This window comes from Triticum aestivum, chromosome 5B (genome assembly GCF_018294505.1).
Source record: "Triticum aestivum cultivar Chinese Spring chromosome 5B, IWGSC CS RefSeq v2.1, whole genome shotgun sequence".
Taxonomy (NCBI): domain Eukaryota; kingdom Viridiplantae; phylum Streptophyta; class Magnoliopsida; order Poales; family Poaceae; genus Triticum; species Triticum aestivum.
This window is the reverse complement of record NC_057807.1, coordinates 408,451,588-408,595,075: the sequence shown is the minus strand read 5'-3', so window position 1 is coordinate 408,595,075 and position 143,488 is coordinate 408,451,588. Positions and strand designations below refer to the sequence as shown.

The window sequence follows — 143,488 nt, the reverse complement described above, 5'->3', positions numbered from 1 at the left end:
ATCCACCAAAGGAGCAAAAGGCCTAGCTGACCTGTGCGGGAGATACTGGTGCCCATCTTGTTTCCACACCATCAATCCTCCAATAGTTGGAGTCGAACCGCCACATGCTTCCTTGGAGGCATATACATCACGACGAGGCTGGAATTAGTTCTTGTCAGCATCTATGCCTCCCTCATTATCATCTTCATCTTTGGCAGCGTCGACAACGCACCAACGTCTGTCACAGCCACTCAAACCTCTCTTTGTCCGCAAAGAGTTTGACGAATTGTCCCAAATGTTAAACTTTCCCATTTTATGTGTTTTTGTTCATTTATGCACTCAATTTGCTCATTGCATGTTGTATTTGTCTAGATGGAGAGGTTATGGGAAATGTTTTTAACGATTCTTTGTCCGAGGATGCTTCGATCCATTGATTGTATGCCTTGGGCATGCTCGTGGCATTGCCAGAACATCAACCATGAAGCTCGTCACCAACTTTAAGATGATCTTACTGAGCACTTTTTTTGTGAAAAATATTTATTGAGCACTTGTGGGCACTTCAAGACAATTGAATGTTGTTCTATGATGTTTTATTTGGATTACTTTTTCATTGGGACCATATGTAGCGTCTGAATTTAAATATTTAAAACATTGTTTTGAAATGTTGTTGAAATACGTGCATTAGAAATATCAGGTATTGAATTTAATATATTGTACAAATGTGGTTGAGATGGAGTTTGTATACAAATGGATGGCAGATATAGCAAAGAGAAAAATTATAGGGAATAAGGTTTAGGCTAAGTGCACACACTTTTTAACTCCTCAAATTTAAGGAGTTATGTTTTGAGTGGTCCTTGGAGAAGTTAAGTATAAGGGAAATGGCTAGAGATGCTCTTAGGTTGGTTGTAGTAGGAGTAACTTAGCTACTACTACCTCAAAACTTCCGTTTAGATATCGAGAGTTTTATTTCAAAACTTAGCTAGTACTATCTCTTTTAGGTTTATAGGGCTTATCTCAAAACTTCCGTTTTTCCCGTTTTATAAGTCTCATTTCTATTGCTTCCATCACACACTAAAACATCGAGGTGCATTAAATCACTGCATGCAAGGATTAAAAGAAAACTCACCAATGCATGTAAAAGTTCTTTGCTATTTATTGGTCACACATGCATGCATTGCAATTAATGTATTGGCAAACACATTTATTCAAGGAAAATGACTGCATTAATTGAGTACTTTTGCAAACTATCAAAATTATTCCACCACTCATCATCTACCTTGGTTGGTGAGATTTTTGAGTCGATCCCCATAAACCGGTAAGGCTAGTCAGGTTGCTCCCAGTGTTCCATCGTGTATTGGTGCTAAGGGTGCCACATAGGAAAAAAATGATGTGGCAAAGCAATTAAAGAGGAGAGAGAGTATTATGGTGACCCTAGAAAGAAACGGTTCTAAGCACGTGAACCTATATAAAATACCTACCAACCAATGCATGAGGGAGTTTTGTTGATAAAAAATTAAATAAAGCAAGCTTAGCTACAAAAGCTAAACACCCATGCATTATGGACATTAGTTGCTAAGGCAATTAATGCACTTAGCACCTCAGCTAAGCAGCAATGCATTGAAGGAGGTCCCATAGTGGAGAGTAACTTAGACTAGTAACATGCATATGTTACTAGTCTATGTTACTACCTACAGGCTAGTCATAGTGGAGAGTAACTTAGATTAGTAACATGTGTATGTTACTAGTCTATGTTACTACATTCATAGTGGGTAGTGTCATATGTGTGGTAACATAGATGTCTTTATTTATTACTTTGTAGACTCATTTTACATTGGGAAGTAGTGATGGTAACATATTATGTTACTCTATTTGTCTCTCTCCTCATTAACTACTTGCCACCTCACCACATTTGCTTATGTGGCATCTATGTTACTACCTATGTTACTCCCACTATGAGCAACCTCATAGTGAGTAGTGTCATATGTGTGGTAACATAGAGGTGTTCATTTATTACTTTGTAGACACATTTTGCATTGGGAAGCGCTATGTGATGGTAATATATTATGTTACTTTATTTGTCTCTCTCCTCATTAACTACTTGCCACCTAACCATTTTTGCTTATGTGGCATCTATGTTACTACCTATGTTACTCCCACTATGACCAGCCTTAGACCAGCCTAAGGCTGGTCATAGTGGGGAGTAACTTATACTAGTGTCATGCATATGACACTAGTCTAAGAGCATCTCCAGCCATTCGGCCCCCCAGGACGCCGAAAAAGTGCCGTCTGGGGCCCAGCCGGCGCGAACTATAGGCGTGGGGGCGATTGCGTTCCCAGTCGTTGCCCCCACGTCACCCCAAACTCGGCGTAAACTTGGCGATTCGATTCGAATTCGGCACAAACTAGGCGATTTTTCATTCAAATTTGTACAAAGAAACCGAAAACAAACAAACTACCAATAGCCCTACTACGTCCCGGCCACTGCCCGCGTTTTACATGCTGAGGAGCCTGTAAAACCGGGTGTAGTCGCCGCCGCCGTCGTTGTCCCAGTCGTCGTCGTCGCCCTGCGTGCCGGAGCCACATCCATCCATGCTGCACCCCTGACCAGGGTCGCCAATGTGCGGGGGGTTGGACGGCTCGGGCGCGTCCTCCTTGTTGCTGTCGAGGACGGCAACGCCGCCCTCCTCACGGCCGCGGCACCGGGCCTTTATCGCCTCGTAGGCCCGGCGCTGGCGAGCCACCTGCTCGCGGACGTAGTCCTCCTTCGCTCAGTTGAGGGTGATCTCTGCGGCGGCGGCTATCGCCGCGAGCTGGGGGGGGACCCCGGCTCGGTCTTCGGCCGGACTAGGCGGAGGGAGCGTGGGGAGGGGCGACCGCCCTTGTTGGTGACGAGGGCGCCGCTGCGGGTACGACGCCCAAGCGGAGTCTCCTGCAGCTCCGGCTTGATGGGCCATAGCGCTGGCGACCCGGAGGAGAGCGAACTGGAGCCCGACGACCCCATTTTCACCGAGGTGTCCAGGAGCTACCATGGTGGCGAGAGAAGGACGGGCGCGCTAGGTACTCGAGGCCCAGCATGTTTCCGGTCTTGATGTAGTCGAGGACGGTCTCGAGGGTGCAGCCGGGCACGTGAACGTCTCCAACGTATCTACTTTTCCAAACACTTTTGCCCTTGTTTTGGACTCTAACTTGCATGATTTGAATGGAACTAACCCGGACTGGCGTTGTTTTCAGCAGAATTGCCATGGTGTTATTTTTGTGCACAAATAGAAGTTCTCAGAATGACCTGAAACTCCACGGAGATATGTTTTGGAATTAATACAAAATATTGGCGAAAGAATCAACATAAGGGGGCCCACACCCTGTCCACGAGGGTGCAGGGCGCGCCCCCTGCCTAGTGGGGCCCCTGGACCTCCACCGACCTCAACTCAAACTCCATATATTCACATTCGGGGAGAAAAAAATCAGAGAGAAGGATTCATCGCATTTTACGTACGGAGCCACCGCCAAGCCCTAATCTTCCTCGGGAGGGCTGATCTGGAGTCCGTTCGGAGCTCCGGAGAGGGGAATCTGTCGCCATTGTCATCATCAACCATCCTCCATCACCAATTTCATGATGCTCACCGCCGTGCGTGAGTAATCCCATCATAGGCTTGTTGGACGGTAATGGGTTGGATGAGATTTACCATGTAATCGAGTTAGTTTTGTTAGGGTTTGATCCCTAGTATCCATTATGTTCTAAGATCGATGTTGCTATCACTTTGCCATGCTTAATGCTTGTCACTAGGGCCCGAGTGCCATGATTTCAGATCTGAACCTATTATGTTTTCATGAATATATGTGAGTTCTTGATCCTATCTTGCAAGTCAATAGTCACCTACTACATGTTATGATCTGACACCCCGGAGTGAAAATAGTCGGGACATTTCCCGGTGATGACCGTAGTTTGAGGAGTTCATGTATTCACTAAGTGCTAATGCTTTGGTCCAGTACTCTATTAAAAGGAGGCCTTAATATCCCTTAGTTCCCAATGGGACCCCGCTACGACGGGAGGGTAGGACAAATATGTCATGCAAGTTCTTTTCCATAAGCACGTATGACTATATTCGAAATACATGCCTACATTACAATGATGAACTGGGGTTAGTTCTGTGTCACCCTATGTTATAACTGTTGCATGATGAATTGCATCCGACATAATTATCCATCATTGATCCATTGCCTACAAGCTTTTCACGTATTGAACTTTGCTTAGTTACTTCTCCGTTGGCACTGATTGCTACAAAACCGCTACTGTTACTTTTGCCACCATTAGCATTACTTCCATACTACTTTGATACTAAATACTTTGCTGCAAATATTAAGTATTTTAGGTGTGGTTGAATTTACAACTCAGCTTCTAATACTTGAGAATATTCTTTTGCTCTCCTTGTGTCGAATCAATAAATTTGGGTTGAATACTCTACCTCGAAAATTGTTGCGATCCCCTATACTTGTGGGTTATCAAGACCTTTTTCTGGCGCCGTTGTCGGGGGGCATAGCTCTATTCTTTGAGTCACTTGGGATTTATATCTGTTGATCACTATGAGGAACTTGAAAGATGAAAGAACCAAGATTTTTCCCTCAACTACGAGGGAAGGTAAGGAACTGCCATCTAGCTCTGCACTTGATTCACCTTCTGTTATCAATAAATTTGCAACACCTACACCTGCACCTGCTATTGATTCTGATATGTCACATGTTATTGATGATGCCACTTCTGCTATGCATGATGCTTATGATGATACTACTTCTCTGCTAGATAATAATTTTCCATTAGGTGAATTTCTTGATGAACAAGTTGCTAGGGTTAGAGAGAATGAAATTATTGAAACTGATAATATTGATGAAAGTGATGATGAAGATTCTCCCCCTAGATTTGAATTGCATGTTGTGCCTGAGGGTTATGTTATGGATGAAGAAACTGCTAGAGAACTTTTTGCTTGTAATGATAGATACGATCTTAAGAAACTGTTAGCTAAGCTGAAAGAAAAGTCTTTGAAAGCTAGAATGAAATATGACCCTACTTTTGCTACTTCACCTATTTGTGTTACTGATAAGGATTATGATTTCTCTGTCGATCCTGAATTAATTACTTTGGTTGAATCTGATCCTTTCTATGGCTATGAATATGAAACTGTTGTGGCACATCTTACTAAATTGAATGATATAGCCACCCTATTCACTCACGAGGAAAAAATTCGCTATTATTATATCCTTAAATTGTTTCCTTTCTCATTAAAGGGTTATGCTAAGATATGGTTTAATTCTCTTTCTCCTGGTTGTGTGCATAGTTCCCAGGATATGATTTATTACTTCTCTGCAAAATATTTCCCCACTCATAAGAAACAAGCTGCCTTAAGGGAAATATTTAATTTTGTGCAAATTGAAGAAGAGAATCTCCCACAAGCTTGCGGCAGGCTTCTCCGATTACTTAATGCTTTGCCTGATCATCCTCTCAAGAAAAATGAAATACTTGGTATCTTTTATAATGGACTAACCGATGCTTCCAGAGATCACCTGGATAATTGTGCTGGTTGTGTTTTCGGGGAAAGAACTGTTGAGCAAGCTGAATTGCTATTGAATAATATATTGAGTAATGATAGTGATTGGACACTTCCTGAACCAACTCCTAAGCCAACTCTGAAGAAAATGGGTATTCTATTTCTCAGTCCCAAAGATATGCAAGGGGCAAGGAAATCTATGAAAGAAATAGGTATTAAAGCTGAAGATGTTAAGAATTTACCACCTATGAAGAGATACATGGTCTTGATAACCCGACACAGGTAGTAAAGGTAAATTATCTATATATATATTTGATGAAGGTGATGTTCCTCATAATAAGTCTGCTGGCCAATGCTTGGATGCGTTTGATAATTTTATTGTTAAACAAGAAAACTTCAATTGCTTATATGGCTGAACACTTGAGTGATTATATGTCTAGAGTTAAAAGTGACCTTAAGCTTATTAGTAAACATGCATCCATGGTTACCACTCAAGTAGAACAAGTACTTAAGGCACAAGATGATTTTCTCAATGAATTAAATAATAAGAAGAATGATAATGTTGTTAGAGTTATGACTAGAGGTGGTAGAATGGCCCAGGAACCTTTGTATCCCGAGGGACACCCTAAGAGAGTTAAGCAAGATTCTCAGGGAACTAATATTGATGCACCTAGTCCTTCTAAGAAAAAGAAAAAGAAAAACGATAAGACTTTGCATGCTTCTAGTGAACCTGTTATAGACACACCTGAGAATCCCAATGATATTTCTATTTCTGATGCTGAAACACAATCTGGTGATGAACATGAACCTAGTGATAATGTTAATGATGATGGTCGTGTTGATGCTCAACCTAGTAATAATAATGATGTAGAGATTGAACCTGCTGTTGATCTTGATAACCCACAATCAAAGAATCAACGTTATGATAAGAGAGACTTCGTTGCTAAGAAGCACGGTAAAGAAAGAGAACCATGGGTTCAGAAACCCATGCCTTTTCCTCCTAAGCTATCCAAGAAAAAGAATGATGAGGATTTTGAGTGCTTTGCTGAAATGATTATACCTATCTTTTTGCTTATGCGTTTGACTGATATGCTTAAAATAAATCCTTATTCCAAGTGTATGAAAGATATTGTTACAAATAAAAGAACGACACCCTAAGCTCAAATTTCCACCATGCTTGCTAATTATACTTTTAAGGGTGGAATACTAAAGAAACTTGGAGATCCAGGAGTGCTGTTAGGGATATACCCGCGGTGTAACCCGCCGGATGTATGACCTGGCTGGAGCTTGGCCACTCACTGGCGACCCACCCGGACCTGGCGGTTTACGGGCAACCCGTCTGAACATTGTGACTCACTGGTGGCCCGGCGGGCGGGTCAGATGGACAACAAGGCCCAGAGGGCCAGCTCATGTTATGGTGGGCCGGTTTACGAGGAAAGGCATAAGGAGTTTTCCCTTAAGGGGGCAAGACTAGGATTCCGCTTGTTATAGAATAGTCCTAGTCCTACTAGGACTCCACATGTAACCCGCCCTCCAACTTATATAAGAAGGGGCAGGGCACCCTAAAAAAGGGGGAGAAGTAATCTCTAAGGCAAGACACAATTAGGAGAGCCAGTTTATGCGGCGACTCCCTCACGAGCATAATGAGACCTAGCCACAAACATCATGTAGGGCTATTACCGGATGATGTTCCCCGGGGCCCGAAGCTGTCTAAATCCTTGTCTTGTGTGTTGATCTGCCTCGCGTCTCTCATCCCGATCAACCCCTCTCAAGCTACCACATAGATGCGTTGGCCTCATGACTAATTCCTCACACTAGAACATCTGACGTGACAATTCCACGATAGTTGGCGCCCACCATGGGGCTTGCGCACGATGGTGTTGAGTTCTTGGAGGGATCTCTCTTAGGGATCGAGAAGCTCGCGATCAATTTAACAAAGAAGAGTTCAAAACATTAGGGTTACCTCAGGTGCGTCGCTGCAAAATTGTTGAGTTGACAAGATCGACACGCGATCCAATCAAAACCTAGATCGATTTTTCAAGCAGTTGCGCGTCGGCGAAATCGACTGGATTTTCGTCGAGGAAACTGCTACCTCTTGAGCATGCGTTGGTTTTTCCCTTGAAGAGGAAAGGGTGATGCAGCAAAGTAGCGTAAGTATTTCCCTCAGTTTTGAGAACCAAGGTATGAACCCAGTAGGAGGCTCCTCAAAAGTCCCACGCACCTACACAAACAAACAAGAACCTCACAACCAACGCGATAAAGGGGTTGTCAATCCCTTCATGGAAACTTGCAAAAGTGAGATCTGATAGAGATAATACGATAAGATAAATATTTTTGGTATTTTTATGATATAGATTGGAATAAAAGATGCAAATAAAAGTAGATGGAAAACTTATATGATAAAAGATAGACCTGGGGGCCATAGGTTTCACTAGTGGCTTCTCTTAAGATGGCATAATTATTACGATGGATGAACAAATTACTGTCGAGCAATTGATAGAAAAGTGCATAGTTATGTGATTATCTAGGCATGATCATGTATATAGGCATCACATCCGCAACAAGTAGATCGACTCCTGCCTGCATCTACTACTATTACTCCATACATCGACCGACTCCTGCTTGCATCTAGATTATTAAGTTCATAAGAACAGAGTAACGCATTAAGCAAGATGACATGATGTAGAGGGATAAACTCATGCAATATGATATAAACCCCATCTTTTTTATCCTCGATGGCAACAATACAATACGTGCCGTTTCCCTTACTGTCACTCGGATCGAGCACCGCAAGATTGAACCCAAAGCTAAGAACTTCTCCCATGGCAAGAAAGATCAATCTAGTAGGCCAAACCAAATTGATAATTCGAAGAGACTTGCAAAGATAACCAATCATACATACAAGAATTCAGAGGAGATTCAAATATTTCTCATAGATAAACTTGACCATAAACCCACAATTCATCGGATCTCGACAAACACACTGCAAAAAGAGTTACATTGAATAGATCTCCAAGAAGAGGAAGGAGAACTTTGTATTGAGAATCAAAGAGAGAGAGAAGAAGTCATCTAGCTAATACTATGGACCCGAAGGTCTATGGTAAACTACTCACAACTCATCTGAGAGGCCTTGGTGGTGATGGAGAGGCCCTCCATGGTCGATTCCCCCTCCGGCAGAGCACCGGCGAAGGCTCCAAGATGGGATCTCGCGGATACAGAAGGTTGCGGCGGTGGAAGTAGTTTTTCGTGGTGCTCCTGGATGGTTTCGGGGTACGAAGATATATATAGGCGAAGCAAGTCGGTCAGGGGAGCCACGAGGGGCCCACGAGGTAGGGGGGTGCCCACCCTTACTGGGCGCGCCGGCCACCCTCGTGGCCGCCTTGGCTGCTTCTTGACGTCCACTCCAAGTCTCCTGGATTGCGTTTGTTCTGAAAAGATCACTCTCAAAGGTTTCATTCCGTTTGTACTCCATTTGATATTCCTTTCCTTCGATATACTGAAATAGGCAAAAAAATAGCAATTCGGGTTGGGCCTCCAATTAGTAGGTTAGTCCCAAAAATGATATAAAAGTGTAAAGTAAAGCCCATAAACATCCAAAATAGGTAATATAATCAAAAATAGCATGGAACAATCAAAAATTATAGATACGTTGGAGACGTATCATGCATCCCCAAGCTTAATTCATGCTCGTCCTCGAGTAGGTAAATGATAAAATCAGAATTTTGATGTGGAATGCTACCTAGCATATTTCTCAATGTATTTCTCTTTATTGTGCATGAATGTTCAGACCCAAATGATTCAAAATAAAAGTTCATATTGACAAAAGGATAATAATACTTCAAGCATACTAACTAAGCAATCATGTCTTCTCAAAATAACATGGCAAAGGAAAGTTCATCCCTACAAAATCATATAGTTTGGTTATGTTTCATTTTCGTTACACAAGAATTCTCTCATTATGCACAACCCCGATGACGAGCCAAGCAATTGTTTCATACTTTAGTAATCTCAAACTTTTTTCAACCTTCACGCAATACATGAGCGTGAGCCATGGATATAGCACTATGGGTGGAATAGAATATAATGACAGGGGTTATGTGGAGAAGACAAAAAAGGAGAAAGACTCACATCGACGTGGCTAATCAATGGGATAGGGAGATGCCCATCAATTGATGTCAATGCGAGGAGTAGGGATTCCCATGCAATGGATGCACTAGAGCTATAAATGTATGAAAGCTCAACAAAAGAAACTAAAGTGGGTGTGCATCCAACTTGCTTGCTCATGAAGACCTAGGGAATTTTGAGGAAGCCCGTCGTTGGAATATACAAGCCAAGTTCTATAATGAAAAATTCCCACTTAGTAAATGAAAATGACAACATAGAAGACTTTCTATCATAAAGACCATGGTGCTATTTTGAGCACAAGTGTGGAAAAAGATAGTAGCATTGTCCCCCTGATTTTTTTCAGCCTTTTTTTGGCCTTTTTTTATTTGGCCTTTTTTTATTAGGGACAATTCTATAAAAATGATGATCATCACACTTCTATTTACTTACAACTCATGAATTACAACTCGATACTAGAACATAATATGACTCTATATGAATGCCTCCGGCGGTGTACCGGGATATGTGATGACTCAAGAGCGACATGTATAAAAATTATGCATGGTGGCTTTGCCACAAATATGATGTCAACTACATGATCATGCAAAAAGCAATATAAAAATGATGAAGTGTGTCATAATAAATGGAACGGTGGAAAGTTGCATGGCAATATATCTCGGAATGGCTATGGAAATGCCATAATAGGTAGGTATGGTGGCTGTTTTGAGGAAGATATAAGGAGGTTTATGTGTGATAGAGCGTATCGTATCACGGGGTTTGGATGCACCGGCAAAGTTTGCACCAACTCTCAAGGTGAGAAAGGGCAATGCACGGTACCGTAGAGGCTAGCAATGATGGTAAGGTAAGAGTGCGTATAATCCATGGACTCAACATTAGTCATAAAGAACTCACATACTTATTGCAAAAATCTACAAGTCATCAAAAACCAAGCACTACACGCATGCTCCTAGGGGGATAGATTGGTAGGAAAAGACCATCGCTCGTCCCCGACTGCCACTCATAAGGTTGACAATCAAAGAACACCTCATGCTTCAAATTTGTCACACAACGGTTACCCTACGTGCATGCTACGGGACTTGCAAACCTCAACACAAGTATTTCTTAAATTCAAAATTAAATCAACTAGCATGACTCTAATATTACCACCTTCATATCTCAAAACAATTATTAAGCATCAAGTTGATCATAGTATTCAATTTACTTCCTATGATAGTTTTTATTATACCCAACTTGGATGCAAACCATTCTAGGACCAATTTTATAACCATAGCAAATACCATGCTGTTCTAAAAGACTCTCAAAATAATATAAGTGAAGCATGAGAAATAATTTCTACAAAAAAAAATCACCACCGTGCTCTAAAAAGATATAAGTGAAGCACTAGAGCAAACTGCATAGCTCAAAAGATATAAGTGAAGCACATAGAGTATTCTAATAAATTTCAAATCATGTGAGTCTCTCCCAAAAGGTGTGTACAACAAGGATGATTGTGGTAAACTAAAAATCAAAGACTCATATCATACAATACGCTCCAAGCAAAACTCATATCATGTCGTAAATAAAAATATAGCTCCACGTAAAGTTACCGTAAATAAAACTCATAACGAAAGAGGGGATGCCTTCCGGGGCATCCCCAAGCTTAGGCTTTTGGTTGTCCTTGGATATTTCCTTGGGGTGCCATGGGCATCCCCAAGCTTAGGCTTTTGCCACTCCTTATTCCATAGTCCATCAAATCTTTACCCAAAACTTGAAAACTTCACAACACAAAACTCAACAGGAAATCTCACAAGCTCCGTTACTGCAAGAAAGAAAAAAACCACCACATAAGGTGCTGTAATGAACTCATTATTTATTTATATTGGTGTTAAACCTACTGTATTCCAACTTTTCTATGGTTCATACCCCCCGATACTAGCCATAAATGCATCAAAATAAGTAATCAGCACACGAAAAACAGAATCTGTCAAAAACAGAACAGTCTGTATAAATCTGTAACTTTCGAATACTTATGGAACCTTAAAAATCCTACCAAAATAGGAAGTCCTGGGTAATTTGTCTATTGATCTACATCCAAAAGAATCAACGCAAAATCACGTTTCTGTGATTTATTGAATTTTTTCTTGTGCATGCAAAGTTTCTGTTTTTTCAGCAGAATCAAATTAACTTTCACCCAAGGTTATCCTATAGGTTCTACTTGGCACAAACACTAATTAAAACATGAAAACACATATAACCAGAGACTAAATAAATTATTTATTGCTAAACAGGAACAAAAAGCCAGGGACAAAAATAAAATTGGGTTGCCTCCCAAAAAGCGCTATCGTTTAACGCCCCTAGCTAGGATACAAGCGAGAATAGATCTAAGTGTTCCCATCTTTGGCATTCAATTCATAAGTGGCCCGCATGATAGATTCATAAGGTAATTTAATTTTCTTTCTAGGAAAGTGTTCCATGCCTTTCCTTAACAGAAATTGGAATCTATTATTCCCTTCCTTCATATCAATAATTGCACCAATCGTTCTAAGGAAAGGCCTACCAAGAATAGGACACAAAATATTGCAATCAATATCAAGAACGATAAAATCTACGGGCACATAATTCCTATTTGCAACAATAAGAAAATCATTAATCCTTCCCATAGGTTTCTTAATGGTGGAATCCGCAAGGTGCAAGTTGAAAGAGCAATCATCAAATTCATGGAAACCTAGCACATCACATAAAGTTTTTGGAATCATGGAAACACTAGCACCAAAATCACACAAAGCATAGCATTCATGATCTTTTATTTTAATTTTTATTGTAGGTTCCCACTCATCATAAAGTTTTCTAGGTATAGAAACTTCCCAATTAAGTTTTTCCTCATAAGATTGCATCAAGGCATCAATGATATGTTTAGTAAAAGCTTTATTTTGGCTATTAAGCATGAGGAGAATTCAATACGGATTGCAACAAGGAAATACAATCTATCAAAGAGCAATTATCATAATTAAATTCCTTGAGATCCAAAGTGGTGAGTTCATTACTATGCAAAGTTTTAATTTCTCCAATCCCACTTTTACCAATTTTAGCATCAAGATCATAATACTCCAAATCATCGGAACGCTTTTTAACTAAAGTTGATTTACTTCCAGTCCCATCATTATCAAGATTCATATTTCAAAACAAAGATTTAATAGGGGACACATCAATAACTTTTAGATCTTCATCATTATTTTCATGAAAACTAGAACACGCTCTAACAAAGCAATCTTTCTTAGCACGCAACCTAGCGGAAATTCTCATAGCTTTGAGAGACTCATTAATATCATGCTTAGGAGGAATAGATCTAAGTTTCAAAGAATCAACAACAAGAGAAAGTCTATCAACGTTCCTAGCCAATTCATCAACTTTAAGCAATTTTTCTTCAAGCAAAGCATTGAAATTCTTTTGAGAGTTCATAAATTATTTAACACTATTCTCAAACTCAGAGGGCATCTTATTAAAATTTCCATAGGAATTGTTGTAGGAATTACCATAATTATTAGAGGAATTACTAGGGAACGGCCTAGGATTAAAGTTTCCTCTATACGCGTTGTTACCAAGATTATTCCTACCAACAAAATTCACATCCATAGATTCATTATTATTCTCAATCAAGGTAGACAAAGGCATATCATTAGGATCAATAGTGTCACTCTTAGAAGCAAACAATTTCATAAGTTCATCCATCTTTCCACTCAAAACATTAATTTCTTCTATAGCATGAATTTTTTTACTAGTAGATCTTTCAGTGTGCCATTGAGAATAATTAACCATAATATTATCAAAGAGTTTTGTAGCTTCTCCTAAAGTGATTTCCATAAAACTGCCTCCCCAGAAACAGTGCCAGAAATCCTTCTTGCTACCTCTTGAGCTACCTCTTGAGCATGTGTTGGTTTTTCCCTTGAAGAGAAAGGGTGATGCAGCAAAGTAGCGTAAGTATTTCCCTCAGTTTTGAGAACCAAGGTATCAATCCAGTAGGAGGCTCCTCAAAAGTCCCACGCACCTACACAAACAAACAAGAACCTCGCAACCAACGCGATAAAGGGGTTGTCAATCCCTTCACGGAAACTTGCAAAAGTGAGATCTGATAGAGATAATATGATAAGATAAATATTTTGGTATTTTTATGATATAGATTGGAAAGTAAAAGATGCAAATAAAAGTAGATGGAAAACTTATATGATAAAAGAGAAACCCGGGGGCCATAGGTTTCACTAGTGGCTTCTCTCAAGATAGCATAACTATTACAGTGGATGAACAAATTACTATCGAGCAATTGATAGAAAAGTGCATAGTTATGAGATTATCTAGGAATGATCATGTATATAGGCATCACGTCCGCAACAAGTAGACTGACTCCTGCCTGCATCTACTACTATTACTCCACACATCAACCGACTCCTGCCTGCATCTAGAGTATTAAATTCATAAGAACAGAGTAACGCATTAAGCAAGATGACATGATGTAGAGGGATAAACTCATACAATATGATATAAACCCCATCTTTTTATCCTCGATGGCAACAATACAATACATGTCGTTTCCCTTACTGTCACTGGGATCGAGCACCGCAAGATTGAACCCAAAGCTAAGCACTTCTCCCATGGCAAGAAAGATCAATCTAGTAGGCCAAACCAAACTGATAATTCAAAGAGACTTGCAAAGATAACCAATCATACATAAAAGAATTTGGAGGAGATTAAAATATTTCACATAGATAAACTTGATCATAAACCCACAATTCATCGGATCTCGACAAACACACCGCAAATAGAGTTACATCAGATAGATCTCCAAGAAGAGGAAGGAGAACTTTGTATTGAGAATTAAAGAGAGAGAAGAAGCCATCTAGCTAATAACTATGGACCCGAAGGTCTGTGGTAAACTACTCGCAACTCATTAGAGAGGCCTTGGTGGTGATGGAGAGGCCCTCCATGGTCGATTCCCCCTCCGGCGGAGCGCCGGTGAAGGCTCCAAGATGGGATCTCGCGGATATAGAAGGTTGCAGCGGTGGAAATAGTTTTTCGTGGTGCTCCTGGATGGTTTCGGGGTACGAAGATAAATATAGGCGAAGGAAGTTGGTCAGGGGAGCCACGAGGGGCCCACAAGGCAGGGGGCGCTCCCACCCTTACTGGGCATGCCGGCCACCCTCGTGGCCGCCTCGGCTGCTTCTTGACGTCCACTGTCTCCTGGATTGCGTTTGTTCCGAAAAGATCGCTCCCAAAGGTTTCATTCCGTTTGGACTCCGTTTTATATTCCTTTCCTTTGATATACTGAAATAGGCAAAAAAAACAGCAATTCGGGTTGGGCCTTCGGTTAGTAGGTTAGTCACAAAAATGATATAAAAGTGTAAAGTAAAGCCCATAAACATCCAAAACAGGTAATATAATAGCATCGAACAATCAAAAATTATAGATACATTGGAGACGTATCAGAAACGCCATGAGCCGGCGGAACAGCATCCGCATATGTTTAGTTAAAAGATCATGAAGAGGTTATTTTCGTACGGCCCGGGGATTTGACATCGCCATCGTTCCTGGCCTGAGATCAACAGAAACTCGCCGAGATTATGAAGTCACCGGGACCGTCACCTGAAGCCAAATCGGTTTTCCTGTTGTCAATTCTGGTTGCTACATGCATACAAGGAATCTACCTAGAGATTTATTCAAAGAAATATGGAAGGAAAGAGCTATCAAGTGGCAGGGTCTTCATGTGAACAAAAAAAGGGAGGCCACGATCTGGAAGGCACGTGGTAGAAAATCAAACAAAGAACGACTCGGACGAGGACCTTGCATCGAGCGAGCCGCTGCCTCTTGCGCCGCGCCTAGCTGCCGCACCATGACCGCCTCCACTTCACGTCGAGTCGCCGCTGCTGCAGGCGATCCTCGAGTGAGCCTCCCCACTACTGTCCCTCACGACGACCACCGCCTCAAGTCGTCGTTCGCCTAAGCCACCACAGTGTCTTTCCCTGTTGGTCCTCATCTGTCCTGCACTGAACCGCTGCCGAAGAGCCATCGTCTCGCGCTGAACCGCTAGCGGAGAGCCGCCGACCAGCGCTGAGCTGCTGCCGGAGAGCCACCGTCCGGTAGTAAGCTGCCACCTCCGCTTGCAAACTGACTCGGCCTCGCTGGTCGGTCGCCTCCGCCCCTAGTAATAAGACGCCACTTGCCTCCTCCGTTGGCAGCCTTCGTAAAGCCCTCGCCTGAAGCCATTTGCTGCGCTATAGCCCGAGCCACCACTGTCGCGGTTTCCAAGCCGCCCTGGCTTTGCTGTCCAGAGCCACCTTCACGTCCCCGTTCTGAGTCGCCTTGGCCTTGGACTCTCCTTCTGAGTCGTCTACCTATGCGCCCGGAGTCTCCATGGACGGGTGGGTGTGGCCTCCACCTGGTTACCATTACCGCTGCACCAGGCCGCTGCCGCCGTGAAGTTACCCCTGCCTCCGCCTCAGTTGCTACCTGCACCAGGCTGTTTTGAACCGTCGTTATCAAGCCGCTGCTTCGGGCCGCCCGCCTCCACCATTGTCTCACCCCTCTTCTGTTAAGGCCTCATATTCAAGTCGTTGTTGTCTCTATGATGAGCTGTCGTGGCGTGTCAAGCCACTGTGGTGAGTCGTACTATGTCGTGTTGAGCCGCCCCTGCCGTATTGAGCCGGCGAGAGTCACCAGTCTGCCTGAGCCGCCGACGCTATATTGTGTCAACGGTTTTCCTGAGCCGCCACGGCTGTATTGAGTCGTTGGCCTGCCTGAGCCGCTTCTGTTGCGTTGAACGGATCATCCATCATCCGAACAAATCAGGTGAAATCCATTTTAATTTATCTTATTAACACATATTATTTTTGTCAAAGAGCAGTTTATCTTTGCCTTGGTCTACGATATTGTTTATGCAGGACAATTGTTCACTGCAAGAGCGATGGCCATGTCACGGATGTATAGCTTGCACTATCATTATCATGCGCCTGCATCTGACCGTGCCATGAGGCTCAATGAATATATGTGCAAACCGTCATTCTTACAGCCCAAGTTACGTCAATGTGACGTGGTTGATTCGCCCATCCGCGCGGTTTACCGTGCCTGCGATTGCCTCGCCTGTCTGTGCTGGTTTAAAACGCCACGGCCTACTCATTTGTCTGTGCCCACGGCTGACTCGCCCGTGTCCGTGCTGCTTAAGATGCCACGGTCGTCTTTACCGTCCGTCCCCGCGGTCTGGTCTACATCAACACACTGGAGCTCCGCTTGTCTGCATGAGCCGCTTATTGAATGCAAGAAAGTCCCTGCTCCGGTGGCCTGGTTTACTCCAACAACTCTGAAGCAAAGCCATAGTATATTATCAGCCTCTGCCTGCACCAGATGGATCAATGGACATGCACACAAATCACCGTCCCTATAGTTTGATTAATTTCAACAGCCAGCTGGGATGAACCACTGGCCAGATTATTGACACAAATCATAAGGGGTCATTTATAACCCTCCCAGCTTCAACATATTACAGCGTTCCACTGTTCAGCTATATGTCGGTTTATATCACGGCCAAGTATGAAAAATCTCAAGCAAACTCCTTGAGTCATCTTGAGACTCGGGGGCTACTAGGGTCATTGGAGGGAATGATAGCCCGATTCCCGAGGCTGCTGCCATATTGATAAAAATTGAAAGGCCGTCAGAAAATTTCTAGCTCGAAATGAAGAATTCCGGTTTAAAATCCGGCTCAAGGGAGATCTGTTTCTCACAAAGCTTTGAAGCTTTCAATATCCGGTTTCAAATTCTGGTTCAAAAAGAATTCATCTCTCGCAAGTTCGAGGTCTCAGGAAAAATGAAAGGCTGTCAAAGAGAACTTGCTGCCATGATGCGCAGTTCAAACATGGGTATCCTGCCTTATTGGCTTATCACACTATTGGTCACTTGGGGGCTTCCTGCTCACTGAGCATAGCTATGACTACCCTACTGATCCGGCTTGTACGCCATGATTAGAGCATACTTGGGGGCTTCATCATGGAGCATAGCTCTGATTCCGGTTTATAAGCCTGGGATGAACTTTAACTTGGGGGCTCATTAGCATAGCTATGACCCTTTAGGCTTGGACTCCTAGGTGTATTCACCAAAAAATCCGGGTTATCCTGCCTTGGTAAGTTGGCCACTCCGCCCAGGTAATCCTGGAATGACTCATTGTACTCTTGACAGTTATTCTTATAAAGACACTGAACTTGTCAACATTAAAATGGCGATTGGTCATGTGAGGCCCGACTTACAAGGTTTTGAATTAAGGTTTAACTCAGCGGCTGTGCGGCCCATAAAAGCACTTGGGTTTTAGGCTTGGCAGCCTATGAAAGCCTTGTTTTCTGATTTGTCTTTCATTTGAACATTTTTTGGAGTTTTGTCTCTTATGACATATCAAAACATGGTTAAAAACCAATTAGGGTCATGTTGCCTTACAGTTCATGTATATCTTTATCCAGAGTGTTATTAACCCGGCCTGGCCTTGGACTTTAAGTTGCCATGATATAATTATCATATGCTTAGAGCTTTTCACTCAAGTTTTGGGATATCACCCCTCGCTGCATGCGGTGTTATAAGCCGGCGGTATGAATATATTGAACAGGGCGTTGTGCTTCTGTCTATGGGCTATTGCCTTTACCACATGACTTATGATAAGTCGGCAGTATGAACTGATTTCACAGGCCATGTAGCCTTGATTATAAGACTCGTCATTGAGCATCTTTGGGTTTGATAACCAGCCCTGATGGGAGATTTTAAGTCGCCAGGTTATTTTGCCTTGAGCAATCAAAATGATGATATTTCGTGACTCCGGGTTGATACTGGCTCCAGATTATAATTATCAAGGCATCACCATGGTACTAATGTACAGGTATGTCTTTCAATAATGGTACGAATATTTTGGGTTTGGTAAACCACCCTGGCTATGGACGTTAAGTCGCTGATATACTTTGATTGCGCAATTGGAATTATGTGCTATAAAATATTTGGATTGCACCCTGGCTTTGGACGTTAAGTCGCCAGCATATTTTGGATTGCGCTATTGAAATCATGCGCTTATAAATCATTGGATTGTTATCTTCACTGCATATGGCGATGCAAGCCGAGAATATAAGTCAATTCTACAGATAAGGTATTCAAATCTTTAATAGCCAGATTGGTCTGGATTTTCATTATGGTATAGAATGATTGAGGTTTTCATACCAAATTATATTCTTGAATAGACAACGTGGCTAGATTTTTTATGGTTATCAATAACCAGTATTGTAATTGAGGTTTTCAAAGTCACTTCAGCGCAATGGCTATTGTTTCTTTATCAATGGGTATGATTTATTCTACAATGGAAGGAATAGTTCCGAGTTGTTGCAGGCTTACGACCTGGCACTTGGGGGCTACATTATTCAAATCATGATTATACCAAATATGGAAGTCCCAGGTCGCTGCAAGCATGCACCATGACACTTGGGGGCTAATGCAAGGTCATTTTTACTTGCCTTGTTGAAGATCCGACTCATCACATCGTAATGAGCCGGCCCTTGGGGGCTACCAATTGCTCCTGTCAAATATTCAAAGTACACAAGCCTTAATCCAGTATATTGAAGGATATATTTCTCAGTTGGTAGAGCACAAGGCTCTTAACCTTATGGATGTGGGTTCGAGCCCCATGGTCGGGGTGACATCATATGATGTTATTGTCAATGAAGTATATATAAAGTCCCAGCTCAGTATTGTCTTGTTGAGCCGGCCCTTGGGGGCTACACGTTGTTGTTCAAGTGTACATGATCATATCTACATTGCATAATGACCCGGCCCTTAGGGGCTACACTGGTTGAAGTTTTTATGAGAATAAGGCAATTACAAGTCCCAGGTTGCTGCAAGCATGACAACCCGGCACTTGGGGGCTACATATGTGGAATATTCAGTTTTTACTAGTGACTGAGATGAGCAACTTGGATTTCTTCAAGGTTGCAACATATATATTGAAGCAAGTCTTAAGTTGTTACTACGCTCCTGTCTTAAGACTTGGGGGCTACAGGTGATATGAATATAATGGAGGAACATCTTCAAGTTCTCAGTTATTTGAAACAAACCAGGTATCATATTCTCAGTTTTGGCTTGGATAGCTCAGGAAAGTCAATTACATGACCCGGCATCATTTGTTTATAACCCGACAATTTTGGCAATCATAAATCGGCAAGATCTACATCTTTAAGCCGACTGAATGTCAGTTGAATATTTCAAGACCAATATTTTTGTCAAGTCAGAGCATTGAAGGCTGACTCAAATGGATTATTTCTTATAATATTTCTCTACAAGAGCCAATGTCAGCAAATTGATTATGAAGCTGGCCTATTGACCCGGACTTTTCAGAAAAAGTGCCTGAATTTTTTGCATTGGCAAAGTTTGAACATATCTGCTAAAGGAGATTTGCTATGAGATCATGGACATGCATCCAGGTGGAAATGACAAGGACTTAAGGATGATCAGGTGCCGGCTCAGGAGAACTTTCAAACCGGAGCACAACCTATAAAATTTGTTGTTGTGTTTATTTTGCAGCATAAGTTTACCATGGATAAATCCAAGCTAAAATGAGGGGGGATAATGTCAGGGATATACCCTGCGGTGTAACCCGCCGGATGTATGACCCGACTAGAGCTTGACGACTCACTAGTGACCTGCCTGGACCTAGCGGTTTACGGGCAACCCGCCTGAACATTGTAACTCACTGGTGGTCCGGCGGGCGGGTCAGACGGACAACAAGGCCCAAAGCCCAGACGGCCAGCTCATGTTATGGTGGGCCGGTTTATGAGGAAAGGCATAAGGAGTTTTCCCTTAAGGGGCAAGACTAGGATTCCGTTTGTTATAGAATAGTCCTAGTCCTACTAGGACTCCACATGTAACCCGCCCCTCCAACTTATATAAGGAGGGGCAGGGCACCCCAAAAAAGGGGGAGAAGTAATCTCTAAGGCTACACACAATTAGGAGAGCCGGTTTATGCTGTGACTCCCTCATGAGCATAATGATACCTAGCCACAAACATCATGTAGGGCTATTACCGGATGATGTTCCCCGGGGCCCGAAGCTGTCTAAATCCTTATCTTGTGTGTTGATCCGCCTCGCGTCTCTCATCCCGATCAACCCCTCTCAAGCTACCATATAGATGCGTTGGCCTCACGACTAATTCCTCACACTAGGACATCTGATGTGACAATTCCACGACAAGTACCAACTATACCATGCTCCATTAAAAGAAACTATGTTAAAACTGCCTTATGTGATCTTGGAGCGAGTGTTAGTGTTATGCCTCTCTCTTTATATCATAGACTTGATTTGAATAAGTTGACACCTACTAAAATCTCTTTGCAAATGGCCGATAAATCAAGTGCTATACCTGCCGGTATTTGTGAGGATGTGCATGTTGTGGTTGAAAACGTTACTATTTTAACGGACTTTGTTATTCTTGGTATTCCCGAGGACGAAAGTATGTCGATCATTCTTGGTAGAACTTTTCTAAATACTGCAGGGCTGTTATTGATTGCAACAAAGGCAATGTCACTTTTCATGTTAATGGTAATGAGCATACGGTACACTTTCCGAAGAAACAACCTCAAGTTCATAGTATCAATTCTATTGGAAAATTTTCAACGATTACTATTGGAGGTTTTGAATTCCCTCTTCCTACTGTCAAAAAGAAATATGATATTCTTATTGTTGGGGACATGCATATCCCAATTGAGGTAATCTAGTGTTATTCAAAAATTATTCGGTTTCATGTTATTCCGAAGAAGTTTGTTAACAAGACTTGATCAACCTTGTTAATGGATTCCTTTTGATGAGCATGAGATGGATGAAGTTAGAAAGCACAACCTTCTGTACCAACCTTTTACTTTCTGTTATTTAGAGTAAATAAAACAAAAATAGTATTTTCTGTCTATTTTCTAAATTATTTGTGCAATAAAAAATACCCTGAAAATAAAAATTCTCCAAATGCCCTAAAAATGGAGTATGATTTTTTGTAGAATATTTAAGAATTTCTGGCACTTAGAACACACCAGGGGGACCCACCATTTGATCACGAGGGCACAGGGCGCGCCCACCCCCCGGGACGCGCCCCCTGCCTCGTGGGCCCCATGTGGCCCCCCTCCACTTATTCCAGCACCCACACACTTCGTCTTCCTCCAGAAAAAATCATCCCGTAGCTCAAACCCGTGTTTTAGCTCGTTTTGCAACCATTTTCGATCTCCTTGCTCAAAGCTCCATTCACAAAACTGCTTGGGGGATTGTTCTTCGGTATGTGACTCCTCCAATGGTTTAATTAGTTTTTGTTCTAGTGCTTTATTTATTGTAATTTTGTGCTGCTAAGGTGACCCTGTTCTTGAGCTTGCATGTCAAATTTATATGGTCCAAAGTAGTTTTAATGCATGATATAGCCTCTAGGCACTTGTGGGAGTAGTTGCTATCAATCTTGTTGAGTTTGGTTCACTTTTATTTTGAGTCACTAAAAATTTCAGAAATTTTTTCAGAGAAAGAAAATGATGAAGAGATTGTTGAGGGGCTCCTCGAGCCGAAGCTCGAAGGATAAGCAGAATGAAGAAAATAAAAAGCCCAAATACAACCTTCCTCGCACTGCGGAGGTTCGGCCGTGCAAATGGCCTTGTGACGCATCCTTGAGAGCCGCCGGAATTCACGACGACTTCTATTACTTGGCTGAGAATGCAGGCCTCGCCAACTTCCTCCACGACCAGCGTGAACAGTATCTCCTACTCACTAATATTTTTGTGCAAAACTTTTACTTCCATGATAGAAAATCACCACCTTCCGTGGAGTTTTATTTATATGATGAGTTTAAGGAGATGTCACTCTATGATTTTTGTTTGATTTGCAAGTTGCCCTTTGTGGGCAGCATCAAGGAACCACATCCTAGTAATGTGGATGGATTTATTGATCGAATTGTTGTAGGGGAAACAAGAAAAGTTTCAGATGCAAGGACTAATAGTATACATTTTCCTGTTCTACGTTACTTTGCAATATTTGCTAGTAGATGCTTAATTGGTCGTGGGAACAGTGGGAACCTTAGTGCTCCAGACCTTGCTATTTTGCGCCATGCTTTATTTCGTGATACAACTTTCAGTTTAGGCACTATTGTTGCTAAACGGTTAAGTTTGAACCGTACAAAAGGCCCCATCTTTGGAGGTATCTTTGCTTCACGCCTTGCTAAACACTTTGAGATACCTATTAGGCATCATGAGAAAGAGGAAAAGTTGTCGCCCACTATTTTTCTAGACTATAAGAGTATGGTAGCACATGACTTTATTGTTAAAAATAAGAAGAAGATACTTAAGTATAACTTGATATTTGCTAAAACAAAGTGTGAGACTATTATCTTGCCTGCGCCCTCTTTGTTTAACATACTTTCAGGCACGTACCTCATCCTGCCCGAGGACATTTATGCATACTGGGAGCTGACACAAGTCCCTGAGCCTGAGCCACCACTTGACACATATCGGGAGTCTGTTTATCAGTGGGATCCAGAGGAGCTCGCTAACCAGTGGCACCCCGAGGACCCTCCTCAGTACACCGGAGAGGGTCACTTCTATCCATGGGCATAGACCAACTTAAGCCAAAAGCCTAAGCTTGGGGGAGTGTGTATTTCTCACTGACATTACATTCATGTTCACACACTCATTCCAGTTGTCGGTGTTCATACTTTTTCATTGTACTATGCATGCTAGTTTATTTTCTTTTCCTGCTTTCTTCTTGTGTGTTTGAAAAACTTTGAGAAAAAACAAAAAAAATAGTTGTATCTTTTAGCTAGTTTACTTTCCATGCTTGTAGTAGTAGTAATTAAAAGAAAACCCAAAAAGATTTCCCGTTCTTCTTTTTCTTGTTGGGAGCTTTCCCGTGTAAATAGTTTTAGTTCTTTTCTTTTCTTTGGGGGTTGAGAGGAGAAGACCATGATGAAAATGTTGAGTGGCTCTCATATGCATTATTGTTGATCTAACCAAGAGCCCATATTACCTTGTCTTCTCCTTTGTATTAAATGCTTGCAGATTTCAGCTTAGTCCAGTGCAGGTGCACTATTATTATTATCCACACCGTTCGGTCGTGCAAGTGAAAGGCAATAATGACGATATATGATGAAATGATTGAGATGAGATGAGCTGGTATGAACTCGACCTATCTTGCTTTTGTAAATATGGTTAGTTCATCTTTCCTGATTCAGCCTATTATGGATGAAACATGTTTCAATGACAATTAGAGATTATAGTTGCTCATGTCATGCTTAATTAGCTAGGAGCTTATAATGGTTTACCTTACGTGCCAACATGCTATTAAAATGGTTGTGATGTGGTATGATAGGGTGGTATCCTCCTTTGAATGATTCGAGTGGCTTGACTTGGCACATGTTCACGCATGTAGTTGAAACAAAATCAACATAGCCTCCACGATATTTATGTTCATGGTGATTTATATCCTACTCATGCTTGCACTCATTGTTGGTTAATCTTAATGCATGTTCATGATTGTTGTTGCTCTCTAGTTGGTCGCTTCCTAGTCTCTTTCTAGCCTTCACTTGTACTAAGCGGGAATACTGCTTGTGCATCCACTTCCATAAACCCCAAAGTTGTTCCATATGAGTCCACCATACCTTCCTATGTGCGGTATTTACCTGCCGTTCCAAGTAAATTTGTATGTGCCAAACTCTTAACCTTCAAATGAAATTCTGGTTTGTATGCTCGAAAGCTCATGTATCAACTAGGGCTATCTATATCTTCCATGCTAGGTGGGTTATTCTCACGATGAGTGGACTCCGCTCATCATTCACGAGAAAATGGCCGGTAACCGGGATGCCCAGTCCCATGCTCAAATCAAATAAAAATAATTGCAAACAAAACTCCCCCAAGATTGTTGTTAGTTGGACGGTACCCGTTGTTTCGGGCCAGTCATGGATTGATGCTCGTTGGTGGTGGGGGAGTATAAACTTTACCATTCTGTTTGGGAACCGCATATAATGTATGTAGCATGGAAGATATCGAGATCTCTTGCTTGTTATGTTGACAATGAAAGTATGCCACTCAAAATATTATTTATCTATGTTTCAAAACTCGAGCTCTAGCACCTCTGCAAATCCCTGCTTACCTCTGTGAAGGGCCTATCTATTTATTTTTATGTTGAGTAATCATCCTCTTATTAAAAAGCACCAGTTGGAGAGCACCGCTGTCATTTGCATGCATTGTTATTAATTTATATTGAGTATGACTGTGACTGGATCTTTTTTGCCATGCATTAGAATGTTTAGTCAGTCCTTGATCTTCAGGGGTGCTCTGCATTTATGTTTTGCCTTATTCACTGGCTTCTTCTTATCTGCTTTCTTCTTCTTTGTCTGATGAGATTCTCTCTTCTTATAATCTTTGATCTTCTTATCATCATCAGATTTATAATCTTTTAGATTGCATTTTTTTCGTTAGATTATTCCGCACCGCAGGTGCACGCGCGGTAGCGTTCGTGGTGGTGCTTCAGGATTCCAATGTACTGCGTCCAGGTCTCAGAAAGGGCTAGCGAGATACCATCTTATTATATCATATTATGATCGTTTTGAGAAAGTCTTGTCATCCGAGATTTATTATTATTGCTCGCTAGTTGATTGTGCCATTGATATGAGTACATGTGAGACCTAAATGTTATTGTGAATATGGTTAGTTCATATTTTTTGCTGAAAACTTGAATGATGGCTTTACATATTTGCAACGACAAGATCAAACAGAGTTTGTAAAAGTTTTTCTTTATCACTTTCAGTTTGTCAACTGAATTGCTTGAGGACAAGCAAAGGTTGAAGCTTGGGGGAGTTGATACGTCTCCAATGTATCTACATTTCCAAACACTTTTGCCCTTGTTTTGGACTCTAACTTGCATGATTTGAATGGAACTAACCTGGACTGATGATGTTTTCAGCAGAATTGCCATGGTGTTATTTTTGTGCAGAAATAAAATTTCTCGGAATGACCTGAAACTCCACGGAGATACGTTTTGGAATTAATAAAAAATATTGGCGAAAGAATCAACGTAGGAGGCCCACACCCTGTCCACGAGTGTGCAGGGAACGCCCACCCCCCTGGGGGGCGCCCCCTGCCTTGTGGGACCCTGGACCTCCACCGACCTCAACTCCAATTCCATATATTCACGTTCAAGGAGAAAAAATCAGAGGGAAGGATTCATCGCGTTTTACGATACGGAGCCGCCGCCAAGCCCTAATCTTCCTCGGGAGGGCTGATCTGGAGTCTGTTTGGGGCTACGGAGAGGGGAATTCGTCGCCATCGTCATCATCAACCATCCTCCATCACCAATTTCATGATGCTCACCGCCGTGCGTGAGTAATCCCATCGTAGGCTTGCTGGACGGTGATGGGTTGGATGAGATTTACCATGTAATCGAGTTAGTTTTGTTAGGGTTTGATCCCAAGTATCCATTATGTTCTAAGATTGATGTTGCTATGACTTTGCCATGCTTAATGCTTGTCACTAGGGCCCGAGTGCCATGATTTCAAATTTGAACCTATTATGTTTTCATGAATATATGTGAGTTCTTGATCCTATCTTGCAAGTCAATAGTCACCTACTACGTGTTATGATCCGGCGAACCCCGGAGTGACAATAGTCGGGACACTTCCCGATGATGACCGCAGTTTGAAGAGTTCATGTATTCACTAAGTGCTAATGCTTTGGTCTGGTACTCTATTAAAAGGAGGCCTTAATATCCCTTAGTTTCCAATAGTACCCCACTGCAACGAGAGGGTAGGACAAAAGATGGCATGCAAATTCTTTTCCATAAGCACGTATGACTATATTCGGAATACATGCCTACATTACATTGATGAACTGGAGCTAGTTCTGTGTCACCCCATGTTATAACTGTTGCATGATGAATTGCATCCGACATAATTATCCATCATTGATCCATTGCCTACGAGCTTTTCACATATTGAACTTTGCTTAGTTACTTCTCCTTTGCCACTGTTACGATTGCTACAAAACTGCTACTGTTACTTTTGCCACCGTTACCGTTACTTCCATACTACTTTGCTAATAAATACTTTGCTGCAGATATTAAGTCTTTTAGGTGTGGTTGAATTGACAACTCAGCTGCTAATACTTGAGAATATTCTTTGGCTCACCTTGTGTCGAATTAAAAAAATTTGGTTGAATACTCTACCCTCGAAAACTGTTGTGATCCCCTATACTTGAGGGTTATCAACACGCCCCACCATTCACGCCACACGTCGGTGTTGTATCGGCCGCGGGGGACGGTGCCGTTGGTGGAAGCAATCTGCTCTTCGCGGCGGCGCTCGAAGAACATCGTCCACAGCGTGTGGCTGTCAAAGGCGTACCTCGGCTTGTTTCGTTGCGCCTCCGGTAGCTACGAGCGGATGCGGGCGATCTCGGCCTGTTGTTCAGCCTCGGTGGGCAGTGGGGGTACCGGGACGCCGCCGGTGCTCAACTTCCACGTGCCCGGCACCCGCATGTCTGGGGGAGCCGGATAGTCGGCCTCGTAGAGGAGGCGCGCCTCGGGCTCGTGGAGATGGCGGCGGCCAAAACCGTTTGCTGCCGCGGCGACGCCGGGGTATCGCTCAACCATTGCTCGTCAGCGGGGAAGAGGGGGGAGAGTTGTTTCTGTGGCGAGTCGAGGTGAAAGAGAAGGCGAGTTGTGGCGTTCACCGACGGGGAGGTCAGCTTTTATAGTCGAAGTTGGGCGGTGAGAATCTGCATGCCGGACGACGGGTGGCGGGAGCAGGCGGGACGCGCGTCGCGGCACCTTCACTGCGCCGCCGGTGAGGCATCAATGGAGACTGACTGGCGCGGCAACACAACAGCCTTGGCATTGATTCCCGCGGGAACCGAGGCGATGAGGACGACGAAGCGGCGTGTCGCTGACTCGGTGGACCCATTCTCGTTCGTGCCAAAGTCGGTTTCCCCGGCGCCCCCCAACGTGCCGGGTTCGGCCTGGGTCCGCCGACGCCAGTTTCAGCCCAAACCGGCGAAAAACGGGCTCCTGGGGGCGCGACTGGGCCGTTTTTAGGCGCCGGCGCTAAAAAACGGCCTGGGGGCCTGCTGGGGGCACGGCTGGAAATGTTCTAAGTTACTACTTCCATAGTGCAAAGTAATATAATAGTAGCGTCATAGATGGCTTCATTTATTAGTTCATAGACTCATGTTGCCTCGGGAAGCTCTATGTTACAGTAATATATTATGTTACCACAAGCACATATTTCCTCATTAAATACTTGCCACATAAGCAAAATTGTCTTGCGATGTGTTAAATTACTATCTAAGTTAACCCCACTATGACTAGCCTAAAAGCATGGTTAATAAGAGAGCCCGCTGCTGGCTATATAGCAAGGCCATGTCACATAGAGCCATCATTAAAGCCCACTAATACAATAGCTTGGCAGTAAACTAGCTATTGGAATAACTGTATCATTTAATACTTGCATGTAAAGGGAGGCAAGGAAGGCCACGTGATTGGGGGAGAGCATGAAAAGTCTGTGCTTTAGCTTTCCCAAGGCTGCATGCGAGCTACTTTTTCTTGTTTCTATCGCTTCAGCCGGCTGCAAGTGAAGCGCCTGCTTCCTTCTCTTTCCTCCCTTCTGTCTCTTCCAAGTAGGATTTTGATGACATGGAATGGCTTATAGCCTGCTGACTGGGACCTATTGTACTTGCTCTAAAACTACCCACAATGGGAGTAATATAGATAGTAACATCACGCATATTTAGATAAAATAGATGATGTGGCAAGCAATAAATGAAGAAAGAGAGGAAAATGACAACATAGCTAGTTACTAGTAGTATGAGCAACGACACACATATCAAGGCAAGATGTGTCTATAATCTAATGAATGAAATGTTGTATGTTACCACATATATGTTACTCCCCACTATAGAGGCATGTTACTAGTCTATGTTACTACCCATTATGGCTAGTCTAAGGAGGGAGTAACATAGTGAATCAATACAAATGTAACTAAATGTATTTCAAATGTAATTTATTTATGAAACAACCGTAAAATTACCTCGGGTAAAGAATAGCTTATTAGGTGATGAATTGTATTACTATATATACTGATGGAGAGAGTAGATGCATTTCCAGTAATTACCCAGCCTCTTAGGAGGCTTGCCAAAGTTTCGTTTTTCGTGGTACCTTTGACGCCTCCGCCAACCAGAAACTGGCGCGGTCGCAAGACGTCACGTAGTTTCACCGAGCAAATGCTAGACTCACGAACAGATTACGGGTGTTTAACGGGGTGATTAGAGTTGATTGGTTAAAATTTGGTTAAGTGAGGCGGGCCCCACCACTGAAATTTTTTGTGTGTGTGTGTGTGGGGGGGGGGGGGAGGGGGGGCAATTAGAGAAGCGCACTCAGCCGGGTCCGTAAAACTCCGTTCATTCTTTCGGTGTGTGTAGTATTATCGAGTTCCACCAGCCCAAGTTTTCAACTTTGTTTGCGTCCTTTTTCTTACTTTCTTTGCGTCTTAATCGCTCGGTTGGCGCCATTCAGAATCCACGTAGTATTTTGCCTGCATGGAATTGTCTTCCGTGTAAGTTTTGACGATGCCGCGCCGTGGGCGAGAGGATATTCGGACCGAGCGCCACGGCCGCGCTGCAGCAGAGGGAAGATCCGTTCGGAATCGGCATCCTCTGCTCCCCACATGACTTGGCGTCTCTCGCGTCGCGCCAGGATTTCCAACAACTTCACATCCATACGCTATTTATTCCCCTCGCCCGTCGCCGGCCGGCCGGCCATCCACCAACGCCCGCCGGAGAAGAGGCAGAAGGTCCGCCGCAATCTCGGGTAGCCAGCCGTGCATAGCTAAGGTGCGCTCCCTACAATCTTACTGCATTAGTTTCTTCCAGCCGCAACCAAAGAAAGAAGGAAAATTGTTAGAGCTCACCAGATGAAGCGAAGAACTGACCGAGGCTATGTTCATCCATGTCTAACTCCGTCCTGCAGGCCTCACGGGTATAAGTCGACCGTACGCTGCTAAAGGAGGGGCAAGGCAAAAATGTGTGTCCAGAGGGGTAGAAAACCCCCAGGCATCTTGGATGGGCTATACGGCATACAGATTGCTCGTCGACTACCGCAGGCACAGAGCGAAGGCGAAGCCGTCCGGACCAGTTTCACCGATTCGCCAACTTGTGAACACCAAAATGGCGGTAGAACGGTCACACAACAACATCAAAGACTGCTGATACGGTGAGCTGCCATTAATCACGAGCAATGCGCTCAACACCAGACTAAGCTGATGCCATCCATCTGACACCCTGTGTTTGCAACAACTGCAGACGACTGTGGCAGCAACGGCCCTCATGCTTGAAGCCCATCCACTGTGGCATTACATGTATGGCTGCTTCCATTCCGTCTGCCCAGCAACCGGTGCCACAGTATCTTATTTGCCAAGTGAAGCTTCTTGCCTGACGGTTTTGTGTTTATCAGGTGACAAGCATGCTGGTGAAACTTTTGCAAATGTTGTCACCTCACTACCCTTCATCGTCCTTGGACTGCAGACACCAAGGCAAGACATCTTCTGAGACAAGATGATTCTTTGTCTTTTTTATTTCTGAGTATGTATCTAATAAGAAAAGTCGGTGCCGCAGGAAGAACTTGAACGCTGCCATCTACGCCAACTCACTGGTTGGAGTAGGAATAGCTTCAGGCCTGTATCATTCTTCCCGAGGTGAGGTCAGAAAAATCCTGAGATGGGCCGACTATACTATGATTGCCACCACTACGCTGGTGAGTCATATTTTTGCACTGAAAGGCTGTTCAAATTATCAGAATCTGCACTCGTAGCAAACATATATGCTTTCTATGCAGTGTTTATCCAGGGCAGTCAGAAATGAGAACCCAGGACTACTGATGGCAGCATCAACGTTGCTGCTGCCGTTTCAGCCTTTCATGGTTTCAGCTGTCCACACCGGAATGATGGAGGCAAGTAATCCAAATGACCTGGCAGATTGTTCTGTCTAAAACAAACCAATTCAATGATCAACAAACTGGCTTGCTGAAAGAAAACTGCTGGATAAATCTAACTGTTTACATGGCATGGCAGGTTTCCTTCGCAAAGAGAGCATCAGTTGAACCAGAGCTCAGAACGGTACATAACCTGCACAAGATGTCATCTCTTTTGGGAGGTGCGCTGTTTATTGCCGACGATTACTTCCCAGAGACACCCTATATCCATGCTGCATGGCATCTTGCTGCTGCTATTGGCATTGGCACATGCAATAAGCTTCTCGGGTGACACTGGAACCAACCCTGCTGCTATCAACGAATAGTTGATTTCAGTTTATCCAGGAGGAGTTAGATTCAGCAACTATCAACTTGCCGATATAAAAAAACAGTGTACAGAATAGGTTACATAGAGGAGCATTGTTCAAATTGAGAACAGAAGACTGCTTTCGTATCTCTCAGAAAGATTTAGCAAGGAAAATGAGACGAACTAGGTAGCTTGTGCATGTAGTTCTGCTATGATTTTCAATTGGTGTTTAATTATTACTGTGACAGCAGGCTGGGCTGTCATGACACTTTTTCCTACAAAAATGAATTAAGATGGACAGAGAAGTTTACGCTTCAAAGACCTCATCATTACAACTATAATTTACGGAGCTATACATATTTCTAGCATTGTTATTAACTTATTATCTGGCAAGTAGCGCAAACAGAAGTTTAGAACCATTAATAGCAAGTCAAATGTATCATGTTCTAACCTCGACGCAGCGAAGATGGAAACTGATGCATAATTCCACAGTTGCACCAGAAGTCAAAAGAAAGTGTGTGGCAGACTGATCATTTTATCTTCTCTAGATCTGAACTTTTTTCTATTACTGTGTCAATATAAACGTCAATGCAAACACCGGATGGTTGAAACGTTGCAGTGCTCCCTTGAGTTCTGATAATTACTGAATTTAAATGTGGAACACAAAGCCCCAATGTTTCATGTGAAATTTTGTGAGTGAAACCAAACAATTTGTTGAGCTCATGCTACCAACATGCTGGTCTCGTTTTGATTCACCCAGCTCCCTCCAGCAGGCTTCCCGGCATGCAGTGCAGCCACTCTTTCCCTCACAATCCGAGCCTGCTCCCACTGACCAACACCCGCATACATGTTTGATAGGAGCACAAGGTGCCCAGCTGCTCGATCAGGCTGTAGCTCAGTCAATCTATCAATTACTTTGGCTGCAAGTTCAAGATTATCTTCCCTCTTGCATCCACTCAATAGTGCACCCCACACGGCCTCATTAGATTGCAATGGCATTGTCTCCGCGAGCTCGAGTGCTTCGTGCAATCGTCTGCTGCGGCAGAGCATGTCAACCATGCATCCATAGTGTTGTATCTCTGGGGCAATCCCATAAACTCTCTCCATGCTCTCAAAGTATTGCCGTCCGTCGTCAACCTTCCCTGAATGGCTGCAAGCAGACAGCACAGCGAGCAGCGTTGTGCCATCAGGACGTTCCTCCATCCTGTTAAACAATTCTAGAGCCTCCTCGGCACGACCATGGACAGCGAGCCCGGAAATCATTGTGGTCCATGAGACGGTACTCCGCCTCGGCATCTCGAGAAACATGCCGTGCGCGTCCTCCACAGCCCCACACTTCACATACATATGGATGAGGGCATTGTCTAGCGACACCGTCCTCTGCAAATGGCCTTCCTGGTCCACCCGTGCATGTATCCATCGCCCGAGACGCAGGTCCCCCAACTCGGCACACGCTGTCAGCAAGGCAACCATCGTCACCGAGTCATCCTTGACCCTTGCCTTCCTCATGCTCCAGAACAGATCAACCGCCTCCGCGGCCCTCCCAGCACCGGCACACCCAGCTATCACCGTCGTCCAGGCCACCGCGTCCCTCCCAGGCATCTCACCGAAGAAACGCAGAGCCGCATCCACCTCACGGCACCGCACGTAAGCAGAAAGCATGCAGTTCCACGCCGCCGCCGTCCTGTCGGGCATTTCGTCGAACACCTTCCTGGCATCCGCGAGCTGCCCGGCCGCGGCGTACATGTCAAGGAGGCTGGTCATGACGTGCGAGTTGGACAGCGCGAACCCGCCGGCGAGCGCGCTCGCGTGGAGGGCGGCCCCGTGGGGGGCCGCGCCCGCGCCCGCGCCGGAGAGGGCGGCGAAGAGCGTGGAGAAGGAGAAGGCGTTGGGGCGGAACCCGTGGAGGCCGACGAGGCGGGAGAAGAGGGAGAGGAGCTGGCGAGGCCGCGCGCGGGACGCCGCGGCGGCGCGGAGGAGGAGGTTGGCGAGGGTGGGGGGCTCGGGCGCGGGCGGGTGCTGCGGGGAGGACGAGGTCGAGGAGAGGAAGAGGGCCTCGGCGCGGGGGAGGTCGGCGGCGGCGGCGGCGAGGGAGATGAGCTTGGCGAGGAGGAAGCGCTTGCGGTGGAAGCCGTTGAGGAGGAGCTGCGCGTGGAGCTGGTCGAGCGCGCGGAGGGAGGTGGCGGTGCCCGGGTGGAGACCGCGGCGGCGGCGGGCGTGCTGCGCGAGGAGGTAGAGGCGCTGCTGCAGCGCGCGGGAGTAGGGGGTGTGAGGTGGCAGGTTGGGTGGGAGGGGCGGAGGAGGACGAGGAGGACGAGGGGCTTCGCTAGCCATGGTTGGCTTTGGCTCCGCCTGTTCGTCTGGCTTGGTGTGTTTTTCTGCTTCTGCGCGGGAATGGTTTTCTGCCGCAGCTTCGATTTGCTTCTGATGGGGCGAAAATGGGTCGCGCGCGGTTTGCAGATCGCAGCTCAACTGGTGTTGCAGCGCCCCTCAAAAAAGAAAAATGGTGTTGCAGCGAAAAACCCTCGCTCTGGTGTTGTTGCAGAACAAGTGACTTTGTCATGGGTGTTTATTTCCAGGTAAAAACTTGTATTACTCAACCATCGTGACCATTACAATCTTCAAGTGCTAGCTCTAAAGAAGCTGAAGGACCTGACGTCCTGACATGAACCAAGTCATAAGTCATTGGTGTTAATTTCATATCTATCATAATCGTCTCAGCCTTATATTCAGCTTATTGATAATTTTGACATTGTTGCCTAGCGTCAATTTTAATAAAAATGGTTGTGTGCATCGTATTGATGAAGAGACTGGGGCCTTCAACCTCCTTTAAAAAAAATACTAGTGTTGCAACTTAAGCTTAGTGGTTGTTTGGATTAGGAGAATTAGTATAAGGTTTTCAAAAGATGAGTTTTACGAGAATTTTTGCGAAAACTGAATATAGTTTGTTTTCTTGTTAACATAATTTCATACAGTTCTTTATTTTGCTATCCAAACCATCCTCGACAGATGCCGTTAAATTAAAATGTTGTTTTGACAAAACAATGTTTGGTTACATCCATGAATAAGAGTACGATCTAGTGGATTAGCCGCTTGACCCTCGTTGTCCAGGAGCCACTCGAACCTTTGGCTCCTTCTCATGACGAACACAAGCAAGAGTTGAAGGCCAAAAAAAATGAAGGTGCTTAATTAGAAAATGTATAGTCTTTGTCCCCTCCTCAGAGATTGATATATATTTGCCTATCGCCCCTCCAGCATTTCCTGCGCAGCTCCGTCACTACCTGCAAATAGCTCCTGCATCCTCTCAATCTCTAACCTCGTCGTTGCAACGAATTCGCCCTCTCGGCTCGATCAATGGGACGACGCCATCGTGGCACGAGATGGCAGCACATGCTTCCTGTGGGTATCATGTGTCCCATCAATGGTGACCACTCGTGGCCGTACTTTCCCAGGTGTAGCGTGTAGAAATTGTAGAATGCTAATATTTGTGTTGTATTGATCTAACCCTCGTACGAGGTATATATAGAAGTGCGATATGAGAGAGAGACTTGAAACAAGACAAGTAATAGATGTTTAAACATATCCTATCTCTATCTCCTTATCTCTGTATTTAAACTCAATTATACTTCTAACCTCCCCCCTCAATCGCAGCGGGAGCGAAGTGAACAATTACGACTGAACTTGAAGTCTTGTGCTTTCGTCATCTTCTCTGTTGCGCCATCATCAACTGCGCCTCTAATGGGTCGGCACCTAGGGCAGTGATTGCATCCCCTTCTGGTGTCTTCCCTGTCTGTCCCCTATTCCCTCCTGCAGTCGCGGCGGGAGTGGCATGGACGCTAGTGACGACGTGGACACTGGTATCTAGAGTTGTTGCTGGTTAGTAGCTCAGACATAGCTTTGTATGTAGATGTTGAGGTAGCCGATGATCATGGTGATGTAGTCGTGGTCGCGGTAGTCATGGTTGATGGCGTAGTGGTCGTGGATGATGAAACCGCAAAAAGGCGATGGTACACTAAAATGCACTATGACGGAGTTGCATATGTGGGTGATGCACCTTACGGATGTCAGAGGATGTCATCGGCAATGAGTCCACCGGTTTTGCCAAGACCGAAGGAAGCCCACCTAGCGCACATCGATTTTGCCTAGACCATGCCCGTGTAGAGGTCGTCACTATAGTGACGCCGTATCGATGCAGTCGTGTCGTCTTCATGTCCAATTCTCCTTTTTTAGTGCCTTGCTTAATTAGTTTGCATGATGGTATTGGCTTTACTATGTTACTTCCTGCAGGACATTTTTTTTGTGAAACCATGGGATTGTTTCAAGGTTAATTAGAAGAAAACCCAAAGAATACCAATACATGAGCACACTCGAACATGGGTACAACATGGGATAAGTCCACTCATGTTGGAAACACGGCAAACGCAACAAAAACATGACAACCAAACAAATATAAACAACTGGGAAACCTGCTCCAAAGTCCCCCACTGGCAGATAGACAAAACTTGCGCCTGCTGGAGCAAAAACCCTAGCCGCCTTTCGTTGGAGGAGAGACAAATGAATGAGAGGTTGCTGGCTAGAGATGAGAACATTTCTGGATTATTATTGCTCTAAAGAAGTGTAAACTATAACTATTTCAATGAGCTTATGTAAAAAAAATGCGGGGGCTTTTGTAATTTCTTTAACACACTAAAAGAAAAGAAGAAAATAATCTTGCAGAGTATTTCTTAATACGCGCTACAACTAGCAGGCCTAATGTCAAGAAGGAGTACAAGAGATCAAAGTGGAGAAGAAAATGATATGCTCATGGAAGTCATAGTGATTTTAGTCCTTTAAAACGTTGCACACATTGCGCCGATCCTAGCTTTTATTCGTAGCCGAGATTTTAGTTCCATGTTGGCACGATCATGCTCATTCCATGCCATAAACGAAGGTATTTTATATCACATATGATATATGTTTCCATGCCCAACTCTGTGCCTAGAGGGAGAAAGTTTGGGGTAGTAGTGTTGAAATGTTTTTTTTTGCGGGGGGCACGTCCTCGATGACAGTAGTGTTGAAATGTTGCAACATCTTGATTTAGTGGTATGTTTCTTCAAGTTTTTGTCGTAGGATTTGCAAGCATACGTGAAGATGTACAAAAATCCGCGCTCACCGCAAGTGATCGAGGAGTTGAGCTCTTTGGCGAGGATCGCAGGGAAGTCGAAGTTGGACCTTTCAGGATGTTTGCACACGATAATGTTAGCATATGATGCTTTGGGGACAAGACAAAAGAGTCATTCGATATGGATGGTTTCTCTTCGGCGAGTGGTGGTCAGTTTGGTTGCACTTGAGCCTCGGCTAACTCCTTTGGACCTAGCTGCTCTGGTTTCTGGCTCTAACGATGTCCCTTGATGCTGCATTTTTCTTGTCCCTATCCCCAAGCTCTAGTGATTTGTTTTTTTTGTTTTCTTCCAATTTTCCCTGATTAACCGAGAATGCTAGGTTTTTGGCGTAGGAATTTTTGGTGTCTTCTAAAACATTATATACTACATTGATTTGGTTGATGAATGAAATCATACGGAATTGGTGTATGAATGATTGGTACAAATATTTGCAATTGAACTTGAGGAAATTTACTCAAGAAAGCCGGGTACAAACTATACTAGAATACAGTCTATATATATGTACTGGAATTATACGCCTGGGCACAGTATGAGTTTGGAATTTGCTAGGCTATTTATGGCTCTGTAGATTGATAAGTCTAAACGTTTAAATAGAAACCATATACTATTTAAACGTGGCATATATCTCACATATATGTGTTTAGGGATAAGAAGGAATTTGACTCGGAAAATAATCGGTTATGATCGTGGTTGGTTAATTCGATTAGGAGTCTAACTGAATTCTATCTGGATACATATTTGAACATTCAGGAATATGAGTATAAATATGTCCCTATCCTCTAGCCTCAGATACGCATTGTGAGCTGCACCACGGACTTGGCGGAGGAACTAGAGGGTAGACAAATATACTCGTGCTATGTTATTTTTTCAACATTGGTATCAGAGCAGATTGTAAAGAGTTTTGGCGGCCGTAAGAATATCTCTTTATTTGAGATAGGAAAAAGGACGTCAAACTATTGTATTTTCCTGGAAACAAACTTTCGCTGTGTACTCTTGCCATAGCCGGAACCAAGCCATGAAAATTGATTTGGCCAACACCACTCGCCCGATCTTGCGACGCCCAACCTTGCCGCCGTCCTAGCCGACCCCGTCGCGGTTGCCGTCTCACCGTCCCCGCCGCGGTTATCGCCTCGCCAACCCCGTCGTGGCCGTCGCCTCGCCGACCCCATCATAGCTGTCGTCTCACTGTCCCTGCCGCGGCTGGTGTCATCAACCAGCCGGGACCTCTGACCTGTTGGAATCGCCGCTACTCCAAGTCCTCTTCCCAGGGAAGTCACCAAGCCACACGAGCTGCTGTTGGGTACTCGGAACCTGCAGGTTATGACCTTATTTGTTCCTGCTGCTGCTACAGATTGATTTCTGGAATTTTGCTACGGTAATCACCCTTCCCAATGGCTTCCAACAGTGTGTTTGTTGAGTTACTTAGATCTTGTAAATTGGATGGTTCAAATTTTACTAACTGGAAGAGGAAGATTATGTTTCTCCTAACTACTGAGAACATTGATTATATTATTACTCAATCTAAGCCTACCAACCATCTAACGAGGCAGAATATGAGGAAAAGGAAAGCTATTGAGAGGAAATTACTTAGTGGACTAAAGACAACAAAAAGGCTAGAGTGTTTATGCTTGGATCTATGACTGATTCTCTAGCCGGAGAATATGAACCAGAGGAATCAGCTCGCAAAATAATGAGGAGATTAGAAAAGGACTTTGGGGAAGTTTCACTTATCAAAGTTCTTAGCTTGGTGAATCAACTTTTGACTGCGAAGATGACAGAAACCACAACAGTTAGTGCACATCTGAATAAATTATGTGTGTTAGTAGAGGAACTAAAGAATGCTGGATACCCTTTCCCTGAAGAAGTTCAAGTTATGGTTGCTCTTAAATCTTTGCCAAACTCTTGGGAACAATTTAAAATATCCTTTTGTCATACTGAGCGTGTGCTAAACATGAGGACGCTAAGGCATCATCTACTCATGGAAGAAGACAGGAAGTCCACACAAGGGAAAGAGAGAAGGTCTCAACATGATGAACTACACCTTGGTGAGGACAAGTCTTCAAGCAAGAGGAATTGGCAAAAGAGGAAATATGGGACAGATTTGAGGGATAAAATAAATCAGAAGCGTGATAGGAATGATTACAATGGAAGAAACTCAAATCAGATGGTTGACAAGAAGAAATTTAACTGCCATAATTGTGGTGAACAAGGACACTTCATATCTGAGTGCACTAAGAAGAGGAAGCCAGATGATAAGAAGTATAACAACAACCAGTCCAAGCATCAGGATAATAGAAGGGGAAATTCTTCACCTGATGGTATGTCACATGTTTTTCTATGTTCAGAGTCTCTATTTACAACTTCCTTGTCAAATAGTTGGGTGGTTGATTCTGGCTCCACCTCACACATTGCAAGAGATAGGAATTCTTTCTGTTCATTTGAACCAATACAAAAGGGAGCTAGATTTATTTATCTAGGAACAACATCAAAGGCAGATATACTAGGAATTGGGAACTATAATCTAAAACTCCCAAGTGGAGGAATATTACTCCTTAAGAATATTGTATTTGCTACACATATGAGGAAAAATCTCATATTGGTATCTAGACTAGAATCTGCAGGCTTTGATGTTAACTTTGGCAATGGGAAGGTTAAATATTGCTAAAAGGAAAATCGATACAATCAGGGAACCGTGTAGAAGGCCTATATTATATTGAAGATATTTCCAATATTGATGCTATGGACAATTTAGTTGCTGAAAACCACTCCATTGTGAGGAATATAGCTAGAAATGACAATTGTTCCGAATCCTACCTATGGCATTTAAGTCTAGGACATATATCAAAGAACATGATTAAAAGATTGATTAGTTATGGAATTCTGAATTCTAAATGGGAAGATTATGGAATTTGTGAAGCCTGCATGATGGGAAAAATGACTAGAGCTCCCTTTCCTAAAGCTGAAAGATCTAGTGAGCCCTTAGCCATAATTCATTCAGATATTTGTGGGGAAATGACAACACCCACGATAGGATAGAAGGTGTATTTTATCACATTCATGAAGGAAATATGCCCTAGAGGTAATAATAAAGTTATTATTTATTTCCTTATTTCATGATAAATGTTTATTATTCATGCTAGAATTGTATTAACCGGAAACTTAGTAAATGTGTGAATACATAGACAAAACATATTGTCCCTAGTATGCCTTTACTTGACTAGCTCATTAATCAAAGATGGTTATGTTTCCTAACCATAGACATGTGTTGTCATTTGATGAACGGGATCACAACGTTAGGAGAATGATGTGATGGACATGACCCATCCGTTAGCTTAGCATTATGATCGTTATAGTTTCATTGCTACTGCTTTCTTCATGACTTATACAAGTTCCTCAGACTATGAGATTATGCAACTCCTGAATACCGGAGGAACACTTTATGTGCTACCAAACATCACAACGTAAATGTGTGGTTATAAAGGTGCTCTACAGGTGTCTCCGAAGGTATTTGTTGGGTTGGCATACATGAAGATTAGGATTTGTCACTCCGGGTTTCGGAGAGGTATCTCTGGGCCCTCTCGGTAATACTCGTCACTATAAGCCTTGCAAGCATTGTGACTAATGAGTTAGTTGCAGGATGAAGTACTACAGAACGAGTAAAGAGACTTGCCGGTAACGAGATTGAACTAGATATTGAGATACCAACGATCAAATCTCGGGCAAGTATCATACCGATGACAAAGGGAACAACATATGTTGTTATGCGGTTTGACCGATAAAGATCTTCGTAGAATATGTAGGAACCAATATGAGCATCTAGGTTCTGCTGTTGGTTATTGACCAGAAGTGAGTCTCGGTCATGTCTACATAGTTCTTGAACCCGTAGGGTCCGCACGCTTAACATTCGATGACGATTGGTATTATGAGTCTATGTGATATGATGTACCGAAGATTGTTCAGAGTCCCGGATGTGATCACGGACATGACGAGGAGTCTCAAAATGGTTGAGACATAAAGGATATATTGGACGACTATATTCGGACACCAGAAGTGTTCCGGATAAGTTTCGGATAAAACCGGAGTACCGGGGGTTACCGGAACCCCCCCCCCCCCAAAGGAAGCTATTGGGCCTCATGGGACTTAGTGGAGAAGAGAGAGGGCCGGCCAGGAGGTGGCGCGCGCCCCCTTGCCCTAGTCTGAATTGGACAAGGGGAGGGGGCGGCGCCCCCTTGTCCTTCCTTCTCTCCACCTCCTCCTTCCACCTTCTCCTTGTTGGAATAGGAAAGGGGGAGGGGGCAAACCATCTTGGAGTAGGATTGCCCCCCCTTGGCGCACCTCCTCCTCCCTCCCTCATTTATATACGGGGGCAGGGGGCACCCTAGAACACACAAGTTGATTGTTTAGCCATGTGTGGTGCCCCCCTCCATAGATTTCCACCTCGGTCATATCGTCGTAGTGCTTAGGCGAAGCCCTGCGCCGGTAACTTCATCATCACCGTCACCACACCGTCGTGCTGACGGAACTCTCCCTCGACCTCAGCTGGATCTAGAGTTCGTGGGACATCACCGAGCTGAACGTGTGCAGATCGCGGAGGTGTCGTATCTTCGGTGCTAGGATCGGTCAGATCATGAAGACGTATGACTACATCAACCGCGTTGTCATAACGCTTCCGCTTTTGGTCTACGAGGGTACGTAGACAACACTCTCCCCTCTCATTGCTATGCATCACCTAGAGATAGATCTTGCGTGATCATAGGAATTTTTTTGAAATTACTGCGTTCCCCAACAGTGGCATCCGAGCCAGGTCTATGCATAGATGTTACGAGTAGAACACAAAGAGTTGTGGGCGATAATAGTCATACCGCTTGCCAGTTGCCAGCATGTCATACTTTGATTCGGTGGTATTATTGGATGAAGCGGCTCAGATCGACATTACTCGTACGCTTACGCGAGACTAGTTCTACTGACGTGCTTCGCACACAGGTAGCTGGTGAGTGTCTGTTTCTCCAACTTTAGTTGAATCGAGTATGGCTATGCCCGGTCCTTGTTGAAGGTTAAAACAACACACTTGAAGAAAAATCATTGTGGTTTTGATGCGTAGGTAAGAACGGTTCTTGCTAGAAGCCCATAGCAGCCACGTAAAACTTGCAACAACAAAGTAGAGGACATCTAACTTGTTTTTGCAGGGCTTGCTGTGATGTGATATGGTCAAAGCATGATGTGATATAATTTGTTGTATGAGATGATCATGTTTTGTAACAAAGTTATCGGCAACTGGCAGGAGCCATATGGTTGTCGCCTTATTGTATGCAATGCAATCGCCATGTAATTGTTTTACTTTATCACTAAGTGGTAGTGATAGTCGTAGTAACAATAGTTGGCGAGACGACAACGATGCTATGATGGAGATCAAGGTGTCACAGTGACGTTGGAGATCATGACGATGCTTCGGTGATGGAGATCATGAGCACAAGATGATGATGGCCATATCACGTCACATATTTTGATTGCATGTGATGTTTATCTTTTATGCATCTTATTTTTTCTTAGAACGTCGGTAGCAGTATAAGATGATCCCTTACTAAATTTCAAGGTATAAGTGTTCTCCCTGAGTATGCACCGTTGCTATAGTTCGTCGTGCCGAGACACCACGTGATGATCGGGTGTGATAAGCTCTACATTCACATATAATGGGTGCAAGCCAGTTTTGCACACGCAGAATACTCAGGTTAAACTTGACAAGCCTAGCATATGCAGATATGGCCTCGGAACACTGGAGACCGAAAGGTCGAGCGTGAATCATATAATAGATATGATCAACATAGAGATGTTCACCATTGAAAACTACTCCATCTCACGTGATGATCAGACCTGGATTAGTTGATATGGATCACGTGATCATTTAGATGACTAAAGGGATGTCTATCTAAGTGGGAGTTCTTAAGTAATATGATTAATTGAACTTTAATTTATCATGAACTTATTCTAGATAGTATTTTGCAAATTATGTTGTAGATCAATAGCTCGCGTTATAGCTTCCCTATGTTTTTTTATATGTTCCTAGAGAAAACTAAGTTGAAAGATGATAGTAGCAATGATGCGGGCTAGGTCCATGATCTGAGGTGTATCCTCATTGCTGCACAGAAGAATTATGTCCTTGATGCACCGCTAGGTGACAGACCTATTGCAGGAGCAGATGCAGACGTTATGAATGTTTGGCTAGCTCAATATGATGACTACTTGATAGTTTTGTGCACCATGCTTTACTGCTTAGAATCGGGACTTCAAAAACGTTTTTGAAACGTCACAGAGCATATGAGATGTTCCAAGAGCTGAAATTGGTATTTCAGACTCATGCCGTGTCAAGAGGTATGAGACCTCTGATAAGTACTTTGCTTAAAAGATGGAGGAGAATTGCTCAACTAGTGAGCATGTACTCAGAATGTCTGGGTACTACAATCGCTTGAATCAAGTGGGAGTTAATCTTCCAGATAGGATAGTGATTGACAGAGTTCTCTAGTCATCATCACCAAGTTACTAGAACTTCGCGATGAACTATAGTACGCAAGGGAGGACGAAAATGATTCCCGAGCTCTTCGTGATGCTGAAATTGACGAAGGTAGAAATCAAGAAAAAGCATCAAATGATGATGATTAAACAAGACCACTAGCTTCAAGAAAAGGGAAAAGGGAAAGAAAGGGAACTTCAAATAGAATGGCAAGCAAGTTGTCACTCCCGTGAAGAAGCCCAAAGCTAAACCTAAGCCTGAAACTAAGTGCTTTTACTGCAAAGGAAATGGTCACTAGAAGCGGAACTACCCCCAAATAGTTGGTGGATAAGAAGGATGGCAAAGTGAACAAAGGTATATTTGATATATAGATTATTGATGCGTACTTTAGTAGTGTTCATAGTAACCCTTGTGTATTTGATACTTGTTCGATTGCTAAGATTAGTAACTCGAAACAGGAGTTACAGAATAAATAGAGACTAGTTAAGGATGAAGTGACGATGTATGTTGGAAGTGGTTCCAAGATTGATATGATCATCGTCGCACACTCCCTATACTTTCAAGATTAGTGTTGAACCTAAATAAATGTTATTTGGTGTTTGCGTTGAGCATGCATATGATTAGATCATGTTAATTGCAATACGGTTATTCATTTAAGACAGAGAATAATTGTTATTCTATTTTACATGAATAAAACCTTCTATGGTCATACACCCAATGTTAATGGTTTATTGAATCTCGATCGTGGTAATACACATATTCATAGTATTGATGCCAAAAGATGCAAAGTTGATAATGATAGTGCAACTTATTTGTGGCACTGCCGTTTGGGTCATATCGGTGTAAAGCGCATGAAGAAACTCCATGATGATGGACTTTTGGAATCACTTTATTATGAATCATTTGATGCTTGCGAACCGTGCCTTATGGGAAAGATGACCAAAACTCCGTTCTTCAGAACAATGGAACGAGCTAGTGACTTATTGGAAATAATACATACTGATGTATGCGGTCCAATGAGTAGTGAGGCTCGTGGTGGGTATCGTTATTTTCTTACCTTCACAGATGATTTAAGTAGATATGGTTATATCTACTTAATGAAGCATAAGTTCGAAACATTTGGAAAGTTCAAAGAATTTTAGAGTGAAGTGGAAAATCATCGTAACAAGAAAATAAAGTTTCTACAATCTGATCGTGGAGGAGAATATTTGAGTTACGAGTTTGGTCTTCATTTGAAACAACATGGGATAGTTTCACAACTAACGCCACCTGGAACACCACAGCGAAATGGTGTGTCTGAACGTCGTAACCATACTTTATTGGATATGGTACGATCTATGATGTCTCTTACTAATTTACCGCTATCGTTTTGGGGTTATGCTTTAGAGACGGCTACATTCACTTTAAATAGGGCACCATCAAAATTCGTTGAGACGACGCCTTATGAACTGTGGTTTGGCAAGAAACCAAAGTTGTCGTTTCTTAAAGTTTGGGGTTGTGATGCTTATGTGAAAAAGCTTCAACCTGATAAGCTCGAACCCAAATTGGAAAAGTGCATCTTCATAGGATACCCAAAGGAAACTGTTGGGTACACCTTCTATCACAGATACGAAGGCAAAATCTTTGTTGCTAAGAATGGATCCTTTCTATAGAATGAGTTTCTCTCGAAAGAAGTGAGTGGGAGGAAAGTAGAACTTGATAAGATAATTGTACCTTCTCCCGAATTGGAAAGTAGTTCATCACAGAAATTAGTTCCAGTGATTCCTACATCAATTAGTGAGGAAGTTAATGATGATGATCATGAAACTTCAGATCAAGTTACTACAGAACCTCTTAGGTCTTCCAGAGTATGGTATGCACCAGAGTGGTACAGTAATCCTATTCTGGAAGTCATGTTACTAGACCATGATGAACCTACGAACTATGAGGAAGCGATGATGAGCCCAGATTCCGTGAAATGGCTTGAGGCCATGAAATCTGAGATGGGATCCATGTATGAGAATAAAATGTGGACTTTGGTGGACTTGCCAGATGATCGGCAAGCCATATTAAATAAATGGATCTTCAAGAGGAAGACGGACACTGATAGTAGTGTTACTATATACAAAGCTTGACTTGCCGCAAAAAGGTTTTCGACAAGTTCAAGGTGTTGACAACAATGAGATTTTGTCAACTGTAGCGATGCTTAAATCCGTCCGAATCATGTTAGCAGTTGCCATATTTCATGAAATCTAGTAAATGGATGTCAAAACTGCATTTCTTAAATGGATATTTCTTAAATAAGAGTTGTATATGATGCAACCATAAGGTTTTGTCAATCCTAAAGGCACTAACAAGGTGTGCAAGCTCCAGCGATCCAACTATGGACTGGTGCAAGCATCTCAGAGTTGGAATATACGCCTTGATGAGTTGATCAAAGCATATAGTTTTATATAGACTTGCAGTGAAGCCTGTATTTACAAGAAAGTGAATGGGAGCACTACAACCTTATTGATAAGTATATATGAATAACATATTGTTGATCAGAAATGATGTAGAATTTTTCTGGAAAGCATAAAGGAGTGTTTGAAAGGAGTTTTTCAAAGAAAGACCTCAGTGAAGCTACTTACATATTGGGCATCAAGATCTATAGAGATAGATCAAGACGCTTGATAAGATTTTTCAATGAGTAAATACCTTGACAAGTTTTTGAAAGAGTTCAAAATGGATCAGTCAAAGAAGGAGTTCTTGTCTGTATTACAAGGTGTAAAGTTGAGTAAGACTCAAAGCCCGACCATGGCAGAAGATAGAAAGTGAATAAGAGTCATTCCCTATGCCACAGTCATAGGTTCTATAAAGTATGTTGTGCTGTGTACCAGACCTATTGTGTATCTTGCCATGAGTTCGGCAAGGGGGTGCAATAGTGATCTAAGAGTAGATCACTAGACAGCGGTCAAAATTATCCTTAGTGAGGACTAAGGAAATTTTTCTCGGTGATGGGGGTGATAAAGAGTTCGTCGTAAGGAGTTACGTCGATACAAGCTTTTACACAGATCCACATGACTCTAAAGTCTCAATCTGGATACATATTGAAAGTGGGAGAAATTGGCTAGAATATCTTTATGCAGAGCTTTGTAGACATAGAATATTTGCAAAATACATACGGCTCTGAAAGTGACAGACCCGTTGACTAAACTTCTCTCATAAGCAAAACATGATCACACCTTAGTAATCTTTGCATGTTAATCACATTGCAATGTGAACTAGATTATTGACTCTAGTAAACCCTTTGGTTTGTGGTCACATGGCGATGTGAACTATGGGTGTTAATCACATACAGATGTGAACTATTGATGTTAAATCACATGGCAATGTGAACTAGATTATTGACTCTAGTGCAAGTGGGAGACTGAAGGAAATATTCCCTAGAGGCAATAATATAGTTATTATTTATTTCCTTATTTCATGATAAATGTTTGTTATTCATGTTAGAATTGTATTAACCAGAAACTTAGTACATGTGTGAATACATAGACAAAACATATTGTCCCTAGTATGCCTCTACTTTACTAGCTCGTTAATCAAAGATGGTTATGTTTCCTAACCATAGACATGTGTTGTCATTTGATGAACGGGATCACATCATTAGGAGAATGATGTGATGGACATGACCCATCTGTTAGCTTAGCATTATGATCATTACAGTTTCATTGCTACTGCTTTCTTCATGACTTATACAAGTTCCTCAGACTATGAGATTATACAACTCCCGAATACCGGAGGAACACTTTGTGTGCTACCAAACATCACAATGTAAATGGGTGATTATAAAGGTGCTCTACAGGTGTCTCCGAAGGTATTTGTTGGGTTGGCATAGATCAAGATTAGGATTTGTCACTCCGTGTTTCAGAGAGGTATCTCTGGGCCCTCTCGGTAATACTCATCACTATAAGCATTGAAAGCATTGTGACTAATGAGTTAGTTGCGGGATGAAGTATTACGGAACGAGTAAAGAGACCTTTCGGTAACGAGATTGAACTAGGTATTGAGACACCCACGATCGAATCTCGGGCAAGTATCATACCGATGACAAAGGGAACAACATATGTTGTTATGCGGTTTGACCGATAAAGATCTTCGTAGAATATGTAGGAACCAATATGAGCATTCAGGTTCCACTGTTGGTTATTGACCGGAAGTGAGTCTCGGTCATGTCTACATAGTTCTCGAACCCATAGGGTCCGCACGCTTAACGTTTGATGATGATTGGTATTATGAGTTTATGTGATATGATGTACCGAAGATTGTTCGGAGTCCCGAATGTGATCACAGACATGACGAGGAGTCTCAAAATGGTTGAGAAATAAAGATTGATATATTGGACGATTATATCCGTACACCGGAAGTGTTTTGGATAAGTTTCGGATAAAACAGGAGTACCGGGGGTTACCGGAACCCCCCTGGGAAGCTATTGGGCCTCATGGGCCTTAATGGAGAAGAGAGAGGGCCGGCTAGGAGGTGGCGCATGCCCCCCTTGCCCTAGTCCGAATTGGACAAGGGGAGGGGGTGGCGTCCCCCTCGCCTTCCTTCTCTCCACCTCCTCCTTCCACCTTCTCCTTGTTGGAATAAGAAAGGGGGGGGGGGCAAACCTACTTGGAGTAGGATTGCCCCCCTTGGCGCGCCTCCTCCCCTGGTCGGCCTCCTCCTCCCTCCCTCCTTTATATACGGGGACAGTGTGCACCCTAGAACACACAAGTTGATTGTTTAGCTATGTGCGGTGCCCCCCTCCACAGATTTCCACCTCGGTCATATCATCGTAGTGCTTAGGCAAAGCCTTGCATCAGTAACTTCATCATCACCGTCACCACGTCTCGTGCTGACGAAACTCTCCCTCGACCTCAGCTGGATCTAGAGTTTGTGGGATGTCACCGAGCTAAACGTGTGCAGATCGCGGAGGTGCCATACCTTCGGTGAGAGGATCGGTCGGATCCTGAAGACGTACGACTACATCAACCGCATTATCATAACGCTTCCGCTTTCGGTCTACGAGGGTACGTAGACAACACTCTCCCCTCTTGTTGATATGCATCACGTAGAGATAGATCTTGTGTGATCGTAGGAATATTTTTGAAATTACTGCGTTCCCCAACAATTCATTGATGACTTCTCCCAATACAGTTATGTCTACCTCCTTAAACACAAGTCTGAGGGTTTTGACATGTTCAAAACTTTCAAGGCTAAAGTGGAAAACCAATTAAATGGAAAAATTAAAGTCCTTAGGACCGATAGAGGAGGAGAGTACACATCCGTAATTTTGGATGAATTCTGTAAAGAACATGGCATAGTACACCAGTACACATTACCCTACACACCCCAACAAAATGGTGTAGCGGAAAGAATGAATAGGACGTTAATGGATATGGTTCGATCCATAATGGCTTACTCTGATTTACCTTTAAGTTTTTGGGGGAAGCATTGCATACTGCAGTTTATTTATTAAATCATTCACCCTCAAAATCAGTAAAGGTCACTCCCTACAAGCTTTGGAAAGGGAGGAAACCAACACTAAGGCACCTGGCTGTTTGGGGTTTCAATGCTCAAATTAAAATACTTAGCCAGAACAAAACCAACCTGCAACCTAAGACCACTCCAGGAATTTATGTTGGTTATTCTACTGGTTCCAATGGTTATAGGTTTTATGATCCCAGTAATAAGAAGTTATTGGAAAGCAGAGACGCTATGTTTTTAGATCAGGACACTCCTTGTCGTGCTAAGAGATCTAGAGTTGAATTGATAGAAGGAGAAATCGAGGAAGTAGTAAATGACTCTACTGGTAATCTTTCAAGCCAAATCCCTGACATAAATATGGAAGAAACTCCCTCAACTAGTATGCCTAGAAGAAGTGGGAGGAACACACAAACACCATATTATCTAGATGATTATTTTGTGTTTCAAGGGGAAGTACACTCTAAAGTGTCTTTAGAGGAAGAACATAAAACTTACAAACAGGCCCTTAATTATGAGGAATCTGGACTATGGTTGGAAGCTATGCGGGAAGAACTAAACTCCATGGAAAGAAATGGTTTTTGGGAACTTGTTGATTTACCCCAAAACCACCAGGCCATAGGATCTAAATGGATATTCAAAAGGAAACTCAATGCTTCAGGAGGTGTGGAAAAATATAAAGCTCGATTAGTTGCAAGGGATATACACAAAAGGAAGGAGTAGACTTTGTGGAAACATTTTCTCCTGTTGCAAAGTTCACTTCTATTCCCATCTTATGTGCCTTAACTGCTTATTTTGATCTTGACCTCCATCAAATGGATGTAAAATTGGCTTTTCTAAATGGTTATTTGAAAGAGGAAATCTATATGACACAACCAGATGGTTTTGTTGAAAAAGGAAATCAGAATAAAGTATGTAAGTTAAAAAAGATCAATCTATGGTTTGAGGCAGGCTTCTAGGCAATGGAATACCTTATTTGATGCTGCAATCACATCATATGGTTTCTCTATGATGGAAGGAGACCATTGTATTTATTTCAAAATAGTGGGAGGAAACTTTGCATTATTATATTTGTATGTCGATGACATTTTAATTGCTACAAACCATGAGGGAACCTTAATGGAAGTGAAATCTTGGTTATCATCCACTTTTGATATGAAAGATTTGGGGGAAGCCTCTTATATTTTGGGGGGTGGAAATACATAGGGATCGGAAAAGGAAAGTTTTGGGGCTGTCTCAAAAAGCTTATCTCAAAACTGTTTTGAAACAATTTTCTATGGAAGATTGCAAACCTGCAAATGTACCAATGATAAAAGGAACTAAACTTAGTGAGGAACAATGTCCTAAAACTCCTAAGGAAATAAGGGAAATGAAAAATATACCTTATGCTTCTACTCTGGGGTCTCTGATGTATGCAATGTTGTTTACTAGACCAGATTTGTGTCACACTGTTGGAATGTTGAGCAGATTTCAGAAAAATCCTAAGGAAGCTCATTGGAAGCAAATAAAATATGCTATGCGATATATAAAAGGAATGCTGGACTTTTCTCTTTGCTTTAATGGTGATAATCTTACGTTACAGGGATATACTGATGTTGACTGGCAGGGAGATCTTGATGAAAGGAATTCGATGTCGGGTTGTCTATTTACTTTGGCTGGAGGTGCTATCTCTTGGAAGAGCAAGAAACAAACTTCTATGGCGCAGTCTTCTATGGAAGCAGAGTACATTGCTGCGAATGAAGCTGTAAAAGATGGTGTTTGGTTGAGAAATTTTTTGGTTTCTCTAGAGATAGTTGAAAATGCGTCACATCCGGTCACTGTTTATTGTGATAATCAAGCTACGATTAAACTTTCCAAGGATCCCAAGTTTCATAGCAGGGCTAGACATATTGAGGGAAAATACCATTATATTAGAGATGTAATAAATCGGCTGAAAACTGTTCGCCTTGAGTTTTTGCCTGATACTGATATGTTGGCAGATCCACTGACTAAACCTCTGAGTCAGGAATTGTTTTGCAAACATGTCAGGAACATGGGCCTTAGGATTTTTGATTGAATGTTTTTCAGACAAGTGGGAGATGAGGATTTTTTGGTGTCTTCCAAAACATTATATACTACATTTATTTGGTTGATGAATGAAATCATACGGAATTGGTGTATGAATGATTGGTACAAATATTTGCAATTGAACTTGAGGAAATTTACTCAAGGAAGCCGGGTACAAACTATACTGGAATACAGTCTATATATATGTACTGGAATTATATGCCTGGGCATAGTATGGGTTTGGAATTTGCTAGGCTATTTACAGGTTCGGATCTGTAGATTGATAAGTCTAAACATTTAAATAGGAACCATATACTATTTAAATGTGGCATATATCTCACATATATGTGCTTAGGGATAAGAAGGAATTTGACTCGAAAAATAATCGGTTATGATCGTGGTTGGTTTATTCGATTAGGAGTCTAACGGAATTCTATCTGGATACAGATTTGAACATTCAGGAATATGAGTATAAATATGTCCCTACCCTCTAGCCTTGTGAGCTGCACCACAGACTTGGTGGAGGAATTAGAGGGTAGACAAATATACTCGTGCTATGTTATTTTTTCAACATTTGGGTCCGATTTTGTAGGACCGAAAGTAGGTCTAGAGGGTGGGGATTAGACTACTTGACCAAATAAAAATCTAACCTTTTTTCAATTTTAGTTGTGGACAGATTTTAGCAACTAGCAAAAGTCAAGCAATCAACCTACACATGCAATTCTAAAAGTGTAGCAGCGGAAAGTAAAACATTGCATATGAAGGTAAAGGAAAGGGTTTGGAGAGGCAAACGCAATGTAGACACGGAGATTTTTGGCGTGGTTCCGATAGGTGGTGCTATCTTACGTCCACGTTGATGGAGGCTTCAACCCACGAAGGGTTTCAGATGCGCGAGTCCACGGAGGGCTCCCCCCACGAAGGGTCCACGAAGAAGCAACCTTGTCTATCCCACCATGACCATCGCCAACGAAGGACTTGCCTCACTCGGGTAGATCTTCACGAAGTAGGCGATCTCCTTGCCCTTACAAACTTCTTGGTTCAACTCCACAACTTGTCGGAGGCTCCCAAGCGACACCTAACCAATCTAGGAGACACCACTCTCCAAAAGGTAATAGATGGTGTGTTGATGATGAACTCCTTGCTCTTATGCTTCAAATGATGGTCTCCCTAACACTCAACTCTCTCTCACAGATTTGGATATGGTGGAAAGATGATTTGAGAAAGCAACTTGGGGAAGACTATAAATCAAGATTCTTGTGGTAGGATTGCTATACCTTGATCTCAACACATGAGTAGGTGGTTCTCTCTCAGAAAATGTATGCTGGAAGTGTAGGCACGTTCTGATGGCTCTCTCTCGAATCGAACCATTACACACATTTGACCCAACTCATTCAGACCGAATAGAAGAACTCGGTGAGACTGATTCGGTTCAAAATGTGAACATTAGGAATCTCGGTGGGACTGACTGGAAAACTCGGTGTGACTGATGTGCTAGGGCTTAGGGAAAACATCAACTCGGTGAGACTGAAGTGAAGCAATAAACAACAGAGTGAATGTCAAGCTAACTCAGTGAGACCGATTGCATAACTCGGTGAGACCGAAATAAATGCAGCAAGTCATAGGGAGTTTGCAAGGCCATCTCGGTGAGATCGAGATCCGTATCGGTGTGACTGAACTGTTAGGGTTTCTGTTAGTGGCTATATCATATGAACTCGGTGGCTCCGGATAGGAAGAATTGGTGTGACCGACTTTGACTTTAGGTTTTCGACATATGAGAAAGTGGTTGAGGGCTTTGGAGCAATATCACTAAGCATTTGAGCAAGCAAGCCATTAAGCAACACCTCATCCCCTTTTAATAGTATTGGCTTTCCTATGGACTCAATGTGATCTTGGATCACTAAAAGTAAAATGAAGAGTCTTGAGCCTTTGCCAATATGTGTCCTTAGCATTTTGAGGGGAGCACATTCCTAGTCCATGCCATGTCATTCATTAAACTCTCTGAAACATTTAACTTGAAAGAATATTAGTTCAATGAGCTATATGTTGTTATGAATTATTAAAATCATCCGGGGATTAGTTGCACTTTCAGGTGTTTCTTATAAACCGGACCAATTTTCTTCTTCTTAATGAAATGCAGGAACCCCCTGCCCTCGCAAGAGGTTTCTCAAAGGAAGGGGGGTGGAACAGAAGAAGGGTTGGATGCATAACATGCATGCTTTTTGCATGATGCATCCCTGTTAAGCTCCTGAGAGCATATTGCAAATAATGTGTCATAATTTCTTCATGATCGTTTGTAGGTCCTAAAATCTGATGCGATGTGTCACCTGAGTTATAAGCCTGTAATACACGTAGGTACAAGTTTTGGTTTTAGCTTTATTTTTCACTTGAAACAAACCTGCATCAAGTGTTTGATAGGCTAAAGGACTTATTTGCCAAATATATTACTGAACAAACACCCTTTACTAACTAAACACAATTCTGTATTAATATGTAATTTAACAATTTCCTTGCACTACAAAACATCAAGCATTTTCCATATTTCAACAATATATATAAACGCGAACCAACCTGTGGTTGGATGGTTAGAGGGACAGTGGTATCCCCTGTTGGAAATATGCCCTAGAGGCAATAATAAAAGTATTATTATATTTCATTGTTCATGATAATTGTCTTTTATTCATGCTATAACTGTATTATCCGGAAATCGTAATACACGTGTGAATACTTAGACCACACTATGTCCCTGGTAAGCCTCTAGTTGACCAGCTCGTTGTGATCAACAGATAGTCATGGTTTCCTGACTATGGACATTGGATGTCGTTGATAACGGGATCACATCATTAGGAGAATGATGTGATGGACAAGACCCAATCCTAAGCATAGCATAAAAGATCGTGTAGTTCGTTTTGCTAGAGCTTTGCAAGTGTCAAGTATCTCTTCCTTCGACCATGAGATCGTGTAACTCCCGGATACCGTAAGAGTGCCTTGGGTGCATCAAACGTCACAACGTAACTGGGTGACTATAAAGGTGCATTACAGGTATCTCCGAAAGTAGCTGTTGGGTTGACACGGATCGAGACTGGGATTTGTCACTCCGTATGACGGAGAGGTATCTCTGGGCCCACTCGGTAATGCATCATCATATTGAGCTCAATGTGACCAAGGTGTTGGACACGGGATCATGCATTACGGTACGAGTAAAGTGACTTGCCGGTAACGAGACTGAACAAGGTATTGGGATACCGACGATCGAGTCTCGGGCAAGTAACGTACCGATTGACAAAGGGAATTGCATACAGGGTTTGATCGAATCCTCGACATGGTGGTTCATCCGATGACAACATCGAGGAGCATGTGGGAGCCATCATGGGTATCCAGATCCCGCTGATGGTTATTGACTGAGAGCGTCTCGGTCATGTCTGCATGTCTCCCGAACCCGTAGGGTCTACACACTTAAGGTTCGGTGACGCTAGGGTTATGAAGATATGGATATGCAGAAACCCGAATGTTGTTCGGAGTCCCGGATGAGATCCCGGACGTCACGAGGAGTTCCGGAATGGTCCGGAGGTAAAGAATTATATATAGGAAGTGCTATTTCGGGCATCGGGACAAGTTTCGGGGTTATCGGTATTGTACCGGGACCACCGGAAGGGTCCCGGGGGTCCACCGGGTGGGGCCACCTGTCCCGGGGGGCCACATGGGCTGTAGGGGGTGCGCCTTGGCCATCATGGGCCAAGGGCACCAGCCCCTATAGGCCCATGCGCCTAGGGTTTCCCCCTAGGAGGAGTCCTAGTGGTGGAAGGCACCCCTAGGTGCCTTGGGGGGGAGGGAAACCTCCCCTAGGCCGCCGCCCCCCCTAGTAGATCTCATCTACTAGGGCCGGCGCCCCCCCCTTGGCACCCCTATATATAGTGGGGGAGAGGAGGGACTTCACACACCAGCCCCTGGCGCCTCCACCTCCCCCCGTTACGTCTCTCCCTCGTAGTCTCGGCGAAGCCCTGCTGCTGTGACGCCCTGCATCCACCACCACGCCGTCGTGCTGCTGGATCTTCATCAACCTCTCCTTCCCCCTTGCTGGATCAAGAAGGAGGAGACGTATCCCGTCCCGTACGTGTGTTGAACGCGGAGGTGCCGTCCGTTCGGCGCTGGTCATCGGTGATTTGGATCATGTCGAGTACGACTACATCATCACCTTGCAAGCTTCCGCACGCGATCTACAAGTGGTATGTAGATGCAAACTCTCTCCCTAGACTCGTTGCTTAGATGAACTCATAGATGGATCTTGGTGAAACCGTAGGAAAAATTTTAATTTTCTGCAACGTTCCCCAACAGTGGCATCATGAGCTAGGTCTATGCGTAGTTCTCTTTGCACGAGTAGAACACAACTTTGTTGTGGGCGTGGATTTTGTCATCTTACTTGCCTCTACTAGTCTTTTCTTGCTCAACGGTATTGTGGGATGAAGCGGCCCGGACCAACCTTACACGTACACTTACGTGAGACCGGTTCCACCGACTGACATGCACAAGTTGCATAAGGTGGCTGGCGGGTGTCTGTCTCTCCCACCTTAGTTGGAGCGGAATCGATGAACAGGGCCCTTATGAAGGGTAAATAGAAGTTGACAAAATCACGTTGTGGTGATTCGTAGGTAAGAAAACGTTCTTGCTAGAACCCAATTGCAGCCACGTAAAAGATGCAACAACAATTAGAGGACGTCTAACTTGTTTTTGCAGCGATTGATCATGTGATGTGATATGGCCAGAAGTTGTGATGAATGATGAATTGTGATGTATGAGATCATGTTCTTTGTAATAGGATTCACGACTTGCATGTCGATGAGTATGACAACCGACAGGAGCCATAGGAGTTGTCATTATTTTTTGTATGACCTGCGTGTCATTGAATAACGCCATGTAAACTACTTTACTTTATTGCTAAACGTTAGTCATAGAAGTAGAAGTAGTCGTTGGCGTGACAACTTCATGAAGACACGATGATGGAGATCATGATGATGGAGATCATGGTGTCAAGCCGGTGACAAGATGATCATGGAGCCCCGAAGATGAAGATCAATGGAGCTATATGATATTGGCCATATCATGTCACAACTATATAATTGCATGTGATGTTTATTATGTATTATGCATCTTGTTTACTTAGGACGACGGTAGTAAATAAGATGATCCCTTATAAAATTTCAAGAAGTGTTCTCCCCTAACTGTGCACCGTTGCTACAGTTCGTCGTTTCTAAGCACCACGTGATGATCGGGTGTGATGGATTCTTACGTTCACATACAACGGGTGTAAGACAGTTTTACACAGCGAAAACACTTAGGGTTAACTTGACGAGCCTAGCATGTGCAGACATGGCCTCGGAACACGGAGACCGAAAGGTCGAACACGAATCGTATAGAAGATACGATCAACATGAAAATGTTCACCGACGATGACTAGTCCGTCTCACGTGATGATCGGACACGGGCTAGTCGACTCGGATCGTGTAACACTTAGATGACTAAAGGGATGTCTAATCTAAGTGGGAGTTCATAATTTGATTAGAACTTTATTATCATGAACTTAGTCTAAAACCTTTGCAAATATGTCTTGTAGATCAATGGCCAACGCTAACGTCAACATGAACTTCAACGCGTTCCTAGAGAAAACCAAGCTGAAAGATGATGGCAGCAACTATACGGACTGGGTCCGGAACCTGAGGATCATCCTCATAGCTGCCAGGAAACAATATGTCCTAGAAGGACCGCTAGGTGACGCTCCCGTCCCAGAGAACCAAGACATTATGAATGCTTGGCAGTCTCGCGCTGATGATTACTCCCTCGTTCAGTGCGGCATGCTTTACAGCTTAGAACCGGGGCTCCAAAAGCGTTTTGAGCATCACGGAGCATATGAGATGTTCGAAGAGCTGAAACTAGTTTTTCAAGCTCATGCCCGGGTCGAGAGATATGATGTCTCCGACAAGTTCTACAGTTGTAAGATGGAGGAAAACAGTTCTGTCAGTGAGCACATCCTGAAGATGTCTGGGTTGCACAACCGTATGACCCAGCTGAACATTAACCTCCCAGATGAGGCGGTCATTGACAGAATCCTCCAGTCGCTCCCACCAAGCTACAAGAGCTTTGTGATGAACTACAACATGCAGGGAATGGAAAAGACCATTCCTGAAGTGTTCTCGATGCTGAAGTCAGTAGAGGCTGAAATCAAGAAAGAACATCAAGTGTTGATGGTCAATAAGACCACTAAGTTCAAGAAGGGCAAGGGTAAGAAGAACTTCAAGAAGGACGGCAAAGATGTTGCCGCGCCTGGTAAGCCAGTTACGGGGAAGAAGTCAAAGAATGGACCCAAGCCTGAGACTGAGTGCTTTTATTGCAAGGGGAAGGGTCACTGGAAGCGGAACTGCCCCAAATACTTAGCGGATAAGAAGGCCGGCAACACCAAAGGTATATTTGATATACATGTGATTGATGTGTACCTTACCAGTAATCGTAGTAACTCCTGGGTATTTGATACCGGTGCCGTTGCTCATATTTGTAACTCACAGCAGGAGCTGCGGAATAAACGGAGACTAGCAAAGGACGAGGTGACGATGCGCGTCGGGAATGGTTCCAGAGTCGATGTGATCGCCGTCGGCACGCTGCCTCTACATTTACCTACGGGATTAGTTTTGAACCTTAATAATTGTTATTTAGTGCCAAGTTTGAGCATGAACATTGTATCAGGATCTCGTTTAATACGAGATGGCTACTCATTTAAGTCTGAGAATAATGGTTGTTCGATTTATATGAGAGATATGTTTTATGGTCATGCTCCGATGGTCAATGGTTTATTCTTAATGAATCTCGAGCGTAATATTACACATGTTCATAGTGTAGATGCCAAAAGATTTAAAGTTGATAACGATAGTCCCACATACTTGTGGCACTGCCGCCTTGGTCACATTGGTGTCAAGCGCATGAAGAAGCTCCATGCCGATGGACTTTTAGAGTCTCTTGATTATGAATCGTTTGACACGTGCGAACCATGCCTCTTGGGCAAAATGACCAAGACTCCGTTCTCCGGAACAATGGAGCGAGCAACCAACTTGTTGGAAATCATACATATCGATGTGTGCGGTCCAATGAGCGTTGAGGCTCGCGGAGGATATCGTTATGTTCTCACTCTCACAGATGACTTGAGTAGATATGGGTATGTCTACTTAATGAAACACAAGTCTGAGACCTTTGAAAAGTTCAAGGAATTTCAGAATGAGGTGGAGAATCAACGTGACCGAAAGATAAAATTCTTACGATCAGATCGTGGAGGAGAATACTTAAGTCACGAATTTGGTACACACTTAAAGAAATGTGGAATCGTTTCACAGCTCACGCCGCCTGGAACACCTCAGCGAAACGGTGTGTCCGAACGTCGTAATCGCACTCTATTGGATATGGTGCGGTCTATGATGTCTCTTACCGATTTACCGCTATCATTTTGGGGATATGCTCTAGAGACAGCTACATTCACTTTAAATAGGGCACCGTCTAAATCCGTTGAGACGACACCGTATGAATTATGGTTTGGAAAGAAACCTAAGCTGTCGTTTCTAAAAGTTTGGGGATGCGAAGCTTATGTCAAGAAACTTCAACCTGAAAAGCTCGAACCCAAGTCGGAAAAATGCGTATTCATAGGATACCCTAAGGAAACTGTAGGGTATACCTTCTACTTAAGATGCGAAGGCAAGATCTTTGTTGCCAAGAACGGATGCTTTCTGGAAAAAGAGTTTCTCTCGAAAGAAGTAAGTGGGAGGAAAGTAGAACTCGATGAAGTACTACTTCTTGAGCGGGATAGTGACGCAGCACAGGAAACCGTTCCTGTGATGCCCACACCAACTGAAGAGGAAAACCATGATAATGATCAAGGTACTTCGGATCAAGTTACTGCTGAACTTCGTAGGTCCACAAGGACACGTTCCGCACCAGAGTGGTACGGCAACCCTGTCCTGGAAATCATGTTGTTAGACAACAATGAACCTTCGAACTATGAAGAAGCAATGGCGGGCCCGGATTCCAACAAATGGCTTGAAGCCATGAAATCCGAGATAGAATCCATGTATGAAAACAAAGTATGGACTTTGACAGACTTGCCCGATGATCGGCGAGCGATAGAAAACAAATGGATCTTTAAGAAGAAGACGGACGCGGATGGTAATGTAACCATCTATAAAGCTCGAATTGTCGCTAAGGGTTATCGACAGGTTCAAGGGATTGACTACGACGAGACATTCTCTCCCGTAGCGAAGCTAAAGTCCGTCCGAATCATGTTAGCAATTGCCGCATACTATGATTATGAGATATGGCAGATGGACGTCAAAACAGCATTCCTTAACGGGCATCTTAAGGAAGAACTGTATATGATGCAGCCGGAAGGTTTTGTCGATCCTCGGAACGCTAACAAAGTATGCAAGCTCCAGCGATCCATTTATGGACTGGTGCAAGCATCTCGGAGTTGGAACATTCGCTTTGATGAGATGATCAAAGCGTTTGGGTTTATGCAGACTTATGGAGAAGCCTGCGTTTACAAGAAAGTGAGTGGGAGCTCTGTAGCATTTCTCATATTATATGTAGATGACATACTCCTGATGGGAAATAATATAGAATTTCTGGACAGCATTAAGACCTACTTGAATAAGTGTTTTTCAATGAAGGACCTTGGAGAAGCTGCTTATATATTAGGCATCAAGATCTATAGAGATAGATCGAGACGCCTCATAGGTCTTTCACAAAGCACATACCTTGATAAGATTTTGAAGAGATTCAAAATGGATCAGTCCAAGAAGGGGTTCTTGCCTATGTTACAAGGTATGAGACTGAGCTCAGCTCAGTCACCGACCACGGCAAAAGATAAAGAAGAGATGAGTGTCATCCCCTATGCTTCAGCCATAGGATCTATTATGTATGCCATGCTGTGTACCAGACCCGATGTAAACCTTGCCGTAAGTTTGGTAGCAAGATACCAAAGTAATCCCGGCAAGGAACACTGGACAGCGGTCAAGAATATCCTGAAGTACCTGAAAAGGACAAAGGACATGTTTCTTGTTTATGGAGGAGACGAAGAGCTCGTCGTAAAGGGTTACGTCGACGCTAGCTTCGACTCAGATCTGGATGACTCTAAGTCACAAACCGGATACGTGTATATGTTGAATGGTGGAGCAGTAAGCTGGTGCAGCTGCAAGCAGAGCGTCGTGGCGGGATCTACGTGTGAAGCGGAGTACATGGCAGCCTCGGAGGCAGCACATGAAGCGATTTGGGTGAAGGAGTTCATCACCGACCTAGGAGTCATAACCAATGTGTCGGGGCCGATCAAACTCTTCTGTGACAACACTGGAGCTATTGCCCTCGCAAAAGAGCCCAGGTTTCACAAGAAGACCAGGCACATCAAGCGTCGTTTCAACTCCATCCGTGAAAATGTTCAAGATGGAGACATAGAGATTTGCAAAGTGCACACGGATCTGAATGTCGCAGATCCGCTGACTAAACCTCTCTCGCGTGCAAAACATGATCAACACCAGAACTCTATGGGTGTTCGATTCATCACAATGTAACTAGATTGGTGACTCTAGTGCAAGTGGGAGACTGTTGGAAATATGCCCTAGAGGCAATAATAAAAGTATTATTATATTTCATTGTTCATGATAATTGTCTTTTATTCATGCTATAACTGTATTATCCGGAAATCGTAATACACGTGTGAATACTTAGACCACACTATGTCCCTGGTAAGCCTCTAGTTGACCAGCTCGTTGTGATCAACAGATAGTCATGGTTTCCTGACTATGGACATTGGATGTCGTTGATAACGGGATCACATCATTAGGAGAATGATGTGATGGACAAGACCCAATCCTAAGCATAGCATAAAAGATCGTGTAGTTCGTTTTGCTAGAGCTTTGCAAGTGTCAAGTATCTCTTCCTTCGACCATGAGATCGTGTAACTCCCGGATACCGTAAGAGTGCCTTGGGTGCATCAAACGTCACAACGTAACTGGGTGACTATAAAGGTGCATTACAGGTATCTCCGAAAGTAGCTGTTGGGTTGACACGGATCGAGACTGGGATTTGTCACTCCATATGACGGAGAGGTATCTCTGGGCCCACTCGGTAATGCATCATCATATTGAGCTCAATGTGACCAAGGTGTTGGACACGGGATCATGCATTACGGTACGAGTAAAGTGACTTGCCGGTAACGAGACTGAACAAGGTATTGGGATACCGATGATCGAGTCTCGGGCAAGTAACGTACCGATTGACAAAGGGAATTGCATACAGGGTTTGATCGAATCCTCGACATAGTGGTTCATCCGATGACAACATCGAGGAGCATGTGGGAGCCATCATGGGTATCCAGATCCCGCTGATGGTTATTGACTGAGAGCGTCTCGGTCATGTCTGCATGTCTCCCGAACCCGTAGGGTCTACACACTTAAGGTTCGGTGACGCTAGGGTTATGAAGATATGGATATGCAGAAACCCGAATGTTGTTCGGAGTCCCGGATGAGATCCCGGACGTCACGAGGAGTTCCGGAATGGTCCGGAGGTAAAGAATTATATATAGGAAGTGCTATTTCGGGCATCGGGACAAGTTTCGGGGTTATCGGTATTGTACCGGGACCACCGGAAGGGTCCCGGGGGTCCACCGGATGGGGCCACCTGTCCCGGGGGGGCACATGGGCTGTAGGGGGTGCGCCTTGGCCATCATGGGCCAAGGGCACCAGCCCCTATAGGCCCATGCGCCTAGGGTTTCCCCTAGGAGGAGTCCTAGTGGTGGAAGGCCCCCCTAGGTGCCTTGGGGGGGGGGGAGGGAAACCTCCCCTAGGCCGCCGCCCCCCCTAGTAGATCTCATCTACTAGGGCCGGCGCCCCCCCCCCCCCCGTTGGCACCCCTATATATAGTGGGGGAGAGGAGGGACTTCACACACCAGCCCCTGGCGCCTCCACCTCCCCCCGTTACGTCTCTCCCTCGTAGTCTCGGCGAAGCCCTGCTGCTGTGACGCCCTGCATCCACCACCACGCCGTCGTGCTGCTGGATCTTCATCAACCTCTCCTTCCCCCTTGCTGGATCAAGAAGGAGGAGACGTCTCCCGTCCCGTACGTGTGTTGAACGCGGAGGTGCCGTCCGTTCGGCGCTGGTCATCGGTGATTTGGATCACGTCGAGTACGACTACATCATCACCTTGCAAGCTTCCGCACGCGATCTACAAGTGGTATGTAGATGCAAACTCTCTCCCTAGACTCGTTGCTTAGATGAACTCATAGATGGATCTTGGTGAAACCGTAGGAAAAATTTTAATTTTCTGCAACGTTCCCCAACATCCCCGACCCATCAGGGTTCATGTCCTGGTGCTCGCATTATTCCTGAATTTATTTCAGGATTTCCGGCGATGTGCTATCAGTGGGAGGAGACGTTCCCGTCGATGACGAGACGCCTACGGTGACTTCGTAAATCTCAAGATGATATTTAGAAACAAAAATAAATACTCAAGGTATTTCCAGCCCGCGCATCGAGCGAGGCACTTTGCTAGTTCTAAAATAAAAAAACATAAAAGAAAAATCACAAAAAAAAGATTTGCTTCGGCTTGACAGAATGCATCCTAACTAGATCTACAAATACATCAGAACAAAATCCATTTACCGAACAGATCCACAAATAAAAAAAAATCACATAAGCACAAGTACTCGCTCTGCTCGCCTAGCTGATGTCCAGCACACACTCATGAACTGTAAATGAAGGCACGGATAGGGATAATAAGTACCCGCAAAAAAAAAGAGGGGTAATAAGAACAAATAAGAGAGAAGAAAAATGAACAAGAACACGGAAGCTAATGAGGATGGAGAGTAGGCATCTTCTGGGCGAGGTACTATCGACGAGGACAACCGGTCGAGTTGCCACGTATCCGTCCACAACGCAAGAGTAATAAGAGCATCTATAATAGTCTGTATGATGGATTCGTTGGTATAAAGTCCACGTCAGCAGCCAACAGTATATCATACAAGTTCTTCAATGAAGTGTATGTTAGTCTGATGGGCCACACACATTAAATCAATGTAAATAAATTGATGGCCAGCACCCCGAGAGAAGGAAATTGGCTGCCGCAGCTCACACCAGGTCTAGCTAGGGCCCACATAAATTAATGTAATTACTCAGAGCTTGTGCCCACAACGTTGGTTCAGGATCATACGGTCACACACTCTCTCTTCTTTTATTTTAGGCCACCTCATCAAAAGAGTCTACATGGCAGATTTACCAACTATTATCACACGATCATTGGAGATGCCCTAAAGTAAATAAAGTAAAATAGACCTAAGAACATCGTAGTCGGCCATGACACAAGAGGGTGCACGAGAAAACTTAATGCACGAGGCCGGTAGAAGTTAGCGGGCACCGCATGATCGCCTAGGGTACGCAGCGCACACGTAGATGATCTCAACCGTGTACGTGGCTCTCAGCAGAGCACGGCTCATTTATGCACATCACTTCTTAATAATCACTGCCCATGCGGAGCATCGTCTCCTATAAATTGGGGCCATGCAAGTCTGCGTTTTCGCAGCAGGGAAGGCAGCCATGGAAAGCAAACATTTCATCAAGAGCGTGATCATGTGTGCACTCATACTGGGACTTGTCCCGGAACAAATCCAAGTAGCAGAGGGCAAGAGCTGCTGCAGAGACACCAGATCAAGAAACTGTTACAACGTGTGCGGTTTTAGGTACCCCAGTAGCTCCTGCTCAAAAATGTGTGGCTGTGTGCTCACAAGGGACCCCACATGTCCCAGGGAATACCCTAACCTCAACCTTCTCCCTAGCTCAGCTGGTACGTAAACCCAAGCCACTCTCTCTGTTTTCTCTGTATTATTTTGCTCCCAGATGCATGGAAGTTGCAATTAAGGTTGACTAATGCTTGCTGCTGCTGTTGCGGAGGAAGAACCAGATGCCGTTGAGTACTGCAAACTAGGATGCAGGCTCTCAGTCTGTGACAACGTCAACTCAGGTAGTAGTATATCTTAATTAATTCATCATCTGTATATATATAACTTTCAATTTATCATAAGAGGAAAAGTTTTTTTTTTCGGTTTGGAATGAACATTGCGCATATCTTGATCTTGTCATCAGCTGAGCTTCGCGAAGACATGAAAGTCGGCGTGGAGCGCTGCGGCGATGCGTGCGGCCGGTTCTGCAACGATGCCACCAACATTGCATCCGTCGATGCTTGATCATGTATGAGCATGCGCTGAGATCCCGGTGGCTTACCTTCTTCGTCGTTGCTGCCGCCTCAGCCGTTATCTAGTTCTTGCTTTAGCTATGATATGTTAGCCTTTGATGCCAACTACTGTATGTTGCACCCTAGTATCTGAAATGTTGTGTGGGTGCCCCGGTTCAGCTGGTGTGTGCTCTGCTTCTATTTTGGGATCTTGCATGATCCTTTGAGGTGCTGGGCTGGGGTTCGCCGTAATCCCCAGTCATGTAAGATAGTATGTCGTGTGTGGGGTAACAAAAACCCTAGTAGTAGTTGTGAACCTTGGTTTCTCTTAGGCCTTGTTCGGTTGCGGGTGAATCCGAGTGGATTGAAGGGGTTTGAGGGGGATTTAAACCTCTTAACCGAACAAAGCCTTAATGAAATTGGAGAGGGAGGCCTCTCTTTTGATCAAGAAAAAGAAATGCACTGAGATCCCACGTTGATCCTTTATGTAGTATATCTGTACATACTTGAGGAAGATCTGCCATGAGTTCCAGAATTTACTTCGTTCACACTCAGTAGAGGAGCACTTCTAAACTTTATCTTCTACTCCCTCCGTTCATTATTATAAGATGTTTTGGATATTTCAATATGGACTGCATATGAACTGAAATGAGTGAATAAATGCACTAATAGACGGCTATATACATCTGATTCAGAAAAAAGGTTAGAACATCTTATAGTGGTGAACAGGGGGAGTAGTATTTAGTAAACCGGAGAAGCTCCGGTGATTGCCTTAACTTATTATATGTTTCTACATTGGCCACAAAGCCACATCATATTGCGCTGCCCAGCTTAGATCACAGGGAGCACCAAAACTATTCTCAACACCAGCCATTCCTCCGAACTACTTCGCTCACGGTTCCTGCATCGACTTCGTCGTACAGAATCGCACAGCGTCAGAGACCGCGAGGAATATATTGCTGCTTCCAATGTGCTCGGTGAGCTTCGACGCTTGCAGTTTTTCTATGACGACGGAACCAGGATTCGACAGAATGAGCTGCCAAAACACACAATACAAAACAACATTATCAGCTGCCAAGTGAAACAAGATTATTAGTTTTTAGAAAGTGTATGTGGTAGCTTGAATGGGTGTACCTGCATATCTCTTTTCTGAAGATTCTTGTATAGATCTTCAAGAGCATGTATGCCGCTTGTATCGATGTCGATGACCGCTGCACCAGCATTTTTCACCGGACTGCATCAGTACAATGATTGAAAAAAAGGTACTGTAGTTTGAAATTTCTGAGACCAACATATAATTCTACTTACGCGACATTTCCACAATCAGGAAACTGATTTTAGGCAATCCCACTGCTTTAGCTCTGTCTTCTTCGTCTGTCAGCCACCTAAGAATTCTGCCATGGAGCACCAGATATCAGGCCTATGAGGCTGAAGTTACTGAATTCATGTGTATTCTACCATTCTTCAAATTCAAAAAACATAATGTGTGATAAATTTACCATCTTTACCTTTCTCGGACGTAATTAGAGTTGGAAAAATAAATAGCAGAATCAACCCTCACAATCACCACCCCAGGAGTAAGTTTTGCTTCTGGATACTGGCTGATGTTCCGGTATATAGTGGTGCCGGGAAGGTTTCCAAGTAGGGCTGTCCTTGGCCTTGTTACTTGAAGAAGTATTTTGGCAAATGAGATTGCTACCTGGTAATATTCAGAACAACAAGTAAGTTCTACTTATGTCTCCACAAAAAGACATGGACATGTTATTATTTTTACATCAAAGATAATGGTTGGTCCTTACAGCAATCAAGAGGCCAATCTCAACGGATACAAAAACAACACCGAAAAAAGCTCCCATGCAAGCAATGAAGTCCAATTTGTCAACTTTCCAGATGAGAATTGCTGCTTCGTAGTCCACAAGGCCGATCACCGCAGAAATAATGATCGACCCTAGGATTGCATTCGGTGTATATTTGAATAGCGGTGTGATGACCAACAAGGTAAGAAGAACCACTACTGACATAACCACATTGGATACAGGAGTCTTGCAGCCAGCCATGAAGTTAACTGCCGAACGTGAGAAAGAACCTGAAAAAGAAAATACAGGATATAGATTTTGGCACTGTATTTTCCAGACAGTTTACTGTCAGCTCTGCTCGGCAAAAAAGGGTGGAGCTACCTGTTGTGACATAGCAAGATGTCATTGAGCCTACTATGTTCATGGTTCCAAGTGCTACCATCTCCTTGTTTCCATCTAACTGGTAGTCCTTCATAGCAGCAAATGTCCTTCCAATAGCTACAGCTTCCTGATGAAGTAGTCACACACAGATTGATGAGAAATCTGGAGATGCACATGACAGGAAAAACAAATATGTGTTCATATCAGCATACATACTGTCAAACCAACTATGCCGCAAACAACACCGATCTTGAAACCTTTTGCAACAAATGGGCCGGTGAAATAAATCTTGTGTACTGATGATGGGTTGATTCCCTGTTCAATGTGCTTCACCTGATGACCAAGTCAAAATTTTAATCCATGACAAACAGTGTATGGTCCATATCACTGTGCCCTAATTTTACTAACTTAGTCACTTACTATCTGAACTCCTTGCTTGTCGGCACGAGTAATGTATACAAAAAATGTTGCTAGAATCACTGAAATTATAGGAGCAATAGCTGGCACCCAGAAAAGCTTCCTTTTCTTCTTTCCCTGTGTAAATGAAACATCCTTAGTGGATATATAATTTTTTAAATGTTAAATGTGTTGTAAACATACAAGGAAAAAGAAATTCTTACGATGTACTTCGCAAACAGAAGGAAAACCAGGAAAGATACGCCAATCACAATTGTCTGCCAGTTCCACTGCATATACAAGCATCTCCTTGTCAGTATACTTTAGATAACTCACACAGGCAGTAGTACTATCTTTAGCCTATGCTAATCCCTTCCTGACGCGGGAAGACCACAAAAAAGAGGGGAACAAATTCACCCACCCGCTTCCAAATGAATATGACAAATGAGCTCCAAACATCTAAAAACACTTCAGCACTTGCAAAGAGATATTTTTTTTCCCAGATAAGTTATTTCCATATCGACATGGCATGATGTACTTCTATTAATAATGAAAATATTTTTAAGTTCTAGGAATTACAATGATGCTTTTATAATTCCAAAAAATGCAGCGCATGATGTTCTGACCAAGATATAAAATCGACATGTTACTGCTAAGTATATGAGATACGTACCCCGTGATGAACTGATCTCCAGACAGATTCCATGACAGAAACTATGTCGGTTTTCCTTGTAAAGTTTGCGATGCCCAACACGTATTTCAGCTGCTGCAGGGCAATAGTAATGGCAGCTCCCCCCATGAATCCGACAATCGCAGCATGCGACAAGAACTCTATAAGGAATCCTAACCTGAAAAAATTACCAACTCTTAGTCCAACGCACCTACATTATGTGCAAGCTTTTACTATAGGTTTGCATATTATACCTTAGAAATCCTAAGGCTGCTTGAGTGATACCAGCGAAGAAGGTTGCCGTGAAAGCGAGGCGCATGTATTCCTCCTTGTTTTTGACATGGTCAACCTCAGCTTGTAGAAGTGAACCTATCAAAAGAGAAACCACAGCAACTGGACCAATCGCTATATCCCTTGAGCTACCCATTGCAGCATAGATCAATGGAGGAATGAAGCTGGAGTCTGAAACCAACTAACGAAAGTAAATCATGATAGCAAAGCAAGCTTAAATGTTTCGCATCAAATCTCCACAACAGAGTCAAGAGGAGAAACTTACAAAGCCCATACTGCGGATCCAGATTAGCAAGCTTCGAATAGCCAATGTCCTATCAGAGTCCAACATTCAATGTCAGGCACGGTTTTTAATAAGTAGTAAAAAAAGCCAAGGTGGGCTAGTCATCCTTGATGATACCTGAGGAATACAGAGACTTGCGATGGTCAGTCCGGCAATCAGATCGCCTTTGAACTTGTTGAGACTGTAATCCCTACCCCACCCAAATATAGGAAACAAGAACTCCAGCCCCATCATGAACCTCCTCGGTCTGGATTGGCCCTTATACTGACGCAGCGGGTTGTCGTGGAAGAAAGTCTCCCTCAATGTTTCTGTAAACTCTGTGGCCAAGTTCTTCGGAGGGGGATAGCCCACTTTGTACACCAGCGGTGCTTGAGATGGGTCATTGGGGGGTGTCTGTGTGGTGATGCTAGGTTCATCTGCTGCCTCGTCAGATATATGATGAACCATCTCTGCTACTGGAACAAATTTTTGTTATCCTGGAGAAACAGTTGCATTAACTTTAGAACTGGAGAGGGCATGGAGGTTAGAAGTTTACAGTACTCCAAGATTGCAACAAATTATAACCATATAAACACCACCAAAATGACATCACGAAACGATGACCCTTACATGCATAGAAACTATCGATATTCATCATCTTTAATGGTTTTGTCTTTTTTTTCTATCTTAACATAGAATGAATTTGAATTTTAACTTTTTTATATTGCTAGTAAACTGATAAGTATGTAAACTTATTTTGCCGTGACTAGTTTTCGTACTAGAAAGAGATTGAATCAGCAGTATGTTAGTGGAGTACAGGTTATCCTGAATTTTTGTTTTGGGAGAAATATAGGTGATGCTTACTCAAGATAAACACGTACCTTGAGCTCGGACAACTAGAAGGCAAATCTTTTCGTACGAGGAGCTAAGAATAGCAACAGTGAATCCATTTTATGATATCTTCAAAATAGAAAAATATATTTGATATTTGATGCTCACTCTTATGTAGAACAACCATCTGTTTCTCTCAACTGTCCCATTCTAACCGTAAAAAGGATAAAAGAAAAGCTCGACTGTTTTGTTCAGTTCAGTGTGAATAGCGGATAATAATGGTGGAGTGTTGTTTCTTGTAAGCACGAGACTTTGCGGTGTTGGTCTGAAAGTCCAAGCAGGATTATTCAAACGATAGCAATAATTGGTGCAGAAAGTTCCAACTTCCAACTATTCGCTTTGAATCCTGACCCAACGGTAATAGATGAGCAACTAATACTACTACCTCCGTCTAGGTGAATAAGTCATCCACGTAGTTCTAGGTCATCGATTTGAGCAATTAAATATATGTTATATGTCATGAAAAGTATATCACTAGATTTCTACACGGATGTAGTTTCTAAATATATATATTTTATTACATATAATACATATTTAGATAGTTAAATCGTCGACCTAGAACTACGCGAATGACTTATTCACCGAGACGGAGGTAGTAATAAAAGCCAAATGAGTCGAGTTTGTGCCTAGGCTGAGATAGTCCAACTAAGATGACAGAAAATAGTACATAGTACTGTACTACATCTGTAGAATTCTCCAAATCAAAGCTGAGACGAAGAGCAGACAGATGAACAGAGGCAGTTGTTTCCAAGTGAAGGGATTGGTTTATTAATCTAAAGAGTACTGTAAAATTTGACAACCTTAATCTTCTTATAATGAGCAGTGACTGATCACCATTCCACCTAAACGGGTCCCAATTGCGAAGAAAGAAGCCCTTACCACATTTATTTTCAGAAAACCTAACTAGTAGTAGTATTTTCAGTAGAAATTTTCATTTTCGGCCAGTTTCATTAGGCTGTGGATGGAACCAAGAACACTTGGTCGCAGCTTATATCAGTGAATTGCCGGTTTCTCATCCATAAAAAAAGAGATGGATAAACTGCTGATTTGCGAGCAGAGGAACTCATGGCTAACAACAATAGCTGCAGCCGTAACAGACGAAATGCGACGAGTTTGTATACAGAAAAAAAGAAGCACGAAGGACTGAAGGGGAGGGGAGAAGATGCGCATGGGTTGGATGAAAGAAATTACCGGATATACGGTGGTTCCTGTGATCGGTGGATGGAGCCGCCGCGCGCTCAGGGTTCACCGGCCCACGAATGGCGCATCCCTCTCGGCGTTGGCGCGGCGAGAGCGGATATATATATATGCCTTCTGGAGGCACCAGGAGGATCCGCCTGCCGGGGAAACAAACACGCCCAACGGACAAAAGAGCGGCAATGGAAGGTAGCGCGATCTCTGCTGGTGGTTTGTTTATACCACGGAGAAGAGAGAGAGGGAGGACGGCGATGTGGACGTGCCGAACCAAGGAAGTCACGGCGGGCTCCACGGCCGTGGAACTGGAGCCGTCCTACGCCGGTCGGTCAACGGCACGGCGGTCAGGGTCTACGGGGACCAACGGCGGCGAGGGAAGGGTGATGTGGTTCAGTGTTTGGACCGTGGAATAGTGGTCGGGACGAGAGGTGAAGTGCATCGCGTGTGGAGCGGGGTGTTGGAATGGTCCAAGGGTGTAGCTTTCGCCCCTGTCGGGCGGGGCGGCGAGTTTGCCAGGACGGGAAGGGAATCCGTCTGTGCACATTTCAACCGGGTGGGACGTCCGGGGATGGGGAGAGGTGGACAAATTAATGGTTGATGAGATGTTTCCTCTTGCTTCTTTCGTTTCAAAATATAATTGAAGTTCTTTTTTGTGGGGAAAAATATAATTGAAGCTACTAATGCCTCCCCGGCGTTGCCGTGGGAATTTGTAGCAGTGCATAGGGTGAGGATTTATGGGGTGGGAAATATTGGAACGTATGAAAAGAAAATATAATATATGTTTATTTGTACTTTTTTAAATAGAAGTTATCCTGCATTGAGTTGCTCAGTTAATTAGGAAAAACCGAGCGAAAATTAGATTGCCCAGTTAATTGTGGAGAATCGAACAAAAATCATCACAACCGCTGAGGGCTTTGACAAGACAGCACACATCATCATCGTCGTCACTTCTCCTATGAGGCATCACCGCCACCGCTATCTCGTTCAATTAATCTTTTGCTTGAGAAAAATGATTTTTTCTGGAGGTATTATCTTTTGACCTTCCCTCTATGGATCAATTCCTTCACCTCCAACCAATAAGTCTCAAACTTTTACTTAAACAAAAGATCTCCTCCGCATATTTGTGGCATAGGTGCTGGTCCTAGATCTCCCTTCCAGAAGCGGAAGATGCCCCTTCAACTTTATGTCTTTTTTTTACGAGAAAACTTCCGATCTATCATCAACTGTCAATGTAGACCACCTAGCGACGACTACAAGCACTATAGCGAGCCGAAGATGCGCCGTCGTCATCGTCCCTCCCTCATTGGAGTCGGACAAACATTGTTATAGTAGACAGTCAGGAAGTCGTCATGCTAAGTCCCCATGGGACCAGCATAATTATGTTTCTCGCATTAAAGCATAAACTGTGCTTCTCAAAACTGAAACACAATTAGTACAATTTTGAAACACATGCCAGTTTTGAAGCATGGTTCTCAAAATCTATCAACTGAGATCTACTCTCTCTGTAACTTGATATGAGTCTTGACACTGTCATAGAATCTAAAAACATTTTATAAACAGTTACAATGGCAGTAGTTTTGAAGATCTTAACGCAAGGATGCAATGACAAAAATGATTCATGATTTAGACGTGAGGGATAAATTGTTTCCAAAAATGAAATCTATGAAAAAGGTTGATTCTTTTTACCTTATGGCAAGTCATCGAGCACTTTGAAGCTGCGCGGCGGAAGGGGTGGCGCCGCCGAACGGCAGGAAGAAGGTGTGGGGCTGCCGCCGAACCGCGGGTAAAAAATTACGCCGACTGAGGACAGGATAACAACTGTGTTAGAGTGGTCATTTCAGTCAAAATCATTGTACTAACGGTACTGCCTTTTTTTTACAAAATTTACATGGTGATTCTGGTAGGAAAACCAACGGCATCGAGCCCTTCAAAAAAAAAATGCTGCATCGAGCTGAATCTGCTGAATGCTCCTAGCCCAACCGTACCAACGCTCAACAAGCTCACCGAGAAAACCCTTGCGGCGCTCTATGGTGGCAAACCCAGTCAGTCAAATTCCCCAGACCAACAGGAGCAGCAGAGCAGTACAGATTTGCCGCCTCGCCAATGCCAACCCCATGCCACTCTCGCCACCACTCCGCCTCATCCTCTCCTCCCGCCGCCGGCCCCTCGCCACGCACCACCGCTGCCTGTCCTCCTCCGCCGCCGCCGTAGCCGCTGCCACCCCGGCTACCTCAAGGGACCGCGCCGCCCACCTCGCCGCCGCCGTCCACGGCTCGGCCGCGGCCAAGAACTTTGCGCACGCCATCCGTTTGACGAAATCCCTCGTCCAGGCCTCCTCCCCCGGCGCGCGCCCGGGCGCTGCCGCCTTCGCCGCGCTCGCCTCCACCTCCAGCTCCCCTGGCCCCGCGCTCGGGGTGCTCGTCATCGCTCTCTCCCAGATGGCGCTCCACGACGAGGCGCTGTCCGTCTTCCACCGCCTGCCGACGCTGCCGGCGCTGCCCGCCTGCAACGCGATCCTCGACGTGCTGGTGAAAGCCCACAGGTTCGACCGCGTCTGGAAGCTGTTCGACGAAATGCTGAGCCGGGGGATGGCGCCGACCGTGGTGACGTACAACACGCTCATCAACGCGTGCCGGCATGAGGGTGCTGTGGCGAAGGCTCGGGAGGTCTGGAAGCAGATGTTGGCGAGACTGATTGGTCCAAATGTGGTCACTTACTCGACGATGATATCCGCACTTTGTGACGAGGGCTGCATTGCCGAGGCTGAGCGGCTGTTCCTTACCATGAAGGAAACAGGGATGCGACCCAACCATTACACATACAATGCACTGATGAGCAGCCACTGCAAGAGAGATGGTATCAAGAGGGCACTCACGTTGTACCAGGAACTGCTGAAGAGTGGTCTTGTTCCCAATGCTGTGATCTTTACAACGCTGATTGACGGTTTCTTCCAGGTGAACAGAACAAGTGATGCAAAAAATATTTTTCTTGACATGCACAGGTATGGAGTTGCTCCCACTGTGCCCGTGTACAACAGCTTGATTGATGGAGCTTTCAGGTCTGGTGATTCACAAGAAGCATTAACAGTTTATGAGGACATGACTCGCCTAGGTTTGTGCCCAGATGAGTTCACCTGCAGCATAGTTGTAAGAGGCCTCTGTTCTGGAGGTCAAGTGAAGGTAGCGGCCAGGTTTCTTGAAGCAATGCAGCAATCTGGTATTAATCTTAATGCAGCTGCATACAACGCGCTAATTGATGAGTACTGCAAGAATGGAAATCTAGCTGAAGCCCTGGCAACATGCACAATAATGAGTGAGGTTGGAATTGAGCCCAATGTGGTGACATACTCCTCCTTGATAGATGGGCATTCAAAGAAAGGGAAGATGGAAATAGCAATGGCTATATACACGGAGATGATAGCCAAAGGGGTTGAACCTAATGTGTTGACATACACGGCTCTGATTCATGGCCATGCCAAGGATGGTGACATCAATGCTGCTTTTAGGTTACAGAAGGAGATGGCGGAGAAAGGCATTTCTCCTAATTCAGTCACAGTGTCAGTTCTTGTTGATGGTCTCTGCAGAGAGAATAGGATTCAAGATGCAGTCATGATCTTCATGAAGCACTCAGGGCAGAAGAAGCATGCTGACATTCGTACCTGTTTATCGAACTCCACAACTGAGGAAGACCATTCAATCCCAAACAGTGTGACATACATGACCTTGATATATGGTCTTTATTTAGATGGCCAATACCGTGAAGCTGGTAAGTTCTTCTCTTGCATGAGAGAATCTGGTATGGTGCCCGATAGCTTCACTTACTCACTACTGATTCGTGGACAGTGCATGCTTGGCTATGTCTTGAATGCCATGATGCTCTATGCTGATATGGTTAAGGTCGGTGTTAAACCCATGACAACAGTCTGTCCTGACATTTGGTCAAGGGATGCACCAAATGATCTCAAAACTGTTGAAACATAAGTGTTGGCTCATCTGACTAGAATCAAGGCTTGAGAGAAGTTTCACAGAAGCCCAGTTTACAGATCGCGAACCCCATGACTTGTCAGTCATCACAATGAAGAACCATTCTGCTACATCTGGGACAGAACTGAGAGCTTGCCATCTCAATAGCCCTTCACATATGAGTTTCAACTAAGGGCTTCTTTTTGGAGAAATTGAACCTGCTTCTCAAGGCAAATGAAGGTTCAGCCAACTTCACATTAATTTGGATCATTTTGGACCACCAGCTCTGTGAATGGAAAATATGGGAAGTCCCGTACCTTATAGATGATATGTTGATTAATAGAAGCTGCACAAGATGATTGTAAGCTTTCTCTAAGGGACGCAGATGGCTATAATGAACAGAGCTTCAGAGTTGAAGCCCAGCTGTAGCAAATGACCGATTGACAGTAATGCGATCTAGCACGCTAAACCGCTTCTGTGCTAGTTGATATACAAATTGCTTGTGTTCTGAGCTAGCCGAGCTCGGAGTAGAGACGGAGATGCAAGTGTGCAGCACATGCTGCACTAGGACTATAATGGACGATATGATCCATATCACCTTAGTCATAGATAATTTGTACAGCTTCGCTGCTGATAGTCAAATTTGCTGCCACATGCGAGATGTGAAAGATGGTCTCCTATTTTTATGAGATTATTAATGAGGTTATGTAGTACCTGATAGAATTATCATTGAGAATCTTGTATTTGTTTGAAATTTGAATGTTGATAGTGATTTGATAAAAAAATCACTCTGTTTTATTGATTATGGCACAGAAGTTTTTAATCGCACTTGTTAATAATGTGCGAACCCATCTTTTTCTTTTCTTTTCAAATTATTAGTCTGGTGTTGCAAAAAATAGGATGGTACAATCTGTCCCTAGGACTCCCAGAAGATAATGTCACCATTGTCACCAATAAAACCGAGATCCTTGAGCCTCCTTTCCTGGTAGTACTCAAGGTCATCTAATTCTTGCTCCCTCTCCTTGAAAATATCATTGATTTGCTCTAGTACTTTCTTTTCACCCACTCTCACTTCAATGGCGATTTGCTGTCTTGATTGCAAATCTTCTCTCTCCAATAGCTCTTCATCCTGAATATTTTATGCATGTTGTATCAGGCTAATCAGGAGGTAACCAACAAATAAGATGAAAGTGAATAACATTCTTTTTTAGTAGGCTCACCTCTTCTATGGTGGTGTGGTAAGCAGCAAGAGCAGATTTGCAGGCATTCTGGATGACTTGGCATATTGATTCCTCGTTATCACGGCTCACAGGCAGTTCAAGGTGCTCCCAAACTTTATTTCTAAAGAGGGCTTCCAAGAGAAATGCATCTGTTCCCCCGAGACAAAGCAATCGCAGGTAAGTAATCATTTGAGGAGGAAGAGATTCGCCAAGGACAACATCGAAGTATGCGGTCTCCCCCATGCCGTTTAGCTCTGCAATGTCAAGTTTGTCTTCATAGAATGGATCAGATTCAGAGATCTCCAGCGTCAGAGTATATGAGTCCCTTGATGAGTTTGCTTCGGTGAACCCATAGTCAAGTGCCAATTCAGCATTACTCTTGTCCAGGTCATACTGAACATATATCTGTCAAAGTATATCATTAAAACTGCTGGTTATGAAAGATTGTGGCAAATATTACATTACATATAACGAAAGTAATAGAAGTTGATGCATGCCTGTTCTCCAGATTTAACCTCCATTGGCGTCCGCAAAGAGAACACAGTATCCCTACCTAAAAAGCCCTTTCCTTTGATCTCCCAGCAGGATTCTTTTGAGGTAATATCACCATTGTGATTTATCTGATTTGGCAAAGTACCAAAATGATTATAACTGAATGTATTCGGAATCTATAGGTGCATCATGTATTGAGGGCAAAAGCATAGGTAAGCAATCTCTAACAAAAAATATTCCAACAGGTAGCATGACAACTTAATCACTAAAATTACTAGGATGCCCATTGACACAAGGAGAATTGACCTGGGAGCATTTTGGATAAGCAACGTCGGACCATGTAGGCATGTTTTGAGTTCAAAGATCTTACCAGATCAGCAAACGGTATGAGGGCAAGCTTATCCCCACGGAGCTCCGGGAAAACCCTTGATCTTAGTACTCCGAATGCCCATAGGAAATCATCAAATGTTATCGTACCAGGGAAAAGGTCTTTATTCGCGTTTATGATCTCAGCTTCAACATTATCGAATTCGCTTCGCACGTACTCTTTCACACCCATCGTTGTGCTCAGCAATTGTGTTCCTGCAAAGCAAAGGACAAAAAGCATACAAAGTTAATTACTACATCGGGTAACTACTAATCCACAAAAGATCGACGTTCAAGTTTCGATAGCGAAGGCATGGAATTTTCAATTTTGCACGGCATGCTCACCTTGTATCTCCAAGAGCTCTTCTTCTGACCTGCACTGGAGGCACGAAGCAACCACTCGAAAGCATCAGAACGTGCAAGATGAGGTCGTGAAGAAGCAGCAAAGACATTTCATCAAACACATCAGCGTCACCTCACCAGAAGATGGTGGAGTCGGTCTGGCGCGGGAGGATGGCGAGGTAGGGCGCCCACAGCGAGTCCCCTCCGCGCGCAGCCTCCCTGAGGATGAGCAGCGAGACGGAGACCCACGAGCGGAGGACCCCGCCGCTGCCACAGACGCGGCCGAGGTCGGAGGCGGCGACGGCGTCCGCGTCCAACCAGAGCTTCTTGGGCACCTCGGCGACGACCTCGCCGCGGGGCAGGTCCCGCGCCGCCACGAGGCCGAGGCCCTCCGGCACGACTGCCGGGGCCACCGAGCCCGTATCCGCTCCCTGGGAAGAGAGCCAGCGACGGAAGTCCTGCAGCGCGGCGTCGGAGGGCGCGGACACCGCCATCGCCGCCGCCGATGCCCTTGTGGCTGCAGCGGCCGCGCGCGGGAGCAGGTGGAGGAGGGGCCTCGGCCTCCTGGGGAAGCGGAGGACGGGAGGGGGTCCGTGACCGGAGAGGAGTCGAGGCGGGAGGAGGAGGTGGTGGAGAGCTGCCATGGCGCGCGGGGAGGAGACGTGTACTGCGGAGGAGATGATTGTTTGGATTGGGAAACGACGACCGTTGGTTTTGTTGTGTAAATGGCGGGAGTGGATATGATTAGTGCTGGGCCCGAGCTGCAGTGTCATCAACTAATAACAGCATCTTGCACCTTTTACCAGTTCTATGTTAGCTACTCCATCTATTCATTTTTATAAGACCTTGAAAACATTTCAGACAATGTGCAAAACAGCCTATTTTGAGCTGTTTGAAAGGACTTACAAAAGTGAACAAAGAGAGTACTTTTTTTACGTGTATGTTAGCTAATTATTTGACCTACATGTAAGTTGTCTTTTTTTTTCTCTGTGCAAGTCAGATTTTCGTCCCAACTTCTTCCTCTTGCCGTCATCAGTTCCTCGCCCTCCTGCCGCCCTTTGAAGTTGGTCGGGCAGTCTGTCAACGGCGCTGCCGCGCGTGCCTCCCCTTCTCCAAGCTGCCACCTCCACCGGTTTGCCGCATCCCTAGCCATCACTCTAAGGGCCAATTTGGTTTCAAGGGATCCCCACTATTTCGAGGCAGTAGAACCACGGGCCAAGTTGGCCCAGGGAGTTCCCTAAAGGCTAATTTGGTTGTTGGGGAAGTTCAACCCTGGCCTCCAACCCCCTAGGGGGATTTTAAGGAGCACGTGGAATCCCCTCCAGCCGGGGGGAGTTCCTCGCCCAAGCAAGTTACCCTGTTGCCCAAATGGTAAACAGGGGAAGGGCAAGGAAAAACCCAAATAGTGAAATCATAATGTTTAGCAAGTGTCATACAGATTTTTGTCATACATGTCTTAGATTACAAGTTTCAAATTTGACGTGGTCGCCCATTTCTCCGGTGCCAGCGAGCTCCCTACACATATTACCCATCAACCTCTGACTCCCCTCCATCGACGACGTTGTTGCCAGTCGTATAGTTGTCGGCTCCAGGTCGCTCCAGCTCGGCATCGCTCGGACGTCGCTGCCACCAGCGTTACCCCCATTTCCGCCTCCGTCTGTGTCCCGTCATCTTCTCCTACGAGTGAATTCGGCTGATGCAAGTTCCATTTTCAGACAACCAAATGCCCTAACTACTTTTTTGTCTTATTTAGATACCTAAACTCTTAAAAGTGTGCGTGCACTAAATGGACTTCCCGAGCACACGCAGCGATAGCCGTTGGATCCGTCGCAATCTGCGCGCGGTCGGGCCCAGGTGTAACCTGGTCGGGGCGAGGCCGAGCGGCGCATCGCGTGGTGGTGGGGCCAGGTGGAATATGGTCGAGACGAGCGACTCGCCTGGGTGTGGGCCGCCATTATCGCTCTCTCCCCCATTCGGCGGAGTGGGCGGTTTCTTCTTCCCCTCTCCCTCGCCTAAATCGCCCCCAAATCGAACCCTCGCTGCTGCCCAAATTCATCGTAGTTCGCCACACATCGGTTCTCTCGAGAGGCGTTCGGCGTCGTGGGTGGCCGGTGGCTGGAGTTGCTCTACCCCGCGGTACGCTGGCCGCGGGGAGCGGCTCTCGCTCGTGAGCTCGGCGATCGCGCAGTGCTCGACTCGCGGGGGTGGCGGACGGTTGCGAAGTGAGGCTGGCCTCATTTTGTGCGGTGGCGAAGGAAGGAGAAGGTATGTTGACGCGATTCTTAACCCCCATCCCTGCTCTCATCTCTCCATTTCTGGCGATGGGAGTTTCTCCCGTTCGTGGCGTTCTGTCTAGGAGCAACTAGTGCTTCTATCGATTTGCTAGTCTATTTTATGGTCGAGGTAGTTTTTCCCCCGTAGATCACGATGTGTTCGGCAGCAGCATTAGTTAGGTTAGGTACTGGGTATGAAATCCCCCCCTTAATCTCCATATCCGTCCATGTTTGTTAATGTGAGCGCTGGATTTGTGTGATTTTGTGGTCGGACTAGTTTGAGGGCTCGTTTGGTAAGTCGAGATCCACCCGGGATCCCCTTAATTTCCCTGGGTAGAAAATCCCGATCTCAGCACACCAGAAGAATTTTCCCCATCTCTCCACCTATCCCCGATGGGATTTGCTTCCCTGGGAAATATTCCCCGGCCTACCAAATGAGCCCTGAGGGTTCATGTCCTCCCTCATCCCCCACTTCACCCCGTGCAGATGTTGTTTTAGCGTTTTTTGCTGTTGATTTTTGTAGCAGGCAAGTTTATCACCACCACCAGGCAAGTCATGACACGGGGTGTTAGTAGGGTTTCTCGTGAGCGAGCAAGTTCATGTGAACCGTCAGGCAATTGTATGGCACACGGGTGTTTTGTTAGTGTTTCCTGGGACCAGGCAAGCTAATGCCATTTGTCAGGCAACTTATGTGCACACGGTTGTTATATTTTTTGTGTTTTTACTGGTCCGGGCAAGTTCATGTCAACAGTCAGGCAACTTATGGCAATGGTTTTTTTTGTGTTTGATACGAGTGACATGAAATCTTCCACCGAGATTCAGATAAAATGTTTACAGCAAGGTGAGAAGTAAACTAGGATCAATTGTTTGTAGGTTGATGATTGGCCAAGTTGAATTGCCAAAAATTTCACGTTCAATGAATGGAAAAAGGGAGCTACTCCTCCTATGCCATTCATTCACGTAGGTAGGCGACCGACCAAGGGAACAGGATCCCTGCGGTGGCGCGAGTGAGATCGAATCAACCTCACATCTCACTTGCAATCAAAATTTGATAGGCTGCGAGGTTTGTACAGCATTTTACACGGGCCCTGCTGTCCTGTCCGGGACCCGAGTTGTACCATACTCACCATGCCACCTATTTATATCCACGTTCCTCTCACTCTTCTTCTGGACCAGGCAAGTTAGTGCCATTTTGTCAGGCAACTTACGTGCACACGGTTGTTTTATTTTTTGTGTTTTACTGGTTCGGGGCATGTTCATGTCAACAGTCAGGCAACTTATGGCAAATGATTTATTTTTTGTGTTTGATAGGAGTGCTGATAATCAGACTTTTTCATGTTGATAATCAGATGATTGCTAGATAACGAGGCATTTTCATCCTAATATTCAGGCAATTTACATTCTTATAATCAGACTTTTTTCCATGGTGACAATCTTTTTGGTATGTAACTGCTTTTTTAAACTACTTTTTTTACAGGTAAAGATGACTAAACAAAGTAAAAAGTGTGATCAACAGCAATCAGCAGAGTCACCGCTTGGCTCGGTTCCACCTCCCTCTCCCGAAGCCGAACGGGGGGTATTCCTTCTGATTTTTGCTACGTAAATAGCATTTTCGGTTTGGTTGCTATTTTTTTTGTTAAAGAAATTTGTGATTTTATTACAGGCACCTACAGCAGAAGAGCAAGGTGCTTCAACAACTCATGTTTACAAATGCAAGCGCCAGAAGCGGGTCATCAACCGGGGGAAGCGGCCTGCGGATATTGATAGCAACGAAGCAGAACCAGTAGGAGGTGATTATGAAGCTGATGTTACACAAGATGAATAACCAAAGAAAAAAACGGAAAGTGACTGAAAATGAGTTATCCCTCCCCCTACCCGCCTTCCTCCCACGACCATATGACTACAAAGTCTTTGTTTTCTGACCAGCAAGTTCGTTTGCGTTTTTTACCTACTAGCAACTAGCAAACATTACCGTCGGAACAAAATGTGGAGTTGCATTTCATGTTCTAGTTTTCACACATAAGTTGCCTCCATTTTTCCCATATAGCAGCAACTCATGCAGTACATGCATCTCAAATCCTTTTTATTTTTCTAAGCTAGGTGGGAGGCAACTTTTTTGGTGGTCATGTCCCGGCAACTCATGCTACATGCACACCTAGCAAACAGTACCATGGGAAAATCTCATATTAGGACGTGTAGGTTGTAGGCAACTTTATGTGATCCATGCACCAGAAAGCACCAGAAGTTTAAGCACACATAAAAGCGCCAGAAGTTTTTGTACTAGCAATTTGTTGAGAACACAAAAAAGAGCAGCCAAGTTCTATGGTATGTTTAAGCAAAAACAGTGTTGGCAGTGAGCAACTTTTGTGTTTCTGTTCGCGCTAGAACTTCATGTATGAAGTGCGAAAGTGTGTGCAACTATAGTGGTTTTTTAAGCAAATCAAATGTTTTCAACAGCAAGTCGTGTCAGTACATGATAACTGTTTTCGATTTTTCTTTCTCCAACTTTTGGCTGATGTATATCGAGAGAAACCTGTTGATGTTTTTTTAACTTATTAGATATGCTTAAGCAAATCAGTGTCGCCAGTAAGCAACTCATGTATATGCTTTTTCAAAAGCGTGCCCCCCATGTTTTTTGCTCTTGCAGTAGAAATAACTTTAGTTTGTCAATTTTTCAGGGTCCTAGGAATAGGTCATCACCTGCAAGGCTTTTTAAGTTGAACAAAGATCTCGATGAAGACCAAAAAAATGTTATCAGAGGCATAGACTTTGGGGGCTTGTTGGATATCACAGCTACAACCATGCCCAGTGATCTCAGCCAGTGGATCATGAAACACCACGACCCAGAAAAGTCTCAAATTGTTATACCAGATAGAGGCAAAATACCAGTAGATGAAGATAGTGTTAGGAGGATTTGGGGTTTGCCCAACAGTGACAGGAAAGTATGTTTTGAAATGAATCTAGATGTTATAAGGGAATTCAGCAGTATTTTCAAGATCGAGGGAAAAACGCCCCTACATTGACTTCATGGTGTAAAATGATTGAGAAGATGAATGGGGCGTGCGATGAAAATTTCCTGCGTGCTTGGTTGGCTGTTGCATTCTCCTGCTTCCTTGCCCCAACCACAAGCTTGAGCATCTCACCAAGGTGTTACACTGCTATTCTTCACACAAGTGTTATAAAAGACACCAAGATATGCGACTTTGTTATTGATCAACTAAGATTGGCATTCATGGATTTTGGTGACAACAAGAAGGCTGTTTGCTGCCGTGTTTTCCATCTAGTTGTAAGTATGAGGCAACTCATTTCTAATATGTTTTCTTTTCCATAGTTTTTCCTTTTTCAATGCAAGCACGAAAGAGCCATGTGTTTCCTAATAGTTTTTGCAATTTAAATTTTCTATTTGGATTCATTGGATGTTGATGAACCAATACCTGCTACGCTTCCAAGGGCACGCATCTGGAATGATGATCTAATAACCAAAGTCATGAAGAAAGACAGGAAGGGTCCAGGAGTGTATGGCAAGCTGCGTGTAAGTTCTTTTCATGCAAGAATTATTTAATATCAAATCACACATTAAATTGCAAAAAACAATTTATAGGTTAGAAACAGAAACAGGTTTGTATACAAATTATGCCAAACACATTGTTATAAGTTTAGGCAAGCCATAGTATTAGGACCAACATAACCTGCCTGTGGAAGAAACATATGATTGGGGGTAATAGTTTTCCTTTTCCAAGTAGTACAAACACATTTGGATGTTGATTACATTACAGTACTTGCCAAAAAAATTACATTACAGTACTTGCCTGCAATAGAACAGGACTTGCATGCTTTACATTAAATTACAGTACTTGCCTGGAAACAGAACATAACTTGCCTACATTTTTAATTTTGTTGTTCTGTATTGTACATAGCAAATAACCTAGCTAGATACTGTAACTATGACTGTTATGTTTTTGCCATTTTTTCAGACAATAATGAGAAACTTGCTATACAATAGTGGGAAATGTGTAGTTCATTCTGTCAGTTTTTCCAGTCCAAAACAGGGCAACCTTCATAATGTACTACTTTCCTTTTTCTTTGATCAAAACATAGCAAATCCAAAGTGAAATCCAAGGCAATTTATACTATAAACATAGGCAGGTTATATTACTACCTATATGGCGTTGATCATACGACGTTCATTTATTTTTTCGCCTTGCTTTTAGTTTTGATGAAACCAGCTCAAGACTGAATTTTCACGGTGTGCAAACGACAGTTTGTTTGGAAGCTTGGACCACGTTTCAAAATTCGTTGCAACTAGGTTGCCTGAAAGTTACGACAATTATGTAAGTTCCAATAGCAAGAAAGTCCTTTATATGTTTTCTCACTGCATTTTGGATTTTTTTTGCTCCCAATGAGTTTAGTATCTGACACACATTTATGTTCTTTTGTTTTTGGTGTGCAGAAGCAAAATAGGATAACATGAATGGTCCATGAAATGTGCACTGAAATGTCACATGCTATCGGGAAGCTCGTAGTGGGCATAGGGAAGCTTGACGAGGGGCAACCTAGCTCAAGCAAGAACATAGACATTAACCCACAGGCAAGTGAACATACCAGTTCTCGGAGGAAGCGAGCAACACCTAGAGTGATTGAACACGGCTCAAGTGAGGATAAGGAGTCATTCAAGTCGGACGAAGAGAGCGAGGATGAGGACGACGACAAAGACAATGAATCAGAACAAGACAGTGGTAACTCGGGGAATGACAGCGGAGATGACAGTTCAGATGATGATGATGACAACACCAGTCATGGAGGCAATGTCAGACACAATTCTGCTGAGGATGATGCCAATAAGGAGAGTGAGGAGCCACATGAAACAACAGAAAACAAGGGCAACAGCGGCAAGGACAGCGGCAATGTGCAAGGAAGGAACGACAATGACCCCCAAGTTGATGAGGAAGAGGTAAACAAGGCCGATGTGCCGCAAAGCAAGGCAGCTGAAGATGACGAGACAGAGAAAGTTGGTGAATATGAGGACAATGAGGACCAAGTCAAGAAGTGTGGAGGCAAGAAAAACGATGATGGAAATGGAGATGATGAGGACCATGGCGGAGGAGCCAATACAGGAGGATGCAGCAGGACAAACAATTCTGATGGAGATGAAGGAGAAGGAAGTTCAAGCAGCAGCGGGGATGGCGACTCTGGATCAAATTTCTTTATCAAGCAAAATGACAACAAACAACAAGCATGAGATGCCACAGAAACATTTTCCGTTATAGATTTTGTCAAGATGGAGTTCAAGAAGAAGTGGGACCCCTTTCAAAAGGAACTTGAAGTGACACAAGTGTTTGATGGGCGGAAACCCCACTCATATGCGAGCACATTATTCGATCAAATGGTGTTTCGCGAGGAGGAAAGAGAAATAGGCATCAAAATCAATCCTGAGGAGTTATGCCCCCCCCCACCAAGACAGACTGAACTCATGCAAGCAGTTTATGGAATAAATCTGCCGCAAGCATTTTCTAAGAAAGATTTACTGTCAATTGCACCAAGGAAGCAAAAGAGAGTGTCGTTCAACCTGAATCCAAACCCTGTTGCAGCTGCAGAAAGGATGGAACCCACTTGTCTGAAACCATCACTCAAACATAGAGGCCAAACTAAAAAAGTTCAACAGGCAACTATGTTGGCTAACAAGGCAAGTCAAGCAAAATGTCAGGCAACTTACAGTGTTCAGAAGCCGGTTGAGCAAGGCTGCAAAACTGGCACTATCAAGCAAGCAAGTTCAATGGGGAAGTTTCCCACCACAGAAGTGAAGTTGCTTGATGAGAACTGACACATTGACAACTTTCTAGACTCTGGTACAAAACAACAAGGACAAGTGGATGTGTTTCCTAGGTCTGTTGCAAAGTTGTCTGCAAAGAGTCCTCAGGTTGATCCTGTGCAAAGGAATGATGCAAAACAAGCAGTGCCTTTCGAGAAGTTGCCCAACAATGTTATTGAGTTGCCTGCAAGGAGCCAGCACCCTGCCACTTCATACATGACTGGAGGAATAAAACCAGTGCTAGAGGAGAAGTTCCCTAGCCCTGTTGCTGTTTTGGCTGCAAGGACCCCTCAGCTTGCGAATTCATCTATGATGGCTGGGAAACAAATAGTGCCCTTGTCGAACCCGAACTCGCCTAATACTATTGCTGACTTGCCTGCAAGGAACCACCAACCCGCCACCTCAGATATGACCGGTGAGAAAAAACAGTGCCAGAGAACAAGTTGCACGACACTGAACAGATGATGCCTGCAAGGACTGATGTAAGACATGTAGGACCGGTAGCAAAGTTACTGAAGACTAACCTGAATTTGCCTCCAGCACACTTCCAAGGTGATGCAAACAAGGAGAACTGGCCACCAGTACCACACAAGCAGCAAACTGTTGATATAGACAAAATAAATGAAATTATAGACAAGTGTGTTGCTCCAACAAATGCTCCCTTCCACATCCCACCATAGAGAATAGTTGAAGAGCCAGCCAACAAACTCAAGAGTAGAAGGGTGTTCGGGATGTGCGATGACTACTGCCCAGCTCCAAGTTTTGGAGTGATTTTCGATGAATTGGAACCTGTCCTTGAGGAAGGAGATAAGGACATCAACAAATGGGATGAAGTTCTTAACATGCAAACAGAGAATATCGCAACATCGAGCATAAGAGAAGTAATAAACCTTGATGATGATGTGTGGGATGCAGAGGAACTAGAGGCAGCGTGTGCTGAAGCAGAACGAAGGGGGAAAGAATTAGTTAATTGTGCTATGTTCAGTACACCAGAGAAAATCATCAATGAAATAGATGTGGGGTCAGGTGGTAAGTTTTCTAGCAGTAGCAGTTCAGGGGAGGTAATTACCAACAAACTTGAGAGGAGGCTCATCAAGCCATTAGCATCTTTGAGCTCACCTTTCACGGGCATTGACAACAAAAAGGAATCTTATTGCAAACCCGAAGTCAATCGCTTATATGCATCTGTTATTTTGCACGCAAGGCACAGTGCAGAAGAATCACCCGATACGGATAACAGGTATGTACCATCACCGTCTTTATTGTTTGTTTTTTCAGGCATCTACAATACTCATGTATAGGCAAGTTTACTTTTTCATGCTTTATTTTTGTCATGTGCAAATTTATTGTACAGCCCAAGACTCATTGAATTCGAGGGATACTTTGTAACCTTGAGGGAGCTCGCGGAGTCCATGAAGTGTGGTGGTTTCGTCATTTTGCATGTTTTCCAAGTTGGGTTACAAAGTATAATTTACAACTTGCCAGCTAACTCAAAGAAGGTTATCATGCGAGTTAAATTCTCGGTAAGAGATGCACCCTACAGTGGCTTTTTTTCCCTTGCTCCCCTTCTTGATGGTGATTTGTACTACAACCAATGGAAATTTCATCTTTCGTTCTATGTTTGTCTATCTGTTTTCTATAGGTCAGGTTACAACAGATGATATGGAATACAAAAGAGATTACTGTCAGGTTTAACAAGTCAAATCACTTGGACCGAAAAGACATGGTGAGTACACTATTTTTTCCTTCTTTTAGTCTACTGGCAATTTGTAACAAGCTGCAACTACTTGCTTCAAAAAATAGAAGTTAACAAGCTGCGACTTTTTCTTTGCCCTGTAATTACCTAAACCACTAGTTGCCTCATCATTTCTGGGAGTACTTGCATCATCATCTTCCAAAAATTCTTGCCTTGAATCTAGTTGGCAAGTTGTTTATGTTGTTCTTGTAGAATGACAAGTCTAGCCCAAATTTTTAGACAACCACAGACTTAACCTTTTTTATTCGATGCACTTTTGCTTCAGGAAAGAACTTGTGTAACATGAAACTCAAGAAAAACCCCAAACTTGCCTGCTATGAAACGTGTAGTTGCCTCAATTGTAGTTGTAAGTTGCTTGCTTATTTTGAAGCAAGAATTACATGATCCAGTAGTTGCCTCATCAATTACAAGTAGTTGCCTCATCATCTTACAAGTTGTTGCCTCAAAATATAGTTGGCAAGTTGTTTATGTTCATTTTCCGTAGAATGACAAGTCTAGCTCAATTTTTTAAAGAGATTCAATCTTAACCTTTTTATATTTGTTGCACCTTGCTTCAAGGGAAGAACTTCTGTAACATGAAAGTTAAGAAAACCACAAACTTGCCTGCTATGAGACATGTAGTTGCCTTAGTTGTAGCTGTAAGTTGCTTGCTTTTTATTTTTTGCTTGAATTTCTCTGAACCAGTAGTTGCCTCATCAATTACAAGTACTTGCCTCATCATCTTGCAAGTTCTTGCCTCAAATATAGTTGGCAAAGTTGTTCATGTTGTTTTCCGTAGAATGAAATGTCTAGCTCAATTTTATAGATAGCCTCAGTCTTAACATTTTTATATTCGTTGCACCTTGCTTCGGGGAAAGAACTTGTGTAACATGAAAACTTAAGAAAACCACAAACTTGCCTGCTATGAAACATGTAGTTGCCTCAGTTGTAGCTGTAAGTTGCTTTGCTTTTTTATTTTTTGCTTGAATTACCTGAACCAGTAGTTGCCTCATCAAAAATTGTTTTGCCCTCTTTTCTTGTTATGAGTACTTTCTTCTCAAATTGCCTCATTTTTTTATCTGAATCTCATATTGTTTTCCTGGAAATGCTTTTCTATCCAGATTATGTTTCCTATCCTAGAGAACATTGACCAAAAAAAACAGTATCGGGGAATCATTACTGAGTGTTCAATTTGAACATAAGGGACAAGAGGTTTGAAGTCCTTGATTTATGGAGGACACTTGATAATCCTGTCTTGGAAAAGAACGCTAGGTTGATAGCAGCAGCTGTTCGTAGTTTATGGGAGCATCATTATGGCCACTCACGTGTTGTGCTGGATAAGTTTCCGCTAGTCAACATCGATATCCGAGGCTAAACAATGAGTAAGCAACTTTTCCCAATATCAATTATTCAGAAACCAGTTTTTACTTATGTGCAGTTTCTTAAACAAGTTTTTCTTGCCTCCTGTGTGTTACAAACAACACTGATTGTAGCATTTACGGGCTGACGAACACCAACAAATGGGTTGCTAGGGCTGTTCCAAAATACGAAGCAAGTGATATTCCAAATATCAAGAAGCAGCTGACAAGCACCTGGGTCTCAGATATTCGCAACAAAGCTCCTTGGAAGGAAATCCTAGAACTACCATAGGTATGTTTATCACATCTTCCTTTTTTTGCACTCATTCGAATTTTGCTATTTTTTGAACAGCAAGTACCTATGGGATCATAGTTCATTTACTTGTTCAAAGTTGGAATGCAAGAAATATTTTTGAAACTAGACAAACTTATTTAAGAATAGCAGGCAAGTTGTTATAGAAATGCTAGAAAATAGTGCCTCCGTTTTGCGAAAATGTTTACCAACTACTACTTTGCTTAAGCAAGGGAAAGAAACGTATATATGGTCGCAGCAAGAATAAATGAAAAATCAACACCAAGTATCAAACCACACCACAAATCAATTCTAAGTTGCCCAAAATGTCAATACAGTTTTCATGAGCTTTCTCATCGAACAATGAAAAAAAAACTTGGGGGCGTTTTTTCACTCCATCCTCATTTGGTTCCCGTTTTTTCGCTTCCTTCTTTGGCCTTCACACCAACCTTACCTCACAGCTTGCTGCATTGTGGTCAACAGAACCACAAAAGCTACATTTGTTCTTCCTTTTGGGGTGTAGTTCCAGTGCTGATTCAATTCGTTTAGACTTCGCTCTCCCTTTCGTGTTGGACTTCGGTGGGTCCCTTGGAATTGTTGGAGTAGGCGCAGAACCTCGAGGGCTGTCAAGCTGCAGTGGAACAGGAGCACCTGAGCCTCCAGCACCCCCTGAGGGCGGCGGCGACGGAGGAGCACCAGTAGTTGTTTGCGTATTCCCACTACAAGGTGGAGCAGGTGCTTGCGCCGAAAACGATGGTGGCTAAGGAGGAGCATCAGTAGCTGTTTTCAGGCTGAGTGCATCTGGCACGCGTAGCCACTAGAGGCTTCTTTTTCTTGGTCAATTTTAGGCGTGTAAGCTCTGTTCGAGCTGCACGCATATGCTTCTTCAGAACTTCTGCGGCAGCATCGGATGCACAGGCAACTTTGGCCAAGCTTGCAAAATCCATCTGCAGGTTCGTATGTCGCATTTGCCTCTTTGACAAAGGGGGCATTTCATCTGCTTGTTCTTGGACAGCGGGGGGGGGGGGGCATCAGGAACTGCTAGGGGAGTCCACCTCCGAAGAATGTATTGCCTTGGTATTTCATCCACTCCAAGGTGGGTAAATACCTTCAAGATATGGCAGCAGAGGATACCATCTCTGTCCATCTTGCAGCACTCGCAAGTGTAGTTGCCTGCATCACTTTCAACTGACACAAAGTAGTTCCTGTCCCCATATTTAGCAACCCGTTCCTGATTAGGTTCAAGCTCATATAAATGTGCACCCCGGGGGCATACATTGTACCTCCCAATCATTTCAAACTCATTACGAAACTTTTTGTACAAGTCTCTAGTGTATGTTTCGTACGCCTGCTTCTCAATGGGAAAAGGTGACCACAAATCAGTTTGCAAGTGCTCTGTCCTATAATCTTGTGCACCCTCCCGCACAAGCACATGTGTTTGAATCTTTTCATACTGATTCACAAAGTTTAGGATAGAGCCATGTGGGTTCACATACCGCTTCAGCACAGCATTGAAGCCCTCGCTTCTTTGTGTCGATTGCAGGAATGGGTAGAACCGATGCTTGAAGTAGCACGACACCCATGTTGCACGGTACTCGTAGAGTTTGTCAAAGTGTGTGCCAATAGCAGCCTGATATTTCATCATTAGAGCAGCCCATTTTGCCTCAAATTCTTCCGATGTGAAGCTAAAGTCTACACATGTGTTGAAATCCTTTGACAAACCAGGGTTCCTGCCCAACATTGACCCGAGCTTCTCTTGAGCTTTTTTCATGATGTGCCAACGACATCGTTGATGCACACTTCTAGGGAAAATGTTCTTAATTGATTCAACCATTGCAATATCTTGGTCAGTTATGATGTTGTCAGGTGCTCGACCATTCATTGCTTCAAGAAATGCCCCAAACAACCAATCGAAGCTTCTTTCCAACTCGTGCCTAACAAACCCACACCCCAACATGATCGACTGTCCATGGCGATTGATACCAATTAATGGCGCAAATGGCATGTTATACATGTTTGTCATGTATGTTGTGTCAAAAGAGACACAATCATGATAAGCCTCAGTATATGCCCTACGTGCTGCTCCATCAACCCAGCACATATTGACAACCCTATCCTCCTCATCATATTTGACCTTGTAGAAAAAATCAGGGTCATTTTGTTGTTGATCCTTGAAGTAGGCAACTGTCTCAATCATATCTCCCTCCTTTGTGTCAAACTTATTCAAGCCTGATTTCAGATTTGATATCGCTTTAGTTGTGTAAGGCACAATTAGCTCCGAACCATAAAATTCAGACATGATGTTCATCATACGACTTGCAACAAAAGGCAGCCAAAAAAATCAGGCTTCAATGCATAAGTTGCTCAAGTTGCATACACATCTTGCTTGACATATAACTATCAGGTTGCCTATCCTAGCAGAACCACAAGTTGCTCAATTTGCATACACAACTTGCCTAACCTATAACTGGCAAGTTGCCTTCCTACTAGAGAACCACAAGTTGATCAGGCTACATGCACAACTTGCTTGTCATATAACTGTCAGGTTGTCTACCTAGTAGAAGCCACAAGTTTCTCAAACTGCATACACAACTTGCTTGACCTACAACTGTTAGGTTGTCTACCTACTAGAGAACCACAAGTTGGTCAAGCTACATACTCAACTTGCTTGACCTATAACTGTTAGGTTGCCAACCTAGTAGAAGCCAAAAGTTGCTAAGGCTGCATATGCAACTTGCTTAACCTATAGCTGTCAGGTTGCCTGTATTTTTTTGGGTTGCAACTAGGTGTTGCAGCTATTCTTCCAAGGTTTCCTATTAGAACCAGAAGTTGCTCAAGTTTGCCTACATGTCTTGCTTGACCATATAGTTGCAGCACAGGTTGCCTACCAAGTTTTACAGTTTGCCTACCAAGTTGTCAATGTGACTATGTTGGAGCACTAAAACAAGTGTAGTAAATGCAGAGTGTTTTTTTTCATGAAAATGTAAATGCAGGTTTTTTTGGAATGCTAATGTAGTAATGCAAAATGTATTTTTGAAAAGTGCACACACCAGTGGTCAAATTACAATTATGAAGATTTTTCAGGAACAGTTTCTCTTCTGGAGGGATCCCTTGGTGTGATCGAAGGTACTTACTTAGTGATGGCTTGTTAACCAATGCATGATTGTGTTCAGCAATAAAGAAAACCACCTCCCACCGACCATCCTTTAGCTTCACAACCATCCTTGCTCTGCATCCTGTCTGCGCTATTGTATCTCGCTTTCTTTTCTTGGACTTCTTTTTTTCCTGCACTCATCATCAAGGAAGACAATCTCATCGTCTGCACCATCTTCTGCATCTCCATTAGTGTCCTCAATCACATCTAGGGCAGGGACAGTTTCCGCACCTCCATCATCAACTTTTGGTTTTCGAAACTTATTGCAAACAAATTGTTGCTTCTCCAACTTTCCAGTTTTTGTGTTTTTCCTAGAAGTGTTCATCGAAAACCCAAGTCGGAGAGCATAGGCATTGTACTGTTCTTGAGCACACTCAAGAGTATCAAACCTCATTCCTATGAAAGGCTCTCTTGGTTGGGACCAAGCTTCATCGTCATTAACATTTCCCACAACCCCTTGTGCAATAGTTCCACCTGTTTCACCAAACGTCGTTGTGTCATCAAAAATGTCGCCTTCTGTCTGCATAGCTTCTTCAGGCGCAACAGGAGCATGTTGGGTACTCATGGCATTAGGCGATTCTCCTACAACCTCATTGTAGACTCCACCGAGTTATGGGGCATTAGGCTGCGTGCAGTACATGGGGTCTTCAACTCCAATCCCACCCGTAAAACGCACTTCAGAGTGAGCATCATCAACAGGCAATTCGTTTAAGTCAATCATCGCCAACCTATTTGACAAAAAAAGCAAATAATGATTTTACAGGCAACTAATAACAAAAATGAAGGCAACTCTAGAAGCAAATGTACAAAATAGATTTCATGAAAATAATGAATGTTCATTTTCTGGCTTGCAATAATATCCTTTAATCTCCTTCATCCTCCAACAGTGACTCTTTTAATGTTTTCTGTTTTTATCCTTTGTTCTTTATTAGGGAATGCGAAAAGGCGAAGACATGGTTTATGATTCTTCATTTTTCTTCGTCTCTGCTGAAGTTACAGTGGCACATATATCTTCACTTTCAAGTGTACAATATGAAGAAGGCAGAAGAATGCTATGTAGGTTTTCTTTTTTTCATTAGCATTTTGTGGTGGCGTGGACCATATGTGATTATGTGTTTCGAACGTGTGTGCTTGGACATGACACAGCTTTGTATGACTCGTTTGCAGAACATCTTTTTACTACTATGTTGTTCGATTGCCTAATGTCTCATAGCTTTTTTCTTCATTTCTGCCAAAGTTATATCAGGGTTGCCACAGGTTTTTGTATAAAGGTTTTACAATTACTAAGTACCATTTTTTATTGGTAGTATGACTATGAAGCTGGCAAAGAAGTCCAAAAAGAAGGCAACTTATTAGGTACTTCTTCTGCCTATCTCTTTTTCTACATTACTGAATAAAAAGGTTTTATTTTTACAGATCTTGCCTGTAGTAGAACAGGACTTGCCTACAATGTATTACAGTACTTGCCCACATTTTTTATATCACAATACTTGCCTACAACCGTTTGGCCCGAAAATACTTGTCAGAGAAATGGATATATCTAGACGTATACTAGTCATAGATACATCCATTTTTATCCATCTCTCCAACAGGTACTTGGGATGGAAGAGAGTACACTACTTCCATACAGTGCAATTTTCTCTATGTTAACAGATATCAAATTTGGTATTTTGTATGCAATTTGCAGGAAACTGTACGCTACTTGCTTATATACATAAGTTTTTTTTGTGTAGGGTGTGCATCCAAACCTGACTAGAACATAGCTTTTATACAGTTATGTATATTTTCATAGTTTTTCTAACCAAAACCCGTGTTGTTGATGCCAAACAGGACCTGCCTCCTGATCTGATCAAGTTGCCCACCCCCACATACATGAAATTTCATACGTGATCTTCAACATTTCACAATGACCAAAAAAAGGAAGGCATCTTTATTAGGTACTACTATCTGTTCTTCTACCTATCTTTTTTTGCATTACTGAATTAAGAAGTTATATATTTTTAACAGTAGTTGCCTGCAGTAGAACATGACTTGCCTGCATTACATTACAGTACTTGCCCAAAAAAATTTATTACAGTACTTGCCTGCAGTGGCGGAGCTAGCATTTGACATCAGGGTGGTCCGCCCTAATTTTTTTTATAACTAATATGACATGTGAACATTCTAACTAATTATCAATAGCACATGGAAATAGATTAATATGGTCTTACGAACACACTAAAATTCTCAATTAATTTTCAGTTTTGCATAAAGAAGCCTACATAGTAAATAGTACATGGACCATAGCACATACCTTGAGAAGTTCAAAAAGACTATCTTTCTGGCCTACGTTTTTGCATTGCCATGAAGGTGTCAATTATGTCATCTTCATTCACCTCGAAGAAAGCATCCCTCTCAATGTATGTGACTAGGCAATCATCCAAAAGACTATCACCCATCTTATTTCTCAACTTGTTCTTGACAAAACTCATGGCAGAAAATGCTCTCTCAACATTTGCCGTTGCCACCGGGAGAATCAATACCAATTTTAAAAGCAAGTACACCAAATGATGAACTATATGTCTCCCTGTTTGGACAAGCTTAACAGAGAGATCAACAAGATTCCCAAGGCCTTGAAAGTTCTCATCATTTCTCATGTCATCAATATAGTTATCAAGTTGTAGTTCAAGGTGTATCAAGTCGGCACTTGAAAAGTCTTTGGGATAAAAATCAGCAAGTCTTCGTACCTTGTGTGCATCAAAAGAAACAAATGAGTTAAAGAGATTATGTACCAATTTTGTAAGCAATACAAAATTTAGAAGCAAGTTTGCATACCTTTTGTGCATCAAAAGCAGCAAATGAGTTGGCGGGATTCAAAGCAGACATACAAGATAGCAGCTCCATATTGATCTCATCAAACCGATTTTCAAGCTCTTGACTAATTTGATCAATGACTCCAAGAAAAACTTCTCTTCTAAAGTGATCATCATTTGTTTGGGGTCGAGCAAACCGTGTTGATCTTCCATAAGGCACATAATTATCTTCCATTATATGAACTTGAATGCCATGCTTGTTACAGAATAGTGTGACCTTTTGCAAAAATGCATCCCACCCATTATCCCTAAGCTCTTGTATTCTACTTTTTGCAGTTCTAACAAGTGCCATTGCAGTAAGAATTTCTTGGTCTCTTCTTTGCAAACAATCAGACAAATCACTTGTGTATCCAAGAATGACAAGCATCAAGTGTGCATTGAAAATAAAGTCAAATGACTCAAACACTCCAACAATAGTATGAATTTTGGGCCAATCACTTCTTTGTGAAGCATCTTGTCCAAGAGTTATGAGCACATCACGGATTGTGGGATACATAGCAATAATGTTAAGAACAGTTTTGTAATGAGAGCCCCACCGAGTATCACCAGGCCTAGGTAACCCCATCTCTTGATTCAAACCACTCCCGGTTTGTAACTCACCACATTCAAGTAGTTTCAGGATATTCTGAAGTCTAGCATCTCGAAGCATGTCATGACGCTTACAAGACACTCCAATAACATTCGGTAATAAAGACACTCGATCAAAAAACCACACACAATCATCATTTCCCTTGGCAACAGCAACAAGAACTAGCTGGAGTTGATGTGCAAAACAATGAATATAATAGGCAGAAGGTGACTCTTTCATGATCAATGTTTTCAATCCTTTAATTTCTCCTCTCATATTACTAGCCCCATCATATCCTTGCCCACGAATTTGTGTTATAGTCAAACCATGATCAGTAAGTAAAGTTTCAATTGCTTCCTTAAGTGACAATGAAGTAGTGTCACTTACATGAACAACTCCAAGAAAGTGCTCAGACGGCCTCCCTACTTTATCAACAAAACGCAAGCATAAAGCTAGTTGTTCTTTATGTGATACATCACTAGACTCATCAGCTAGAATAGCATAGTGCTCATCACCAAGTTCATCAATAATTTTCTTTCTAGTAAGTTGTGCACAACATTGAATAATCTGATGTTGTATCTGATGAGATGTCAATTGGCAGTTACCTGGTGCATTCTTCAAAACATACTTATTCACCTCCTCACTATTTGCTGCAAACCACTTCAATAGCTCAAGGAAGTTTCCTCTATTGCTAGACTCTTCACTTTCATCATGCCCACGAAATGCCAATCCTTGATGAAGAAGAAACTGCAAGCATCTAAGTGAATACTTCAACCTCATCTTGTAAAGACGCAGATCCTCACTGTTCACCTTCACAAAAAGATCATCAATAGCTGCACGAGGATTCACAAATAAGTTAGATCTCTCTTGAGCTGCATTATGCACACTTGATACGCAACCAACATGCTTAAGAAGAGCATCCTCTCTATTCCAATTACTCCAACCACCATCAGTAAATGCATTAGTTCCCTTACCACTAGTTTTTTTCTCTTTGAACAAGTAACATACAAAGCAAAATGCAGATTCCTTCTTGGTACTATATTCAAGCCAACTATGATTATGAAGCCACAAAGGATTGAATGAACGTTCTCTACTCCCAATTGTTCTTTTCTTAAAGTCATGTGAATAAGGTTTGAATGGCTTTTTAAGGATATATGCTCTTCGAACTGCGTCTTGATCATTGATAGGATAACTTGCAATGGGTAGCCTGTCCCCAGGATCATGTTTAAGACGACTAAAATCATAAACCGGTGGTGATGGCGGTGACACATCCTCAGTTTGCTCTATGGTCACATTTGACATAGACAATGTTGGTTCTTCAATTTGCTCTTCGATCACAACCGGCATACACACAACTTCGCGAGTCTGCTCTTCAGCCACATTCGACATATTCTCTGCTTTCTTCTTCTTCCCTATCTTCATAGCTTCTCTTTGAAAAAGAGAAACAATGTCTGCTGCCCTCTTCATTCTTCAACAAATCTGTAACAATACTACTTTCTATCAGTACTGCTTCCTATGATCCTATCACTAAAGCTAATTGAGGCGGAACATAATGCAAAAAAGCAAACCCTAAATCATAAATTAGGGGTAAATCATGGATTTGGGGTATTTTTTTTCAGTACCTCACCTCACTGCAGCCGGATTTGGAAGGGGCGAGGCCGCGAGGGTAGGGTCGCCAGGCAGTCGCCCGACGAGCGGCGGCAAGGGCGCAGCTGGACTCCGGCAGGCGGTAGCCGGCAGGGGCTAGCCGCGCGCGCAGGCGCAGGGAGATGCGCCCGGAGCCCTGGACCGAGGGCCGGGTGGGGCGGCGGGCGGGCTGGAGAAGAGGCGGGAGGCGGCCGGCGGGAGCTTCCTCGGCGGCGGCAGGGGCGCCAGGCGCGAACGGCGAGGCGAGGCGGCTATCGGGGTCGAGGCCTCGAGCAGGTCTGCAGGTGCGTCGGGGCGTCGGGCTGTTTTTTTCGATGTGGACCTGGTTGTTTATTGGGTTCTTTTTTTCTGGCCCATTTATAATCTATAGGTATATGGGCTGTCTCAGAATCCCAGGGTGGGCCGCGGCCCACCCTGGCCACCCTGTAGATCCGCCACTGCTTGCCTGCATTACATTCCAGTACTTGCCCAAAAAATGTATTACAGTAATTGCCTGCAAACAGAACATGACTTGCCTACATTTTTTTAGAAACAGCTTTTGCATTGTACACAGCAAATACCCTAGCTAGATCATAGATGATCCTAGATGAAACAACTTTATAACTTGCTTGCAGATGTATTTTAACTTGCCAACCATGTGGATAAAACTTGCCTACAACCATGTGGGTGCCACAGAACATGCTTCCAGATCTGACTTTCTAACCTTACGGATGCTAATGTGTCTACAATTCTATGCATCCTCCTCTATTTTTTCCTACATCTTTATGCTTTTTTTGACTTGCAAATCCTTATTTTTGCTGCAGCAATGAGGGAGGCAATGAGGGAAAGGACAAAGATGGACATACCAGCAGATGTAGGAGAGGGGCAGAGGTAATGGGGAGGGGTGGGGGCAAGAGTTTTCTGGTAGCTGCTGTTGGATTTTTGGGGCTGGGTCAAACTTCAGCTGTAGCCATGGAGCTCTGGATCCAGCAACAATGGTGCCCTTGGGGCCAAACGAAGGAGGGGGAGAAGGAGAAGCAGGGAGAAGGGTCCAGATGCGTGGGGCAGGTATTGGGCAGCGGCTCTGAGGTTAGCGTAGGGTGGACGCTGGTTTTGGGCACCGGCTCCCAGCTGCGTTGATCCGGTCCTTGATTTGGTGGGGACCAAATCTTTGTCTGTTGCGGGCACGGGTGGTGGTTTGGACAGCGGGCGCGGGTGGTGGTTTCCTTTTTTGTACGACAACTGGCATGGGGGGTTTCCTTCTAAGGTGTGTGCCACGATCAACAATCTGGCACCCGGGTGCCAGCGAGTCGCTTCCATTTAGATAATGTGTACATTGTAGACCCATATGATTACCGACTACACTGACACGTACTGAATGCTCAGTCAGCCACGGAGCTTTAAGATTGACTAAATTGTGTGTGTCAGTGCCAATAAAAGTGCTGTCTCGACTCTCAAGTAGAAAAATAAATTATTTTTAGGACACACACATCGTTAAGCATGTGTTCCTAACTACCAAACCAATGGTTGGTTCTTATTTGGAGTTTTTTTTCATCTCGAAACATCCACAAAGTTATGATATCAGTTGACACTTTGCCTCCCTATATTCGAAGGAAAAATACATGGGGTAGTTACCTCATGTCCCATATACTACCATCTGTAGTATATAAACTACTTTATCCAAAATTCAATTTGGCTCCCGGGTGCACATGTTCCCTCGCAAAAATTATTTTTGAAATGTCAAAAACATCCCAACAAAAATTCTATGTGGAAGTTTGCATATGTTAATGGCTCTTCTCCATACAGAAAATTAAATCTTTATATCATGTGCCAAAGGAAAATAATTCATTCATTATTAGTAGTACATCACTAGACTTTTATTATTTATTTATTTTTGAATGTTTTCCAATTAACTGGGATGAACATATTTTTTCTTCGTAAGGAATGCGTTCATTGCACATGCACCATAACTATTTACGGCAAGCAGGCCAGAAGAATGTGGTTGGGCAGGATAAAACCAATGTTTTCTTTGAATTTTCATTTTTTTTTGAATTTTTTTTTGATAAAACCAATGTGATCCGTTTATTCATTTTCATACAGAACTTGTTTTCGCTAGCTGTGCAAATGCAACTTAGTTTGACATTGTAATGTAGAGCAGACGTGCTTCTCCTATACCAAGTGGTGTTGTGAGAATCGGAACCTTCATCAATTTATAAGATAAGAAAACACTTCAAATTCCTGGCTTCCACAGGTTTTCCGTATGTAGCATCGTTTTCGGGGGCTGCTAGGAATCAGCCGGATGATTTCCTAGGGAAATCATCCGCCTAGCTAGCCGTCCGATCTGGACGAGCACATGATTCGGGATCAGGTGCAATGTGAAGAGGTAGCCTAGCCTTTTATGGAGGTGGCCGTCTGATCGTAGCACAACTCTGTCTTCCCTCTCTGTTCTTCCATCGAATAGACGCAATCATCCACCATCTGTATCACCGAGCAGCAGCTTCCATGGCATGAAATCTATTTCAATAGAGCGTATGATATCGATGGCCCGAGGTAGAGCACTCAATGGGCTAGGGTGGCCCCCATTTCGCTTTACCAACCCCAGGGAAACTCCAAATACAAGCCGTCATCTTTAATACAGACAGACTGATTGGGTGCTAAGATCCAAAGTCAAGAGGGAAACAGCCCAGATCGTACGCTAAGGTCCCTAAGCAATCACTTAGTGGAAAAGGAAGTGATCGAGCGATGACAACCAGGAGGTGGGCTTGGAAGCAGCCATCCTTTGAAGAAAGCGTAATAGCTCACTGGTCTAGCTCCATGGCACCGAAAATGTCTCAGGGCTCAAGTGATTCACCGAAGCGAGACCTTGAAAGCAGCTTAACGGCAGCGCCGGTGCTCCATTGCAACCCTGGCCAAGTTTCGACGACCCTCAGGCGTGCTTCATTGCAACTCTGGCGGCGCTCCTTTGCAACCCCGACCAAGTTTCAACAGCCCTCCGACGTGCTTCACTGCAGCTCCGGCGTGCTTCACTACGACTCCGGCATGCTTCACGCAGCTCCGTCGGCGCTCCATTGCAGCCTAATGAACCCGGTGGCGCTCCATTGGAGCTCCGGGCAACGCTTCATTACAGCCCCGCCGCTGTCGCCGATGTTTCACCGCAGCGCCACGCCGGCACGGTGGGCTCCATCACAGCACCCATCAGCGCCCTCGGCGGAGCATCACTGTAATGCCACCACCGCGTATTGGCGCTCCATCGCAACATCGGCTGCCCCCACCGTGCTCCATCAAAGCGCCTGATGGCTTGCAGCAAAGCTTCACTACAGTGCCACCACCGGCACGGTGGTTCTCCAGACCCAGTGCGACGGCGACGTGGTTGGTACAACGAAGCACGCGACGCGACGGACGGATGCTGCGGCACAGCATGACGACGACGAGATGTTACGACGCAACACGCAGTGGTGATGGCGGATGCTTCGTCGCCTCTTCCTTGCAGCAGCTGCAAGGGGGTGGTGGCGGCAGTTCCAGTGGTCGCTGGCCAAAGTGCAAAGGAGAGAGGCAAAGAGCTGCTGAAGGAAAAAGGGGAAGAAGATGAGGGGGCGGGTGGAGGAGAGAGCGCTGGAAGGGATAAGGTAGTGAGGAAAGCGGTGGGCTGAGGGGAGACACGTGCCGTGTGTACGAGACGGTTTAAAGAAACAGAAAATCATCCGGTTGATTTGAACACTTTTCCTTTATAAAGATATACTTTCATCACCCTCCAGCAAAGCGCAAAGGGACCCATTCAACTTAAATAGAGATGAGCATCCGCTGAACTAATGGCCACCCAAAGGAACACATCCCTTTTCTTTCTTCTTTTTACCGTAAAAGAAGAACACAAGCTAAATCTCAGCTTATCCCAAACATATACTCCCTCCGTTCCTAAATATAAGTCTTTGGAGACATTCCACTATGAACCACATACGGAGTAAAATGAATGAACTACACTCTAAAATGCATCTATATACATCCGTATGTGGTTCATAGTAAAATCTCTACAAAGACTTATATTTAGGAACGGAGGGAGTATATCATACCGGGTTACTTGTAGCAAGCACAATTTCCAAGTCACTCTGGTTTGGGACAGTATAATAGTAGCTTGAGTACACATGTCCAGGCACAACGCTTATTCAGTCAATAGACAAGACATGGGGGGCATTTGCATCCCATATTATCACAAGATGCTTGCATTCCAAACCTGAAGCATACTTTCATATCAGTTCTTCCTGCCTTCACAGAGGATGAAGTGGTACCCATGCCTGCATAGGAGCAAACAGACATTGTGTAAGTATGTGGAAAAAGCTGAGGTAGATGATTAGTGAGAATTTAAAGGAGCAAACATCTTCAGGTAATAATCCAGGCTAGGATCTGAGCATTTCTCTTTGTCCATAAATCAGTAATATAGCATCCGAAGTATTAGTCCAAAAGGAGCATTGCTACTGCATGATCTACAAGCCAAGTATGGAAGAGAAACAGTGATAGTTCACATACGTAGACTTGAATGGTGCACTAGTAGCTCCCACAGGTGTGTTAAACGCAACCTCCTGGAAAGGACCAGCCATTTTACCACGTGGGAACCATCCAAGATCCCCACCTTTCTTTCCTGACGGGCATTCAGAGAATTCTTGGGCTACCTGCAGTATCAGAACAACAGCTACATAAGTCAAATGAAATATTATTCGTGGTGTTTAAAAGCGTACGGAATACAGCATACAGTCTACAGGCAACAAGTTTAAGAATTGTACTGTACACAGCAGAATATTAAAAAAAATTCGAGAAAACGCAAAAGAGTTTGCGTTTCATTTCATTGAACAGGAAGAGAACAGCAGTACAGGTACAACCTCCCAAGAGGAGGGACACACGCACACACAACATCGTCCTCACCAAACGAGCAGGCGAGGAGGTGCTACCAACTACAGACTGCAACTACGAAAGGTCTAGCCTTGTCCAGCCTCCAACCATGAACGGCAAGGTAACTAGACTCAGAGCCTCAAGGCCGCGTCACAGCCGTTGCCAGGCGCCTCCAAAGAAGACCGCATCTCCAGGGCTGTCCAGGCCAACGTACCTTCCACCCATAAGTGCCTAAGAGATGGCAGGTGGATGGCAGGACCCAACCAGGACTAGTGAAGCCATCGTCTTGGACATGCCGGCGCCGGCGTACATAGCGCCCCGGACGCCCACGCTCTATGCTGAAGTCCTCATCACAGCATCGCATTACCAGCAAGCCTCGCCGGAAGACCGGGGAGGCCACCATCTCCAGCTGCCGCATCGGGGACTCCAAGTGCGACCCAAGCAACGCCTTCAAGAAGGGAATGGCGCTGAGACGCCACCGCTGCCTTGTCCAATGAACTGGACCAAGGGTTTCCCCCGGTGCTCGAGGAGAGGGTCAGTCCGGGCCATGACAGCGCCTCCATGGAGGTTACGGCACCCTCAGGTGTCGCCGTTGTCAGCGCAGGCCATCGCCGCGCAGGGATTTCGCCCCGGCCCAAGACCCGAAACATAGCAGACAGGAGATGGGGAAGCAGACCGCTGGAGAGGACCATCAGCACAGAGAGGGAAACCACGTGTCGTCACTGTCGATGTAGGGAAGCACCGGCCAGCGCAGAGCAGCAGCCGCCGGATGGCTGCCAAACAAGGCCAGCCACCGCAGGGGGTCGCGTCGAGCAAGGGCAGTGGCGCCGTCGCGGGGACCTGCCACCTGCACCTTGCTGCCGCCGACCATGGCCGCTGCCGCGGTGACCCGCAGCCTCCGCCACCTGGATCCGCCGGGGCACAGCCAAGCGGCCGCAGCTGCACGCCCAAAGGGGCACGCCGCGCCGCCCGCGTGCTCGCCACGCCAGGTCCAGAGGCCCGACCCTCTGAATCTGGGGCCGCCGTCGCGAAACCCTAGGTCCGGAGCAGCACGGCTCCATCAGCCTTGTCGAGCCCCACGCTCGAGGGGGGGAGGCAGCCTGGGAGCGAAGCCCCGCCGCCGCCGGATCCGCCAGGTCTTTGCCCGGCGGGGAGCACCGGCGGCGGCAGGGGGGAGGGGGAGGAGGAGGGGAGGGAGTGCTCGAGGCTGCGTCGCCTCCCGAGTCGCCCGTGGGGAGGGCGACGCGTGGGAGGGGGCGGCTTTAGTTCTTAGCAGAATATTAATTTGAAAATGAAGGTAAATTTTCTAGGTAGATAGTTTTCCGTTTGATGTCCTGTACATAACTGGACCAGGTAGCAGTCACAGGCATGTCCTTAGTAATTCACAAACCTCACAGAAGGTGCATTCACAACTATGACTAACACCTGCTCTCAGCAGACTTTTAATCCATTAGCATTTACCAATTGTACTCCCTCCGTTTTTATTTACTCCGCATATTAGCTTTGATCAAAGTCAAACTTTGTAAACTTTGACAAAGTTTTTAGACAAAAATATTAACATATACTATTACAAATCAATCACATTGGATTCATTGTTGAATACACTTTCACATCGTATAAATTTGCTATTGTAAATATTCATACTTTTTTTTATAAAGTTGGTCAAAGTTTATGAAATTTGACTTCAGTCAAACCTAATATGCAGAGTAAATAAAAATGGAGGGAGTAACAGATATTCACAGATCCAGCATTTACAGGCAAGGCAAGTAAGTATATTACTAGATATCTTAGCCTGCCAGTTTTCAATTTTCAAAAAACCCAGTTTGCAGCAGAGGGATTTATTCCAACTTCAGCACAATCAACACAGTATTACAAAGTAATATCTGAGAAGAAGAAAAAGAGAGAATTTGTTGGTTACTCGTTTCTTAATGAGAACAGCTCGATCCTGACTTAGTAAAAGTTCTCAAGGTCGTCTGGTATAGTCCTTTGGTTAGCTACTCAGAAGATCAGGCCTATTAATGGTCTGGAATTGGCATCACCACTAGGCAGTACTAATCATATATGCCAGTTCTCCAACCATGCCTGGCAATTTTTGCTACCAGTACCTTTTGCCCCATCAGGGTCAACTATAATGAAATAGCTCAATCTCAGGCAACAATATGAACATGCAACAGGATTAAAAATAAGCAATTTTTTACTTGCTTCACATAAACACTATTTGTAGTTCTCAATAGACGACGAGATTGCTAAATTACCACACAGGTCATATGAATTCAACACAGGTGACAATGCATCCAACTTTCAGGTACCATGACCAAAGGAGTTAGAACCATACATGAAACAGAACATGTAACACATTTTGTGGATTGCTTTATCTAACTGCAGCAAAGGAACACCTCTGGTTCGGGAGGTGCAATACAGGTAAATCATAGAGCCCTAAATGACATCTCGTCAACAAAAACAGATGAAAAATGCGTGCAGAATGCAAATTGCAGACAGTGAATTCCACTGATAACTGAGGTTCAGTCAAGTCCTGACTAATCAAGCATCTTCCTTTAAGCATACTACATTAAAAGCTGAGATGGATTCAGGAGGGTTTGTCGATCTGCCGCTTACCTTGGCAAACTCAGCAGGAGGGACCTTGTCCCCGTTGTCCAACCAGCCTTCCTGCAGCTTCTTGTACGCCTCATTGATCTTCCCCTGCTTCTCGCACAACACGTGCCTAGCTGCAAGCACAGAACAGCAACGCAACAGTTACCACAAAAAAGGCTCGAGATCCAGTAAGCCTTCACTCAAGCATCTAATCTCAACCTCACAGCCCTGCTAATTTCTAAAACGAAGCATCACAGGCGAATCCAGCCACCCCCCCCCCCCCCCCCCACACACACACACAACGCGACCCTAAGATTCTCGTCCTAATCTCGCGGGATCGACAGTTGGGATCCGTGATACCTTTGACGAAGGTGCAGGTGCCGAGGTCGTCGCCTCCCTTGCCGCCCTTCCCCTTGCCCTTGCCTCCCTTGGCGCCTCCGGCGTCGTCGGATGAGCCGGCCGCCTGCTTGCCCTTCCCCTTGGCCTCCTTCCCCTTCCCGTCCTTCCCCATCCGCGCTGGTCGAGCGGACGCGAGAGCTGAGAGAGGGTCTTCGGTTTAGAGCAAAAACCCTAGCTAGACTGATGATTGGGTCGAGATTGAGATGAGAAGAAGGTCAGGCCAGGCGAGGAAGACGAGACCAAAGACACCAAACCTGGCCAGATGGGCCGGATGGCCCGGCCGCACGCCAGCTACACGGCCCGTGCCGCGCCCCCAGCCCAGGCCCACCCCCTCCCGCGGTTACACGGTCAACCGCATCTAAAAAGAAAAAGGTTACACGGTCAACGTAAGTGGAGTTTACTGACCGCTCAAAAAAAGTGGCGTTTAGTGTAAAAAAACTTAAGTGGAGTTGACTATTGTGCCATGCCAGCATTGACAATGGAGTTGATTATTTTTTTTAGCATTGACTTGTGGGTCGGACATGTCATAATCGGGTTTAAAACCCCCAAACCGGCAACCAACTAAATGTGGTAGTAATTTTTAGCGGATTTTTAGCATCCAACTGGTAGATTTTAAGAAAAAAAATGGTACTTCCTTTGTAAAGAAATATAAGAGGATCTAAACGCTCTTATATTTCTTCATGGAGGGAATAGTTTTTTAGGATACATACTTGGAAAGTGGTAGTTTTTGGCTAATTACTCCGGATAGCAGTTGCAGTCGTGTGTCAACCCACAGAAGAAAAGACTAAATTTCTCCTAAAAGGAGGATGAATTGTTGTGTGAGACATCGTTGGTCACTAGTATCGATCGATTTCAGGGCACATAGAAAGGGGCACGGTGTTTTGGCAAAGCATGCATATTTGGTTTCACGAGCAAAAAAACACTACGATCCCTACCGCAAGGAAGTGATCCCGTCAACGCAATTCAAAGTCGCCCAGCCATCGATGGTACAACATTGAAGTGGGCATCAAAAAAAAATTGCGGCTTTTACAAACAAGTGCATAATCGGTGGCCATGTGGCGTTGCAATCCAAGATCACGTAAGTTTTGTGGCTTGTTGATCTATGTGTTGGTCATTTCATTGATTCGATCAATGTTGCAACTTGTTGACCATCCATTGTTTTCTTTTGCTAGCATAGCATGTACGTGTGTGCACGTTATACCTCAGATAGAGTAAAAACACTTCATCGATATGCATATGGTTGAAGTTGAATGGGCGAAGCAAGTGGACCATCTTGATCGCCAATTTCATCAAGACCACCATGATCAATGAAGATGAAGGTGGTTTCCAACCGTTCCAACACAAGATGGACTTGCTTCGGCCAAGAAGGTGATTAGAATGGGCGACGACCAAGATGACGGAGAAGTTCAAGAACATTGAAAGTGCAATTGTCACTCAATTACATTTTGATGATTGACCACAATATGATTTGTGAGGACTAATGTTGGTTGTCAAGTTTATTTCAGGACATTATCGCCTCTTGTGCGTCGACGGACGTCGGTAACCCTATCAAGACCAAAAAGAGAAAAGATGGTATTCGTTGTCGGCTTGAGAAGTTTTTTGGTTTATTTTCGAGTCATAGGAACATTCTTACTATCAAGAGGGGTTGCTATGATCTCAGAGTTGGGGAACTCAAAATTCTCTCTTCCTTCTATTTCATCCGTTTCGGGCTTTATCGGGAGTTTCTCCATTTGCAGGGGGCGCCTCCTTCTCTTCTCCACATCCTCTTGCCCCTCTCTGATCGGTGCGGGTGCCCGGGGTCTAGAGCCCCGGGTGCCCGACCCCTTCCCCGCCTCCACCTCGCCCCTTCCTACTCGGTGCAGGTGCCCGGCCCCTCCCAGACGCCCCTTCGCCCCCTTCTCTGGCTGCTCTGAGTGCCCGGGGCTTGCGGCCCCCAGGTGCCCGGTCCCGGTCCTTGCGCCTCCCCTGTTCACTCCGGGTGCCCGGGGCCTTGACCCCCCCACCCCCCGCGGGTGCCCGAACTCCTCTGTTTGTCTCTGTTTTGTTCGGGCGCCCGTGCCCCTTTAGTCCGGGTACCCAGGGCGGCGACTGCTCAATGGGTAAATACTCCGTGGGCAGTGGCGATTCTAGTGGGCATGCTTCAACAGGCTCAAGCCTGCCCTCTAAAACCGAAAAACAAAAATTTACTACTAGTTCCTAGCCCATCTCAGCCCACTGTCTAGTGTATAGCCTGTTGTTTACCAGTTCCAACCCTTGTACTGAGAAGTTGAGCCTGCCCTTCATTTTGATCCAAGATTCGCCACTGTCCGTGGGGGTATTTATACCCCCCCCTTCTTCTTCCTCCCAACTGTAACCTTTGCCCAAGCTTTTCTCCTCCATTCTAAAACCACCAAAAGCTTGAGATCTCCCTCCTCAACCACCCAAACTTCACAGTACTTTGAGGATAGGAGGAAGTTCCCTCGATCTACACTTCCACCGATTTGTGTTCCCCAACTTCTACATCATCATCAACCTGTTACTCTTGGGTGTTTTGACACCCTAGACGGAAGAGGTATCCTCGGAGCCACAATCCATTGTGGTGAAGCTTCGTGGTTATGCTGGGAGCCTCCAATTTAGTTGTGGAGAGAGTCCCAACCTTGTTTGTAAAGGTCTGGTTGCCGCCTTCAAGGGCATCACTAGTGGAATCACGGCATATCGCATTGTGTGAGGGCGTGAGGAGAATACGGTGGCCCTAGTGGCTTCTTGGGGAGCATTGTGCCTCTACACCGCTCCAACGGAGACGTACTTCCCCCAAAGGGAAGGAACTTCGATAACATATCCTCGTCTCCACCGGCTCCACTTGTGGTTATCTGTTCCCTTTACTTTGTGCAAGCTATTGTTGTGTTGTATCTCTTGCTTGCACTTGTTGTTGTTGTTGTTGTTGTTGTTGTTGTTGTTGTTGTTTGCATCATATATGTTGCTCACCTAGTTGCACATCTAGACAACCTATTTGTTGTTAAACCTAATTTGTTAAGAAAAACTAAAAATTGTTAGTTGCCTATTCACCCCCCACCCCTCTAGTCAACCATATTGATCCTTTCAAACATCATGAAGAAGAAGAATAAGGAGGAGGAGGAGGAGGAGGAGGAGGAGGAGGAGGAGGAGACAAGTGTCACATGCAATGAGCTGAAGGAGGAAAAGAAGACACATGTGTTTGGCATCTTCTGAAGGAAATATGCCCTAGAGGCAATAATAAAGTTATTATTTATTTCCTTATAATCATGATAAATGTTTATTATTCATGCTAGAATTGTATTTACCGGAAACATAATACATGTGTGAATACATAGACAAACAAAGTGTCACTAGTATGCCTCTAATTGACTAGCTCGTTAATCAAAGATGGTTATGTTTCCTAACCATGAACAATGAGTTGTTATTTGATTAACGAGGTCACATCATTAGTAGAATGATCTGATTGACATGACCCATTCCATTAGCTTAGCACCCGATCGTTTAGTATGTTGCTATTGCTTTCTTCATGACTTATACATGTTCCTATGACTATGAGATTATGCAACTCCCGTTTACCGGAGGAACACTTTGGGTACTACCAAACGTCACAACGTAACTGGGTGATTATAAAGGAGTACTACAGGTGTCTCCAATGGTCGATGTTGGGTTGGCGTATTTCGAGATTAGGATTTGTCACTCCGATTGTCGGAGAGGTATCTCTGGGCCCTCTCGGTAATACACATCACATAAAGCCTTGCAAGCATTACAACTAATATGTTAGTTGTGAGATGATGTATTACGGAACGAGTAAAGAGACTTGCCGGTAACGAGATTGAACTAGGTATTGGATACCGACGATCGAATCTCGGGCAAGTAACATACCGATGACAAAGGGAACAACGTATGTTGTTATGCGGTCTGACCGATAAAGATCTTCGTAGAATATGTAGGAGCCAATATGGGCATCCAGGTCCCGCTATTGGTTATTGACCAGAGACGTGTCTCGGTCATGTCTACATTGTTCTCGAACCCGTAGGGTCCGCACGCTTAAGGTTACGATGACAGTTATATTATGAGTTTATGCATTTTGATGTACCAAAGGTTGTTCGGAGTCCCGGATGTGATCACGGACATGACGAGGAGTCTCGAAATGGTCGAGACATAAAGATTGATATATTGGAAGCCTATGTTTGGACATCGGAAGTGTTCCGGGTGAAATCGGGATTTTACCGGGTTACCGGGAGGTTACCGGAACCCCCCGGGAGCCATATGGGCCTTCATGGGCCTTAGTGGAAAGGAGAAAGGGGCAGCCCAAGGGGCTGCGCGCCTCCCCCCTTCCCCTAGTCCTATTAGGACTAGGAGAGGTGGCCGGCCACCCCTCTCCCTCTTTCCCCCTTGGGAATCCTAGTTGGAATAGGATTGGGGGGGGAGTCCTACTCCCGGTAGGAGTAGGACTCCTCCTGCGCCTCTCTCTCTTGGCCGGCGCCCCCTCCCCCCTTGGCTCCTTTATATACTGAGGTAGAGGCACCCCAAAGACACACAAGTTGACACAAGTTGATCCACGTGATCTATTCCTTAGCCGTGTGCGGTGCCCCCTGCCACCATATTCCTCGATAATACTGTAGCGGAGTTTAGGCGAAGCCCTGCTGCTGTAGTTCATCAAGATCGTCACCATGCCGTCGTGCTGATGGAACTCTTCCCCGACACTTTGCTGGATCGGAGTCCGGGGATCGTCATCGAGCTGAACGTGTGCTCGAACTCGGAGGTGCCGTAGTTTCGGTGCTTGATCGGTTGGATCGAGAAGACGTACGGCTACTTCCTCTACGTCGTGTCATCGCTTCCGCAGTCGGTCTGCGTTGGGTACGTAGACAATACTCTCCCCTCGTTGCTATGCATCACATGATCTTGCGTGTGCGTAGGAAAAATTTTGAAATTACTACGAAACCCAACAGTGGCATCCGAGCCTAGGTTATTTATGTTGATGTGATATGCACGAGTAGAACACAAGTGAGTTGTGGACGATACAAGTCATACTGCCTACCAGCATGTCATACTTTGGTTCGGCGGTATTGTTGGACGAGACGACCCGGACCAACCTTACGCGTACGCTTACGCGAGACCGGTTCCCTCGACGTGCTTTGCACAGAGATGGCTTGCGGGCGACTGTCTCTCCAACTTTAGTTGAACCAAGTATGGCTACGCCCGGTCCTTGTGAAGGTTAAAACGGAGTCTATTTGACAAACTATCGTTGTGGTTTTGATGCGTAGGTGAGATTGGTTCTTACTTAAGCCCGTAGCAGCCACGTAAAACATGCAACAACAAAGTAGAGGACGTCTAACTTGTTTTTGCAGGGCATGTTGTGATGTGATATGGTCAAGGCATGATGCTGAATTTTATTGTATGAGATGATCATGTTTTGTAACCAAGTTATCGGCAACTGGCAGGAGCCATATGGTTGTCGCTTTATTGTATGCAATGCAATCGCGATGTAATGCTTTACTTTATTACTAAACGGTAGTGATAGTCGTGAAAGCATAAGATTGGCGAGACGACAACGATGCTACGATGGAGATCAAGGTGTCGCGCCGATGACAATGGTGATCATGACGGTGCTTCGGAGATGGAGATCACAAGCACAAGATGATGATGGCCATATCATATCACTTATATTGATTGCATGTGATGTTTATCTTTTTATGCATCTTATCTTGCTTTGATTGACAGTAGCATTATAAGATGATCTCTCACTAAATTATCAAGAAGTGTTCTCCCTGAGTATGCACCGTTGCGAAAGTTCTTCGTGCTGAGACACCACGTGATGATCGGGTGTGATAGGCTCTACGTTCAAATACAACGGGTGCAAAACAGTTGCGCACGCAGAATACTCAGGTTAAACTTGACGAGCCTAGCATATGCAGATATGGCCTCGGAACACGGAGACCGAAAGGTCGAGCGTGAATCATATAGTAGATATGATCAACATAATGATGTTTACCGATGAAACTACTCCATCTCACGTGATGATCGGACATGGTTTAGTTGATTTGGATCACGTGATCACTTAGAGGATTAGAGGGATGTCTATCTAAGTGGGAGTTCTTTAGTAATATGATTAATTGAACTTAAAATTTATCATGAACTTAGTCCCTGAAAGTATCTTGCTTGTTTATGTTGATTGTAGATAGATGGCTCGTGCTGTTGTTCCGTTGAAATTTAATGCGTTCCTTGAGAAAGCAAAGTTGAAAGATGATGGTAGCAATTACACGGACTGGGTCCGTAACTTGAGGATTATCCTCATTGCTGCACAGAAGAATTACGTCCTGGAAGCACCGCTGGGTGCCAGGCCTGCTGCTGGAGCAACACCAGATGTTATGAACGTCTGGCAGAGCAAAGCTGATGACTACTCGATAGTTCAGTGTGCCATGCTTTACGGCTTAGAATCGGGACTTCAATGACGTTTTGAACGTCATGGAGCATATGAGATGTTCCAGGAGTTGAAGTTAATATTTCAAGCAAATGCCCGAATTGAGAGATATGAAGTCTCCAATAAGTTCTATAGCTGCAAGATGGAGGAGAACAGTTCTGTCAGTGAGCATATACTCAAAATGTCTGGGTATAATAATCACTTGATTCAATTGGGAGTTAATCTTCCGGATGATTGCGTCATTGACAGAATTCTCCAATCACTGCCACCAAGCTACAAGAGCTTCGTGATGAACTATAATATGCAAGGGATGAACAAGACTATTCCCGAGCTCTTCGCAATGCTGAAAGCTGCGGAGGTAGAAATCAAAAAGGAGCATCAAGTGTTGATGGTTAACAAAACCACTAGTTTCAAGAAAAAGGGCAAAGGAAAGAAGAAAGGGAACTTCAAGAGGAACAGCAAGCCAGTTGCTGCTCAAGAGAAGAAACCCAAGTCTGGACCTGAGCCTGAAACTGAGTGCTTCTACTGCAAGCAGACTGGTCACTGGAAGCGGAACTGCCCCAAGTATTTGGCGGATAAGAAGGATGGCAAGGTGAACAAAGGTATATGTGATATACATGTTATTGATGTGTACCTTACCAATGCTCGCAGTAGCACCTGGGTATTTGATACTGGTTCCGTTGCTAATATTTGCAACTCGAAACAGGGGCTACGGATTAAGCGAAGATTGGCTAAGGACGAGGTGACGATGCGCGTGGGAAACGGTTCCAAAGTCGATGTGATCGCAGTCGGCACGCTACCTCTACATCTACCTTCGGGATTAATATTAGACCTAAGTAATTGTTATTTGGTGCCAGCGTTGAGCATGAACATTATATCTGGATCTTGTTTAATGCGAGACGGTTATTCATTTAAATCAGAGAATAATGGTTGTTCTATTTATATGAGTAATATCTTTTATGCTCATGCACCCTTGAAGAGTGGTCTATTCTTATTGAATCTCGATAGTAGTAATACACATATTCATAATGTTGAAGCCAAAAGATGCAGAGTTGATAATGAAAGTGCAACTTATTTGTGGCACTGTCGTTTAGGTCATATCGGTATAAAGCGCATGAAGAAACTCCATGCTGATGGACTTTTGGAACCACTTGATTATGAATCACTTGGTACTTGCGAACCGTGCCTCATGGGCAAGATGACTAAAACACCGTTCTCCGGTACCATGGAGAGAGCAACAGATTTGTTGGAAATCATACATACCGATGTATGTGGTCCAATGAATATTGAGGCTCGAGGCGGATATCGTTATTTTCTCACCTTCACAGATGATTTGAGCAGATATGGATATATCTACTTAATGAAGCATAAGTCTGAAACATTTGAAAAGTTCAAAGAATTTCAGAGTGAAGTTGAAAATCATCGTAACAAGAAAATAAAGTTTCTACGATCTGATCGTGGAGGAGAATATTTGAGTTACGAGTTTGGTGTACATTTGAAAAACTGTGGAATAGTTTCACAACTCACGCCACCCGGAACACCACAGCGCAATGGTGTGTCCGAACGTCGTAATCGTACTTTACTAGATATGGTGCGATCTATGATGTCTCTTACAGATTTACCGCTATCATTTTGGGGTTATGCTTTAGAGACGGCCGCATTCACGTTAAATAGGGCACCATCAAAATTCGTTGAGACGGCGCCTTATGAACTATGGTTTGGCAAGAAACCAAAGTTGTCGTTTCTTAAAGTTTGGGGCTGCGATGCTTATGTGAAAAAGCTTCAACCTGATAAGCTCGAACCCAAATCGGAGAAATGTGTCTTCATAGGATACCCAAAGGAAACTGTTGGGTACACCTTCTATCACAGATCCGAAGGCAAGACATTCGTTGCTAAGAATGGATCATTTCTAGAGAAGGAGTTTCTCTCGAAAGAAGTGAGTGGGAGGAAAGTAGAACTTGACGAGGTAACTGTACCTGCTCCCTTACTGGAAAGTAGTTCATCACAGAAAACTGTTTCAGTGACACCTACACCAGTTAGTGAGGAAGCCAATGATAATGATCATGAAACTTCAGATCAAGATACTACTGAACCTCGTAGATCAACCAGAGTAAGATCCGCGCCAGAGTGGTACGGTAATCCTGTTCTGGAAGTCATGCTACTAGATCATGATGAACCTACGAACTATGAAGAAGCGATGGTGAGCCCAGATTCCGCAAAGTGGCTTGAAGCCATGAAATCTGAGATGGGATCCATTTATGGACTGGTGCAAGCCTCTCGGAGTTGGAATAAACGTTTTGATAGTGTGATCAAAGCATTTGGTTTTATACAGACTTTCGGAGAAGCCTGTATTTACAAGAAAGTGAGTGGGAGCTCTGTAGCATTTCTGATATTATATGTGGATGATATATTACTGATTGGAAATGATATAGAATTTCTGGATAGCATAAAGGGATACTTGAATAAAAGTTTTTCAATGAAAGACCTCGGTGAAGCTGCTTACATATTAGGCATTAAGATCTATAGAGATAGATCAAAACGCTTAATTGGACTTTCACAAAGCACATACCTTGACAAAATTTTGAAGAAGTTCAAAAATGGATCAAGCGAAGAAAGGGTTCTTGCCTGTGTTACAAGGTGTGAAATTGAGTAAGACTCAATGCCCGACCACTGCAGAAGATAGAGAGAATATGAAAGATGTTCCCTATGCATCAGCCATAGGATCTATCATGTATGCAATGCTGTGTACCAGACCTGATGTATGCCTTGCTATAAGTTTAGCAGGGAGGTACCAAAGTAATCCAGGAGTGGATCACTGGACAGCGGTCAAGAACATCCTGAAATACCTGAAAAGGACTAAGGATATGTTTCTCGTATATGGAGGTGACAAAGAGCTCATCGTAAATGGTTACGTTGATGCAAGCTTTGACACTGATCCGGACGATTCTAAATCGCAAACCGGATACGTGTTTACATTAAACGGTGGAGCTGTCAGTTGGTGTAGTTCTAAACAAAGCGTCGTAGCGGGATCTACATGTGAAGCAGAATACATAGATGCTTCGGAAGCAGCAAATGAAGGAGTCTGGATGAAGGAGTTCATATCCGATCTAGGTGTCATACCTAGCGCATCGGGTCCAATGAAAATCTTTTGTGACAATACTGGTGCAATTGCCTTGGCAAAGGAATCCAGATTTCACAAAAGGACCAAACACATCAAGAGACGCTTCAACTCCATCCGGGATCTAGTCCAGGTGGGAGACATAGAGATTTGCAAGATACATACGGATCTGAATGTTGCAGACCCGTTGACTAAGCCTCTTCCACGAGCAAAACATGATCAGCACCAAGGCTCCATGGGTGTTAGAATCATTACAGTGTAATCTAGATTATTGACTCTAGTGCAAGTGGGAGACTGAAGGAAATATGCCCTAGAGGCAATAATAAAGTTATTATTTATTTCCTTATAATCATGATAAATGTTTATTATTCATGCTAGAATTGTATTTACCGGAAACATAATACATGTGTGAATACATAGACAAACAAAGTGTCACTAGTATGCCTCTAATTGACTAGCTCGTTAATCAAAGATGGTTATGTTTCCTAACCATGAACAATGAGTTGTTATTTGATTAACGAGGTCACATCATTAGTAGAATGATCTGATTGACATGACCCATTCCATTAGCTTAGCACCCGATCGTTTAGTATGTTGCTATTGCTTTCTTCATGACTTATACATGTTCCTATGACTATGAGATTATGCAACTCCCGTTTACCGGAGGAACACTTTGGGTACTACCAAACGTCACAACGTAACTGGGTGATTATAAAGGAGTACTACAGGTGTCTCCAATGGTCGATGTTGGGTTGGCGTATGTCGAGATTAGGATTTGTCACTCTGATTGTCAGAGAGGTATCTCTGGGCCCTCTCGGTAATACACATCACATAAAGCCTTGCAAGCATTACAACTAATATGTTAGTTGTGAGATGATGTATTACGGAACGAGTAAAGAGACTTGCCGGTAACGAGATTGAACTAGGTATTGGATACCGACGATCGAATCTCGGGCAAGTAACATACCGATGACAAAGGGAACAACGTATGTTGTTGTGCGGTCTGACCGATAAAGATCTTCGTAGAATATGTAGGAGCCAATATGGGCATCCAGGTCCCGCTATTGGTTATTGACCAGAGACGTGTCTCGGTCATGTCTACATTGTTCTCGAACCCGTAGGGTCCGCACGCTTAAGGTTACGATGACAGTTATATTATGAGTTTATGCATTTTGATGTACCGAAGGTTGTTCGGAGTCCCGGATGTGATCACGGACATGACGAGGAGTCTCGAAATGGTCGAGACATAAAGATTGATATATTGCAAGCCTATGTTTGGACATCGGAAGTGTTCCGGGTGAAATCGGGATTTTACCGGGTTACCGGGAGGTTACCGGAACCCCCCGGGAGCCATATGGGCCTTCATGGGCCTTAGTGGAAAGGAGAAAGGGGCAGCCCAAGGGGCTGCGCGCCTCCCCCCTTCCCCTAGTCCTATTAGGACTAGGAGAGGTGGCCGGCCACCCCTCTCCCTCTTTCCCCCTTGGGAATCCTAGTTGGAATAGGATTGGGGGGGGGGGAGTCCTACTCCCGGTAGGAGTAGGACTCCTCCTGCGCCTCTCTCTCTTGGCCGGCGCCCCCTCCCCCCTTGGCTCCTTTATATACTAAGGTAGAGGCACCCCAAAGACACACAAGTTGACACAAGTTGATCCACGTGATCTATTCCTTAGCCGTGTGCGGTGCCCCCTGCCACCATATTCCTCGATAATACTGTAGCGGAGTTTAGGCGAAGCCCTGCTGCTGTAGTTCATCAAGATCGTCACCACGCCGTCGTGCTGACGGAACTCTTCCCCGACACTTTGCTGGATCGGAGTCCGGGGATCGTCATCGAGCTGAACGTGTGCTCGAACTCGGAGGTGCCGTAGTTTCGGTGCTTGATCGGTTGGATCGAGAAGACGTACGGCTACTTCCTCTACGTCGTGTCATCGCTTCCGCAGTCGGTCTGCGTTGGGTACGTAGACAATACTCTCCCCTCGTTGCTATGCATCACATGATCTTGCGTGTGCGTAGGAAATTTTTTGAAATTACTACGAAACCCAACATCTTCATGGAGATGCAAGACGAGCTCAAGCTCCAAAGAAGAAACTTGAGATCAAGGCCTCTTCGAAGGACTCCAAAATGTTGTAAATATGTTGGACTTGGATCCTAATGCGACGAAGATTCTCCAAGTCTACCGGGCCAGCATATTGAAGCGCTATACGCAAACGGAGGAGGTCAGACTAGCTGAAAAGTGTGGTCTTTGCTACGGACAACCGGACTGGGGGCCAAATAAGAAAGGTCACTGGCATAGATTAAAAACTTTTAGGATTGATTTGATGTAAAAAATAGATTGTTTTTCATTGTGATAGCATATAGTAAAGTTCTGGTTGTGCTCCCATACCAGTGTATTCCAATGCGTTTGGTTGCTGGGCTATCCCACCCTGGGACAGGGATAGCCATTTTTTTCTGGATGCCATTCGTTTGGTTCGTGGGCGAGTTGGGATAGGGATAGCCGGATGCTGAGAATATTCTTCGAAAATGAGGCTGAGCGCGTCCGCGAAAATCTCGCGGACCTGCGTATCCCGGCGCGCGCGTGACGCGAAGCAAACCACGAAACGTTTTTCTCTACACCCCCGCTTTCGTCCAGCTCTGTTCTCTCCTGCGGCGGCGGCGGCCGTAGAAATCGAAGCACGACGACGGAGATCAGTGCGCGACAGTATGGATCTCCCCTTCCCTATCTTCTTACTTGGCGTGCATTCTCTCCTTCCTTTGTCATTTCTTCCATTGGAGCTGCTGAGCTGCAACCTAGCAGCGGTCATGGCGGCGGCAGACAGGTGAGTGTCATGCGACGGAGCCCTGCAGATGGAGGTCGGGCGTGCTGCACGCGCTGCGTATTGGGCGTGTCTGCCGGCTGCGCGTTGGACGTGCTTGCCTGACGTGCCTGCTGCGCGTGTTGTACGCCAGGCCTGGTTGCCGGGCTGCCGGGCGGGCGTGTGGGCCGCGCTTGCCGTTCTCGCGTGTGCGTGGTGTATATGTGTGCATGGTGTACTGATGTGTTTCACTTGATAATCTCCCCAAAATACTGGTTCTTTGATTAATTTTGTCCTACATCAGCCGAAAGGGGAAAAGGAACAGGAAATCAGTGGCTATCCTAACCATGCTTTATCCTTCACAACCAAACAAAATATAGGCTAACTTCATCCATCAAGCAAACATAAAAAATGGCTATCCCTAACCAGCTGGATAGGGATACCCTTAGCCACCCTGGCATCTCCCTTGAACCAAACACATCCTTCTCTACCCTCACCGTCCACTTTTATCAAAGTTCGCGCAAGCAAATTTCTCTTTTTTTGTTTCTACCAAATAAAAGAATATTTCAACTCAAAACCTTGCAAATCAACATCACACAAGTACTAATATGTGCAGAAAAGTTTTTGAACTTTTTTGACGCAACATATTTTTTTAAATGATACAACTCATTTAAAATTTGAAATTTGTCAAAATTTGACAAATTTATGTTTCATCAAAAAATTGAGAAACATTTTATACAATGAGTGGTACTTATGTATAGTTGACCTACAAAGTTTCACGGTCAAATGTTCTCTTATTTGGCGGAAATAAAAAAGAGATTTTTTATATAAGAATAACACGGATCTTGATGCAACTGGAGGATGAGATAGTGGATACATTGGTATTGGGTACAACAAATCCACACTTTTTCATACATTTGTAACTATTAAATATATGCTTAAATTGTTATTGATCTACATATGCATGTCAAATACAGGAGGCCGGATCAGAGACACATTTGGTGACTGTGATTGAATGGCCTACGTCAAAACGTCTCAGCGGACATTTTATGAGGTCTGTTTTGATGACCTACCTTTTCCAACACAGTACAAATGCAGACACTCATACATACGCACATACACTCACCTATATGAACGTACGCATACACACTCTATCCTTACCCTTACTAGTAGAGTGCCCATGCGTTGTCACGGGCTCTTGAAAAAGTTTGCAAGAGTTACATGTTAAAATCCACACGTACAAACAATAGAACTGAAACATAATTATTTAATAATTGAAGTCCATTTTTGTAATGTAGATTGATAACATAAAGAAAAATTAACGACATGTCCATGTAACAAACTGAGTGATGATCCAAGTAAACATCTATTACAAAACTATTAATATCTAGATGATGCGCTTAAAAAATTCTTTCACAATATCCGGTAAGTTTCCTTTAGCTTCATTTCCGCGATGATTTAGCAAGTATAATAAAAACTGCTTCCTCAATTCATACCCATCCTGCACAAACGCATAGATGTAGTTAGTATGAAAATTTCACGCCGAAGGTCTTAAAATATGTAACGGACAATACTCACCGCAAAAATCGGCTTGACCAAATGTTCACCGTTCCACCAGAGCATAAAATGAAAAACAAAAAAGCCAGACAAATTCCTGCAAAACTTTAAATTAACAATGTAAATAATATAGTGATAACAAAAGTAAATAATTTTGTTATGAAATCATTACCCATCTATACTCGTTGGAACACCAGACGGAAATAAACATTGCTATTTAGATATATCATAATTCCAACCAGGCAACTTATTTCGAGAGCTTCTTTGAAATCCCTTGCAAAACTTTTTAATTTCAGTGCATGCCTCAATTTTTTCTCCTCTAACGATTGTGATGTTTGAATAGGATCCATAATATATAGACGACGTGCCTCTTTGTCGATGACGTACAAGATGTATCGGCCGATGGATGCATATGGAAGATAAATCTACAAGTGGAGGTATTAGAAACAACAATAAACCATGCTAACAATGGACAAAATACTTTACTTACCTTGTTGCACGATGAGATGTCTTTGTCCATCTCAGGCCAGCTATCAAATAATGTCGCCAACGTCTGGATAGTTTCCTTCTCGCAAAACTTCTGACATCGTGTTAACTCTAACAACATGGACTAAGTAAAAAAAGAAATATTGTTTCAACATGTTGATACTAAGGACACATAGAATGAAGAATTAAGATAACTTACACAAAATCGTAGATCCATGTAGTGGACAGGAGGGTCTGTGAACAATACTCCCTCGTCGCATGCCAGCATACGCACGGCTGTGTTGGAGCAGTCATTGTCCATGGCCTGATCCATGTTAAGTATGCACTGAAGTTTGTTAAGACTTAGGCCCATTGGATCGGGTGTCGAGCTCCGGACCCATACCTTCCTATAAATTGGATGATGAGAAGAACAATAATATAAATCCGCATATTAAATATTGATACATGATACTTACTCCAAACACCCGGCATCATCGATAGACATGATGTAGTTGCAGAGGCCGGCAAGTAATTCACGTTGGTCCGTGGGTATGATAGTGATTGGAGCATGATGTTTGTCTTTGACTACGTCAGATGGATTCTCCAGGATCTCAACATCAGAATTAGCTAAAGTTTCTTCGCCGTCAGGTTGATGGTATATGGGATCTCCTTTTAGCTTATTCAGCTCTGAATCGAGCAAAATGACAGCTAATTTTTGTCAAAAATGTTTCATATCCTCCTACAAAAAATATATAAAAACAATTTATATAATATTTTGAGGTAAAATAACGAGATAGTATATAAGAGCAGGCTATATCTGATATTTTCTCCATACAGAGTCGGCAGCGACTTGATTTACATTTTCCGCTACTTGTCAATATGATGGCCCGTTGTAATGAGGCCTGGCCATTACTTATTCTTGGGAGCTACTTTTCAGTGAGACTAAGGCCTGGTCAATATGATTTCTTCAGTGATGTGTGTTTTACTTTACAATTTTGATAAGATTCCATTGCCAACACACTTTTTTTCTTGACAGGGAACTACGGCTGGCTAATGCGTACTGAACTATCAGAGTGTATAGCAGATTAGAGCAGATTACAGCTGCCTTAAAGGTAAAATTATCTGAACATTTCATAGTAATAGCCCTCTTAATAATTCCTATATAAATGTATGATGTGAACATTTTGTTGTGTTGTTTTTGCACCAGATTGTTGGCACTAAAACTACTTGATCTCAATACATTCACCTCACAACAATTGTTGGCGAAAACATGTGCTATAGCACCAAAGAAGTTGAGGTCAAATTAATGAGGTGATAGCTAAACTCCTTAAACTGGATATATTTGTGTTTTGTTTGCTTCAAGTATATAGACATATATTCCAGTACCACTATTTTTTGAATTATTTGTTTGCTACACGCTATCAATGCCATATTTAGGGACACTTTTGTTGTTTAACACATGCGAGAGTTGTTCAGTTTTGCACTTCCCAAGAAACAACCATCATATAACCATATAATAAACAAGTTGTTCAGTTTGATTCTCTCTGTACGTTTGTGGATGAAAAATGCAAAACGATTTGTGTCCTGAACTGAACCTTACTTGCTGCTATTTTAATTTGCAGTCTTTGGATGTCTGGTAGATTACAAGATCTACAGACCTATACTAATGTATCATTGGTGCATCGTCATGTGGTGCCTGACATGTATGTGATGGCTGTACATTATTAAAACTGCGATTCTGTGATGCCTGTGATGGCTGTATATCTCATGGGGTGTGTGTATGAAATGCGATGGATGTAAATCTCAGATTCGAACTAAAAACGTTTGAAACGGACCGCCGGCGGGGGATCTGTCATACCTGGAGTGAGTGTATTTGGCGGCTGATCGTGGACGCCTTCGGCGGGGGCTCCTAAAAGGGATAGCCGGCGCCACGTCCTGGACGTCTCCGGCGACGGGTCCTGAAACGGATCGGCGCCGGATCCTGGAAGCGCTGAGCGGAGGGTCCTGGACGGGACCAGCGCCGGATCAGTGGAGTCAGGCAGTTACGTGCCAGGGCGGCGGTGCAGGGATGGAGCGGTGGCGGCGAAGGATCGAAGGGCGGCGGCGGGCGAAAGAGGGCAGATTCCGGAGACTGTTCCTCGCACGAGGAACACGAGACCTCGCTCGATGGCACGAGTCCTCGCTCGAGGATGCAGACTCGGGCGTTTTTTTTTCGCTGGTTAATTTTCGCCGGTTTGTTGTCGGCGGTTTAATTTCCATCATCTTAGTTAATTGCGACGGGAGATTGGACGTGAGAGGCACTCGATCGCGGGGTTTTCTTTGGTTTTGCGCGGCTGAGCGGGAGGTGGGAGGAAGTACCAAAGAAGTATCAAAAAAGACCAAATTAGGTGGGACTAAAGTAAAACCTGGAACGCGGACTACCAACTGAGACATTAGGAGTACAGATGAGCATTTCAGAGAGACTGAGCCGGCACAGCATCTTGAGATTGACGAAGACCACACACAACTTCGTAGTCAACGGAAACATCTTCTTCCATCGAACGCTCATCGCCGGAAGGTCCAAAGGTCTGAAATAAAATCAAAAAAATGCGAGCACCAACGTCAACTCTAGGACTTGAAGCATGATGGGCTGGGAATACCACTCTCTTCCTAACCGTCTAATCACATATTAGTTCGTTTGATGACCCCCCCCCCCCCCCCCCCCCCGGAGTTGCCCTAAACCTCCCCAAACCGCTTTTACCAAACAAGCCCTAAGAGGAAAGGGAATGTTGGTTTGTAATCCGGGACTCTGCAGGTGATGCCGTGTGGAACAGCAGCTGGCCGAATTGATCGAGCCAGGGATGCCATGCAGACTGAAACAGTTGCGTGTCTGAACACAGTTTTTTTCTTTTACATAAGAAATCTTCAATGATCAAAAATTACCAGCTTCACATTTCAATTCTGTCCTAGACATTGTAATACAGTAGCTGGTAAACTAGCAGTTTTTGGTACACAACGGTAGCAGGAGGCCCATGCTGTTTGGCAAGGTGAAGCTCCAGCCTTGGTGCACGATGATGTAGCAAGCGATCTGCCCGTGGCTGTTGGTTGATGCTCAATGGAAAGCTCTATTACAGTTCAAGAGCAAAACTGTTTAGGGGATTTGCCGGAGATGCTCTTACAATACATTGCACCGACAAATACACAAACACATCAGCATCTCATTTGGGTCCGGCGGTGCAGTGACTTGAGTATTTACAAAACACTACCACGTTTTATGGAACCGTGTCTACAAACTACCACTTTACGATTTTGTCTCGAAAACTATCACTTTCTCGCTAATCTGTGACTAAAAACTACCAAGTCGGGAAAGTGCTCGATTCGCCTCTTCTAAACGCCTTTCTGACAGGATGGGCCCACCTGTCAGCATCAATCTTCTTCTTCCTCCTCCTCCTCTTTCTGGCATTTCCTCGAACACCTCACGTGCACTCCGATGACCCTCTCGCCCGCACTTCGCCGCGTCCCCGACCACCTCGTGCACCTCCCCGTCACCATCGTCAGCGCCCGCTACTTCCCCTCTACTCCGTGGCCGAGCGCCGGAGCTCGTGCTCCGAGCCGCACTCGCACGCGCGCGCCCACGGCGCTCGTGGCCGCCCCTCGCCATGCGCACCGTGGTCGCCGTCCTCGTACCACGCGCGCCCGCCCACACCTGCCCCGCACACACCTGCTACGCCCGCGGCCGCGCCCCCGCCTCCGGCCGCCCGGGCTCCTCGCACCTGCCGCCGCCGCCCTTCACCGCTGGAGTCGCTCGCCGTGATAGCCGCGGGTCGCTGCTGGAGCCGCTCGCCGTGGGTCGGCGCTGGAGTCGCCGCGGGTCGTTGTTGCAGCCGCCAGAGCCGCCGCGGGTCGCCGCTGGAGCCGCCCGCCCCACGCCCTTCGCCGGCGACCGCGAGCTCCTCGGCTGCCATCAAACATGCTAATGTGCCACCTCAACGCTTACGTGTGGGCCCAACCAGTCAGAAACGTGTTTAAAAGAGGCAATCGGGCTCTTTTCAGACATGCTAGTTTTAGTCACAGATTAGCGAGAAAGTGGTAGTTTTTGGGACAAAATCGTAAAGTGGTAGTTTGTAGGCACGGTTCCATGAATTATGGTAGTTTTTTGTTAAATATTCCAGTTACTTCCACACCTGCACTTTCTTCAGTCCGCACGGCTTGGATCTCATTTGGGTCCTGCGGTGCGGTCATGTGCAGGTTAGCGCCATCAGTCTGAGGCTGCATCACATCGGCCAAGCTTTCCGCTGCTCTCACTGCCTTTGCATCAGATTCTTCAATGCCATTCTTTTTCTCAGTCTCACGCCCATGATTTGTGCTGCACTCGTTTGCTTCGCATCAGTATCTCCAGCCTGCTCATCACAGGTAACATCTGGTTCCGTCTCAGGGAAATCCAGTTCTTTGCTCTTGTGGCCTCCAAGGGGAAATACCTGTCCGTTCTGCCTGCTTTCACCCGCAATGTCTACAGCCTTCATCCCATCTCCACTAGTTTCTCGAGTAGGCCGTGCAGTCATTTCGTTGCTAGCATCAGCAGTCTGAGGCGGCTCAAAATTTTCCAAGTTTTCCGCTGCTTTCACTGCCTTTGCACCAGATTCTTCAGTGCCATTCTTTTTCTCAGTTTCACCAATGTTTTCTGCTGCACTCGTTTGCTTTGCATCAGTATCAACACCAATAATAGCTTCTTTTCCAACTTTGGAGCCAGCAGGCGAATCAGTCGAACCGAGTTTTCTCAAAAAACGAGAATTCCATAATTTGATCACCTTTGGCCTCAACGGCAGCAAGAGGTTTATATCCGCCAGAATCTCAAGCCTTTTTTCATAGTAGAGAGCACTAACATCTTTGTAGACTGACAAGACATTGATCTCGGACATAATCGTTTCTCTGTATTGTTGTCTCATGGACTTTATGCTCACAAACTCAGAAGCTGACAAAATCTGAAAGAAGCACAAGTCAGTTCAGTGTTAAGATGACAACTGCCTGCATATTTTGGATAATTAAAATGCATGTAGAATATATTACAATCACCTTACTAGGTTTCCAAACTTCATACGATTGTCTAGGGTAAACAAGAAACTTCAGAGCTGTTGCAAATTTGAGTGAACTCCAATCCTTGGTGAGAGACGATAGGTCAACCGATTTCTGTATTTTACTGCACAATGAATCCAAGTACTGACGTTCATCTAACTCAAAATGATACAAGCGACGAGCCGTCTCAACAATGCTTTCAGTAACCTGGATCAAAATGGGCATTTGTTTCATCACTGAAAGAAACAGGAAAAAGATGAAAAAAAAAGTTCTACAAAAGCTCATGTTAAATTTCAATTTACAATACGAACAGTATGTCTATGAATAACTTTGTTCATTGGCAATAAAATAAAGCATTATAAGCACACAATCAATCGAAGGGGGCTAACACTGCATATCCAGAGAAGACTTATTCGAGGTTACTACAGAAAGAAAGAAAGGGCTAAAATTGCATCACAATGGAGCAATAAAGCAGACAACATTTGCCTGTCAGATATAAGGACATGAGGACAAGCGGTTAGCTCACCCAGTCGTTTTTGACAAGAAAGCCATATTGACGTAAGAAAAGGATTAATCCTTTGCCATTGAAGCGGCGGTACTCCTTCGGCTCTGATGTTTCCTCAGGCAATAAAGTATGCATGATATTCTCTAGAACCCAAATCACCTCCTCCACAATATTATCATACTGACGGGTTATTCCCTGGAAAACAAATTAAATGGTGAGCCATTCTCTTCACACGAACAGAAGCAAAAATAGGAAGCTTATACAGTTACACTAACCAGCTTCCTTTCAATTATTCTTTTATATTCAGCACGTCCAACAAGTAGTTTCTGCTCAGGGCCACAAAACTCGGTGAGCATCTCAGACAGTTCGTTATAAATAATTTCCTTAGCAAGGTCAATGGCGCTAGACTTCTCTTCAAACTTTTTGAAGCTCACCAGCCTGACATTCTGAGAAAGAAACACAGAAGGGATTTTTAAAATGCTTGTTAAATACCATTCAATGTGTCTAAATCATGACAGTTATACAGTCAAGGAAGTTTGACCTGGGACAAACCTAACACTAATTTATTTTTGAAGGGCCTATTAGCAGATGTCTGCCCATTGAAGATGGCGCACGATGACACCGGAACCTAATCGGACATGCGTGATCGATTCTAATCTAGAAAAATTCAGATCAGTTCAGTGACAAGTAACAGCTACTTGCTCTGGTTGCCTATATGTTTCACGGGTTTCAACATATCTCTGAAAACCAAGTGTTTAGTTATTGCAATGTTTGCAATTTGTATTCATATTTAAGCATTTTGTTAGTTGGTTGCAGGAGTATATGTAAAACCAATTCCTATTTTCTATGGTTTAGTGCTTCATTGATGTGTGCTCATGGTGGGTTGAGGAAACTTATTGTGATATAAAGTCTCCCTCATTCCCAAATATTTGAAGTTCTAGGTTGTCCCAAGTCAAACATATTTTTTAGTTTGACCAAGACTAGAAAAATATACAAACATTTACAAGACCAAATTATTTTTATTAGATTGATCATAAAGTATATTTCCATACTATACATATTCGATGTTGTGGATATTGGTAAAAATATATTCTATAAGCTTGGTCAAAGTTAAGGAAGTTTGACCTAGGACAAACCTAGAACTCCAAATGTTTTGGAACGGAGGAAGTAGACTTGTGTGAGATCTCACATTAGGTGAGATCAATGAGATCGATTTTTTTTGGAAAAAAATACATGTTCAAATATTCTCAATTTTTTTGTGGACACATATCAATGTTTGATGTACAACCTCAAAAAGTTTCAGCTCCTAATTCGACTTACATCAATAGAAAAAAAAAGATAAAATCATGTGTGAATAGTGTCAAAGTACTATTCACCCAAAACTGCCACTATTCATATACGAATTTGTCTTTTTTGAATCTCTAAATGTAAATCGAGTTTGAGCTGATTTTTTTGGGGGGGGAGTTGTAGATACACCCCACATGGATGTTGTCAAATAATTTCAGATTTTGTGAAAATATCTAGATATGAATTTTTAGGGTTGATCTCACAATATCACCTAATGTGAGATCTACAAGTCTCCCTCGAAGTAGAAAGGGTGCGATCAATTAATTTAAATTTATACTCCACTCCCCGCCTATCAAGAATGGTGAAATATTGCAGTGAATTTTGCGTGCATCACAGTACGTATCATTAGAGCCGGCAACAAGCATGAAATAGGAAGGAAGGAAAATGGTAGTGTTACTAAGAACCTGTGGTGGGTATGCCCAGATGTCCTGCAAGAAGAAAAACAGAGAAGAAAAGTGGTCAGATGATTTTGAATTCCTGCTCGAAACGAAGGAGCCACGGAAGAACAAGTACCTCCACTGGAATTTTGGGGTCGAGCTCATCACAAGAGACAATTGCGAAGCCAGAGGGCGTCTCGCATAACAGCGTGGTTGAAGTTGAACAATCAATAATCTTCTTTTCGGGCGATGACGGATCGAAAATCATATCTGACGAGAAACAGAACAGATGTAAGTGAACGGGATTACACAGACCCCCGCCCACAAGCCTGAACTATCACGCGTGAAGCCACCTGACCTGAGCAGCTGGTTTATCTAACTCTGTGTTAAGGGCACAAAGATTAATCTGGTTTTGAAAGGTAAGGCAAACACTAACAAAACGTGAATGAGAGACAGGACTAAGAGGGTGTTTGTTTCCAGGGACTTATTAGTTTAAGGACTTAAAAAAGTCTCTATAAGTCCCATCTAAACCGAACATGAGGGGCTTATAGGGACTTAGAGTGGGCATTTGGGACTTATGAAATAAGACTCTCAAGAAGAGTCTTATAGGGACTTATAGTTGTAATATGGTCTTATAGGGACTTATAAGTCCTAACCAAACAGGTAGGGACTTTTTAGGGACTTGGGACTTATAAGTTAGGACTAAAAAAAGTCCTAGGACTTATGAACCAAACAGGGCCTAACCTATCCCATTTTCCTTGCTCTTGCCGCTCATGCTGGCTGCCGCCGGCGTCCGCGCAAGGATTGTCCCTAAGGATTTCTAATCTTTGATTGGAAGGCGGATCAAAAGACAAGACAATCCGAGATTGGAACCTCAGGGAGAACTGCCCTAAACCACAGCAACAGGCATCGGAGGAAAGAATTATACAATCTTTTTTTTAGACGATCTTTTTTTTTGAGACAAATATACAGAGACGATCTGACTCCGTTGGTTTGTCTTCCAGAGGCGGGTGTAAGATAGATGGGCTTGGGAGTTTACCTGGGCTTCTCGTAGGCAGGTGCTGCAATCTCACATTCTCAAAAAAAAAGGTGCTGCTGTCTCACCTGCGCACGAGGCATTGCTGCCGAGGTTGAAAGAGATGGCACTCGCCAAGGTCTCACCTGTTGTGAGGACTGAAATAAAAATGTTACTTGAGGTACCAAATGAAACACTTTCGGAGAAATATTTGGGTATGCCAAGTGATGTTGGCAACTCAAAAAACGGTGCCTTCAAGTACTTGCATGACTGAGTCTGGAACAAGGTTAAAGGCTGGATGAAAAAATTGTTGTCAACTGGTGGTAAAGATGTGCTTATCAAATCCGTTGCTCAGGCTGTTCTGGTTTATTCAATGTCTTGCTTCAAACTCCCTAGAGGACTTTGTCATCACATAAATTCACTCGTTAGAAAGTTTTGATGGGGAAGCAAGAAAGGCGAAAGAAAAGCCACTTGGGTTCCCTGTGAGGTCATGGCAAGACCCGAATATATGGGAGGTTTGGATTGCCGTGACATAGAATTGTTTAACCTTACTCTGTTAGCTCGAAATGCATGGCTTATTCTTTAGGACCCGGACTTCCTAAGCGCTAGAATCCTCAAGGCAAACTGTTTCCCAACTTCTGATTTTTTGCAGGCCGAACTGGGAAGCTCACCATCTCAGGTACGGCGGGCAATAGTAGAAGGGGAAGGAATTCTGGCTCAAGGTTTGATTGAAGGGTGGGAAATGGTGAGAAAAATATGAGGCCCATCATGAGTTTAGCACATAACCCTCCGAAACTGGTTAGTGAGCTCATGTTACATAATATCAGGGACTTAAACAGGGAATTAGTGCACAATGCGTTTATTCCTTTTGATGCTGAGGCAATACGCTCTATGCGCGTATGCACAAGACAGGTCGAAGATTTTTGGGCTTGAGGTCATGACCCAAAAGGCATTTTCTTTCTCTGTAAGATCTGTTTATCGAATGCTGGTTACAAGGAAGATCCGAAGGGAAGCATGGCTCGATGGAAGTGGGGGTTCGTCCAATACAAAGAATGAGCAGCGCTCTTGGTGCCAACTTTGAAAAATTGGAGTGTCGTCAAAAATAGGGTTTTCCTCTGGAGACTAACACAACAGTCTACACCGTCAACTGATATGCTTCATCATCAAAACATGGCCACTTCGTAGTTGTGTATTGTGTGGCAGCGAATACTCATGGCGGTTCGTGATGGAGTGCACCATGTCGAGGTGTGTTTGAGCACTAGAGGATGAAGACCTGGTATCGGTGATAAGTGAGACTACGATGTCCAATGCTCGACTTGGATATATTTCAAAGGAGTTTGAATAAACCTGCTGATTTTCATGCAAGCACGACAAAATTCACATAAGTTCGGACATAATTTATATAAAACAGACGCTATTTTGTTCGTTCATCTAAAACCATTTGCTGTTGCGCAAATTGGCATGCAGGCAATCTCTGCTGCAATCTTTGGATGTATAATAGTTCTTTTTTAGGGGATGGGTGTATAGTAGTACTATGATGCAGTGAAATATGCGAAGGCGATATCTGTGCGTAAATTTTGTATTCTACTAGTAGTATCTTGACTCGATGACGTGATTCAGCTGCATTAATTTGGTGAGTTGAGCTATTTTCCTAATTCAGTTGGTATGTTTGTTGATTCTGTCACATAAATCCTGGAAATAAACTTTCCTGGCAACATGAAAACGACCAAGTAGAATCAAGCAGCGTATCAGCCATCTAATTTGTGAATTAAACAGTAAGTGAATCGACAATTCAGTTTTTGTGAACCAAGTTGCGCTCAGTTCAGATTTTGTGGGAAGATCATATCCCAGCGGGTAAACAGTAAGTGAATCAAAATTTACATCATACTACAAGCATACTACTTATCTGACACGAGACACCAAAATTCCCTCAGAAAACAAGACATACATAAGCCAAGTATATCAAAACGGCACATCCATATTAGCCTTGCAGCTCACGATACAAAGCAACTCAATAGTGATCTAATATATAAAAGGTCTTATATTAGTTTTACAGAGGGAGTAATCCATTTTATCTACGAGAAGTGCACAAAACAGTGATTGAGAAAGACACATCAGATTCAGAAGATTGCATAAAAAAATTTGGCCCATGCAGGTCTCGAACCTGCGACCTTCGCGTTATTAGCACGACGCTCTAATCAGCTGAGCTAATAGGCCTCGTTGCGTCTTGAATTCAAACGAGCTTAATAAGTTGTAACATATTACCACAAGATGGACAGCGACTTGAAGAAAAGAACATGTGTGCGCGACTGCGCGGTGCAAGCTTTTCAGAGCAGGAAGGAAGGAGGTGCTGCTGTGAAAGTGTGAAGAGAATGGTAACTAATACCTTGGCTTACCTGTTTGTGCTACTCCTTTCTGCTCACACTTTGTCTGAAACCCCCAACCCAACACGATATGACATCTTGGCTCTAGCATGAGGAAACGAGGCAAACACGTAGCCAGTAATGACTTGCCAGCGCGACGGACCACTCCGACCGAGCTCAACAAAACGCTGCCAATTCATCCTTGGCTACATGTACAGCGCAGCAGCTAACCTCCTCCCCACATGCAAGAGCTAAAAGATGATACTACTCCCGATTAAGCGCGCACGCCATCAGTTCAAGCCTTGAGGGCAGAGGAAGGAGCGGCCTGGCTCGAGCTGGTCATGGTTTCAAGAGAAGGTGCGGCAGGTCGTGGTCATGGAGAAGACGGTGAGCTAGCGTATGGATCGACCGTGGAAGCCAAGCACCGCCTGTGTGGTTCTTATAGGGGCAGCCGGCCGGAGCTCGACTGTCTTGGCGTTTGGAGCTCGCTAGCGGCCAGCCGGTACGTGGTAATACGTACGTGGTACGTAGAGTTGATCGTGTGATGGCATGGTCTGCGATTGGACATGCATGGGGGGCCCCAGCTCGTACGTGGGAGCATGCCGCTCCATCACCGGCGTGCTACGGCCCCTAGGCAGCTACGCCTCCTTTTTGCTCGTCGCACAACAGTCTCTCCGTCCTGTTTGTCTGCGCGTGTGCGCTCTACCTTGGCTGTTGCGAGCTAAACTTACGCGGAGACGGGTACGAACAGAAGTAGTAGATGCAGAAGTTACTGTTGTCAGCGATGGCGAGGTACGCTGCGTACGCCCTGCATGCTGTTCGGCGGTATGCTGGAAAGTGGCGACTAATCAAAGTAGGCACGAGAGTGGGATCACACGTACGAGGGCCGAGGCACGACGTACGTACCCGGAGTCGAGAGAGAGTGGGGCTGAGAGACAAGGTTCAATGTGGATCTCGAGATAAAAGCCGAGGAAAGGGGGGCATTGTCCACTGCCCAGTCAAAGCTCTGGCTCAGGACCGGGACTTGCGCGCACGGCCCGTTTCTGCGGCCGCGCCGCCCGCGCACTGAGTGCCAGCACGGCGGTTCGGCTAGTTGTTGTTTCATGGATTGGACACAGTATATACGATCTTATATGGGACGGAATAGTTAGGGTAATTTGGAGAGGAATAACATTTCTCCGTAATATGGACGAATTGTTAGTAAAAAAAAGATGATGTGGAAACAAAGATCGATAATCCAAGGCTTAAAGATGAAGATGGATCGTTAAAAAAAAGGCTTTCGCCATGCTTTATATATAAAACAACGACTAGCAAACAAACAGATACAAACACATGCCTTCACCACACACAACACATACCGAAGGCTAGATACAAAGGAGTCAGGCACCGACACATCACCCCACACCAACCACCAAGCAAACTACGGATGGACCAAGAAGAACCGCTTGGAATCGATGGAGACCTCGACCATGAACGCCGGCGGGGGGAAGTGAGCCGGACCACGACGGAGCAAAGACTCTAAGATGATGCCTCCAAGAAGGGCACCACCACTACAAGAAATATGTCAACTTATGACCTTCTGTCAGTGACCCTGAAAGAAATGATCCTAAATCTACAACCATTTGAGACCAATTGGTCGTAATCTGTTCGGAGGGCTCCAAACCCTAAACCATAACGACCATTTTGGTTAGAAATGTCGTAATTTCCTTACACGAAATGGTCGTAAAGTAGACAACACTGGTCTGTTACCTTATTTCTAGCTGATCACGACCAATATAGATGGTCATAACCTTGTAAATTTTGGTGGATTGCTATGACTAGGCGTCACCTCATCAGTTTTGCCTATGTGTCATGTCCATGTGTCAATTTTTACCTATGTGTCATGTCCATGTGTCACTTGTTGTGAAGCAACCTATATTTCTGTTATTCTCAAAATTTCTAAAAAATTCTCATAAATTCTTTGGATCATACCTTTGTCAAATATGTCAAAAACCTTCCTTGCCTAGTTCAAAAATAATACAACAATATTCATTTTCCTATTCTGTTCAGAACATCACTTCGTGAAGGAATTGCTATTTATATATTCTTGATTGTCCTCAAAATTTTTGGACACTCTTTCCTAACCAAATCATTGCCTCATGACAAAATTCAGCTTCATTTGCCCAGTAAATCTTCCTCGACAAATTTCCAAATTTTTGTTCAGCTAGAAGCTTTGTGAAGGAAGTACTAGATATGCATATCCTAATGAGTTGAATTTTTGCCACATCTTCTATATACCCATATGATAGATCTCCACAAAATTTTAGCCCCATCTAACAATCCATGAGAGATCACCATCCAATCTTTGTTTCTGGTAATATTTTAAGTTTGTGAAGCAACTATATTTTATATTGCTTTATAATTGCTGAAAATTTACCAGGACATGACCCTGCCCATAGAATCTCCCTCCACAAAATTTTAGCTCATTGAATTTAACCATTTTCCCTCAATATTTCCCCCAATTTTCTACTCAGTGGAGATCATTGTGAAGGAAGTACTATTTTTATATATCCAAATGGCATGAAATTTATACAGTTCCTTCATATGCCCAAATTATCATCCTCCTCCAAATTATAGCTCAATCAAATCATCTATGTGGGCCCAGGTTCAATTTCTATTTTATGGCCAGATTGACACATTGCAAAGCAAGTGTTATCTAGACCTCTCCTATTACCCTCAAACTTTTTGGGCACTCTTCCATAACCAAATCGTTGTCACATGATAATATTTAGCTCCATTTTCCTAGTAAATCTTCCTCAACAAATTTCTAAAGTTTTTATCCTAAGAGAAGCTTTGTGAAGTAAGTACTAGCTAGGCTTATCCAAATGATCTTATATTTTTCGAAATCTTCCATATGCTCAAATAATCACTCTCCACAAAATTTGAGCTCTATTAAACAAACTGTGTGAGCTCATCATCCAATCTTTTATTCTTGTCATATTTTCAATTTGTGAAGCAACTATATTATATATTGCTTCCTTATTTCTGAAAATTTACCTGGCATGACCAAATTTGAGCTCATTTCATTTATCCCACTTCTTTCACTAATTTTCCCAAGTTTATGTCCAGAGAAGAGCATTGTGAAGGAAGTACCACTTTGGCATGTCCAAATGGTATCAATTTTCTACAGTGCTTTCCTATACCCGAATAACTATCCTACGCCAAATTTTAGCTCAATCCATTCATTATTTTGAGCCCAGCTTCAACATTCATATTTCTGTCCAGTGTGGTACTTTGCAAAGCAAGTTCCACCTAGGCTCCTCCATTTGAGCTGAAAATTTGTGAAGACAGTCTTCTTAGTAGATTATCATCCTTAGACAAAACTCACACCCATTGGCCATGTGCATTTCCCGTACCGCTAATCAAACACTTGGCTGCTAATTCATGTTTGAGCATAGTTCGGTCTCCTCGTGAGAATCTTCTGTTGTCATTTTCTTCCTAGCACCTACCTGGGGAGTGCCCAACCCACTAGACATTCCTAAGCAGCCCAGGACGCATGGCAACGCCACGGTCACGCGGTGACTACGCGCCGGGCATGCAAGTTTACGCGCTCTGGAGTTGGGTCCCTCGGCCACCGTCCAAACCTCGACGTATCGCCACCAAATCATGTATTTATGATTAAATAGATACTTATGTAACTAGAAATGATTTTTGGATAAAATAAAGAGCAAACTATAAGGCAGCTGCAATTCAAACTTGACCCGTTTCCTCCTAAATCGACGGAAATTTGTCTTTTCCACGAGAGGTGGATCAAAACTTTTGACACCCAACAATTTTGTCAATTGTGCATTAAATATGGCCTAATATTTTAGAAAATTTATTTGGTCCAATTTTGCAACAAATATATGGTAGGTCCTTCACAAAAAAACTCATTTTGGGCACTCGAAAAATGGAAAATGAATTTTTTGTGCAAAGAAAATGAAAACTTCCTTAGCCAACATTGTTTGCCATTCCAAGTGCACCCTTGTTCACGATATTAGATCATTTGAACAAACTATGTCATGAATGTGGCCATAAGATTGATCATTTGGCTTAAAAGACATGAATCTTCACACATGATAGCTCATTTCTGAGAACAACTTTTTTAAAGAATTGCTGTATTACAAGTTTATTATTCTTTCTGGTAACTTAGTCACATATAATGACACAATGTGAAGGTTCTCCAATTTTTTTTTGAATTTTTATGCCCGTTTCAAAATGCGGTCAAAACGACGGACATGACCGTTCCTAGCTAGTGGTTGAATCTTGGAAATTTTTTGATGTTTATCTGATTAAATAGATACTTATGTACCTATAAATAATTTTTGGGAAAAATAAAGAGCAAACTATAAGGCAGCTGCAGTTCAAATTTGATCTGTTTCCTCCTGAACCGGCGGAAATTTGTCTTTTTCATGAGAGGTGGATCAAAACTTTTGACACCCAACCATTTTTTCAATTGTGCATTAAATATGGACTAATATTTTATAAATTTTATTTGTCCAATTTTGCAACAAATATATGGTAGGTCCTTCACAAAAAATCTCATTTTGGACACTCAAAAAACAGAAAATGAATTTTTCGTGCAAAGAAAATGAAAACTTCCTTAGCCATCATTGTTTGCCATTCCAATATGCACCCTTGTGCACAATATGAGATCATTTGAACAATCTATGCCATGAATGTGACCATAAGATTGATCATTTGGCTTGAAAGCCATTGATCTTCATACATGATAGCTCATTCCTGAGAACGCTTCTTAAAAATAATTACCATATTACAATATTTTTCCTTGTAACTTGGTCACATATAATGATACAATGCGAAGGTTTTCCATTTTTTTATTTTTTTTGAATTTTTTTGAATTTTTTATTGTCGTTTCAAAATGCGGTCAAAACGACAAGTAGCTAGTGGTTAAAATCTTGGAAAAAATTTGGTGTATCTTTGATTAAATAGATACTTTTGTACCTAGAAATGATTTTTAGAAAAAATCATGAGCAAACTATGAGGCAGTGCAGTTCAAATTTTACCCGCTTTCAACTGAATCTATAGAAATTTGTCTTTTTCACGAGAGGTGGAACAAAGCTTTTGGAACACAACCATTTGGTAAATTGTACATTAAATATTGCCTAGTATTTTAGAAAATTGATCTGGTCCAATTTTGCAACAATTATTCGGTAGCTTCTTCACAAAAAAACTCAATTTGGTCACTCGAAAAATGGAAAATGAATTTTCCGTGCAAAGAAAATGAAAACTTTCTTAGACAACATCGTTTGCCATTCCAAGATGCACCCTTGTGCAAAAAATGATATCATTTGAACAAACTATGCCATTACAAGATGCACTCTCATGGCAAAAATGCAAGTGAATCAAAAAGAAAAACACAAGTACATAAGCTTTGTTCTCCTTGGTTGAAACGTTTGTGCCATGGAACGATGACATGGCACACATCAATCCATCCATCCCATTTATCTAAAGAAAAAAAGGAGAAAAAAAGAAAAAGAAACCCCCCACCCGCATCCCACCTACCCCAAACCCTAACTCCCATCGATCCCCTCTCGTGTTTGCTCCTATGTGGCTCTGTTGTTCCTATTAACTGAAGAATTCTTCAGTTAGTAGGTTAACTGTTGTTGGTGCAGTACTTCAGCTGCTATGGTTATTAAAGTGTTCTTCTTGATTGATACGTCCATTTTGCATCATGCTTTTATATCGATATTTATTGCATTATGGGATGTTATTACACGTTATGTCACAATACTTATGCCTATTCCTTCTTATTTTACAAGGTTTACATGAAGAGGGATAATGCCGGCAGCTGGGATTCTGGGCTGGAAAAGGAGCAAATATTGGAGACCTATTTTGCACAACTCCAAAAGTCCTGAAACTCCACGAAAATCATTTTGGGAATTAATAACAAATACATAGCGGAAGAAATACCTGAGGGGGCCACCCACCACCCACGAGGGTGGGGGGCGCCCTACCCCCCTGGGCGCGTCCCCTGCCTCGTGGGCCACCTGGTAGCCCTCCGGTGCCCATCTTCTGCTATATGAAGTCTTTTACCCTGGAAAAAAATCATAAGCAAGCTTACGAGACGAAACTCCGCCGCCACGAGGTGGAACCTTGGCGGAACAATCTAGGGCTCCAGCGGAGCTGTTCTGCTGGGGAAACTTCCCTCCGGGAGGGGGAAATCATCACCATCGTCATCACCAACGACCCTCTCATCAGGAGGGGCTCAATCTCCATCAACATGTTCACCAACACCATCTCCTCTCAAACCCTAGTTCATCTCTTGTATCCAATCTTTGTACCAAAACCTCAGATTGGTACCTGTGGGTTGCTAGTAGTGTTGATTACTCCTTGTAGTTGATGCTAGTTGGTTTATTTGGTGGAAGATCATATGTTCAGATCCTTAATGCATATTAATACCCCTCTGATTATGAACATGAATATGCTTTGTGAGTAGTTACGTTTGTTCCCGAGGACATGAGTGAAGTCTTGCTATTAGTAGTCATGTGAATTTGGTATTCGTTCGATATTTTGATGAGATGTATGTTGTCTCTCCTATAGTGGTGTTATGTGAACGTCGAATACATGACACTTCACCATTATTTGGGCCTAGAGGAAGGCATTGGGAAGTAATAAGTAGATGATGGGTTGCTAGAGTGACAGAAGCTTAAACCCTAGTTTATGCGTTGCTTCGTAAGGGGCTGATTTGGATCCACTTGTTTCATGCTATGGTTAGGTTTACCTTAGTACTTCTTTTGTAGTTGCGGATGCTTGAAATAGGGGCTAATCATAAGTGGGATGCTTGTCCAAGAAAGGGTAGTACCCAAGCACCGGTCCACCCACATATCAAATTATCAAAGTAACGAACGCGAATCATATGAGCGTGATGAAAACTAGCTTGACGATAATTCCCATGTGTCCTCAGGAGCGCTTTTCTCTATATAAGAACTTGTCCAGGCTTGTCCTTTTCTACAAAAAGGATTGGGACACCTTGCTGCACCTTATTTACTTTCATTGCTTGTTACTCGTTGCAAATTACCTTTTCACAAAACTATCTGTTACCGACAATTTCAGTGCTTGCAGAGAATACCTTACTGAAAACTGCTTGTCATTTCCTTCTGCTCGTCGTTGGGTTCGACACTCTTACTTACCGAAAGGACTATGATAGATCCCCTGCACTTGTGGGTCATCAAGACTCTTTTCTGGTGCCGTTGCCTGGGAGTGAAGCGCCTTTGGTAAGTGGAACTTGGTAAGGAAACATTTATATAGTGTGCTGAAATTTACTGTCACTTGTTACTATGGAAACTAATGCTTTGAGGGGCTTGTTCGGGGTATCTTCACCTCGACCAGTAGAGCAAAGAGTTGCTCCTCAACCTATTGAACCTACTGAAAATGTTTACTTTGAAATTCCTTCAGGTATGGTAGAGAAACTGCTAGCTAATCCCTTTACAGGAGATGGAACATTGCATCCCGATTTACACCTAATCTATGTGGATGAAGTTTTTGGATTATTTAAGCTTGCAGGTATGCCCGATGATGTTGTCAAGAAGAAGGTCTTCCCTTTATCTTTGAAGGGAGATGCATTGACATGGTATAGGCTATGTGATGATATGGGGTCATGGAACTACAAACAATTGAAATTGGAATTTCATCAGAAGTTTTATCCTATGCATCTTGTTCATCGTGATCGTAATTATATATATAATTTTTGGCCTCGCGAAGGAGAAAGCATCACTCAAGCTTGGGGGAGGCTTAAGTCAATGTTATATTCATGCCCCAATCATGAGCTCTCAAGAGAAATGATTATTCAAAAATTTTATGCTCGGTTTTCTCTCAATAAACGCTCCATGCTCGATACTTCTTGTGCTGGGTCTTTTATAATGAAGACTATTGAATTCAAATGGGATTTATTGGGAAGAATTAAACTCAACTCTGAAGATTGGGATATCGATGAAGGTAAGGAGTCAGGTATGATGCCTAAGTTTGATTGTGTTAAATCTTTTATGGATACCGATGCTTTTCATGGATTTAGCACTAAATATGGACTTGACTCTGAGATAGTAGCTTCTTTCTGTGAATCATTTGCTACTCATGTTGACTTCCCTAAGGAGAAGTGGTTTGAATATAATCCTCCCACTGAAGTAAAAGTAGTTGCACCTATTACGGTTGAAGAAAAGATTATCACTTATAATGATCCTATTGTTCCTACTACTTATGTTGAGAAACCACCTTTCCCTGTTAGGATAAAGGATCATGCTAAAGCTTCAACTGTGGTTCGTAAGAGTAATACTAGAACATATACACCACCTGAGCAAATTAAAGTTGAATCTAGTATTGCTATGGTTAAAGATCTCTTAGCTGATAATATTGATGGGCATGTTATTTACTTCTGTGATGAAGCTGCTAGAATTGCTAGACCGGATAATAAACATAAACATAGACCTATTGTAGGCATGCCTGTTATTTCTGTTAAAATAGGAGATCATTGTTATCATGGCTTATGTGATATGGGTGCTAGTGCTAGTGCAATACATCATTCCTTATATGAAGAAATTATGCATGATATTTCACCCGCTGAGATAGAAGATATTGATGTTACTATTAAACTTGCCAATAGAGATACTATTTCACCAATTGGGATTGTGAGAGATGTTGAAGTCTTGTGTGGGAAAGTTAAATACCCTGCTGATTTTCTTGTTCTTAGTTCCCCACAAGATGATTTTTGTCCCATTATTTTTGGTAGACCCTTCTTGAACACTGTTAATGCTAAGATATATTGCGAAAAGGATGTTGTTACTATTGGTTTAGGGGATATGTCTCATGAGTTTAATTTTGCTAAGTTTCGTAGATAACCCCATGATAAAGAATTGCCTAGTAAGGATGAAGTTATTGGTCTTGCTTGTATTGCTGTGCCTCCTAATGATCCCTTAGAAAAATATTTGCTAGACCATGAAAATGATATGTTTATGAATGAAAGAAGGGAGATAGATGAAGTATTCTTTAAACAGGGGCCTATTTTGAAACACAACTTGCCTGTTTAAATCCTAGGGGATCCTCCTTCACCCAAGGGCGATCCCGTGTTTGAGCTTAAAACATTACCTAATACTCTTAAATATGCTTATCTTGATGAAAAGAAGATATATTCTGTTATTATTAGTGCTAACCTTTCAGAGCAGGAAGAGGAAAGATTATTGAAAACTCTGAAGAAGCACCATGCTGCTATTGGATATACTCTTGATGATCTTAAGGGCATTAGTCCCACTCTGTGCCAACACAAAATAAAATTGGAGGAAGACGCCAAACCAGTTATTGATCATCAACGATAGTTAAATCCTAAGATGAAAGAAGTGGTAAGAAAGGAAATACTAAAGCTCCTTGAGGCAGGTATAATTTATCCCGTTGCTGATAGTCAGTGGGTAAGTCCTGTCCATTGTGTCCCTAAGAAGGGAGGTATTACTGTTGTTCCTAATGATAAAGATGAATTGATCCCTTAAAGAATTATTACAAGTTATAGGATGGTAATTGATTTCCGCAAGTTAAATAAAGCTACTAAAAAGATCATTACCCTTTACCTTTTATTGATCAAATGCTACAAAGACTATCCAAACATACACATTTTTGCTTTCTAGATGGTTACTCTGGTTTCTCTCAAATACCTATGTCAGCACTCAGCAGAGGATCAAGAAAAGACCACTTTTACTTGCCCTTTTGGTACTTTTGCTTATAGACGTATGCCTTTTGGTTTATGTAATGCACCTGCTACCTTTAAAAGATGCATGATTGTCAGGACCCCGACTCAATGCCACATCGATCTAGCATGTAACACCTCATATCACTTTGCAGCCTCACGCACGGTATTCCCACGGGTGTCGCCTTACCTTAGCCCGGGACCGTTTGCGCCTTTTGGCACACGTATATGACAGTGTCGCTAGCATCCATATGATAAGGAGCCCGGGCTAACATGGCTAGTCGTAAACCCAAAGTGGCACAGACTTACAGGGACAGGCATCCATGACCCAGCATCGAACATGTCGGTCATCAACGAGTGAATCCAGGCTGTAGCACTGGGCTAGCAGGACTCCGGTGAACCGGGCTGTAGCGGGCTAACAGGACTCCGGTATTCACCGCGTGACATTTCCCTGAAGGGACAGACACAGGAACGAAGAAGGACACATGCCGGCCAGCCTAAGTGTTCCGGAGCAGTAGCAAGCTACCATGGCTCGGTGGAAACACTAGGAGACATTTCCCGGTAAGAGAGGCTACTAAAGATAAACAACTAGATGGTCAGATCCCACACATACCAAGCATTTCAATAACATACACACAATATGCTCGATATGTGCAAATACAACATGGCATCACAACATGACTCTATGACTCAAGTAATTTATCAATAGGCTCCGAGGAGCGAGATATTACAAACATGGGTCTCATGACCCAACATTCAGAGCATACAAATCAAAGCACAAGCGGAAGCTATCATGTCTGAGTATAGACATCTATAAATGAAAAAGGCTGAGAAGCCTGACTATCTACCAAATCCTGCCGAGGCACAAGATCGTAGCTGAGGTAACAAGCTAAACGTCGAAGACCACGCGGAAATACTAGTGAGACTGAAGTCTCTCTGCAAAAACATAAAATAGGCAAACATGAGTACAAATGTACCCAGCAAGACTTACATCAAAACTATCTACATATGCATCATTATCAACAAAGGGATGGTGGGGTTTAACTGCAGCAAGCCAGCTTTGACTCGGTGGCTATCCTGAACTACGACTGCAATGTAACTCTTTTGAGGTGGCGCACACGAGTCCACATATTCCCCATATCAATACACCACTATGGATCCGCTCCCGTCTCCCTACGAGAGCGCCATCCATAGCACTCACGCTTATCTTGCGTATTTTAGAGTATCCACTTTCACTTGTCTATGAACTGATATAAGCAACCCAGAAGTCCTTTACCATGGACACGGCTATTCGAATAGATGATGTTAACCCTGCAGGGGTGTACTTCTTCATACATGTTTCCACCACTTAGCGTCTGCACATGACATGTGCTCGGCAGACTTCAAGCGAAAGCCGACGTGGGTGTAGACCACGACCTACCTAAACACTCAAGTCTCTAGTCCAGGTTTATCGCCTATTCGGGTTCCATCCATGAGGAGATCCGGCCGGAGTTTCGCTCACAGCCCCAAATGATGTGAACAGGGTTCCGTGACACCAAACGGGCGCCCGGTATACCCGGCCACGTGCCTACCGCATCACAGCCCACCCCTCCGGTCAGCGCTGTCCACGGCCTCCAGCATACTACAAACACCAGAAACTACTTGCAACTCCTGGACAGAGGACGAGGGTGAATAAGAAGTCGAGCGGGGTCATATTTCAGGGCCCAATGTATGGTAGTAGCTGAATCATGGATCACAAACACATAACTCAGTTCCTAAGGACGGCTTCAATGAGACAACCCACCATGTACTCCTACATGGCCTCTCACCGACACCTTTTACCAAATCGTGTTCACACACTTAGCTCACACACAGTAGGACATGTTCACACACCTCTGATTCATCCCGGATAAATCAGACCTGACACAACTCTAAGCAGTAGCAGGCATGACAAACAAGCAAGAATGAGTAGGCACAACAGGGCTCAAACAACTCCTACTCATGCTAGTGGGTTTCATCTATTTACTGTGGAATGACAGGTCATGCAGAGGATAAAGGGGTTCAGCTACCGCAGCAAGTAACAGTTGAATCGTTGTTGTCCTAATGCAGTAAAAGAGAGCAGGGGCGAGAGAGTAGGATTGTATCGGAATGAACAAGGGGTTTTTGCTTGCCTGGCACTTCTGAAGATAATATAGCTCTTCATCGGTGTCATCGATCACATTGTCGGTATCACGTCTATCGAAAGGGGGCAATCACCGGCAACTGAGAAAAACACAATCAATGCAATGCACAATATGATGCATGAATGTGACATGGCAATATGATGTGGTTTGAGCTAATGCAGCTAGCAACAAAGTTAAATGAAGTTGGTTTGGACCCTAAGTTCAAAACCAAACTCCATATGTGATTATTTAAATACCCTTTATATGATTTGTGCTAAACAGCATCTATAAGTTGTTCTAACATGCATGAAAATGGTACAGATGGATTCCTTGAATTTTTCTGATAATTTTTCATATATAAATTATTTAATTTGGAGTTACGGTTGAATTTCTATGATTTTTAGAAGTTTTAGGCATTTTCTGGAATTTCCTGAATATTAATAAATCCAGAAAATGATTTAACTGCGTCAGCCTGAAGCCAGCATGACGTCAGCGAGTCAACGGCCAGGTCCAGGTCAAACCTGACGTGTGGGGTCCACACGTCAGTGACACAGGTTAGACAGGGGGGGTTAGTTTAGTTTAATTAGAGATTAGGGGCACTAGGGCCCACATGTCAGTGACTATGGCTAATCCTAATATAACTTAAACCTAACCTAGTTTAATTAGCCGGGCCGGGCCCGCAGGTTAGTGAGTCAGTGGCTAAAAAAATTTAGAAAAAACTAAAGTAATTAACAGGGGCTGGCCCCACCTGTCATCGACCCAGGGGGTCAAACCCCTAGTCAACAGGGCCTAACCCGCCGGCGGTGAGTCGCCGGCGAGGCCGAGGCGGCGGAGGCCTTCGGGTTTCTTGCTCCAGCGACCAAACGGACGGAGGAGGGGCTCTACGGATAGCTGGAAGGGCGCCGCGTCTTCCTGTGGAGTCGGTTGGGGTCGGGGCAGCCGGAATCGGCGCCGGCGACGACCTAGGTGGCCGCCGGAGTTCGGCCGAGGTCGAACACGGCGCTGTGGTGCACTAGAGGGAAAACGGAAGGGCTCTGCGGGCTCCTGAGAGGGCGGCGAACTTGGTAACATGCTCGGGCGCAAGCTGGGGTGACCCTAGCCACGGCAGCGCCATGGCCGGCGGCGAGGAGCAATCGGCCGCGGTGGAGAAAGAGGCTAGGGGATGAGCGCGAGCTTGAGAGAAGGGGGAAGAGGAAGAGGGGCTCACAGTGGATCGAACGGAGGGGTCGGCGAGCTCGGGGAAGGCCGCACGGCGACGAATTTGACGACGGCGATCCTCGGTGGCCGGCGATGGAAACAGCGATGGTGGCGGCGTTGCAGCGTGTCCGGGACCTTGTGGCTCGGTGGGGAGAAAGAGGGGGTCGAGGCGGAGCCTTTGAGCGCATCGGCGAGGCTAGGGGGTGGCGGTGGCCGCGAGGGAGCTCGTCGGTGGCGGCGGCTCCGTTCGGGCGAGTGAGAGAGAGGTCCAGGGGAGAGGATGAGGACGCGGGAGAGTGAGGGAGAGAGGCAGGGAGGTGCGTGCGTCTCTGGGCGTCGAGGAGGAAGCAAGAGGTGGCCAGGGGGAAGCAGGAGGTGGCCGAGGCCTCTCGGGCGCGCGCCACGCCTCGCCTCTGCCTACTGGCAGAGGAAGACGACAGGGGGGGGGGGGAAGTGGAGATGGGCTGGGCCGTGCTGGGCCAGGTAAGTGGGCGCCAGGTAACTTCCTTCTCTCTCTCTCTTTTATTTCTTTTCTATTTCTGTTATTTTGTTTTTGATTTGATTTAAAATACCAAATCATTTAATAAAATCCTGGAAACAATTATGGGTGCTTTCTGAATTATTTCAGTGACCCTTAACAATTTCCAACATTTATTTGAACATTTAAATTATTTATAGTATTTAAATGCCCAAAGTCAAATACAATATGATTTAATTCAAAAATCCAAAAATGACCTAAGAATATATTCATCATTTTTGGTAGAGGTTTCCACCTTAACCAGAAATCATGAACTTTTCTTAGGAACCTTTTGGGTTTATTGAAAAGATTTTAATTCACCCTAGTTGAGTTGATTTAATGCTAGGGTTTGAACATCCCCATTTCAATTTTAGGCAAAATTTAAACATGATGCAACACATGACTAGCTAGCTCAGAGCAAACCAGAAGCTAGGGATGTGACAACTCACCCCCACTAAACAAGAATCTCGTCTCGAGATTCAAGCGTAGGGTAAGGTGAAGGGGTAATGCAGACTAGTATAATCTTCACGATCCAGGTTGCACTTCATAGGAACATTGATTCGATCACCATTATTGTCTTGAAGTCTTGCTCTGAGAAATCCTGCCAACATGACATGGAGGGAAGAAGGAGACTCTAGAAGGGTCGATCTTCTCGAAGATCGAACAACTCAGGATTAACTCACGGAATGAGACATAGAACCATCTCTCAGGTTGAGACACGAGATACACATCAAGAGGGGTGGAAAGAAACGGATGACGAAGGTTCACTAGGTGGACAACAATTCCACACTTAAGAAGGTGGTAAACGATTGTCCACGTAGCGAGGAGTTGAGTTGCCATGATACCACGACGAAACATCCTGGAGGAGGGTGATTCGTAGATTATTTCCTTAAGTGGCAAAAAGAATTACCTTTGATTCAGAGATCATTGAAAACCTTCATACCAGCCTAAGGCAATTCTCGAGCGATCGTTTGGAGGGGTCGGTAGAATGGCATACTCGGACTTGGATGATGTGGACTACCTTGTTGAAGACAACGCAATGTATGATTTTTGCTTATCACCGGAAATGGAAGAGACCCATGGTAGAATGGCACATTGGCGGTGCAAGCTGGGAACAAAATGCAAATGCTGGGAATGATTCTGGTAACTGGGGAGAGGCTCATCAATAGAGAGTGAATTCACTGTTTGAAAAGGTCATAGCATTGCCGAGGAAACTGAGAGGAATCCCAGTTAGAGCCGATGATAACACGTAGCGCTTGTACGTGCTCTCAAGAACTTGAGCATTTCCACAATCATCAAGGTTTTATCAACATCCGTGTCAAGGGTGCTGACAACACAACATACTACCATGATGAATAGCAATGGACGATGCAGATGCAAAGGAGGATAACACTTTCTCAGATTTCACCTTAGCGAGGCCAAGGGAACAAAATCTGGATGATCAACCGAGAGACATTTAGCACTCCGCTTCTAATGTTCTCCTTGATGTGCTAGCGTAATCCACCCATAGATATGGTTTGATATCTAGAACATCAAGTAAAAAGGTCGGACTTCGGGAGCACAAAAATCCATAAGGAACAACTACTAGAATAAGTCCTACGAGATCCTTATGGGGAGGTGGCCAACTTCCTCAATCAAGATATTATAATAACAGGTCTTCCGGCTGGGTGTGTTGGCCACGACATCCACTTTACCGGTTTCCGAGGGACC

The 143,488-nt window shown here is 43.9% G+C and overlaps 9 protein-coding genes and 1 non-coding gene across 12 annotated transcripts; 3 read left to right on the top strand and 7 right to left on the bottom strand.

Moving 5' to 3' along the window:
• Positions 1-29,109: 29,109 nt before the first annotated feature.
• Positions 29,110-31,262, top strand: LOC123112141 (uncharacterized). The gene is made up of 7 exons (XM_044533068.1): positions 29,110-29,521; positions 29,658-29,900; positions 29,990-30,045; positions 30,141-30,219; positions 30,302-30,440; positions 30,522-30,635; positions 30,757-31,262. Exons 2-7 carry the CDS (start codon positions 29,710-29,712, stop codon positions 30,946-30,948), a joined length of 771 nt encoding a protein of 256 aa, XP_044389003.1. The 5' UTR covers positions 29,110-29,521; positions 29,658-29,709; the 3' UTR covers positions 30,949-31,262.
• LOC123112140 (pentatricopeptide repeat-containing protein At5g56310) lies at positions 30,730-33,344 on the bottom strand. 2 transcript variants are annotated; one of them, XM_044533066.1, is made up of 2 exons: positions 31,415-33,344; positions 30,730-30,965 (listed from the first exon to the last, which is right to left on the bottom strand). In XM_044533066.1, exon 1 carries the CDS (start codon positions 33,295-33,297, stop codon positions 31,684-31,686), a length of 1,614 nt encoding a protein of 537 aa, XP_044389001.1. In that variant the 5' UTR covers positions 33,298-33,344; the 3' UTR covers positions 30,730-30,965; positions 31,415-31,683. The 2 variants fall into 2 exon arrangements, with proteins under 2 accessions (XP_044389001.1, XP_044389002.1); XM_044533067.1 differs by having other exon boundaries at positions 30,833-30,968.
• A 29,402-nt stretch (positions 33,345-62,746) lies between these two features.
• Positions 62,747-63,957, top strand: LOC123112139 (probable leaf thionin). Of its 2 annotated transcripts, none has more exons than XM_044533065.1 (3): positions 62,747-63,022; positions 63,140-63,199; positions 63,322-63,957. In XM_044533065.1, the coding sequence occupies exons 1-3, from the start codon at positions 62,776-62,778 to the stop codon at positions 63,420-63,422; spliced, it is 408 nt and encodes a 135-aa protein (XP_044389000.1). In that variant the 5' UTR covers positions 62,747-62,775; the 3' UTR covers positions 63,423-63,957. The 2 variants fall into 2 exon arrangements, with proteins under 2 accessions (XP_044389000.1, XP_044388999.1); XM_044533064.1 differs by having other exon boundaries at positions 63,134-63,199.
• Positions 63,958-64,096: 139 nt separating this feature from the next.
• On the bottom strand, positions 64,097-69,738 carry LOC123112138 (sulfate transporter 1.2). The gene is made up of 14 exons (XM_044533063.1): positions 69,288-69,738; positions 67,344-67,702; positions 67,209-67,257; positions 66,907-67,114; positions 66,656-66,830; positions 66,207-66,272; positions 66,007-66,120; positions 65,803-65,919; positions 65,587-65,713; positions 65,209-65,495; positions 64,918-65,108; positions 64,718-64,803; positions 64,544-64,620; positions 64,097-64,445 (listed from the first exon to the last, which is right to left on the bottom strand). Exons 2-14 carry the CDS (start codon positions 67,671-67,673, stop codon positions 64,302-64,304), a joined length of 1,971 nt encoding a protein of 656 aa, XP_044388998.1. The 5' UTR covers positions 67,674-67,702; positions 69,288-69,738; the 3' UTR covers positions 64,097-64,301.
• Positions 69,739-71,108: 1,370 nt separating this feature from the next.
• On the top strand, positions 71,109-73,938 carry LOC123112137 (pentatricopeptide repeat-containing protein At5g61400). The gene has a single exon (XM_044533062.1). It carries the CDS (start codon positions 71,255-71,257, stop codon positions 73,268-73,270), a length of 2,016 nt encoding a protein of 671 aa, XP_044388997.1. The 5' UTR covers positions 71,109-71,254; the 3' UTR covers positions 73,271-73,938.
• A 146-nt stretch (positions 73,939-74,084) lies between these two features.
• LOC123114815 (fructose-bisphosphate aldolase-lysine N-methyltransferase, chloroplastic) lies at positions 74,085-76,445 on the bottom strand. Its single transcript, XM_044536219.1, has 6 exons — positions 75,811-76,445; positions 75,676-75,704; positions 75,335-75,546; positions 74,970-75,092; positions 74,473-74,877; positions 74,085-74,381 (listed from the first exon to the last, which is right to left on the bottom strand). Exons 1-6 carry the CDS (start codon positions 76,443-76,445, stop codon positions 74,169-74,171), a joined length of 1,617 nt encoding a protein of 538 aa, XP_044392154.1. The 3' UTR covers positions 74,085-74,168.
• Positions 76,446-90,256: 13,811 nt separating this feature from the next.
• Positions 90,257-95,187, bottom strand: LOC123116242 (zinc finger MYM-type protein 1-like). The gene is made up of 3 exons (XM_044537227.1): positions 93,108-95,187; positions 92,587-93,019; positions 90,257-91,021 (listed from the first exon to the last, which is right to left on the bottom strand). Exons 1-2 carry the CDS (start codon positions 95,178-95,180, stop codon positions 92,606-92,608), a joined length of 2,487 nt encoding a protein of 828 aa, XP_044393162.1. The 5' UTR covers positions 95,181-95,187; the 3' UTR covers positions 90,257-91,021; positions 92,587-92,605.
• A 4,242-nt stretch (positions 95,188-99,429) lies between these two features.
• LOC123112136 (peptidyl-prolyl cis-trans isomerase NIMA-interacting 4) lies at positions 99,430-103,459 on the bottom strand. The gene is made up of 4 exons (XM_044533061.1): positions 103,173-103,459; positions 102,837-102,946; positions 99,861-100,003; positions 99,430-99,628 (listed from the first exon to the last, which is right to left on the bottom strand). The coding sequence occupies exons 1-4, from the start codon at positions 103,321-103,323 to the stop codon at positions 99,586-99,588; spliced, it is 447 nt and encodes a 148-aa protein (XP_044388996.1). The 5' UTR covers positions 103,324-103,459; the 3' UTR covers positions 99,430-99,585.
• Positions 103,460-121,272: 17,813 nt separating this feature from the next.
• Positions 121,273-125,372, bottom strand: LOC123114814 (uncharacterized). Its single transcript, XM_044536218.1, has 6 exons — positions 124,973-125,372; positions 124,864-124,887; positions 123,388-123,558; positions 123,134-123,307; positions 122,608-122,814; positions 121,273-122,516 (listed from the first exon to the last, which is right to left on the bottom strand). The coding sequence occupies exons 1-6, from the start codon at positions 125,102-125,104 to the stop codon at positions 121,836-121,838; spliced, it is 1,389 nt and encodes a 462-aa protein (XP_044392153.1). The 5' UTR covers positions 125,105-125,372; the 3' UTR covers positions 121,273-121,835.
• Positions 125,373-127,994: 2,622 nt separating this feature from the next.
• Positions 127,995-128,068, bottom strand: TRNAI-AAU (transfer RNA isoleucine (anticodon AAU)). Its single transcript has one exon. It is a non-coding gene; the product is annotated as a tRNA-Ile (tRNA).
• Positions 128,069-143,488: the final 15,420 nt, after the last annotated feature.

Coding starts and splice junctions, on each gene's coding strand:
- LOC123112141 (XM_044533068.1), top strand. CDS start 29,710: ATGTGTGTCCAGAGGGGTAGAAAACCCCCAGGCATCTTGGATGGGCTA. Junction 30,220..30,301: donor CTTGGACTGCAGACACCAAG/GCAAGACATCTT, acceptor TCGGTGCCGCAG/GAAGAACTTGAACGCTGCCA. Junction 30,636..30,756: donor TCCACACCGGAATGATGGAG/GCAAGTAATCCA, acceptor ATGGCATGGCAG/GTTTCCTTCGCAAAGAGAGC.
- LOC123112140 (XM_044533066.1), bottom strand. CDS start 33,297: ATGGCTAGCGAAGCCCCTCGTCCTCCTCGTCCTCCTCCGCCCCTCCCA.
- LOC123112139 (XM_044533064.1), top strand. CDS start 62,776: ATGGAAAGCAAACATTTCATCAAGAGCGTGATCATGTGTGCACTCATA. Junction 63,023..63,133: donor CCTTCTCCCTAGCTCAGCTG/GTACGTAAACCC, acceptor TTGCGGAGGAAG/AACCAGATGCCGTTGAGTAC. Junction 63,200..63,321: donor CTGTGACAACGTCAACTCAG/GTAGTAGTATAT, acceptor TCTTGTCATCAG/CTGAGCTTCGCGAAGACATG.
- LOC123112138 (XM_044533063.1), bottom strand. CDS start 67,673: ATGGTTCATCATATATCTGACGAGGCAGCAGATGAACCTAGCATCACC. Junction 66,831..66,906: donor GCAGCCTTAGGATTTCTAAG/GTATAATATGCA, acceptor TAATTTTTTCAG/GTTAGGATTCCTTATAGAGT. Junction 65,109..65,208: donor AGATTGGCCTCTTGATTGCT/GTAAGGACCAAC, acceptor GAATATTACCAG/GTAGCAATCTCATTTGCCAA.
- LOC123112137 (XM_044533062.1), top strand. CDS start 71,255: ATGCTCCTAGCCCAACCGTACCAACGCTCAACAAGCTCACCGAGAAAA.
- LOC123114815 (XM_044536219.1), bottom strand. CDS start 76,445: ATGACACTGCAGCTCGGGCCCAGCACTAATCATATCCACTCCCGCCAT. Junction 75,705..75,810: donor ACCGACTCCACCATCTTCTG/GTGAGGTGACGC, acceptor CCTCCAGTGCAG/GTCAGAAGAAGAGCTCTTGG. Junction 75,093..75,334: donor TCATACCGTTTGCTGATCTG/GTAAGATCTTTG, acceptor TTGCCAAATCAG/ATAAATCACAATGGTGATAT.
- LOC123116242 (XM_044537227.1), bottom strand. CDS start 95,180: ATGAAGAGGGCAGCAGACATTGTTTCTCTTTTTCAAAGAGAAGCTATG. Junction 93,020..93,107: donor CTGCTTTTGATGCACAAAAG/GTATGCAAACTT, acceptor GATGCACACAAG/GTACGAAGACTTGCTGATTT.
- LOC123112136 (XM_044533061.1), bottom strand. CDS start 103,323: ATGGGGAAGGACGGGAAGGGGAAGGAGGCCAAGGGGAAGGGCAAGCAG. Junction 100,004..102,836: donor CTCCTGCTGAGTTTGCCAAG/GTAAGCGGCAGA, acceptor CTGATACTGCAG/GTAGCCCAAGAATTCTCTGA. Junction 99,629..99,860: donor AGTGCACCATTCAAGTCTAC/GTATGTGAACTA, acceptor GCTCCTATGCAG/GCATGGGTACCACTTCATCC.
- LOC123114814 (XM_044536218.1), bottom strand. CDS start 125,104: ATGATTTTCGATCCGTCATCGCCCGAAAAGAAGATTATTGATTGTTCA. Junction 123,559..124,863: donor TCTGGGCATACCCACCACAG/GTTCTTAGTAAC, acceptor TTTCTTTCTCAG/AATGTCAGGCTGGTGAGCTT. Junction 122,815..123,133: donor TTCTTGTCAAAAACGACTGG/GTGAGCTAACCG, acceptor ATTTTGATCCAG/GTTACTGAAAGCATTGTTGA.